Below are 108,837 nucleotides of genomic sequence, written 5' to 3' on the forward strand. Positions count from 1 at the left end.
AGATTCTTGCTTTTTGCTCTTCAGCAAATAATACATTTTCACAAATATTCTCCTCGCTTAACGTTAAGCACAAAGGAAAAAAAAAAAAAAACATTTTTAGGACACATTCACTCTGGTCTGCTACTTGTCTCAGCAATCTCTATTTGAATTCTCAGAAGTGAGAGTTTCAAGTCAGAATTAATAAAATGTCTGATTTTAATGTTGTTTGGTTTTGTTATCTGTCCATTCCTACATTTTCACTGGGCATAACCCTTACCCATAGCTTATGGCTTCTCAAAGCTTTTCTTGGTTTGATTTAGAAAAAAAACAAACAAACTGCAGCCCCCCCCCCCCCAAAAAAAAATAAAAAAAACACAAAAAAAAACACAATTTCTTCTCACATTCAGTTGGAAATTCAACTATTTTTGCACAAAAGCCCATTTAATTAATAAAAGGATGCAAAATGCAATAGAATATTTCAGTGTCCTTCAAACACCAAGCCCTACTGAGAACCAACATTTGATATCATAAAATAATATCGTCATTGTCTCAATGACAATATTATCCGTTTTTCATTTAATTATATTTAATTTATTGATTTAATATATTTTTTTGTTGTTTTGTTTTTGTATGCAAAAGCTCTCTCCACTCTGCCCAAAGCACAAATGTTTGTTTGAAAATTGCTGCAGCTGTGTTGTTTTTAATCATTACAATTAAGTTTTTTTTAAAATAATAAAAAAAAAGAAGAAAAAAAAAGAAGAAAAAATCCCTTAGCACACAAACTAGTGCGGCGCTTGTTGACGTGGTTAAAATGAATATTAAAACTGTGGTAATATGTTTTATTGTTACTAAGCTTGGCTGGCACATAAGCCGTCTCTAACATGAGGTTTTAATCCTCTCATGTGACACACTGACACAGTAACGTATGCTTGTGAGTGGGTCTGTGAGTGTGTGCATGTGTATGTGAGGGAGAGTTCACGGCCCTGTAAGTGCCTAAGTGTTCACGTAATGAGAATGGACACACACACACACACACACACACACACACACACACACACACACACACACACACACACACACACACACACACACACACAGAGAAACCCACTTGCTGCACAAAGGGGAGCTTAAAATGACAGCAGGGGCTGCAGGATAAACCCACACAAGCGAGCTTCTCATCAACACACCACACACACAGACACGCACGTGCACACACACACACACACACACACACACACACACACACACACACACACACACACACACACACACACACACACACACACACACACACACACAATGAAAATCTCCAAAAAATAACAAATCTTTAATCCTTCCACCAGGAAACCATACATGGAATTGGATTTTGACTCATTTGTGTGTGTGTGTGTGTGTGTGTGTGTGTGTGTGTGTGTGTGTGTGTGTGTGTGTGTGTGTGTGTGTGTGTGTGTGTGTGTGTGTGTATGCTGAAGCCTCTTGACAGTTTCTATGTGGGTTTATAAAGCTCCTAAACTAAGGGGGCAATCATGGCATAAAAAACAATGGATGATCTTTTGATGACCCATTTCCCATGTGGGCTGGAACAAAGAAAATCTTTTGTCACCATCTGTGTCTCCACATTTAAGAGAGAGTTGCAGGTTCAGTCTTAATCTACACAATTCCTACATGTGTGCACTGGAATAGTTAATGATTGTTATAAAAAAATACCTTTTGCCACACCTGTCCTGGAGTATTGGAATGATGACAAAGGAGAAAAAAGGAATCTATAGGATAAACAGCACTCTTTGTAAAAAAAAAAAAAAAAAAAAAAAAAAAAAAAAAATTACAATTTTTTTTTCTTTCTTTCTTTCTTTCTTTCTTTCTTTCTTTCTTTCTTTCTTTCTTTCTTTCTATCTATCTATCTATCTATCTATCTATCTATCTATCTATCTATCTATCTATCTATCTATCTATCTATCATTTCAAATGAAGAAAAGTAAATGCAGTTTAGTTTAATATTTTTATTTCTTTACATTTCTTCACAACATCTCAGAGCAACATTAAAAATCAAGACAACAAAAGTTGAACAAAAAATGTTACAGATTTTTTGGGGGGTTTTCTATGGGAAAAGCTATGTACAATAAACATGTTTCACATTTAATCCATCTTCATGGATATTCAGTTTGTACTCCTTAAATTGATCTGAATGTGTTTTATTTCCCGTCTGATAAATCTGTGGCTATCTCTTTATCACTTTATCACATCATTCATAAAGAAGTCATGCAAACTGATGGTGTGGCAGTTTAGCCAACATTATATTGAAATAAGATTAATAACACACACTAGTTAGGTAAAGTTGAAGTAACAGTATAAGGCAATAAATATTACATCTTAAAATACTATCATGTCAGATTCTCTTTTTTCCTTAAAGATGCTATGAGGAGGATCTGTTGTAGTTGTACTCCCTCGCCACCTTCTGGGCTGGAGTCTCCGCACACTGTCGCACATTACTTTAAGCGAGGCGTGTGTTTGTTTTAGCATTAAATGGAGACTGGATTGAAACAAATTTTCTTTGTTCAAGACAACTTTGAACTGGATAAAACGCGCTGAGGTAAGGTATTTATTAGTACAGTTATGTAGCGCTAAAGTTTGAAACATGACATCAAGCAAACACTTTAGTAGCCGGCTATATGTTGGTGACATCGCCAGCCCAGTACTCGGATGCATCTGTGAGCTAACGTGACAACAAGTAAACATTGTCAGTTTGTAAGAAGTTTAGTAGCTGTCTATATTTAGCACTACCAGTAGCCCAGTGCTTTAAGACAAGTCCGTAATGTGTAACGTTAGGGAATCCTGGTTAGATATGTCGATAGAGCTTACGTAGCCTTACTCTTCATTTTATTGATAGACTCTCAAGTTTGAACAGACCACTGCAGAATAACTGCTGACTGTGGGTTGGAATGAACATTATCACAAACAGTTAAGCCCCTGTGTTAGTCTTTAGATCAGGCTGTATCACTCTCCTGTTTGGCTTTCTTCTGCTCTTCTGTCCTTTTTCTGTCTGACAGTTCAGCTCCTGTGTCCACCATCACAACAAAATTAATCACAGAAATCATTTTCAGCTGAGTAAAACACAGATCTCTTCTCAATACTAAACTTTTTCAGCTGGCATGGTGTTGTTGTAGAGACCTAGACTGGTCAGCCTGACCTGAAGGCTAGCAATATAGAATAACCTGTAACCAACAATATTGGCGCTGATAATCCCATTTTAAATTGTTGATTACAATCAGGCATATATCTAGGAGGGAGACTTCAAGATCACTTCAAACTCCTCACAGCCCCTTTAACTTTTTTATGTTTTTAACATTTAAGATGTACCTCATGTATGCATGGTGAAAACTATCAATTCATTTTGTACACTTCAACCTAAGGCACTGCAAAGCATGTTGGATATGTTACACGTCAACTATTGTTCACGCAATCATAAATACATCTTTTCCACAAAATTATAATTACACATCTATTAACACTGTACATGTACCGTTGCATGGTGTCTATCTACAGCCACCCACAACCAAACATCAGAACAGCTACAACTCTTGACTGTATTTCTGAACATTCAGAAGCCTGGATTTTATGATCACATATTTCTATTTACAGAGGCACCAATTTGTTCTCTGCCTCATTTTTGAAATACAGACCTGAAACAAAGTGTGATTGATTCAATTATTCCTCAGTGATGATTTATTCCCATGAACTTAGTGTCACTGAAACATAAAATAATCTTTTCGAACTGATAAAATAAAACACAATATAATTCTATGTTTCTACATAACCATCAGCTGAAGACAAGCCAAATAAAGGGTCACATTTTACAGAATCCAATCGGAACATCAAAACTGGACTTCCAATGATGAAGTTCCTTCAGACTGTGGATGTTACAGACCACTCAAGCGAGGGTGCTTGGCACCATAAACAACATTTAAGGCAAACAAAATATTAAGAAAACAGATAAAGTGAGCCACACCCACAGATTGAAAAAAAACAAACTTGTATCATATTTTTCAAAAATTCTCATTAGCATGAAATTGAGACATTTTAAATAAGATGTGGTTCGATTTCATAGTTTCAAAAAGACCCTATTCCAAACCGATGTCATCGTTTCATAAAAACTTAATTCAACTTCAGTTTTTCATTTCTGGTTACAGTGTAGAATGTTACACTACTTTGATGTATATTTGAGGCTGTAGGAAACAATTTTCGATGGATTTCCAAATCATAACGTTTGATTTTTTTCAAAGCAACAACTACTTGTCGATACATACGGCAGTTAAAAAGCAACACATAAAAGTGCAACTTGTTTTTAGGATGATGTGCAAACAAGGAACAATATATATTTTTTCTTTAACTATTATAACATTTTTACAGTTTAAAGTGCACCTCCTTTTGTTTATTTTGAAAAGAACAAAGTTAGATGTTAACTTTTGTTCAAGTCTTTATGCTGAGCTAGACAAAGCTAAAATAAGCTGAACTGATTAGCTAAGAGTTAAGCACTTCAAAATAACAGACAAGAAAAAAAACAACAATCATCGTCAATCTACTCCAATACCTACATTCTGCAAAAGCTTCAAAAATAAAGACTATATCTGACCATTTATGTAAATATATAGTATATATAAATATGTACAATATAATGCCTTGTATTGATGGTAGCATGGAGCAACTGTGGTTTTTTTTTTTTTAAGCTTAATGAAGCTGAGGAACCAAATTTTGAGTTGAGTCTGGAGACCTCTCTGGTTAAAACTGATAGGGGTCTTCCTTATTTGATAATACTTTTCTTTTTTCCACAGAACTAATTTATTAATTATTTTTTAATCTCTGTCAAATGATCAGTTGTAACATAACAACAACTCAACTTTATCCAATTTGTCACCGTCAATTAGTTAATAAATGTAAGTCAACATAGCCGATAAAAATTACACATCACAGCCCCGGTGTCATGATGTGCTGAATTTTCATCATTTACCGAAGGGCAGAGGTTCCTCTAGAAGAGCTACTGATTAAAATGCTGGCATGGTCCTTATTTTTTGCTCTTCAGTTGATTACTGTCCACCCTCTGGGACATGGACATTTCCCAAAATGCATTTCACTGGTCTATTACAAGCTCACAGTTTTTGAAGTAAAAAAGTTTGAGATTTGTGCCCAGACAAAAAACTTCAAGCTGAGATTCAGACCTAACACCTTATTTACTGTTCTGGGACAGTTATATCAGCTTAGTATCAAATGTCATTTTTAAATGATCATAACAAGCTGTCTGGGTCATCTAGCCTCATGTACCCCCATGTGTTTGACACATGAGAGCACATATATTGTTTAACTTCAGGTAAATATAATTTTGCTGAATTTTTTTTTTTTTTTTTTTAATCTTAGAACAACATTGTGTACAATGTTGTTCTGCAAGATAACTCCTACATAGACTGCTACAATTACAAATTTTAATGTGTGATTTCAATCTTTGGACCTAAAAATGTAACTTTAGTCTCTCAATGAACCACACACTGTCACAACTTTAACGTCACATCAAAAAATATTTCTGATTTCTCCCTGCTCTTCATGGCCATATTAGTGTCCACAACGGCCTCTGCACTCTGATTTTAGATGCCTTTTGAGCAGCAATATATTCAAGAAATGCTAAATCTGACTGTTTTTCTTATGGATCTTTAGTGGTTGACTTTATAGTTAAAACACCTTATACTGCCTACTCTCAAAGCTAAGCATGCTTTTTGATAGTAGTGTTTTGGTCTGGTCACCAAAGCCTGACTCCAAGTTGAGTCTTAAGTCCTCAGAGGACTGAGTGTACTAGAGTACTGGTTGGAATAATACAAATAAGCACTAGGTTTTGATTGATCCTGTTGTGGTGTCTGGAGGTAAAAAAAAAAAATCAGTGACGCTGCATCGCTGTGCACTGTGCATAAATTTGCATCACAGCTGCCTTCACTAATGTGAAGACTATTCAAGACATTCCCAACCCCACAAACTAGAGAAATAGTTTATTTTGGGGTCTAAGGAGCCCTTCCTGCAGCACTTTTTTGTTAATATCTGTTAAAAAATTATTTTCCTGGTTTGTTAAAGCTGATTGTTGTAGTTTTGCATCCAGAGTGGGGCTGCATTAAGGTCAGAGTATTGGTAAACACCTGAACCATAACCGCTATAGACAGTCTCAATCAGTGTGTTCGTATGGTGTGTAACCCGTTGCTGCATGTCCGTTAGCTTCACCATTAGCTACGTAACCGTTGGCTTCACCATTAGCTGCATGTCCATTAGCTGTATATCCGTTAGCTGCATGCCCATTGGCTTCACCATTAGCTGCATGTCCGTTAGCTGTATATCCGTTAGCTGCATGCCCATTGGCTTCACCATTTGCTATGTACCCATTGGTTTTGCTATTTGTGAATCCATTTGCTGAATTCATTAGAGGGACCATCTCCTTCTCAGGTTGGCCTTCTGCAAACCAATCATTTTCTTCCTTTGCTAAGATCAGGTTTCTACGGTGGTAGAACAGATATCCTGGCAACAGGAAGCCGGCCAGGGAGAAGACAAGAAGCCCCATGTTGATCTGTTGTAGAAAGAAACATGTCAGTACTTGTAAAAAAGCCTATAATAAAACCTCTACTGTTCGTTTATAAACTCCTGTCCTTTAATTAACTGTATTGTGTGTGTGTGTGTGTGTGTGTGTGTGTGTGTGTGTGTGTGTGTGTGTGTGTGTGTGTGTGTGTGTGTGTGTGTGTGTGTGTGTGTTCCTTAGTTCATACCCAGTAAGGATCTCCATTCAGATGTCCAACCATCAGGATGAAGAGGGGCTGCTGCAGCAGTGCAAAGGCAGCACTGATCATTGACTGCATACCTGTCAGTGTCCCAAAGTGGTTGGCAGGATACCTGGAAAGATCAAATCAGAGGTCAAAGGACAGACTGTTTTAATAAACAGTTGAAAAAAGTACTAGGCTTACGGTGGTGATATGAAATCAAAATGCTCCACCACAGGTTTATACTGTGACTTTGTAATAAAAAAGTGTACAAATGGAGCCATTCCTTACCCACAATCTTTCTTTAACAACCAAAAACTTATAGAGAGTAAGTTTACTTAAAAAGACAATGTTTCTGTCAAATTGGAAATGCCTGGTGATGACAAATGAAGCAAAGGTAGATGTGTCAAAAAACTGTGGTTCCAATAGTGTCCACTTGAGGCAGACTCCCCCAAAAAAGGAGATCCCATTAGTCACCAAAATAAAGTTACCTTTTTTTACAGCACAAGTCAACATGTCTTCAACCAATCTAAACAACAGTTTTGGTATCTACTTCCTTTTTTTGTCCTTCATGTTAGCTGCACAGAGTTTGAACGTTTACTTTTCAAAAGTCATTCATTTTGTGAAATATGGCCTAAAGTCGAATATGAATAAGATGTTAGAAAATGTAAAAAACTGAGCCAGCTTCTTTTGTAGTGACTTGGCAGCGGCATTGATATTTCTGTTTTAAGTCCAGACCAATACAGTGGAATGCTTATGTTGAAAATAGTGGTTGAAGTTAAGTGGAAGTTTTAGTGGGGTTTGGTTTTGAGAACAGCTGCCATGATAAAGACTATCCAATACAAATCCACCCAGCTGGCCAAGTTAAAGGCGCTTGTATGCTAATGTTTAGGGATTGTTACCTTTCACATTTGAAATGACACGGTTCTGATGCCCGGTACCTAGTTATCAGTATCGGTCCTCAACGGTACCAGTTTTTGGTACTTTTGTGTGTTTATTTGCTAATAAACATTTAAATGGTTAATCATAAAATCTCAAAGTTTTTCTATTTAACTTATTTATTCCTCAATATATAAACTTGCTATGCTGCAAGGAAAATCGCCTTCTCCTCCACTCCCTCACAGTCATAAGGATGCGTTCAGGTACCTAAACATGGTACAGTTTGATTTTACGTGAATCGGTACCTGGTACTACAGACGTAATTTGGTGGGTACCTATAAAAGAACCTAACTCAGTACCTATCCCTACTAATGCTACCTGCATTCTGTGACTTGGAGTTGTATATGTCCCTTAAGTGGTCAGCCCAGATGGATTAATAAATAGTGCTTAATGGACTCCATTGGGGTCCATATGGAAAGAGTGTAGCTAATGTTCACTGTTAAGCTATGCACACCCAGGCCTCAACACTCTCCTCCCAGTCTACACTCCTTACCCAGTCAAAGCTCACATATATAATTCAGTCGTAACAGATGATAACAAAGTGTTTTCTGGTTTGTCCAAAGGTATGCCAAGACTGAGGACTTTCCACAGAAGAATGAGATAACAAGCCCATAGCTGTGATGATAACTCAACCATGATGCTATTCTCATATATCTGGAAAACAAATATTGACTTGTAGACTCACATATACAAGAACACCTGACTTTGACTTTTGAAGAGGTTTGGTCCAGCATTCAAATTTTGTCATTCAAGCAACATAACAGATTTCAGATCAACAGCTAAATATGAACCGATTCTTGTTCAGCTCTAAAGATAACAGAGTTGTTACTCACACAGCAGCATAGAGACCTCCACAGCAGGAGTGGATGAATCCTCTCACTATGGTATGCAGAACAAACGACAACACCTAACAGAGAAGAGTTAGTAATCAGATGAGCAAATGATGAAGTCTCTGATTTCTGTGATTTAGCACAACATTTTCCAAACCTGAAGGGGCAGGTTGTCAATCAGGGAAATGATTCCAAAGGTGACCAACAGGAGGTTGGTGAAGATAAAGGCTCTCATGGCATTGGTCAGTTTCTGGATCTTTCTGTCTCTCTTTGGAACATCTGAATGACTGACAAGGAAAATATCAAAAGATGTTAAACGCTAAAGAAGTGGAAACATGAAAAGATGCAGGTTAAAGTAAAGGTGCTGTTATTTAAGAGCTACTGGTCCAGGCTAGTCCAGCAGGAGATCAGAACTTGTGGATTAACTCAATGTGCTGTTCAACAATTAATGACTGCCACTACATAATGCCTTAATGTGGAGAGAAACCCTTCATACCTCTTTTCTGTTTTTGTGTTTGCACCTTCTTCCTCACACTCTTTTAGCCTCCAGTCCATGATGTAGCCAATCAGAGGACATGTCAGCAGACAAAGGAGTTGCATCGTACCAAAGATGGATGAATAGAAGCTGACTACAGGTGGAAAAAAAATGCAGTGGCTCAAGAAACAGAAGTACAAAATAAATGTTCACACACTTCAAGACTTAATGACATGAAACAATCTAAACCTCTGAGGCACTAACTGCACAAAAATGGTGATGTTATCCTTGGAAGTTCAAGAATTATACTTTAAAATGTATATTCGTATTTTTCACATATTACCTGTGTTGTGGTATAAGTGGCACAAGGTTTATTGGAAATTCCGTTGCAAACTGGATTTCCATTCAGTCTAATACAATTTAAAGTAAGACTTTCTATATACATATTTGTTTGTTTGTTTGTTTGTTTTTTAAAACAGCATTGTTTCTTTTGTATGAAACGCCATAACAGCCTGAGTTAAAATCCCAGGATGAATGTCAATGAGTGAAGATGATTTGTTGATTTTACCTTGGCTATCAACCTCCTCCTGCAGCTTCTCTGAGGCTGTGAAGGACCAGAAACCAGAAATCAAAACACATTTTTCAAAAGGTGATTTACATTTGTCCAACCATGCCATCTATAGGTGAAATAAAATGTGACAGGTTATTCAGTATGTTATCATGAGACTAAGACTGTATGCTCTTAAAACATGTAAACAAAAAGTCAGTCTGACTGAACCTGAACAGTCAAAGTGTATCACCACATACTGTAGATAAGTAGCATTGGAAATAAAGCATTATTCCAGTCTTACGGTGAGGGACTCCATGTGTGACCAGAAACTCCAGCATCTTGTTCATGGCACCCATGAAGAAGATCAGCCTCAGCTGGGTCATGGCCATGGTGATGAGACTCCACAGGAAGATGGGAGAGCAGATGGAGTCACAGAGAGTCAGGTTGCCTGAAGGTGGGGAGACAAATGTGTCAAATCAGCTTTCAGCTCAGGTATTCGGTTTCCAGACAGTCGAACTGAAGAGTTACAGTCTACAGGGAGTTTATTTTCCTGCAAGTTTCTCAGTTTGTCTTTAATTTTTCATGCTCTTTTACAGTCTGAGCAGTGCAAACTTCAGGGATGAATGAAGGACAAATGATTTTTGTGATGTGTCATAATTTTTATAGACTAAGTTTCAGCAAAAAGTGAAACCAGTTTTAAACCCTGCGAGTGCACAGCGTGAGACAACTTGATGAGAGTAATAAAAGTTTGACATAAATGATGACTGACACTTTCAGTTGAAGCCTTGGGGAGTTTCACACGACAGAAAAAAAACAAAGCAAAAGGTGGTTTCATGAAGGGCAGAGGAACTTTTTATGTATAACCAGATTATATTTATTGGTGTGTGCAGTTATTTTTATGAACAGCTCAAAAGAACTACCAAACATAGCCTGCAGGGGGCGACACCACTGGGTCTAACTGTGGGTGAGACCACCAAATGGCCAGCAGGAGGCATTTTGCTGTTTACAATATAAACTGATGCCAAGAAAGACTTTGGCTCAATCTTAATCTCCCCCTTGAAGATTCAACACGTAATCCTATTGACTTTGCTGGTGTGAGGTGTGCATCTTAGAGACAGTGTTTCTCACCCTGAGATATTTTCTGTGAGTCTGTTTTCTCAGGTTCTGGCTGTTTAGCTCCCATCGTGTCCTCCATGATGCTCGTATGAGTGACGTAGCTTTCTCCAGTCAACTTGTCTGTTGTCACAACCCCAGTCAGCTTCACCTTTTTACTGCTCAGACAAGGGAAATAAGATTTAAAGGTAAAAACCAACATCCATAATGACTTCAGCATTTATCTGGCTGTCTTGCAGAAATGACGTGGTATCAAATTTCACGACTTTCAAGGCATTTGAACTCAAGTTGTGCTGGGGGATGTGAAAAAAAGTGTTATGATTTCTCCAAACTGACCCCTTACTCTTGAGTTTGCCAATTCAAGATTATCAAATGTGTTTATTTGAGTATTGGTTTTGTCCTCACTGTCTAGTTTTGTCATCTAAGTCATTGAACTTTCCTTGGTTAACTTCTGTTTACCATAAAACAGGTAGGGAGAAAGGGTGTGTGTGTGTGTGTGTGTGTGTAGGTGTGTGTGTGTGTGTGTGTGTGTGACTGCAGAAATGATGGTACTGACGTGTATCTGATGTCCTCAGGAGCAGGAAAGGATTCAGACGGCCAGTTGAGGAAGCAGTTAAGGCAGACCATGCAGGCCAGACCGGACCACACCCACATGATGACCCGGAAAGACACGCCAAGGTCATAAATCACCTGTAGAGGAGAAAGAGGAGAGTTGATATAGAAACGTCAACAAATAAAAAAGTCAGCATGTCTGAAATCTGTTCTGTAACATTTACTCTTTTGTCTTTTAGAGAACATGTGTTCGTTTTATTTGGCTGTACTGTCAGTGTTGACACTAAATATGTAAGTTAAAGCATTAAGTTCTTCATTGAGGACTGTTAAGGTTCCCACAAGGTGAGGAGAAGGAGGTTAGGATGACGTGCTGGTTCTCAGGTGTGAGCTAAGAAGTGGCGACATGGATCTGTCCTTTCATCCATCATTATTGGGAACGTAAGATCTGTCTCCAATAAGAACGACACGCTAGCTGTGCTAACCCAGCAACAGAGGGAATACCAGAAGGCAGAGTAGCATCATGCTATTCACAGACGTGGCTAACAGCGCTAACATCAGACACCAACGCCACATTGGAAGAGCTTCACCTGCTGTGAGCAGACAGGATCCAGGAGACAGAGACTGAACAGACTGCTGAAGAAGCTCAGTCCTGGACCCTGTGGAGGTGGAGGCTGGCTGAACTGGACAATGATGGACAAGCTGTCATCATCTATTTTCTTATGGACCTTTTCGCACTTTCTATACACTTTCTCACTTTTGTTTTCTTGATTGCTGCTGTGAGTCTTCCTGAATTTCCCCTCTAGGATAAATAAAGTATTTTCTATTCTATTTTATTCTATTCTATTCTATTCTATTCTATTCTATTCTATTCTATTCTATTCTATTCTAAAACCCTCAGCTCTTTTTGCTCCTGAAGCCATGTCCACATACTTACAGAAACCAGGATGCATTGCAAACAAAGAGCTTGTGCCTTTCCCTTCCGAGTAATGTGGCTTAAATCTATCCAAAATTATGTAAAATATATCTGATATTGTCTGAATGGAGAGGGAGCTGACGGATGCAAGTGCTCCACACTACACATTTAATTAATTTCACATATGTTGCATAACAGTTTGTGTTTTATTCTGATGATCATAAGTTTTATGTCAGTTTAGGGGGTTAGTCATTGTTGAAGCAGCACCAAAGAAGTACCTCTGCAAACCACTCCAATATGGTAAACAGATTGAATCTAGACCAGACTGGTGACAGTGGTGCAGGAATATCTGAATGATATTAACTCAAGAGATCACTGCGCAACAATACCAGGATGAAATCCTCCCCATTTCCCTTTTTTTCTTTCCCAAAGTTTTTATGTTTCCTTTTAAACTCCTACTGTAGTTTATTAACTGTTGATTCAACTGTCATTTTCTTTCCTTTTTTGTTATTTGACAAAGATGAATGTTATAAGCAGCCTGTGAAAAAAACACAGAGCAGATTTGATATTTTGTTAGTCAAATTCAATCCAAAATATGCTTTTAATGTATTAAAACATCATGTAAGATGTTTTTTTTTTCGAAATATTTAGTTTGCATTTCTGTTGATGTCATATTTTGTACGATATTTCTACTATCTTAACCATTTAATGAATCAGTCCCATTGAATTATAAATTGGTGCAACCATAAAAGCATGACAAGTATCAAAAAATTAACCGCCCTAGAAGTTCTGTAAGTGCACTGACGAAATAAGTTATTTACTATAAAATATCATCTCGAAGTATACATTCAAAGTAATTCATTTCTAAAGCTGATAATGTGGTTTTGTTTTTCTGAGCAAGTCATTATGACATGGACATTTATGTTTTCTCTCTGTTTTTGGTTCACTTGGTTTAAAATTGTTTCAAATTCTTTTTTTTTTACTGTGTAGTAGACATCTAAAATCATATTTTTTATTTTCTTTTTGCCCAATATTCTCTTTTATGGGAAATTTTGGTTACACCAATTGACATTTATCGGTTTCATCAACTGCCCACATCTTTCACCCTTGTATTGATTGTGTATATAAGCACCTTGACACCAGGGAAGGTGACAGCTGAGGAAGCGTAGGAGCCGATCATCAGGGAGAGGATGGTCGATCGAATGTTCCCAAACATGTTTGGCAGCTAGAAAATCAAAAAAGAGAGAGACAGAAAGTCAATTAACTGTGAATATTAGAAAATAGATTAAAAAAATACATTAAAATCAGCCACAAAGCAAAATGAGCTTGTGTTAAAAACACAATAATATTTATCTTAATGTTGCTTAACATTTTTCAGATGCAGAAGTGAAAGTTGAAATGTCATTTACAAGTACGTTTACAGGTTTGTCCTTCACAGATCAGTAACTCATCAGAGTAACATAGATTTTATAAAGCTGACACTTCCTCTAAACACAGACAGGAAAAATGTAAGCTAGATCCCAGCTCAATACAAGCTGTTCTTCAACCTTAATATGTGCTGTGTCAAAAGAGCACACACCTGGTTTAGTGGAAAAGTGACTGAATTGAAGATACAAATATCTGTGTAAAAGATTCAGATGCACTGTAGAATATAAACAGCAGGGGGCACTGCTTCATTTCTTATTAACACCAGCCTTTAATTTGAGACGCTCACACATGCACACAACGTGGGAGCATGGCACAGCAGCGACATGTGCAGGCTGTATTTACACCCTCAGCTCCTGAAGTATGTTCTTTTACTGCCAGTTCTCACTCGTTCTGGCCAACACACACACAAACACGTACGGCTATCACTCATCCTATCACCAGGCATTTTTAGTGTTCCTGAGAACGACCTCTAAAGACGCAGATGGTGAGTTTTACAGCACGTGTATTAATGTGTGAGTAAATGTGTGGGTCTGCAGACTCTCCCTCTAACTTCCAACATGTCTGGAGAGCAGCCAGTCACAGCTCATGTTTGTGATCCCCCTGCAGGATTAACGCTAAGGTTACACTAGCTGCTCATACAGAAGCAGAATATCACTTACTCTTTATTCCTTCGTTTTCAATGCCAAACAACTTCAAAAATAGCTTCATGACATAACATTGGGAAGGACTGCAACCCTCTCCACTGCAGCTCCCTTTAGAAGGTTAAATCATACACAGAGTAAAGGTTGGGGGTGGCTTTTATGGATACTCCAGCCAGCTGGTTAGTTGGATAATATAACATCTAGAAGACCCATCAGGACCATGTTGGGAGAAAAGAGAGAAAAATGCAGCGCTTTAAGAAGCCACTTGAGGTTGTCTCAAAAGTAGCTCTGTCCAGCTTTGCATCAAACGAGTTTGGCACAAAGTGACAGTGTTGGGCTCTAATGTGTGGAAATTTGTAAGATATATGGAGGAGGCATCAAATGTAAGGGACACAAGCAACAACCTTAGATCTTAAAATCTCACGCAATGCAGAAGTGCTTTAAACTGCAGTTCATTAAATGGCCACTTGAGGCTAACTCTTGAAGTAATGGGAAGACCAGAGCCAAAAAAAAAAAAAAAAGATGATTTTTATGGTACAACAAATGTCTCCAATCTGAATGGCTAATTTCTCAAATAGCACACATTTTGCTGGGTGATTTTTTTCTTACACAGCAGAAGATAATAAGACCACAAAGTTTGTCACATCAGAGACACAGCTCAGCTGACTGACAGGCAGGTGCCCTATAGCTGTCAGAGAGGAGAATCAAAGCCCGCCCCATTTCCAATATGGCTTCCTCCGAGGATATGGTACAACACTCCGTTTCAGAAACAGCCAGGTGACATCAGGGAAATTAATCCATTCATTATACAGTCTATGAACGGACCAGACTGAATTAAATAATTATTTGGAGTCAATCATGGCGTGATTTATAACAAAGACCAGGTCATGTCAATGGGAGCATGGAGTCTGAAGTACTTCTTTTTAAACAGTAAAAATAAATCATTTTTAAATCAACAAAGTCATCTTTAATTCACTATTTAGTGCCAACTTCTTTACATCTTAAGTTGGCAGACATGTATAATGTATATCAGGTTTTATACACAGAGCAGGTGGCTTATGTAGACTTGACAAAACCTCCTTCACTTGACATGTGCAGTATGAACACACTCATCATGCACCATCCTGTTACCATTGCTCGGGGGCGTGGCCTGTTTGAGTGACAGGTAGGAGCTGCCAGCTGTCTGCTTGGTGTCACCTCTGCTAGTTTACTTCCTGAGGTTAGTCTTGCTCTTCATGTCCACACTGACAATTATCCGACAAATACTTTGCCATGCAGTCTAATAAGTGACATCACAACAGTGTCTTATTTAGTCTACCTTTGTGACCAGTTATTAGCCAAATCTTTCTTTGATTCCTGTGAATAGAATCAAGCTTTTGTTGGAAGATTTGAAACAGTACTGTTGGCTCTAGTGAGTCAGTTATTTATTATTAATTTTATGCAAACCATCTTATCAATGTTGACAGAGCTTGTGAGGTAAGCTGGGAATCTACATCAGCTTTTTATGTAAGAGCTTGTCAACAAGATAACACACAGACACAAACACAGACACGCAGCAGAGCAGGAATGACAGCAGAGAGGCCAAAATGACCATGTCAAGTTTAGGACAAGGTCTCGGTCAGGAAGTGGGAGAGAGAGTTTAAAGAGAGGGGTGGGGGAGAGGGCTGTGAGGGTGTGTGTACCACCCAGCTTTGTGATTGGCCGAGAGGCTGGATCAGAATTTAGAACCAGTGGAACAGCATGTGTTCTCCAAAATACACACCCCAACCCCTCAGCCAACTACACATACACGCATTTAACCACAAGCACACAACAAAAGAGAACTGGGCGCAGGGTTACTGAAGAGCAGTTTTGGATCAGATGCAAAACAATAAATCCACAGATGTTCTTCTACTGTTGGTCAAATCCTCCAGTCACCTAAATATAAAGCCGTGCCTCCTCTGTGATGTCACAAATTCAACAGACAGAAATGGATAAGGGGTTACTCTTGGGCATCCTGGTGACACAGCAGTATTGCACCATGTTTCTGTGATGTCCCAGGTTTTAGTTCAGACCTTTGTCCTGTGTCTCATCTCTCCTGTGCTGGCTGAGATGTATGACTTTTAGATGCTTTAAATCCTCTGAACTGACAACATGCTTAACCTCTGTGAAGGTTTGCCTCATTTAGACCTGACTGAGATACAGCTGTTCAAAATCCAAACTGCATCAAAAAACAAAAAGAAAAACTTCACAGACATTTCTCTCTCTGATCCCAACTACCCTCACATTAACAGTTCTTCAACTGCTTCATGTTAATTTCTGCAACGATTAGAAAACAATGATTATCTCATAATTAATGGGTCTCCATCAGGCAGATCAGTGAAACCTGATTGGTGATCCAAAAAACCCTAAACCATGATTGGCTGTTTGCCCTGTCAGAGGCTGCACTTCTATCCCAAAGACACTGACTGTTTACCAAACCGCCTTCTACATACATGTGAATGTAATACTTAGTAGGTAATGCATACTGCCTACTGCATTTGTATGTAGTTTGCAGTACTGTTGTTGGATCTGTTTTGTAGTATACTACTCTGGTTTTCAGTTTTGGAAAATGGAGCAACAGGTGATAGATTTTATGGGTAGATTGTGACATTTTATTTTGTTAATCATATCACAACAGAATTATCATATTTGATATTTAATCTTACACCAAAGTTATATGGCTTGTTTCAAATAAATCTGGTAGGGATTGACTTTTCATAGTTTCATAGTCCACGCATGGCTTTAGTGAATTTGTAGAAGTAAACATATCTTTGACAACTAGAAGTGAAAAGAAAACCATTGTATTTTTCACATCACTCCAGTTCTTCACAGTCTAATGTTAGTGTTGGTGTATTGCATTGGTAATGCTGACTCATTCCAGTAGATGGCGGTAATTCACCAAAACCTGCCACCCACATTGACAAACAGCGGTAGCCCCCGTGCATTGTGGGAAATAGTAGCCAGGGTTAGGGTTAGGGTTAGGCCAGGTAGACTGGTCTGTTGCATACTGAGAAATTTTCCTGGATCAGTAGGACATCGGGGATTTTTGGCATACTGCAGATTTTGCAAGTTTTCACACACTGCCTAGACTGAATTTCAGGAAAATAGTAGACACTTCTTGTGTAGGAGGCAGTTTGGAAAACAGCCACTGTCTTAGGTTTGGGGTAAGCCCCAAATGTCCCCCCCTCTACAATAGCCATGGCCCCAGTTTGGCCACGTAAGTCAACAAGAAGTTGAAATATTGAATTTAGAACAAATAAACTGATAATGGCCAAAATGTTATCCAAACATTTTGCTTTTGCTCGCTATACAGACTGTTTTCCTGCAGACACCAAAGGCTTCTGATACATGTTTGATTAATAGTACTCAAACAGCAAAATACGACGAAAAGGAGGCAGAGCGCCTTGTCTCTTATCTCCAAACCTCCTCATACAGATGCTACATTTTTACTGGGCTGATCTGTGAATAGAAATTAAACATTAGCTATCTTAAGCTTGAAAGGCAAGAAAGTTTATGAGAACCCTTGCTGTGCTGTGTTTGTCTTTTTCTTTTACTGTATAACTAAAAATGTCATCACCTAGTTTTAAAAGCCCTATAATCAAACGTACTTAAACTTAACTTATCATCCTAATAATCGAGCAAACCAATCAGTAACACGTGTGTGTGTGTGTGTGTGTGTGTGTGTGTGTGTGTATGTGTGTGTGTGTGTGTGTGTGTGTGTGTGTGTGTGTGTGTGTGTGTGTGTGTGTGTGTGTTTGAGTGGGAAGCGTACTGTGAGTGAGGTGAAGGTCAGGCAGATTCCTCCAAAGCCATTAAAAGAGACAGCCAGGAAGATGAGGACAGACAGCGCTGATGGGACACATGAATGGATGAAGAGGATGAAGCACTTGCAGATGAAGAACATGAATAAGTTATCAAAAAACTTTTAAAGAGACATTCAGCTTTCCCTGTTCAGAGTTTCTAAACCTTTGTCGATCATCAAGTACATGGAAAAGTTGTAATTAGATTATATAAGAGCAGTTGGTGCATGTAAAAAGAAATTTTATTTCACTATTTGCAGATGACAGTGTTTTTTTTACTGTTGCATCTGAGAAATCTTTTGCATCTAAAATCTGAAAAAAGTGTAAAAACTTTCTTTCAAAACCATTTCTCATATTGAACACTAAAAAAAGTATGACATTAGAAAAAACAACAGACAGAGGAGACACATGATCTAGAGACAGATGCAGCTTAACAATGAATTAATTTTATTATTATCATTATTATTATTATTATTATTATTATTATTGATAATAATAATAATAATAATAATAATAATAATAATAATAATAATAATAATAATAATAATAATAACAATCATCATCATCATCATCATCATCATAATAATAGAGCACATCATAATCTGATTAAAATAAGCTGGTTATAGCTGGTCGTCCACATATTAACAACAACTAACTTCACCCAGTTCTCAACAAAAGCTGTTGCAGTTTTTCTCAATGTACTTTCTCTTGTTTGTCGTTATCAGAAACCTAACACATAAAAATTTATTAAACTCTTGGGTTTTCAGAATGTAATCTGACTTTCTATGAGCCAAACTGGGACTGAACTAATGTTGGTAATAAATAAAATAGCACAACACTTGTGACATGTTGGGACCATTCATTTCTAAATTGAGCAAAGGGCTAAATCAGCTGACAGAGACTTTTGTTTTTTGATGATTTTGGTGCCCCCTGTGGGGGTCACATTAGAAGAGTGAAGAAGATGAAGTTTGCTTTTACAGGTAAGAAAGAGGAATGAGTTTATCATTTTTACTGACAGTTAAGAGCTCTTCACATGGACTTTGAGACAAATATCACCATTACTCAGGGATGATCTTTTTTTCTGATTTAATTATTTCTAAAGCCCTTTAAACAAGGACATTTTAAAGATTTCACTTTACTTTTCAAGATTTCACTGCTTTTTTTTTTTTTTTTACATGACAGACATTGCGTGGGCTTTAATCTGGGCAAACTACAAAGAAAGGTAAATATTAGCGTAGCCTTCAGTTTGAAATTAAGTTGTTTGTGTTGTTTTCTGTTATGTAAATGTTAAAGTGAGAGATTTGGGCAAATGTGAACTCTTTTTAATTCAAATCAAAATATATTTTTTTTATTCTTCTGATTTTATCTCCCTTTATCTTTATCTCGTCACTGGTGTTATTCTCTTTTTAGCTTCTGTGGTAACTATTATTGTGAAGAGACATAGGTGCTTATTTCTTCATGTTTGCTTTTTGCATTTTCATACTAGAGATTTTTAACCTTCTGTCCCTCTCATGAAACAAATAAATAAATAAATAAACAAGCGATAATTGCCCTGGATGTTTTGTGTTGCCCTACCTTCTGGGTTGTGTGCAGCAGCAGCAATCATTGCACAGGATGCTGCGAAGCACGAACTGAAATGTGAAAAGACACAGAATGTGCAAACACATGTAAAATGTGGTTTTAAATTTTTATTAGATAAAACACTAACATGAGAACAGTCACCGTACCTGCCAACGAGCCTGAGAGGGCGTGGTCCGTATTTGTCCATCAGGATCCCCAGTGGTAATGTGGCTGCGCTCAGGAGGAATGAGCCCATGGTGAAGCCCAAGTTTAACACCTCTTCCTGCTCCACACAACTCGGCCAGTGACCCCTCTCTGAGATCGTAACATTGGTACTGAAAGTATCATTTTCTGTCAAAACAAGAGGGTAAGATGTTAAATAGTATCCAACCATACAAATCTGATGGGCTGTCAGTTTGTGAAGGTCAGAGGTCAAATTATCTCCTAATTTTGCTGCTGTGCATCCGTCAGATCAACCTCTTCTAAAGTGTCAAGGTCAGAAGACTTAATGCTTGTAAAAAAAGTGGATAGTCTCAACTTTTCTGGTCTAATTACTCTCTAAAGATCCTCCAGAGTCTAAAAAAACTGCAGCATGTGTACTAACCAAAGGTTAGAAGATCACATCACTTCTGTACTAGCTTTTCCTCACTTGTTATTCCAGTCTAGAGTAAAGATTATACCCCTCTTTTGACCCAAGAGCTTTCTTGAGGGTCAAAAAACATATCTTAAAGATCTCATGTTGCCCTATTACCCCTCGAAAAAAAAAAAAACTTCACCCGGCACGTAGCCCTGCTCATGGTGCTTTTAGTCTCTAGAAGTAAAAGGGTCATGAGAACGTTGCATCATAAGCTTGAAACTTACCTATGTTTTAATGAAATTTATAGTTAAACTATATCTCATCTTTTTTCACATTTCTGCTCGTAAGAAATAGACCTCTGAGCAGATTTGACCATGAAAACATGCAACCAAAGTAGGGAAACTAGGGATGGGAATTGATAAGATTTTGTCGATACCCATGCTCTTATCAATTCTACTTATTGATCTGATTCTTTATGGATTCCCTTATCAATCCCTGTTGTGAATTTTCTTGGTACAAAAAGTGGCTTTACAGGTTTTCTGTGTCAACAACATTTGATTGAGTTTATACTGTAAGTGAATAAAATGTAATTGGTCCCTGAGTCTGGATATTTCTGGGCAAAATTTTACAGAAACAGGTAAAAAATTCACACAATGTGATGTTGATGTACTTTGTTGTAATATATTATTAATTCAAGTAGGCCATCTAGTGTCTCAAAGTGGTGACAGCAATAATTTAAGTTGTTTGGAAGCTTTCCGTAGATATGAAGTCAGCCATGAGCCTTTCAGTTGCCTGTTAGCTTTTGACATTTGACATTCTCAGTATTTTTTACAAAGAGTTGATGTGATATGTTTCTGTGATGAAAGTTGAAATTCTATTCTGAAGCTGAAGTTATACTGATATATGCTAACTGCTAGCATATCAATGCAGTTTCACATATATGTTAGCATCAAGCTTGCGCTATTTTGGTAAATAAGGTGATTTATACCATTTCTAATTTACTGAATATGAATTTCCTGAGAGAGAGTGATGTACATTTCTTTATAAAGTCAGTTCTTCAGTAAAACTTCAAGCTGAAAATCCTGAACCAGAGTTTTCTTGGGAGACGTTATCTAACTTCTAAGTTAAGATAGCTGCAGCAGGCTAGTCAATGTAAGGCCCGGCGGCTCCAGCACAATGTAAAGAACTGATAAGGGAATCGTTAAGCACAAAGGCTAACGATATCCATGGATTGAAACATTTCTTATCAATTCTCAACAGGAACCGGTTTTAGATTCCCATCCCTATAACTGACTGTTGATGAATTTATGATTGTGGATTTTTTGATAATGGAATAAATTATATCCAGCCTTTAAAAGTCAACTGTCAAGTTTCAAGTCGAGTGTGGATGATGTTCTCACCAACACAGAGGTGTGAGTAGAAGCCTTCGTTTTTCAGCATGATGAGCAGAGAGCCCCAGCCCAGCAGAACGGCAGAGAACAGCAGGTTCTCTATGATGGCCGTCACTGCCATCCACCACCTCCTCCTGTACGCCTGACACAAACTGGGAGCCATGACAGCTGGAGTCCTACAACAACTGGTGACAGGAGAGGGAAAACACAGAATAATGAACAAGACGTGAAGTCCTGAATAGAAAAATCCAGAAAAGTACGTCTGAGGTTCAGTGTTTTTTTTTTTTTTGTCTTCTTTTAACATCTGATAAGGATGTCAAGGATGCCAAAAACACTATGCAAAGGCAGAGTGAGCAAACCTTAAAACCATGATTAATGAAAGATCTGTCTTTAAAGTCTCAGTTTGGCCTTTCTTAATGCAAACTTCATGTAGTTTAAAACATCATTGAGACTCAAACTGTTTTGGGATTTCCCACAGCCTAAAATCTGAAAAATTTTCAAGATTGAGGAAAGTTTTGTTTTCAGTTGAGTTATAAGCTGGAATCCTAAAACTGTTCGTGAGATGTGATGATCACCTTAACGCCACATAAACCTCATGAAGGTAAAGCTCACAGTCAAATCAACCTGACAGTCGTCATAAAAACTGAGACTAAAGAGAGAGGAGTGACCCCTCAGGACCTTCTTACTGTAGCTATCAGGTGTCAAGTAGTGATGTAACACACACACACACACACACACACACACACACACACACACACACACACACACACACACACACACACACACACACACACACACACACACACTCTTAAATACACAGAAACATTCAGATTGATCAACAAATCAACAGAGCCGGTGTTCTTCCCAGCTGAGAATGTCAATATTTGATAGACGCATTTGGTGTGTGTGTGTGTGTGTGTGTGTGTGTGTGTGTGTGTGTGTGTGTGTGTGTGTGTGTGTGTGTGTGTGTGTGTGTGTGTGTGTGTGTGTGTCCAGAGATCCAGAAAGTGTGACTCAACCCGTGTGCGGCACATGTTTGCATACTGTGAGTCCTGGTGACTGTGGAAATAGATGTGCTCACTTTCAAACACACCTGATACACACACTCACATCCACACACTCCACACACTCCACACACTCACACTGATGAAACTTTAAACACAACCATAACACTTTAATCAGGTGTAAATTATCCAGAAATAATTTAAAACTACATTATGGAGAGGTTTGTCATTCCATCCACCAGAAAATGATGGAAAAACGTCACAACAAAAACAAGTTACTAAAATCACTCCTTTGTTTTTATCTGGCTGCGTCAAATTCCTAAAGCTAATCGGTTTTTGTATTGATGACACCAGGGACAACCTGATCACATATTCTTTATCGTACAATCCACATAAAGTAGTCTGTCATATTGCTACTCTGCCTGTTGACACTGTTGTAAAAATGTTAGCGTGTGTCTCAGGCTGGTCTCCAGAGTGGACAAACAATGATAGATGAGAGAGCAGCTTGAGGAGCAACTGGAAAGAGGAGCGACATGCTGTCCTGCAATCCAGACACCATCTCTAAGCTGCTGATCTGTACTAAGCCACTTTAACCATAGGAGGTAGCAATAATAGCACCAGTGTTCAAGGTTGTGATATTTTTCTTGTTTATGTTTAACATGATTCACTGACCGAGCTCTGAGACGAAGAAGAGCTGAATTTATTCCTTTAAATCAAAACTGGCATCCTGTCTGCACACTGCAATATCTGTTCTTAACCTGCAATATCTACTACAGTTCTTATTATGCAATAGCTTTCACGTACAGTTCACTATGTGCAATATATGTTTAATCTCAGGACACCAAGTGCAACGCTCTGTTTAACACAGTTCAGTTAGTGCAATGTCTGTTTTATATTCTGCTTAATATTTATCACCAAGTACAATATCTGTTGAACATAGTCCATCTTGCCTTGTCTTACCTCTTAATGTAAATACTTAAAAAAAAAAAATCTGGTTTAGTACTATTCACTTACTTTGGTAGTTATTGCTTATTTTATTGTATATCTTCCACTTATTTTATGTTATGACCTTTTACATCTTATTTTCTAGCTGCTGTATTATGTGAAGATCAGTGGCATACCAAATTTTCCCTCTGACATTAATGAAGTATTTCTGATTCTGAGGACAGAGATGTGAACAGAAGTCCTGTTCACGTTGTCTAACCATTTCAAACTCTATTTTAAGCTGTGTAAGTAATAACCCTTTTATAAATCAAATCATCTTTGAAAAAATACTTAATGCCTTTCAGTTCCTCTTAATATCTTCCCATGACAAAGTAATAAGTGAGACAATGATAGAGTAGAGCTACCAAACTGAAGCTTCATGTTCTTCTGCTTAATGGTTGTTTATTTTCCCCTATTTCTTTTAACTTAACTCTGCAAATCATCTGCAGGTATTTTACTTTTTGGAACTTCCTAAAAGATTAAAAAAGCTCTAAAAAGGAGAAAGCTCTGAATTTAAAGGACAACTTCAACCATAAACTGACATAAACACAACACAACATAAACCATAAACTAAAAGTTAGTTTCATGTTTTTTGTATTATTAACTTAAAGTTTGCATGTTGCACATTGTTCAAGTTTTAAAAGGCAAAAGAGAAATGCACGTCATTGATAAAGAAAGGGTCTGATCTTAAGACAGGTAAGTTAAAGTGTTCAAGATAAGAGTAACTATCACTTCTTGCATCCATCCACATTACACAGAGCAGCAAAGGTTAGCTAAAGCAACAAAATACAAAAACTTACTTCAAAAGTTTCTCTGTCAGTCAGTAGATCTTTTTTCTTTCCGTCTTTTTCTTTCTTTCTTTCTTTCTTTCTTTCTTTCTTTCTTTCTTTCTTTCTTTCTTCCGGTAAATGTAACTTGTGCGATATTCTTTAGTCTGTCTGTGTGCGTCTGTGTGTGTTAGCTTATTTAACAGCAAATGAGCGCTCTTATTGACTAGCTCTCGCTTTCTATGAAGACTTTGTCTATAAATGGGCTCAGGTCTCGCCCACCAGCCCCCCTGACCTTAATAGACACACACGCACACACACACATGCTCAAAGACACACCACACTCCACCTGATTTCACAGCGCCTGGTGTCACAGGTGTCTGATGCTTTTAAAGAAACAGTTTGTTTTCTGTGGTGTCATCCTCTAATCTTTTTAAATATTATGATCTGAATTTTTTCCCCCTAAAATTTCGCTTTTAAACTTCATAGTCTTCCAGAATCATAGAAAGACGAAAACACTTAGAAACAGTGGTTTTTCACTGGCTGACGTGAGTGTGTAATGTACCTGTCTACAGAAGCAGCGCCACTGACACAGTGTAAAATTACTCATAGGCTCCACCCTGTGGTCAGAGTAAGAACTGCAGTTCTCTTTTTGACGTTTTATGCCCGATGAGTGTGAAATGGTGAAGAAAAATAAAAATAAATTCATAATTAAATGAACAAAAAGAAGTTATTTGGTGCATATATTTTAATAAATGTAATGAAAACTTTTTAATAAAGCTTTTCCAATTGCTGCTATTGTAAAACTGCTGCATGTGGGTTAGTATGAATATAACAAACAGCTAACCCTAACCCGTGTTTTAGCCTGTGCTGTATCACTCTACTGTTTAGCTTTCTTCTGCTCTTCTGTCCTTTTTCATTTTGTCTGTTCAGCTCCAGTTTCCACCATTTCTACAAAATAAGTTGAAATAATTTTCAGCAGAGACAAACACAGACCTCTCTTAAACGTGCTAGCTGGCGTGCTGTCATCGAAGGGATTTTCTGTTCATGTGCTGTAAATACATTTGTTTTTCCTGGAAAATCCAACTTGACTGCAAATAAAAATATACACAAATCAGGAAATTACCCCTTATGGGACCAATAAGCTGATTTTAATTTAAAAATTATGAACAGGCAATTATATAAAAAAGTTAAACTGCTTTGAGAAACAATTACAAAATCCTAACAATGCTTTTTGGTCTTGAGCATCTTAAGTCTTGTTTGGTTGCACCATCATTAGTTTTTCACCTGCCTCCTGTTAAACCTGTGCAAGACCACTCTCTGTGTATTGAGTCTCTGAGTCTCCTTGTGGTTTCTTGTGTGCCTTATATATTGTATACATACTGGTTTGGAAAGTTTTCCTAATTTTTTCATTTGTTAAATGCATTTCTACTAATTCTGCACAAGTGTCCTCCTTTTTGGATCCGCTGTGCTAGCTTAAAACAGAGATGATTCAAAAAAAGTTGTTCTTCAGAACTACTATCTTTCATCGGGCCCCAATCTCAGGTTATTTTAAGTATTTCAGGTATTTTCCTTCAGAATAACAATAAAACTAAACATTTTCAAAAAGGTCTAACATGAAGCTTCAATGAGCACAAGACACCTGAATTCAGAACCACTTTAATATTTGTTTTCATCCTTTTAACATAGTTTTCATGACAACAAGAACTGAACAAGAAGAAATTTTCAAATAAACCTACAAAAAAAGCTCCCTCATCTAGACTCAGTGTGGATGTTTGTGGTGACTCATCGCAGACGCAAAGGGAGAGGAGGTTCATTTGAACAGTAAAAAAAATCTATTGTGAAAGTCTGTGGCCAATTAAAGTCTTCCATATTTTCTCAATTCCTAAACATGAAAGCTATAACAATGATGATTATAATCATATAAAGACAGAAATTAAAGTGTAAACACAGTTGGTACACTGGGGATTGTCAGAGCTGTGTGGTCGTGGAGAAGAATCAAATATAAATAATAATGAAAAAAAAAACCCACAACCAAATAAATACTCACTACTTAGCACATCCATATGTGTTCCTTCAGCTTTAAAGTTTTAAAGCAAAAAAATCCCTCAATAAATGCATGTGTATGTCAGAAACACATTTAACAAAAGAAACCAAAGTCATCAAAGAAAAATGGAGGCAAAAAGTGTCAGCAAAGAAGAAAAAAAGCATTGATGGTTTTGAACAATTAAAGAGGAAAAGGAATAAAAACAGTAAGCTAAATAATAATAATAATTTAAAAATGTGTCTCTTTTTTTACCCCACTGGTCTGTGTTCAATGAAGTGTGTTAAAGGAGCCCTCAGCTTGTCCAGAGCCAATCAAAGGGAAAAACAATCAGAGAGTTTGGAGCGCAGTTGCAACATCTCAAGACAAACAAAAACAAAAATAGGAGATCAACAAAAAAAATGGGTATTTGTTCCCCAAATCTAGGATTTATTTCCCTTAAATTTGGCTTCTAATCTCTGTAATCACAGATTAATGTGAAATGGATCAAGAGTTACTGTAACTACATGGATCAGCATTCACAAAATAAAAACAATCCCTTCAACGGCAAACAAATGTGACAACATCACTGAAGAAGACAAACAGGCCACTGATTCCTTTAAAGAACAAAAATGAACTGAAACATTTCATGAAAAACAAAACCGCTGGAGGACTGAATGTTGGTATTTATCAGGTGTTTCTCTATCACAGCAGATTGAAATCCACCCTCTTAAATTAAACAGAAAAACAAAGAACATCATAAAAAGTTTTTATGAATGACTTCTGAAGTGAGATTAATAAATACAAGTTTAAATACAGTACATGAAAAAAGATAAAATGAACCAAACTATCCAAACATGAAGCAGGTACATCAAGTGTTGGACCGACCTGAAAGCTACTGACTTTAAGCAAAAATGTAAATAATAAAACCAAAATGTCTAAATTAACAGATCCTGGTGTAAAGGCTTCAACAGGAAGTTCCTTAAATTCTTGACCTCATTTTTTAACATGTGTTCAGGGTCTAAACAGCTTCAAGGTCAAAACTAGGTTTAAAATTGTACCAGTAGGTCACGTCAGCCTGCAGCTGTGAAACAGGTTGTGATGGGAAAAAAAAGGGAACAAAGCAGAAACTTTTTTTTTTTTTAACCATGGATTGAGTCAGTCACTTCAAAGCCTGTTGACAAAATTGACTTGGATAACTTTGTAAAAATAATGGATGAGTTCAGACAGATGCTGGATCTTAAACCATCACACTGGATGAAAGGTTTTCTATTCAAGCTACCAACACAGAAGCTGGTCGACTTTTAAATAAACAATAAATCTGCCTTTTCTGCATTTCTGATTGCTTTTAGTCTTTCAAACGGTTAGATTGAGTCCAATGTCACAAACACTAAAAGGACAAATCAAACCAATCAATGCAGCGTTGGATCAGTGACTCCTGTTTTTTTCAAAGTGAAAGCTAGAGGTTTTGCATGGTGGTTGCAAAATAAAAGCAGGAACAAACTGGATGAAGTTGTTTCCAGTACAGCTTGTTTTGTGGCTGCAGGCTGATGTATTTCCCCACTCTATGTAAAATCATAAGAAAAAACAGGATGCTAAAGTGACCTGGATGAGGGTCAGAGTGACTGCTCTTCATTTCTTTTCAGATTCTGTGATGACTGAACAGAACATCTAAGACCTTTTGGACCTTGTGTTCCTGTTCATACTTTAACCCCCAGATGCTGCAGGATAGTAATGTGTTGCTAACCAGTCAAACAGACCCGGGCTTAAACATGTTAGAAAAGAGTGACGTGCGTCGACATGCAGTCTAACAGTCTTTCTTTGCAGGTTTGAATGTTTACAGTATCTACAGGGAAGCTCCAACAATAATCTGATTAATCAGCTGCAGTGGCCTTCAGAGGTTTTCTATTGTACATGTCATTCATGTCACTGAGCATTTATTATTACTATCGTTATTATTATTACAGGTGAATTACAGTGTTGGTTTGATATTGGGTTGTGTGTTCAGGTGTGTGTGTGCGTGTTTGATTCTGAACCACTCAGCTCTTTCCTTCTTCCTCTTTCAAATACACTCATGTTTCTGACAGAGTTTAATCTGAAAAGGTTCTGTGTGTAACATTGTATGGTTTATGGGAATGGATTGGTAAATCATTTCTGATGAGGATCAGCATTTTTCTTCTAACTATGCATGTGTAGAGGCTCCTCTAGAGGCAAGTCTTTGATAATACCAGTTCTCTGTTCTGTGGCAGGCAGATGAGATGACTGTACATTTTTAGCAGAACTTGTATTGCTTTTATCGATGATGTTTTATCAACCATTGCCTGATCTTGAACACATCAACTTTTGTCACTTCTATGAATCAGTTCAGTAACTTTTATGCAGCTGGTTCCATCATTTGATCACTATCTTTTAATCAGGGACCTTACCATAAAGGTTGCAAAAAAACTGCACATTTCGAATCCTCGTCTTTAGCTTTAGTAAAATGCAGCCAAACTGTGCATTTAAAGCAGATTAAATAACATGGGATTGCTCTTGCATTATTTTTGGACATTGTATGCAAAGCTCTATCTTCTCACTACAGACCTGTTTCAAAGCTTTTGTTTCAGTTTATAGTCAAACTTTTATTTTAGTATTACCATGCCTCATGTTCCATGTTAGAGTGAAAGCTTCCATTAGCTAAAAATAACTGTATGATGCTGCCATCTAGTGTCTGGGAGTTAAACACAAAAAATTGAGCCTATACTGTAAATCTTTACATATCTATTTCAAAACTGGCACAAAACAATCTCATGGTTTTTTTTTCATCTGTACTGAAGTTATTACATCTCCTTGAAGCTAAAATATACAATTTAACCTTACTACTCAGGATACAGGCTTCTCATACTTTAGTGGCATTAATGTGGAGCCTCAAAAGTCCTCATCAGGGAATGTTGAGCCAAAAAACATGTGTTTTGAATCAGATTTAGCTGTGAGGTTTAAATAAATTCTGATCAGACTTTGAACGAGACATTAAGCTGCACACAGTACCTTCCAAAATAAAAAAGACCATCTTGCTTGTTGTTTCCTGATTGTCTGTTGGAGAAATATTTTTCTCTGCATCTCTCACATTCCTTCACCTCTGCTGAGCGGTTAACCATCCTCACTTGTTTCTCAGTTTCCCTCACAGGTCTTCACTACATCTCACAATCCTCTGCCTTTTGGTCTTCTTTCTCCTCGTTCTTTTTTCCTCTCCTGGCCACCATAGTCCACCTGTTCTCTCTTTCCTCCATTACTCCCAGAAGATGTTGGTGATGTCAGAGTCCAGGCTGAAGATCCAGATCACCAGCGGCCCAGAGATCAGGACGAACGACCAGGACACGCCTTTGAGGGACTGACGTAGCCTCGACATCACCGCACCTACCAACCCTGGGTTCGCCCTCGTCCTCTGCATTTCCTCCTCTTCTTCCAGAGACTTTTGAAGACACAGTCAGAAAAACTTCAGTAATGCAGAACAACTTAAGAAACAAACAATCACTGATAGATAAATCCTGACCTGGATCTGACTTCCCGGCTCGATGTAGTTGCGAGCTAGGAACTTGAGCACCTCATCCATCAGGATGACGGGGATGGACATCTTCAGCACCACCACCCACTGAGGCCACGACAGAGGACGGATCTGAAATATCACCTAGAAGGGAAACGCAAACCATCAAATTGCAATGGATTATATTCAATCATGTTTGCTCTGTGTCCTCACTGAGTCTGTGAAATATGTATGTGTGATCAGCTGTTCTCAAGATCAGACTCATCACAACAGTTTATAAATCAGTGAATCTGTTTCCATCACACCAATTTTTCAAACAGACAGAAAACATGGATGTTTTCATGCTGATTTTCTAACAATAGATGGTGGTCATAGTATGTTTGATGAAAACTAACCACTGCATTGTAGACTAGTGCTCTGTTTGATAAAGAATCGTTCCATGTGCTTACCGGCAGCGGGTCAACATAGAGGATGAGGAAGTGCAGAGCCATGGACAGACAGATGGCGCCCACCAGCCAGGGATTCGACCACGGAGGCATTTTGAGCAGAGACTGGTTCTCTGAGAGACTGAAGAACAAGAGACCAGGATGAAGACGTTGACTCCGTCTGAATCTAATCTACAGCTTTCAAAAACTCATCTCTGTTTCACCCATCTGTCTGCTGTAAGGAGGCGTTGATATGTGAGTCATTAAAAACATATGGTGCTTGTTTTGCTCTCACCTGTTCAAGGCGTTGCACATCTCTATGGTTACCAGGACAGACAGAGCCATAGTCATAGGGTAAGGAGACTCAAAGACTGAACACTGAACCCCTGCGAACTCCGCGTGGCCTTCACTGCACTGCAGGAAGTGAGACTGTAGAGGAGACAGACATTCCTGTTAGGGTCGAACTGCTCAGCTCTGGTTCATTAAGCTGCACGCACTGTTAATATCTGCATGTGTCTGAATGTGACACAGTGTTAACAACCCAAAGAATAATTTGTGTTTTATTGACAGATTTAGTCACAGATGTTCAGGTTTGTTAGTTTAAGTCCATTGAGCATATTTATTCTGCAGACTAGTGCTTGCTCCCATTTTGCCCCAAACATCAATAAAACACTTGTGGGATCAGTATCATTTTAGAAATCCTGATTTCCAGATGAAGAAAACGAGAGTGCAGTCACTGGTCTGAAAACACAGGTATATTTTAGTCCAGGAAACTGATAGCTTTGTGCTTGTGCATCCACTGACAGCAAGCAATGTGTGTTTACCAGCTGGTAGAAAGATAGTTTGGGTCCATCATGAGCCGCCATGAACCACCAGGCAGCCGCTCCAACAGTTGCTGCCCCAACGTAGCCTGAAGAGACAAAAGGTGAGGATCAGAGAGATGCTCTGATGTTCATGAATAACTACTGAGGTGTTATAGAGAGGACTCACATCCAATGATGAGGTAGCGGCAGAACAACCAGCTGGAGATCAGAGGCTCTTTGGGGGAACGAGGAGGGCGGGACATGATGTCCAGGTCAGGAGGGTTGAAGCCCAGAGCTGTAGCAGGGAAACCGTCTGTGACCAGGTTGACCCACAGCAGCTGAACTGGGATCAGAGCTTCAGGCATGCCAAGAGCCGCTGTCAAGAAAATACTGAGGAGGAAGAGAGAGGAAGAGGAGGAAAACAATGAGGGACCTGAGTGAACAATGGCCTTAATAAGTCTCCCTCATGAAGAACACTTGTGAAAGTCTATGACTAACGGAGGTCATAAAAACACCTGCAGGCATGAAGCTGGCCTCACACAGTTTAACTGTTATTATTATTTTCTTTTGTATTCGACTAATTGAGGTTCTTTGACTGACATTTTTACATTACAGTACTGATTTCTCCATACATATGCTTTTATTTATTTATATCTCTTTGCACACAGGTTTGAATAACATTGTAGATACATGATTTTAATGGAGGTTTACAAAGGTATTTTACTATTTCAAAAAGAGAACACAAGACCTGCTTAAAAATTACAAACTAGCTTTCTAAACATACATTTAATGACAAAAGTGTCACCCCTTTTAATGTTTTACAGCTTCAGTCTTTAATAATTGAAAATTCAAAAAAATATTAGTAATACTCTTCCTTCCATCTAAGATTTCACTTCATTTGTTCTGTCCTTTTCTGAGAGCAGAAAATAACTTAGTCTGAACTGGTTATTTGAGGCTAGAAATAGGAACGGCATCAAAGGGGCGTTCACTGCTTTTAAAGACTGAAGGACTTCAAATTCAGGAGGACAGGACAATTACAGGTGCAAACAATTCTGCAGTCGTAGAGCAGGTGGATGGGTCTGTCTCAGGGTTTTATTAAAACCCCATTGAATAAAAAATGATGGAGACAATAGTGATTAAAGTCCCACATCACTCTGAATACACCAGTGAAGATTTCTTTTCAAACCTGATAAAACTGAACCTTAGTGAAGCTAATCAGGCTCCTAAAGCTCAATGAGTTTCCTTTCTTTTAAACCAGTTTAAATTGGACCTTGCATGTGATCATTCCTGCTTTAAAGAATGTTAGTGTGTCCTCCCTCAGTCTACTCTCATACTAACCAGACGACCTCTCCGATGTTGGATGAGATCAGGTATCTGATGAACTGCTTCATGTTGTTGTAGATTGCTCTGCCTTCCTCCACCGCCGCCACAATAGTCGAGAAGTTGTCGTCTGCCAGGATCATCTCTGAGGCTGACTTTGCCACCGCTGTGCCGCTGCCCATAGCGATGCCGATCTCTGCCTTTTTCAGAGCTGGTGCATCGTTCACCCCATCACCCGTCTGAAACCACCAGAAAACATAATCACATCAGACATCACAGTGAAAGCAGAGCGTCAGCGCAGGTTGTAAGCACGTTTCTGGTTCCTCACCATGGCCGTGATGTCACTCAGGCTCTGCAGGTACTCAACGATGCGACTCTTGTGCGCTGGTTCCACTCTGGCAAAGCATCTCGCCGTCCTGCAGGCCTGACGCTGCATGTGAGGAGGAAGCTCGTCAAACTCTCTCCCTGTAAGGCCTCCACTGACTCCGGAGCCCTCCTGCTCTTCCTCCTGCTCTGTGATGATGCCCACCCTGCGGCAGATGGACAGAGCTGTGCCTTTGTTGTCACCTGGAGCGAGAAACAGAAAACACAGTGACTCATTTTATTAATGATTTTATTGGTTTATAAAAACTTATCAAACATAACACTTTAATATTGATGAAGAATAATTTATACATTTAAGCTTCAACACCCCAAATTTAGATTTGCTTGACCCATTTCTAACATGTAGGAGGTAAAATCTAAATCCACACTGCAGTCAGTTGGTTCAGTTTTAAATGCTTTGCCTTCACTTGGGAGTAGCTCTCGTATTGTTGTCTGTTTATGGTCTGTGGTCCCTGCTCACCTGTGATCATGATGACTCGTATGCCTGCCTGTCGACACATTCGGACTGCACTCAGCACCTCTTTCCTCGGGGGGTCCAACATGCCCACACAGCCCACAAAGGTCAGATCAGACTAAGTGGAGGTGGAGGAGGAGAAAACAGGTTAAACTTAGCGAGTAAAACCACCTTGTCTCTGCATGATCAGCACCAATGATAGAGGAATTCAGAGCCGCTCAGAACAAGATGGAAGTTTTGTGGTTTTGTTTCTCACCAGCAGATATAAATATTCAATTTTAAAGACACAGCTTAAAAAATCTGCATTGAAACTTTAAAAATGTCATCATATTTTTCACCTCATAGTCAGAAAATGCAGCTGAGTTCTCCAGGTTAAGGCAGCTCATGTCGGGGGGTGCGTCCCTGGTTGCCATTGCAAGACAGCGCAGTGTGTCTCGGCCTGATCCCCATTCCCTCACAGTGGACAGGAGCTGCTCCCGGACTGCCGGGCTCAGAGGCACGCGGGCAGAGCCGTTGACCCTTACATAGTTGCACCTCTCCAACACGCTCTCTGGGGCTCCCTGAGGAGAAATAGGAGGGATAAGGTGGGGTTAGGCACCATCAGGGGGAGAAGAAGAAGATATGAGGATGAAGCGTAACTCACCTTGACAAACATTTTGGCTCCGGATGCCGTTCGAGTGAGTTTATTGGACAAGCAGAAGACAGACATGGACTTTCTGTCTCTGGAAAACTCAAGTGTTATCTCCTTTTTCATCAGCTGTTTTATCACCTGAAAATAAAAGGAAACCACAAGGTGTGAAGGCATTATCGTTTTCTCATAACTCAGGACCACAGACCACTTGAAGGACAGGGAGGAGGCCCTTAAGTGTGAAGCCTTTTTCTTTCTGATACACCAGAGTTCAGTTATGCTGGATGTAAAAAGTGTTACAGCCTGCTGTCATGATTGTAGGTATGGTGGCTATCAAGCTAGACAGAGTGAATATGAAGATGGTGAAAAGGATTCCCACAGTGGCTCAAATCTGACCATAATTACCACAGTAATATTGTTCTGTTTGAGCAGTTTCTCAGCTGGAGCCCTGAAGAAATATACAATCCTGCTAAGATGTCTTTCGCAGGCCTCTATACTAGTGTGTCAGTGTCTGTGTCTGCCTCAACCCCCTTCATGCTTTGGTTGTTTCGGTACATTTCTGGGTGGGTAAGCATGGTTACCTCAGTCAATCACAGCGTGCCCAGTGCGCAAGTGACTCTGCATGTTTATAAATGCGGGTGGAAGAGGCTATCCTGGCTACAATAGTGGGTGTGGTAAAGAGAAAGAAAAACATAACCAAAGTGAAACAACGTGACAAACAGATAAAGCTTTCCTAAATGAGGGTGGAGCTTGGCTTGACTTTTATTCGCTTTTGGGCACTTGAGAGCAGCACGGGATGAAGATTGACGCAGGTTGGCTTTCTGCCGAAGTATATGTCAAATACCTGTGATTAGCTTGTGTTAACATGCCAAGTCAGGTGCACTGCTCTTGAGTCTTTCCCACATAGAAATGTGATGCTACAGGTGGTTGCTGGGCTGATGAGTGTGTTCACATAGCTCTAGTTAGAGGCTGTGGGTGTGTGCTGCTGCTGGCACTGATCCAAAGAGGAGGAGCCCAGTTTGAACGTGTGTTTACACACAAACAAAGTAACAAAATTTTCTGCAGACCCTACCTTTAAGTGGAAAATAACTGCAGTTGTACATTAAATTGGTAAAACACCGAAACTCCAGAATCTTTTTGGTCTAAGTTGAAGCACAATTACTACAAATATATATTAAAATCTGTTTTGATAAAAGTTAAATGTGTAAACAAAGTTTCTACGAGTATGAGCCTCTCTTTTTCAGTCAATGTCATTAGGTAAATTAACTGGTCAGTGGCTCATTGGGAAACTCACTCTGCTCTGCTCAGGAGCCCTCCTTGTTTTACTTTGATAAACAAAAAACCCTGATGACAGCTCCGCTCTTAGCCACAGCAGGTAACGCTATTAGCAATAAACATGGCAAAACCTGTAACACTGCCAAGAAAGAGCTTGAAGACAGACAAGTTTATGGCCACCAATAGTGGGAAGCTGACGAAAAAGCCTCTGCAGCAAAGCAAGCCTCATCTTATCTTGTCTTATCTTACAAGCAGTGTTGTGACAGTGCACAAAAAAGTGACCTAGCTCGAAGATTAACTGGTCCATGCTCATAGCTTATTTCTTTAAGAAATTTTGAACTTAGTTCATGAACCAAAAATGAACCACTTAACGTTCATTTCTTTACTATGAGTTATCTTTTTTGGTGGAGCCATGCTTTGATTCCTGTCCCTCAAGCCAATCCCCAAAATAAATAAATGAATCCCTGTATGCACCACAGGCAGATATTCATGAGTTACAAACTGAGCAGTTCTGTTCACCGCTCATGAAAATATGAGTATGTTCAATAAACACATTTGTTTTTCCTTGTTAACACTCTACTGAATGCTTAATCCCATTCAGAACAGGGTATGTGCTAAAATCCTGAGGTTGATTTCAATACCTTTTTAAGACTTTTTCAAAAACCTTTAAAAAAGTTTTAAGACTTTATCGCAACTTTCATTTGTTGTTGGCATCCACTTTTTAAAAGTTGTAGTTTACATTTTTACAGAAAGGAGGAATAAAGCTTAAAAAAACAAATGAAACTAAAGGCAGGTTTATCAACACTCCCACAACAAGAAACGGCAGTTATTCAAGGCCAACTTGCTGAAGAAAATGAGAAATTATTTTGTTATTTTTAAAATTTAGGACATGTGCCGGAGATTGTGTGATTTGCTTTAATGTTGTATTTAATTTCTCTTTATGAAACTAGAAATGACATTATTTATAGCTGGTGTTTATACCGCTCACAATCCTTATTGTTGAATTTTATTGTAACTAGAGTCTTCATGCATTTTTAAAATTTTATTCTTTATTATTATCGTTGTATTTTTTCTACTGACTCCATCAATTTCTGCTGTTAACACAACAATTTTCCAGTTTGGGATCAATAAAGTAACTCTATTCTTTTCTAGTCTATTCTATTTGGGAACTTTATCGGATGAATGTTGAACGTCCCAATCCGAGGACAGTTGCAAGGAGGAAAATGAATATTCATGGATATTTTTGGGGTCAAAGCTTGAATACCTATGAAACTTAATACCTCATAAAACCACAATTAAGACTTTTTGATACTTTTTAAGGCCCTTAAATTTCCCAAAATTGATTTATCAACTTTTAATACTTTTTAAGACCCTGCGGACACCCTGTAGAAAGAGTAATGTGCTCAAGGAAAATATTTGTCTATTTTCAACAGTGCATGTCAGAGTGTCCCAAATGGGGACTTGAGTCCATAACCACTTAAAGATCTGGGTTTTCACCAAACCTCGCTACTTTTTATACCATCAGGCATAAAGATAATGGAGTATTGAACAAATTGAAAGTATTTGGCTTGTTTAGACTTTGTGGTTCAGATGCACACCCCTATACAGAGGCCAGAGTCATGGAGAGTAGCAGGCGGCCCAGGTTTGATTTTAATGTAACTTCTCCCTCCCGTATGTCCCTTCACACTTTCTCTTCCAGTTTTCAGCTTTATCCATTGTTACATCCTCTTCCTAAAAAAGCCTAAATGTCCAAAATTTAACTAAAATACACCAAGGAGTGATGGAATTGCATTGTCCATGTTCAGCAGTTAAGCTACAACAGCTTGAGGGTCTTAAAGGAACGAGACATAGGAGTGAAAATTATGCCTGGAAAAGATTTCAGCAAGTCCTGCATAATTGATGCAGAGAGAGAATCCTTAACGACAGCAGCAAGAAGAAAATCCTTCATTTCCTCTCTTACACCCCTCCCCACACACACACACACACTTACAGAGCAGCATGCTGTAGCTCTCTCAGCTGGGCTCAGTCCTCTCAAGTCGGTGTCAAACACGTTCATTTTCTCTACCAGACAGCAGAGGGCGGTCTCTGTGGCCTCCCCAACCTTCTCATACACACCCTTTGCCTGGAACACACAAACACACACAGTCACATAAACGAGGTCAGACATTCAGAGGAGATTTGATTGCTCGAGTTCACAGTTGTATTTTTGGTCCTCTGATTGAGATAATAGCTGTAAATGTTTCTGATGACCATATATGGGCGTAAATGAGAGGCTGGTTGGTCTCTGCACGTCTTACCTCGTTGTAGTCCAGTGATGAGTCATTGCACAGTGCACAGATGGAAGCCATCTCCACCAGGCCTTCATACTGGCTGCACTTCACCACTGAGCCGTCCTTATAGCTGCAGAGACAGGGGGACAGGTAAGAAAGAGAGAAGAGGATAAGGAGAGGAGATTTGAGGGGGATTCAAACTGCCAATATTAAGACCAAATCCATAACTTTTCAGGGTTTGAGGGGTTAAATATTGAATGTTAGAGACACTCACACTTCCCCTTCTGGGGCATAAGTAGATCCTGTCACTGAGAACTCGCTCAGTCTGCAGTGCTCTCCTGAAACACTGTCTACAACAAAAAGCTGAACATAGAAACACACAGACACATATTAGAGAGGCAGGTTAGTTTGTAAATGTTAGAGGCTTACACTCAAATTAGATCCACCTGTAGCCCTTCACTTGTCATCATACCTTACATGGTTTTTGGTTTAAACTAGATTATCTGTTACTGAGTCACAACATAGCTGAGATCTATATCAGGTAAACTGTTTATATCTGATGTAAACATGAGTGGAGAGCTCTTTGCACTTCATTTAACCATGATAAATTGTGTGAAAGTCAGTTCTCTTGCCTTTAACCAGCTAATATGTATTGCCTTCTGCATTTAATGAATAATAAAAGCATCTCTTGATTCATGAATCAACACAAAATGGGGAGGATTCACAAAGAATGGTTCATAATATTCCTCCACTATCAGCGCTGTCTTATATTTTCCTTATGATTTTCATCCCAAACATGCCCTTTTAAGTTCTGCAGTTTTGTTCAGTTTTTCCTTGTTTTGCGTCTGATTTCGACGATAAGCTGTCTGCATTTTGGGGTTAGTCTGTGTGAGGAGGGGATGCTTCCTACCAGTTCAAAATGAAGAGAACTCGTGAAGAGATTATTATAATAATAGCTTTGTTGAGTTTGCATACTCTGTGTGAAGATTAATAGATTTTTTGAAGTGGAAATGTGATACTGCACTTCAGTTATCACCAGGCTTCAGCAAGACAAAGGAGTTTAAAAAGCTGAAAGAGATCCATTAAAGATTTTACAAGACCTCACAGTAGTTTCCTTTCTGTTGGATTTCATGTCTGAACAACTTCACCAAAGTCTTCCTCTTTGCCTGTAAGTATTAATTCACCTGGACTCTAACTATTTGGAGATTCAGCAAAAGTCTGATGTTAGCATGGAGAGCTGTTAGTTGTTAATTTTCATCTACTGCTTTCAGATGTCTTTAATGAACACCTAAAATAATTCATCCTTAAATTTCTTGCTTGGATGTTTAACTCCCACATCTCACCCTGCAGACGGACATCTGATTGGTGGTCAGTGTTCCCGTCTTGTCTGAGCAGATAACTGATGTACAGCCCAGCGTCTCCACTGATGGCAGGCTGCGGACGATGGCGTTCTTTCTCGCCATCCTCCTTGTGCCCAGAGCCAGACAGGTGGTGATGACCGCTGGGAGACCTGGGGAAAAACACGGCAGAGGATGAAGATGAATGAGTCTGTCTTTACAGGGGAAGGATGTTTATCACTCATTCAGAGAAGCTTCATTGTTTTCTGTCTGTTATCAAGCTTCTCCAATGGAGCAGCTGGGTTCATATGAGAACTGATTGCACGCAGTGGACGGACTAACTTACTACTTCTTCTGGTGCCATCTTCTGGGTAAAATACCGTCACACAATTGAAAAGCCTCTCTATTTTTTTTTCCTGGTATACCGGTAAGTCACACAGCTTTTAGATAGCACAAAGGTATTAACTGTGCATATTATTCAGAAAAGTGATAAGTCATTTCTATTATAATTTGGCCAAAATAATTTCTTAGAATTTATAAAATTCCAATAAACTAAAAATATTTTAACCTTCTGGTATGGCAGCTACAGCCAGAGCAACGGCGATCTTGAAGTAGTAAACAGCTCCTCTCAGCCAGCTCCCTCCATGCACTGGGTCGTTAAAGTGTCCAACGTTGATTGCCCACACCGCCACACAGATCACACTGATCACCTGCAGGTCACGACACAATGCCATGAGTAAATCAAACAAGTAGCTTTCATAGAGTGTTAACGCTCATATAACTCAAAGCATGAACTCAGGGGTCCTTACCTTTGACAGCTGTTCTCCAAACTGGTCCAGTTTCTGTTGCAGGGGCGTTCTTTCGGGGTCAGTCGAGGCCATCTCATCTCTGATTTTCCCGATCTCTGTCTGCACACCTGTTGCTACAACAACTCCGATGGCTCGCCCGGCTGCAATGTTGGTCCCCTTTGCAAAGTTTACAAGAGATAGAGATTTACTCTCACGTTTTCAGCTGTTGAATGACAAAAGGATTAAAGCAGAAACACACTTGTTTTGGGGTGTTTTTAAATTATTTTTCTTTGTATATTTGTTATTCTTTAATTGTGCAAGAGCTCAATTCAGACGGTAAAAGTCGAAATCTAACACCAGTGATTTACAGCAGTCATAAAAGCAGGTTGTGTTATATTTCCTCCATATCATTGTGTATTTGGCAGTCAGTTCTGGGGTGACATCTGTGTCCTGCAGGTCTGCAGTCTGTCTGAGTGATGCTGCTGAATAAAACATCAATGTTTGTTCTTTGACCGTTAGATCACCTGGTGACTCAGCTGCCTTTGAAGTTTCACAAAGAAAACACAACAAACACCTCGACCAGGACATCAAACAGGGGTTACTCTGCCCTCTGATATGTTTTATGTGTTCGCTCTATGATCCACCACCTATTCCTGTCATTTTTAGCTTCAGACTATTAACTTGTCTCTTGCTTCTCATATATGATGGAATAATTCATATAATAGCATTATTATGCAGTTATTATAATGGACACTGTTTATTTAAAGAAATTAAATTTGAGACGCTACTTTATGTTCTTGATGAACACACATACAAAAACCTTCACTAAAGACACCAACAGAAGAGTATAATAGAAAACCCTCTGGATATGTCAACACTGGAGTAATCAAAATAAGAAGTTTGAATCATCTTCACCTGTTTCTGTGTGCTGTGTTTTGTGTTACTAAAAATGCTGCTGTGTGGAGAGACTCACAGAAAAGAGCATGTTCTTCTTGTCCTGGTTGACAGCTCGTGGATCAGGTACAGGATCTGTATGTTTTAGCACCGACACAGACTCCCCCGTCAGAATGGACTGGTCCACCCTCAGGGTGGTGGAGCGAATGGACGTCAGCCTGATGTCAGCTGGGACTTTGTCACCAACTGGAGGGAGGTGAGGAGACAAAAAAGAAGCTCAATTTAGTAACAAAGTCTTGCCTGATCGTGAGCTGTCGGTTCATGTTATGCGTCTTTAAACTAACAGTGGGATGCTTTTGACCCTGGATTATGCACCACTAAACCTGCAGCAAACTTAACCTTGACTTCTGAGTTTTTCAGGGCACAACGGCAGGACAGAATTAAAAATCTCTGCCTGCAGAGGCACTTGAGCAGACACACTGATTGGTTTGAATATTAAAGAGACATGATATAAGCTCTGCGTCAACATAATGACCTGACTGATTTCCACTTAACAAAAGAGGTCAGACACAACACAGTTCACTTTGCACCGGGCACTTTAACCCATTTCTTGATTAAGCTCTTTGTCTTTTAATTCCTTGATACGAAACTTAAATCAATTAGCCTAAAAAACAACTAATGTCAAATCAGTCATTAAATGAACAATAAAAAACTATCAGTGTGGGGCCAGCAGAGGCCATAGGATTAGTGAGAGCTAACAAAATGTCAGCAGCAGTGACTTTTCTCCTGTGTCTGAAGTATGACAGAGAGCTTTCCAAGACTGCAGCTTCACTGTATGCTTGTTTAAACATAGCTGAAATAACACTGTGGCATCTCTGTTTAGCCGTTCCTGGCAAACATCTCAATGCGCTTGCCTGCTGCTCCATCTCTGCCCTCTCCTCCTGCTGTCATCGTTATGGAAACGCAACGAGACGCAACTCAAGGAAGCCTCATGGAAAAATATCTGATTGAAGAGCATGTCAAAGCTGACTTTTCCTGTAGCTCAAATGACATACACAAGGAGTGGGAGCGAGTTTGGAGCTATGTTCTGTGTCTTTATACGACAGATTTAATACAGTGATAGGGTGCATATTGAGAGCATCGAGAGCATCACATGTATCCAGTGTTATTACTGGGAAGAATTGGTGATTTTTCTCTGAGACAGAATTTTGATCCAGTCTCTAAACATTTGCACATTTCCAAACATTGTCCATCATTTATACGTATGACTTCATCCTATCGCTCTACTGATTCAAACCCATGGATGAAATCAGTGCAGCTGGGTATGAACGCCGTCAGCTTTAGTAAGAGCCTGAATACACACATGAGCTTGACCCAGTATAAAAACTGTTGAATCCCCCAGATAACTGCTGCTATTTCAGGCTGTTCAGAGGGAGGAAACAGGGTTAGGAGTGTGTGTGTGTGTGTGTGTGTGTGTGTGTGTGTGTGTGTGTGTGTTTGTGTGTGTGTGTGTGATCCAGTGCTCCTCTGTCTGTAGTAAAGTATTTGGCTTCCAGAGCATGGGAACTCAATGACACCCATCTGAGCTGGAACAACAGGATCAGAGCTGGAGGCTTTTTATATCACTTTTGATTGTTTTTCTTTCTCTCCCATTGGATAAGAAAAAAAAACAATCAGAGAATCTTTCTGGTACATACTGAATGTACATTTGTTAGAAGAAGCTGTCAGTAGTTTGTTTTAACAAGTACTCTAATATGCTACAAATACAAAAAGGCACTGTTTGTGATCTATGCTTTGTCCTACGTTAAAAATTAATTTGCAGGTAGCTTGATAAAAACATTATCTTTCTGATGTGACATATTGATGCTGTCCATAGATTTATAAATCTGTATTTACTCAGCAACCTAAAAGGTCTGGAGCAGAAAATGACTTTGAGCTAAAAAAAACCCCATTGATAATAAGACCTGTTTCGTGAACAGCTGTATTGTAAGCTCTCATAACCAAAATGTGTGTATCCTGTTTACTCTGTATTAGCTTTCACTCAATGGAATTTTACAAAGTAAATAAATCTATTCCCTAAACTATAATCCCTTAAACTCTCAAATATATGACCGTGGTTATCTATCCTTCCAACAGACTTCCACCGTTAAAAAATATAAGAAACTCCCCTTCTGAATTGTAAATGGTTGGTTGATAGGGGAGAGGTGACAATGAACAGTGTGGCAGTGTTCAAAGACAAACTGTTTACAGCTGAGAGCCTGAGTGTGCGTGTCACAACAAAGTTAAACAATCACCTGTTTGGTCTCTTCTAACCAACATGAACTGAAAATGCATCTCAGTTGTTTATCACCTAACTGGGTTAAAGGAATATTTCAACCAAAGAATGATGTGCCTTCATTTTCTACTCACCCTCATGCTGAGCATTTTGAGGATTTTTGCTGTCAACAAACTTTCATCTAACAGGGGCCAATGGCGCCCGAAAGAAAAAGGTCCATAAAAGTCCACAAAAACATGCCTATTTTCCTTCATACTGCTCGTCCGCTGTAATACAAGTGTCCTGAGCGGGTAACGTCCATAATTAGTTTGAAACAAGGCCATTTAGTACATTTTTCGAGCCTAAACAGTGTTATATCATACATCCGCAGTGCATGTCTACGCTCGCTCCCTGAACTATGGAAGCCGGGGCAGACCAAGCCAGACGCTTGCACGCTTTCAGGTACTACTGTGCTGTACTGCGCTTCATTTGATTGAAGCACCCAGGATAGGCACACACTCGAACCATGTTTTTAATTTGACTAATAACTAATCAAGTTTTTCTAACTTGAGAAACGCTAACCTCATCCTCGTCAGGCTCACAGCAGAGTGTAAACAGCGGAACTTTTTCTTCTACGCTTGCAATTTAGCACAGTAGTCCCTAAAAGCGCAAGCGTAGATGTGCACTGCGGAAGTACGATATAGCACTGTTAAGGCTCGAAAAATGAACTACATGGCCTCGTTTCGAATTTGGAACTTGGATTACAACGGACAAGCAGTATGAAGGAAAATAGGCACTTTTTTGTGGACTTTTATGGACCTTTTTCTTTCGGCACCAATGGCCCCTGTTAGATGGAAGTTTGTTGACAGCAAAAATCCCCCCGGTTCTCCAGCTGAATTTGAGACATCAAAAAAGTGCTCCAGAGTGTTGCTCAGCATGAGGGTGAGTAGAAAATGAAGGCATATCATTCTTTGGGTGAAATATCCCTTTAAGTGTAAAGAAAAAAACATGTATTTCAAAAATAAGATTCTCAGACTGCTCCAAAATATATTTTTCCATTAGCAGTCAGAGCGAATGAATTACAGCAAAAGGCAGATGTGTTTACGCCGACCCTCTTCCCTCAGCCCCTCTCTGACAGATTTATAAACACGTATAAACAGTTTATGATAAGCTGTGCTCTTCTAAAGAAAGAATGCTAACCTTTCGAGTGAAGTAGTTTGTCCTGATTTTGCATTAAACATATCTTTTCTTGTGTCATGAACACGCACAGTTTCCTCTGAGATCCTCTGAGTAACCAGTTCAACTTTTCCTGTGACGACATGCATCAGGCCGATCACGAGAGAAAATTAAGCATCATGGGCTTCAAAGGCCTGAGATGCTTTGTTCTGAAACTTTGAGCTATATTAGCACTGAGCATATAATAAACTGTGCTAAATTAAGTTCTCATGACATTTCATCAGCGACACATCACTCCCGTCCCTGTTTCTTAAAGAATTTTGGAAATACGTATTCTCTGAAAAAAAAAGGTGTATAGCTTGTTTCTATCTCATCACCCAAATGCGTCTCTTACATGCTGACAGCAAATGATTACTGGAGGACTCTTGAGATCATCAAAACACAGTGAGGCAGGGTGTTGTAATCATGCAGGATATCAGTTGAGCCTCAACTTTTGAAGTTAACTGTGTGTTCATTCCATAGACTTTGGAAAACATGTCAGAAAGAGAGAGGCCAAAAGATGGAGAGCTCCACCTACTGAGCAGCCACAGAATAGGTCACAAAGAGGTCCCCCTAAATTATAACTGATGCATCTCAAGGCTTGATTGTGATGACGGTGTTTGCGATTCTTGCGGCTGCATTGACAGGAACATTTTTGCGAGCTGACTGCAATTCTGATTTTTCTTCATTTGTGCAATACATCAGATGCACTTTAATCTCTTGTTTTCAATTCTGGTTGATCCGCTTTTGTATGATGAGTCATTGCTCAGATTATTCATGGGTAATATCCCAGATAATACATGAGTCATAGCTGAGATTATGGCATGGCTGTACTCTTTGTCCCGCACAGTGTCTCTTAAGTCATTGTGCGACATGATGCAGTGTCTTTGACTCAACACTGGTCTCTGAAATAAACCCCTGATTTCTCTGGCTGTGTTGCCTAATTTGTCCCTAATAGATTTCAAGGCTCAAACTGTGTAACAAGGATGATGGTAGAGTCTTATCTGTGCTTACCAGCAACCTCCACAATGTCTCCAGGGACGATGTCTCGGGCTCTCACTCTCTGGACGCTCTTTTTGTCCTGTCGGTAAACCTTTCCCATCTCTGGCTCGTACTCCTTCAGTGCCTCGATGGCATTTTCTGCGTTGCGCTCCTGAAAGACACGTACACATATTTATCACAGGACATGAGGTTTTGCTTGAATGGGTCCTGGTAGGTACGAAACCAGCTGTTTTTATGAGGAGGAAATAATAGGTAGCATTTTCTGAATGCAGGGGACAGCAGCTCAGATAACTTTTGATTAATGTAACAAGTCTCCAATGGTAATGGAGATTAATCATAGTGGATTCAATTCTGACATGAAAGGAGTTACAAAGCAATTATTAGGGATGCACGATATTGGATTTTTGCCGATATCTGATATGCCGATATATCGAAACCCCTTTTGGCCGATACCGATACAGATACCGATAATCACAAGTTTGTTTCTTTCACTGTAAAGAAAGCTAAGTCTATTCCGTACTAGCATTTATATGTTACTCTTATTGTGACAGTCTTATTTGTTTAAGAAACACACATAAAACAAGACAAAAGACATTTGATTTTATCATAAATAAGAAAGGTATTATTTTTTCAAACTCAAGACATTCAGTATTGAAATACAGAAAAATAATTTATTTAGATCACATGAACTTTAAATGTACAATGCATTTTCAAACATAACCAAGTTGCATTTGATTATTTTAGAGCTACTGTAACAACCTGGTGACAGACACAGAGCTCTGCAGAGCAAATAAACGAAGTGCTACATTTTATTTAAGGAGCTTATTTTTCCGATGGAAAATAATAATAATCCTAACTGAATAGCACCTTATCGGCTGTGCATATCGGCAGAAATTTTCATATCTGCCAATACCGTTAAAGGTGTTTTTAAGCTTTTATCAGCCGATACCGATATTGTGCCGATAATATCACGCATCCCTAGCAATTATTTATCTTTTTGTAGTTAAAATCTTAAGAACCCAAGGGTTTCAAGTTTATGAAACAGTCAAATCAGACCGAACACAGGTTTACAGAGTCTGTGGGTAAAGAATGGTGTTCAGCAGAGTTTGACCAAAGCTAGCAGAGCAGAGCTAGCTTTAGTTGTCCTTGCTGGTTAATGTACACATGCCTGTGCTGGTTACTCAATGGATAAGTTGTAACATGTCAGTTTTACTCAAGTGGCAACCCCTGGTCTAAAAATAAAACAACAACGTGGAAGTATAAAACTTTGGTGTTTCTTGAGTGTCCGCTTGAAGCTGGCTCAGAGAGTACCAGAAGTCATATAGACACCAAGCCAAAAAAAAGCTGTTTTCACTGCAAAAGTTAACATATTTACAGCCTGGTTCAAAAAATATCTCCTGTCTGAATCAATAATTTCACTTTCAGCGCACACTGAAGTTGTTTTTAACTCGGCAGTTTAGAAGACATTAAGATCATGGGTTCGGCCAATCAGAGGCACAGCTCAGCTCACAGTCACCTGATAGCTGCTGGTGTGGAGACTCAAAGCCCGTCCCACTTCCAAAGTGGCTGTGCTAGCTGATTTGCTTCAAAAATCACATTCAGAATAGACAAGTGAAAGTCCATTTATGAAACAGGTCTCAGGTTTTAGTACACAGCCTACATCCACCTTTTTCTCTATTTACTCAACCAACATACTGACAAACCATGCTATCCATGTTTGTTAATTCTGTATGTAGCTGGATGTGTCTATTTACATCCAGGTAGCAGAGCTTTATAGCATTAGGGCAGCAGGCACTAACCAGAGCTATTGGTCTGATCAGAGTGAATATGCTACAGCTAAGGCACAATATAAGAGCAACATTTCAGTCTACAATCAAAAAAATATCAGTTTGATTGTTAGGTGATTTCTATTGTTTAGAGTGTGCTACAGAAACACACACACCTGCTCTTTTCAAAGGCTGTGAACACTTGAAATCTCACACAGGGCTGATACAAAAAGATTTGGGCTATTTGAGAGTATAGTTACACTTTTAAGACATTTTAAAGACACACGGGTAAAAGATTTGAATAAAGCTTTGATCTACCTGCCATACTCCCACAATAGCGTTGGCAATTAGGATAAGGAGGATGACGAAGGGCTCAACAAAGGCTGTAATGGTCCCCTCCCCTTCTTCAAACCAAGCCAGAGTCTGAGAGACAGAAGATGAGAGTGGATACGCTTTCAGTTTGTAAAACACATAGACAAGTGGGTGTTGAGATTGTGTTTGTTTTTTTCTTACGAAGGAGATGCATGCAGCGAGCAGCAAGATCCGAACCAACAGATCCTCAAACTGTTCCAGCACTAGCTCCCAGAGTGACTTCCCTGTACAGGGCAGCGGGAAACAGAAAAAGACAGAAGACACAAATAAACAAAATCAGCCGTGAGATCATACAGGAGCCTCAGAGGGAGAAAAGAATGGATCAAGACAGTAATGTCTGTCAAACTGTGAGAGCCTGGGATAACAAAAATCTGCCCTCTCTCTATTTATAATAGGATTTTTACTGGCTCTGAATAAGGCAGGGAAGGAACTGTCCCTGATGAGCACATATGTGTGGAAGTGTCTCTCTATGTAACTTTTAGGTTGATGAAACCCACAGCAGCAGTCTACAGTTTCTGATCAAGGAGAAAGTGTAAAATGTCTCATAGGAATCATATCACCATAGGTTGAACCTTCATTCAAAGATTTTCTGACAAATTATTGACACTGTTGACTTTGGTATCTACACTTTTTTGTTGAACTTTTCTTTTTTATTCCTCTTTGCAGCACAGTTTCAAAGACTGATTCTGAAACAAAATTCACTTAGTGGTGCTCATGAAAACACTTATCAGACTTAGACCAAAGATGGGCTGGTGTGACAGTTGATGTAGGCGACTTTCCATAAGAAACCCTGTGTGAGGATGGAGTGCAGCAAAAATAGTTTGTTCTTCAAATTGAGAATGTTCTAGATTGTCCAATATGTCTGAGGACATACCTAGGAATGCATTAGCTTCTTTTACTTTATAATTATTTATTTTGTTGCATAGGGGAAAAAAAAACATGAAAAAGGGGATCAAGTATTTAACTTTCAGGTAGAAGCCAGAGGGTCAGTACAGACTTATATAAATTTAAATCTTTCAGGATGTGACAGGGGTCAGACATCTTAAGAAGCTGTAATATCTGTGACCCACTTGGTTTTACAAACTAATTTAAACAGGAAGAAAAAGAAGAAGCTGATGGCTTCAAAAATTCATCGTTTCTAATGAGACTGAGATCCTGCAGCTTTTTACCATCAGAGAAGAGAGTGAGACTATCCCAGAGTAACAAAGCTTCTTGAAACTTATGTTAAAAATCCCATAGGAAGCCTCCTGTGTATTACATGTCCCCAATTGCTTCCAGATATCAAGCATACTGTGTTAAACCACACTGGAGGGACACAAACATGTCAGTGTTTGGCCTTCTTAACTGTCTAATTGCAGATTCTTTGTGCACAAGAGGATTTTAATTTTAGCCCTTCATAGATGTAGCCCAGTGGAAGCAGCACTGTGACTTGTAACTCATTACAAAGACAGTGATCAGGTTATAAGGGCACCTCTTGGCAAACTGTGTTTAAGAACACCATTCAGAGCTACCTGCCTGTTTTATTATCAAGGGGGTAAAGGAGGGTACTGGAAGGCTTTCTGGCTGCTCCCAGCAGCAGGTTCAGCACCTTGGAGAGCGCTGAGGTGCTCTGAGGTGCTCAGTCCTCCCTCATGAACATCTAACAGTGATGTTTGTGATGGGGTTTAGTTTAAATGACTGGTTGAAGCATTTCTTAAAGGATGGACTAATGCATTCAATTTTTCACCAACAGGCCACCTGTATGCATCATGTTTGTCATATAATGCAGCTGAAAATATGGCTACAATAGAAACGGCCTGAATAATTATACATTTTTACCTTACATGGTTTTACCCAAAGGTCACTGGAGTGTTAATTCAGAATGATATTTTCATATATGTTGCAGCTTTACTGCAAAGGAGGTTAAATTGTTATCTTGTGCTCCCACAGTATCAGTTTGAGCAGTCAGAGTATCAGACAGGAATGACCTCAATGTTGATGTTGATGTCTCCTCTGTGGACACTTTTTGTAAATGATGCAGAGGAGAGACATAGCAGAACACAATACAAAACAGTAAAGTAATAAACAATAGCTCACCTTCCTCAGCAGGTAGTTCTGTGAACACAAGAAAAAAAGCAAAATAGGAGAAGTTTTCATCATTTTTTGTTTGTACAATTTCATAGCTTTTTTCATTAAATCAGTTTTAATTCAAGAGATTTAATAAGTGTTTCATCAGAAGCAGGGTCACTCTGCCTCATACCGTTGGGTCCCCATCTTTCCCTGTTCTTCTTCAGCTGCTCACAGCTCAGACCTGTAGACTCATTCACAGTGAAGAAGCCCAAAACCTCCTCCACCGTCTTGGTATGAGCATTATCCATCACTACAGATTAAGACAAGAAGACAGAGCAGCATCAATACCTGTTACAGATCACTTTGGCAAACACACATGGACAGTCTTCAAACAGCAATTCTTCAAACCAATGGAGGCAGTCATATGAGAGAAGAAACCAATTCAATTTGTATCCAGGACCTTTTTCTGAAGTCACTGAGTTAATATTTCTGACATACTGTCTCATACATGCAATCTAACGTTAAAGAAATGGTGCAAACTGATTTTAAACTAAGCTTACTATTGGTAATAAAGGACATTAAAGCATTAACTGCACCACAAAACGCCTGCCTCCTCTATGTCTTGGCACCTGCACTTCTAATTGCACACTGTTACAGCATTATTCAACCTGGGAATTGAATAATCCTACAGCCAAGCAACCACACAGACCAAAACCTGCAGAGACAAAAAGACCCCAGAGAGATGAGTTACTATTGATGGGGTGTGAGATGACTCTGAGAAAGCATGCCTCTGCGTTGTATCAAGATGTAGACTGTTTTTTGTATTGTGTCTTTTTCAGTGGCAACTTGGACCTTTACTTGTTCATACTGAATCATACTCAGTTCAAAGTTTCATCCATTTAAAGTTGTCTTGAATATTGACAAATATGGATGTCTCACAAATATCCAACGGAAGTACTTTTACACCAAAGTATTAGACATGGAAAATACAATTAGCTTAATTCTTAATGAGCTAATTCATTCATAATATTTGATTTGCTTATCACTCCCATGATCTCTTGTCACCATCATTCTGCCTTTAAGGATTCAAGCAATCAAGAATTACTACAAAAGTTTTCCAATATTTCAAGTTCTTCTTGTGAAATCATTTATGTTAAAGACTTCACTAAATTGATGATTATTTGTATTAGCCCTTGACACATGCGGCATGTTGTAAGAAAACCTGGAAGTACACACAGATAATACACCTTTAATGGTTGTCCAATAATCCCTGATGCCAAATCTTGATTATGGAAATAAGCACTATGAATCTTTCTTGTTTCCTATTTCTTTTTACTTTTCATCTTGCTCTAAATAAAGGAACTCTGATATTATGGTTTGATCTAGTTTTGTGTAACCGTATATGTGTTCTGGGATTGCTTTTCTTGTAAACCATATACACAGGTTTCTACATCTGCCCCCGAGCAGGTGTGTACACAACACAACATATTAAACATGTGTCAACACGCCGATCGTCAAAGCTTAACTGTTGAAAGACCAAAAAGAATCTGTGCTTGTGTGAAAACAAAATCTTGAGTACTTCCAAAATTGCAAGCAAAGTATTGTAGAGTCAGTAAAAATATATCTATTTTTTGACTCACTAATTCCTTCCTTTCATCATATACCTGTCTTTTCAAACAGTATTTTCTACAAGTTGTTTAAATACAAAGAGGTTCAAAGCACTCCAAAGTAGCTTGTGTTAACAAGAGTTCCATATCTGGCCAAGTAAATCTATCACAGTTTTTTGGATGTTCGTGCGGCACCAGAGATTGTTCATCAAATTTGCAGTGGCACTCCTTGCCAAACTCGCTCTTGTATGTTTGATTCATGGCATAATCTCAAAAACGAACAGATGATGCTCATCGCTGAAGCCGGTGGCTGCTACATTAACTCTAAACGAAATTAGAACCTGCGACAGGTTATAAAACCACATCAATTTATAGCTTTCTATTCAACCTGGAGTTAGCTGACAACTAGCGTATAAACAACATACGTGCAGGTGACTCGCTAGCTTAAAGCTAACAGTTCGCTCCAGCCGTTAATCCTTAGGTGTTCTACCGAATACTGCTACCTTTCGATATGTGGTAATGAGCGGCACAACACTCACAAGCGCATGCGTAAAGCCACAAATTGTGGTGCTTGTCACATTGATGGATGTTTCCTCTATAAAATTTTGGATAAAGCTTCGCATTTAAGTGACAGAGATTTTTTTATCCGACTATGTGAATGTACTGAGTAGAGGTTAGATAAAAAGCGACAATGTACTGGAAGCATTATGTAATAACGGTTACAGAGAGCCTCATCGATCGGTTCGTGCTACGTTAGCATTTTTTGACAAGGCAGCACAATACGACAGAACAGCGAAGATGAACAGGTTGCTTACCAGAGCGGTTTCTGTGCCCGTGTGACGTCTGTCCACTATCCCTACAGAGTAATTAGATAAAATATCAAAGCACCATGCGTTTAAGGTTTGTTTCTTCACAGCGACGGTATCAAAGCAGCAAAATTGTGATGAAAAATAGTCTCCACACCGGGCTATCCTAGCTGAGTTATCCAGTCACAGCAGCTCATGAGTAAAAAAAATCCCAGGACGATATTCCCATTGGGGTTGTATCTGATTTCCGCGCGATGAAATGCTGTCTAAAAAGGAAGGCTTTATAAGGCAAGTATTATTCTGACTAATGCTTAAAAATGAACTGAGACAGTATGTCAAAATTATTCCTTAACTGGGAGTCTGGGGGTCAGTAATATTCTGCCTTCAGCAAGCATCCTCAATCTGCAACAAGCTTTAATCATTTTATAATAGATCTTCCGGTTTAACCTTTCAAAGTAAAACCTAAACTTTTGTAGTGCTGTGTGTACTGTCGCAGGAGCAGTAAGCTTTCATGCATCTATATTTTAGCTTTACTTTATGTAATGAAGGAGTTCCAGTTATTTACACAGGATGTATAGTTATCTGTTTTATTCTATAGATTACATTGCTTAGGGCTTAAGTAGGATGCTAATCTTGATCATACCAGAACAAAACTGATCTAAAATTGGCTTAACCTATCATCATGGTGTGGATATGTTCTAGTCATGCTAGTCTATGGTTTTGGTTTTTAAAAAACAAAAACTCCCATAGCTATAACTTAGATTTTGTGAAAGATCAATCAGCTTTGCTAAATGATAATCAGAAAAATGGAGGTAAACAACATGCCCAGAGGAATAATTATTGTTTATTTGTGACCCTTTTTTGAGATTACAATGCAATTCTCTTGATATTGACATGACGACATTTGTTTCTCTTATGTCAAGCAATACCTAATTTCTTATCAATTTACATTCAAATTAGTTTAACACTTAATAGTCCATGTATTCATGATTTGTCTTAGATTTTATATTTGTGGTTTGCTGCTCCAGTCAAATCCTTTTATTGTGCTCATTGAGTTTTTCCAAAAGTCTATCAGTTTGGTAATTGTGTTTTAGAGGATGTTTTGCTTCTTGTGTCATCGCCTCTTCGCTTACTTTGTCTAGCTTGATACTGCCGCCCCGCACCGAACGTGATTAACGGACGCAGCAAACGCAGTGACGCAACAGAACTCAGAAAGAACCAATCAGATTCAGTGATGTGACATCCTAACGAATCACAAGATGTCTTCTTTTAAGACCCGCCCAAGGGAAGCTTTACTAGGGAAACGCCCCGCCTTTCATCCGCGTCCTTGCCCTCACTACCCAATCAACGTGCAGTGCGTCTGCTGTGGCGTCAAGCCCACCAATTAGCGTTGAGAATTTTTGTTTTCAAGGCAGAATGCAGACCAATCTTAAGGTGCTGGATAAAACCCCTTCCTTTGCTAACTTTATATCTGAAAAAATGAAAGAGTGGAAAATGAAATAAAGTTCTAAAAATATTAGAGACATATTTTGGAACTTTATTTACAAATTTAGTTAGTTTCTTCAAAGGACTCCATGTCCATATTAATATATAGATCATTGTTTTGTTTTTGTTTTTTTCTTTTTAAATTGAATGACTTTTTGATTTATTTTTGATTGATATAATGACTTCTTTCTGTCCTTAATAACATGTGCTTGATTGTTGATATGTCTTCTTAATCCTTTCATTTTTTGCATAAAGCTTGTTTTGCATTTGAAGTATCAGAGGAATTATATAACCAAAAGAAACACATTTAAGTGGCAATTTTTCAAAATGTCTGTCTTGTTTTTATTAGTTGAAATCTGATCTGACATGGGTTATGATTCTATTTTGTTATTTTTTCTTTCTTTAATTTGTTCTAATTCCAATAGAATCCATCCAATACTCACGTACTATTCAACATAATTCACGACATTAATGAATGGTGATATTTGGTGGAATCAGTAGTGTTACACAATACTAAAAGTGATCGCTTAAAAGAAAAAAAAATGCATATCACTTTTCTGGTAAAAGAGAGTAACAGAGCAGCATCATTTATGGTCACATAATGTGATAAATTTCTCTGCTAAGAGTTTTATTTTGCTCCATATCCAATTTAATTTAAGTAATTTAAGTCCTCAATAGCTGAAGTTGAATTGAAAACATATTTGCTATTCAACAAATTTGATTTTTCTTTTAGAGTTTAACCTCTTTTAGAATATGATTAACTCTGTTTTAACTATGATCATTTTTGGAAAAAAAAAGAGATATTTGATCATTCTGCAGTCACTTATACTCTTGTCATGTATGTCAGTGTGTTCATTTAGTTCAGATATAAAAAGAGTCAAATGTGTGTCAGCACAGAACACAAGGGAGTGAATCATGTGAATTATAACAAGGTGTTTTGCCATCCTCCATAGAACAACACTAGACTGTTTTTTGTTGTATTTTTTTAATAACTATAATAATATTCATAAAACACAAACAGTAAAAAAACACCTATGAATTTCTAACATTTTCTGTCATTTGCCCGACGACATTTCTCTTCTCTGTTCTCTTCCATTTTTTTTTCTTTTTATACATTATTTAGGGGTTAACAGACAGAAGATTAATCATTACAAGAAATATTTGTGATTAGTGTTGATAAAAACAAACTTGACTTTCTTGAACACTACACACATTTCTGGGTCTGTGTATCACTCCTTCACAGCGGGTATTCACTCCACAGGCTGAAAGACAAAAACAAAATCATCACCATCTTTGGAAATGCAGCCAAGTTCATTCCTGTTCTCAAAGGAAAATGTTGTCATCACTATGTTTTTTAGCTAGACTCTTAAGCTATCTCAGATGCAGTGACTTATGGATACAGAAGTCTGAATGCTACTGAAGACTTTTTCAGTCTGCAGCTGAAGCTCTCTCCTCTTTGTAAAGCCAACAGACCTGACTGACAGAAAAATGATTTGACGCTGCAGAAGGTTGAAGTTGTTCCTGTTTACTATCTCTTGTGTTTGGAGGACGTGTAAAAGTGTGAACAACCTCTATGTCTCAATTTTGAATTTTCTGCACCACTTCATGATTTTGATTTTGTCTTGTGTCCTTTCTTGTGTCATTTGAACTCTTAGTGTATCTCAAACACATTTTCACATTCTGATAAATATGTTCAAGTCAAAAACTTCAAGAATCTGCTATATGTTAGTCCTGCAGAATTCACAGAGCTATAGCATCTCACATATAGTCCATCTGTAATTACTTCATTGGGACATAACTAGAGGCACGCTAGCTTGCACTTGGAAAAAAATCCAGACTGCAGAATGTGATTGATTTTGGTGCTATGTATATACATTGTAAGAAAGAGGCTGGGGGTCATATTATTAACATGGTATTTTCAATTACACTTATGTGACGGTCTATGCATGTGTGTGTACCTCTTGTTATACTCTGGATCAGTGTTCGTCTGCAGCAGCAGGTATCTGATCTCCTCAGGTGGGTTCAAATTGTGAAGTTTTGCCCTCTCCCATCTTTCTAATCGGCTTATACCTGGAAAAACACAACCAATGAATTAGGGCTCCAATGGAATAAAATAAAAAAAAACAGTACAACACAAAAAGACTGCATTTATCCTGTATGTCTGTGTCTATGTTTGGTTTACTTATCATACTAATTAAAACAACAACAACAACAACAACAACAACAACAACAACAACATCAACAAGAACTTGGTTGGTAATAAAAAATTAAACCAAGCACCAAAAACAAAACCAGGTTAAAAATAGGCTTGGTGATTTCCAATAACTGAACAAGAAGTTACAAAAACATCCTTTGAAATTGTCGTACCTCAAAAAACATCTAATTCCACTTTAAAGCAAAACATAACATTAGAAGAAAAATCTCTAATTTAGAAACCAAACAGGCTATTTATTTTTCATTGAGTGTTCATGTTTTGTGAAGTTCTATACTGCCATCTGGTGTTAAGTGTTTGTTTGGAGTCAGTTGCACCATCGTCAAGGTTTTCACCTTAAATCAATATAGCTATAAAAAACAACCAAGTCAGAGTTAGCATCACCACTGGTTTTTAATTAGCAGCAATATAAAAATTAGAAACAAGTAATCCCAGTTCTTAAAACAGTATTGTCTTGAGAAAAGACAAAAAATGCTTGAATGGCTTCAATCTTCTAAGATCTATCAGGACCCTGACGTCATATGGTGCAGGTTTACACTGTTCCCAATTTGAGTTGAACTCACCTTGGGTCCCATGGACACAAGCTTCCTGGATAGCTAAGATCTGCTTAAGCTGTAAACTTATTTAAACCCCAGATGTTTTTCTAAACAATAGTTCTTTAGAAAAGCATTGACATATGGTGCCTTTTGACCAAAAGTAACAGGAACTTTTAGTTCCAGAAACTTCTCTCCAAGGGAGTAAGTGGTTCCTGGGGCCAACTGTTTTTTGCGTTTCCACTAAGTATGTGATAACAATGTGTAATCTTGTTTCGCTTGAGTAAACTGAGCTGTTTCGGTTGAAGTCAAAGCCTGTTTTAAAATTTTAGATAGGCTGACATGCTAGTGTTGCTACCAAAGCCTCAAATGTCAAATGTGTCCCCAGTATTGGATTGAAATGAAAATTAAAACTGATGAAATTTTCAAAACTGTTACAGCAATCTCGCAAATCAAATTATAACCAGTGAATAATTACAATCACAACACCTTTTCCATATAGTCTAAGATCAAATGATGAGTCAATTTTACCTGTGCAGGGTCCAAATCTCCAGTCCAGATCAAACTGTCTGAGCTGCTGCAGCTCATTCTCTCTGACCTTTTTAGCTTCATCTTCTGCTTTAACAAAAAAAAAAATTCAGAGATAAAACACAGACCACTGCTGACATAAAACAACATTTCAGAGGAGTGTAACAGGGTTGACAAAACCAACAGTCATATGAAATCAAGCTCAGCAAAAAAAATGGTCCTTGAGCTGGAATATAAAAAACAGAGATGAAACTTTGAGGCAGGTTAGGTTTATGAATGATGACATGTATCTGAGGAAACTCTGCAACTGTAACTGTGATCTGTTTCATGAAATCAAACACAGATCACACACTGTCCTGCTACTCCTCACCTTGCTGTGGAGGAGGAGACGGAGATCTCCTCTCTCGTTTTCCCCCTCGCCTGGCTTTCTTCACCACTTTGAATGAATCAGTTATCAGTCCATGCTTGGTCGTCATTGTGTCTTACCTACAACATACAAACACACATTCAGTGTATGCTTTGTGTTACGGGAGCCTTAATGGTATTGAGTTTTACCCTGAAAATAACATACTAGATACAACAAGGTAATGTGACTGAATAGGAAGCGTTTTGCATTGCTTTGTTTCTTCTTAGGACCATCAGCTGTTGACACTGACTGTGACTGAACATGTCTGGGCACAAACCAACAGGTTTTTACTTCCACATGGAAAATGCAAAGTATTGTTTTATATAAAGATTTCTGAGTACGCAAATGGTCATAACAACTTACAACAAGCTTCAGTTCGTTCTTTAACATGGAAGCCTCTCTGTTTCAGGGAACTCCAAACTTCATTTTAAAAAATGGTAAATTATGTTAAATTAGTTCTTACAAGTAAATTGTGTGAGCTTATGGGACAATGATTTAATATCTCTACTAGTCTTGATTAAATAGTTAAATCGGCACATAAAAGAATAGCTATTTGCCTGTAAAAATGGTTAAAAGTAATCATTTTTAAAGCTTTCCATCGCATTCACTGAAACACGCCCATAGCTTTCACTTAGCAAGCTGCCCATCGGTGAACGGGTGTACGTTACCAAAACAGTACATTATATCTTTAATAAGTTGTTCATGATACATCTTCCCATTGAAAAAGTTCAATTCAAACACATTCATCCAGTATTTACAACATAATTTCTTGAAATCAGTCATCTTAGATATGGATGAACTGCCATGTGTTTAAAGGGAATATCTACGAGTTTAACTTCATCGATTTGTTAAAGCGATCTGCCTTGAATTGAAGCCAAAAAACCCTCTGCCGGTATTTTTAAACCTACCTTTCTTGAATAGCGTTAAAATCTCTTTTTATGTTTTGGACATAGACTGTATATAGAGGTTTTGGACTTTCCAATCAGGTTCCTGCAGAAAACCACAAAAACAACGACGACAGCTTTTTCTTCTTCTGCGTCTTCTCTTACGGTAGACCCTATACAATTGGCTATCATACTGCCACCTAATGGTTATTTTCTGCATTACGCATTACTGCTTCCTGTAACACCACTACAAGGTGCACGACTTCCTTTTTGATAAATTACTAAACTTGTTTTTTTTCTTTATTCCTTTAGGCAAATGATAACAACAACAACAACAACAACAACAACAACAACAACAACACCAATAATATGATAATAAAATCATAGCTAGAAAAGCAATTTCTGAAGAAATTGCGCTGTGAATACAGAATACTGAAGCAGCTTGTGCTGAACTGCAGAATGCTGAACATGAATGACAGAAGATAGGTCTGAAAGTGGTTAAATGAAGTCCTGAAAAGCTTGTGCTGAACTGCTAATGCAGAATGCTGAACATGGATGACAGAAGATAGGTCTGAAAGTGTTTGAATTAAGTCCTGAAAAGCTTGTGCTGAACTGCTAATGCAGAATGCTGAACATGGTTGACTGAAGATATGTCTGAAAATGTTTGGTTATTTTTTTTATTTTATTTCGGTCATGTCAGCACACTTATACAACATCACACATTGTCAATAGATGATCACATTGTACATGTCCGAAAGGGAAGACGGGAGAAGCAAAGCTTATCTAGTTCCGTCCCCATTTCCTCAATATTTGTTCTCCTCTTTTTCACATATCATCAGATTATTATAAATTTTGATTCCATTTACAGTATGACATAATTCTTGATTGTCTTTTAGTGTCCATATTTGATCTTTAATGTCCAATCCTTTGTTCCACGTAAGGCATAATTCATGAGTGTCTTTTAAGGTTCCCTGATTTGGTTTTATAGCTTCATCATCTTCATATACCTATGTCAAAGGTAATTTTGACAATTTTTTTCTTAAATGTGTTCATGGAACCGCTGCACCTGGTTTCTCCTTGTAAGCTGTTCCATTGATTGACTCCACTAACTGTGATAGTCGTGGCTTTCAATGTAGTTCTTCCTTTTCGCTTTTTAAAAATCATTTCCCCTCTTAAGTTCTGTTTCGTCTCTCTTTTTATGAACCTTGTTTGTAGGTTCCTCGGTAGCTGACTGTGTGCGGCCTTGTACAATACCTTGTGTTTATTTGGGTTTAGTAAGTCAATGTTAGTATCACCACAGATAAAACCTTTTTTCTGCCCAATTTTTGAGAAAAAATCTCCAGCATATGTGATGAAGTTGTTCAAATTTGAACTTGGTGCTCTGTTCTGATAATATTACAATTTTTCTTTCGATGAATTTCAACCGTTATTCATTCTAATATGTTGTCAACTGCCACAGATATTTCCTTCTACACCCTGAATTTGATATTATCAGCTATGAATGAAAATTTGATAATTCAAAGAGCCTCACACTTTTAATTTAAAACATCCATTCTTCTGGCTTATCTTATATTTCATGAGCTTATTCAGACATGCCAAATCTTCAGGGTCGGCTGGAGATTACAGAAATTCAGCACTGTTGAAAATTAGAATTTGAAGGTTTTTTTTTTAATTTTTTAATGAATATGTTTAATTACATCTGCTTGTTTCCAGAGATAGATGAAAGGGAGAGAAAAGAAGTCAGGCATAAAGCTCTCTAACAAATGAATATTACATTTCTAAATATAATACAAAGTCAACATGGGGGATATGAAGAATGCAGAAAAAGCAATGAATGACAGACTGTTTTTTATTAATTCAAACAAACTACAGACTCACAACATGGGTGAGATAAACACTATCTATATTGTCAGAGATATTAAAAAAATTCCTGAAAGAAAAGTGGATCACAGAAAATAACCTTAAAATAATCTAATATGTCATTCTTATCATCATCTAGCTTCCCAAGTAGCTGCCTGTTGCGGCAGCTCTCTCGTCTTTGTCCGTTTCTTGTAATTTCTTCGTCTCTTTTTCGTAATCTTTGTATTTGGAGTGGATCATCACTTTGTATGGTTCATTGTTGGTCACGGACACCAAACTTTTTGTGGCTTCGGTGATATTTTTTACTACTTTTCTCCTGTGTTTGTCTGGAGATCCTACATGTAACCATGGCTGCATTGTTTACATGCAAAATTAGCTGTTAGCAGCCTGTAGCATGTCAATGCTAACTAGTGTAGGGCTTGATGATTTCCCTCGAGCTGAGGAGGAGGAGGTGAGGACGACGTGCTGGTTCTCGGATGTGAGCTGGGAGGTGACGACGTGGACCTGTCCTTCCATCCATTCTTGTTGGGAACGTGGTATCTAGCTCCGGGGGATGGACGAGCTAGCTGTGCTAACCCAGCGGCATTGTGCTGTTCATGGACGTGCCTGACGGAGCTGACATCGGATGCCGGCGCCACATTGGAGGAGCTTCGCCTGCTGTGAGCAAACAGGATCCAGGAGACAGAGACTGAACAGACTTCTGGGGAGGCTCAGTCCTGGACCCTGTGGAGGTGGAGACTGGCTGGGCTGGAGAGTGGTGGACGAGTGGTGGACGGGATGTCGTCATCTAATTTCTTATGGACTTTTTTTTTTTGCACTTTCTATACTCTTTCTTACTTTTGTTTTCTTAAATGCTGCGGTGACTCCTGAATTTCCCCTCGGGTATAAATAAAGTATTTTCTATTCTATTCTATTCTATTCTATTCTATTCTATTCTATTCTATTCTATTCTATTCTATTCTATTCTATTCTATTCTATCTCATTAAAACAAATAAAACGTATGAGGTAGTTTCCTCTTATGACTTTGAATAAAAACAATCACTGAACATTGCTTTGTAAAGAATGTTTTTATTTAAGTTTAAAATTCCAACATGTGCCCTTGCCCCTGTGATTTCACAGTACATTGTGATGTCACAGAGGGCCTTGGCTGAAGGAGTGTAAGTGTATCAGAACCAGAAGCTCAGTATCTTCAGTCAAGCCAGCAGAGCAAGACGCAGAGACACACTTGGTGAATCCTAGCAAACTTATTACTTTCACAATGGAAGGAAAAGCTCAAGGAACACGGAAGTCTGCCAGAAAAGGCAGAAACAAGATCTACAAAAGTGTTCCCATGTACCCCCAGGCTCAGGCACCTCAATACGAGGCAAGGCCCATAGAGGTTGTTGAGGAGGAGCTGGACAACTTCTACTTGGAGAGAAGTTACAGCAAGAAGAAGAACAAGAGGCAAGCACAGGTCAACTTGGCATCGTCTTTTCCTTTCCTGATTAATGATTACACACAGGAGGAACTTGATGCAGAGGGGTGCAGAAAACCAACAGAGGACTCTGCAGTGCTTCAAAGATTAATGCCTGCAGAGTCACAAAAACCTCTGCCCCAAGTTGAGCCTGAACCTCAGCCTGAACCTCAGCCTGAACCTCAGCCTGAACCTCAGCCTGAACCTCAGCCTGAACCTCAGCCTGAACCTCAGCCTGAACCTCAGCCTGAACCTCAGCCTGAGGAGAGGACTATTGAGCTTGTTGACCAGGACGTTGTCAACTATTACCTTGGGAAAAAAAAGAAGAAGAGGAACAACAAAATTCAGGCAGAGGACAACTCTGCATCATCCTCTCCTGTCCTGACGTCAGATCTCACTCAGGGAGAGCTGAATGCAGGGAGCTGCCAAAAAGAGGGAGAGAACTCTGCGGCGCCTCCAACATCACAGCCTGCAGAGTGGAAGAAAAGAGAACAAGTCTCAAGACTTGAGGAAGAGAAAATGGCTTTACTTCATGAGGTAGAGCAGCTGAAGGGTCAGATTCAAACTTATGAGACCAAAGCAAGGGAAGCAGTTTGTGAGTTGGAGACAGTGAAAGCCAGCCTTGAGACTGAGAAGCAGAGGCATCAAGAAACAGAAAAGAGCCTGGTCCTGAGAACGGAGGAGACCTCCAAGCTCAGAGCTTCTCTGTCTCAGGCCCAGAAGGACCTGAAGACCCAGAGGCAGCAGCTGGAGCAGGAAAGATCAAATCATCATTCAGAAAAAGAGACATCCAGCAGATTGAAGGCTGCCCTGAGCCAGGCCCAGGAGGACCTGAAAAGCTTTGGAAAGAAACTGGAGGAGGAGAGATCTCTTCATCTGTCGGGGCAAGAGGAGACCTCCAGACTGACAGCCTCTCTGTCCAAAGCCCAAGAGGAGCTGAGGACTCAGAGGCAGCAGAGGGAGGAGGAAAGGTCCTGTCTCCTGGAACAGCAGAGAGAGACCACCCTGATGATGGAGGCTATTCAAAAACAATCCCAGGAAGCCACAAATAACATCAAGGCTGAGTGGCAGAAAGAGAGGTTTCTTCTCCTGGAAAAACAGACAGAGGAGAGAAACATCATGCAGACAGCCCAGAAGCAGGTCCAAGACAACATGGAGAAACTCCAACATCTGTGGGATCAGGAAAGGTCCCACATCCTGGCTTTTCAAGAGAGGGACGCTCACAGGATGGAGGCTGCTCTCTGCCAGGCCAGAGAAGACTTGGAAAACTCTAGACTCCAGTGGGAGGAGGAAAAAGCTCAACTCCTGGAAAAACAAAAACAAGACACAAACAGGATGGCAGATGAGCTGCAACAGGCCAAAATGGAGCTGATGCTCCTGAAATGTCAGCAGGAGGCCGACAGGTCACAGCTCCTCTCAGAGCAGAGAGAAACCTACAAGCTGAAGGCCTCTCTGAAACTCGCCCAGGAAGACCTAGATAAACAACAGGCCCAGTGGCAGCAGGAGAAGGCCTCTCTCCTGGAGACCATCAGTGACATCCAGCAGGCTGCTGTGAAAGAGGAGGAGGAAGAGGAGTTGATAACAACAACCTCCTCCGAGGATGCTGTGGAGATTCCTGATGGTCCGACAGCTGAGGAAGCAGCAGCAGCAGATGAAACACCAAAAAGACCAAGGGTGTCACTGAGGAAAAGGTTCCTGGGTCTTTTCAGAAGGAACAGAAGAACACCAAGTGATCAGGAGTGACCTCCTCACTTCAGCCCCTCAGCCCCTCCTCTATTACCCATGAACCTCCAGACCGCTTCAAACCTTTCCCACTCTGACCCTAAAAACATGAAACCCCCCTTTCTTCCCCCTCTAACTGACCTCTATGTTTGTTGTTGTGTGGCCTGTGTCTCTTTATAAACTTTGATGAGACACCGACAACACATTATTTCCCATATTTCCATGTCCTTAAAATGTTGTTTAATGTGTTCAGCAAATAAAAAAAAAACAATAATTGTGCTTTTAAGATGTTATTTTTGACATTACAGAGTGCATAATGTTACAAAATCCTTTGAAACTTGTTGATCTTTAAACTGTTTCTAATGTATTTTCTATTTTCCCTCATCTTGGTGGATTGTTTTGTATAAAGATGTGTGTGTGTGTGTGTGTGTGTGTGTGTGTGTGTGTGTGTGTGTGTGTGTGTGTGTGTGTGTGTGTGTGTGTGTGTGTGTGTGTGTGTGTGTGTGTGTGTTTGTTGTGGTTTAGGATGTTTTGCCCACATCAATCTGACTATGAATCAAGATTAAAACATTGAAAAAAGGTTTTCCTGTTTTTAGAAATGCATGTATGAAGAAACTAAATGTAGCTTTTTCTGAACAAGATTCATTATTGAAATTATTCACTAACAGAAAACAGAAATCCACATGCAAATGCAGCGAGGTTTACAAATGACAAACCCTTTTTTTAAAATTTATTTTATTTCTTCCAGCTGCTACGGCTTTGGATTGTTGCAGGGAATGGCCTGCTGGTTTCACCTTAACTGTCGCCACAGTGCCGAACTTCAGACTGCGTCTGTCTCTCTCTCTCTCCCTTTTTGTGTGTGTGTGTGTGTGTGTGCGTATGCGTGTGCGTGTATCCCTATCCCCCGCCCCCATTATTCTCTCCCACTCTCTCTCCTCTATCTGTCTCTCTCTAACCCCTAGATGTCTGTCTAACATGAGTCTGGTTCTGTCCGAGGTTTCTGCCCGTTAAAGGGAAGTTTTTCCTTGCCATTGTAACTTGCTAAATGCTGCAAAGTCCTGTACCCATGGTGGATTAAGATGAGATAAGACTCCTTATTTTGTCTTGATGTTGGGTTTCTGCTAATAGAACATTTACGGGTCTAGACCTGTAAATGTTTTTGTAAAGTGTCTTGAGATAACATTTGTTATGATTTGGCGCTATACAAATAAAGATTGATTGACTGATTGATTGATCAATATACTTCAAGTTTGTTTATGATAAGTACGCATAGAGCATGCTATTCTGGAACAACTAATTTTGTGCTTCGTATGTTTTTATGTCATTAAATTGTAACTTAAAGTTTATTTAGAGTACTTTTATGTGCTAAAGTGGAAGAACTTAAAGTATATTTTGTATACTTTAAGTATTCAACCTAATATAATCTTAAAATATCTATCTATATATTTATCTATATATCTATATCTATATATCTAATATATCTTGAAAATATATTAGCTTTGTACTTTTAGTATATTTCTACTCTGGTTATAATATGTTCAACAATACTATTGGCTTCTTCCAAATACTAAAAGAGCAATAGTTAAAATACGACCAAATATTGAAATCCAACTTTCACGTAATCACAATCAACAAAGCTTTATTCATACTAATTTTATGGTATTAAACAATGTTATCAACTTCTTCCCTTCTTACCTGCTCGATAGTTCAATAAATATTATCAATCAATAAATTGTAGATGATACAAATGCAACATTTTTGTAGACTGGGTTGTGCGTAATGTCCTATGATGGCCCAAAGCCAAGTAATATGAGGGAGTAATGGTTATTAAACATTTGACAATTTGAAAATAACAAAAGACACAGATACCCCCACCCTTTCTCTTTGTCTCTTTCTCGCTAGTCTTAAAAACAAAATCAATACAAATCTTTTTGACCTGTTCTTTCTGGTATTTCCTTCACCGTGTCTCCCTTATTCCTCCATCCAGAGAGATCATTTTCTGCATAATCAAATCTAAGGTGTGTGTGTGTGTGTGTGTGTGTGTGTGTGTGTGTGTGTATGTGTGTGTGTGTGTGTGTGTGTGTGTGTGTGTGTGTGTGTGTGTGTGTGTGTGTGTGTGTGTGTGTGTGTATGTGTGTGCTTGTGTGTGAGTGAGAAGCATTAAATGTTAACTGCTGAAGGGAAATGCTGCTTTGTCTTTGTTCATGTTACACCATAAAACTTTGTAGACTATCTGTTTTGTAAAGACAGCCAACACACTGATTTAAATGTGTTTTTTCCATATAACCAAGACCTGTATATTAAAAAAAATTAAGAAAAAATTGATGATAGAAAACAACATGTTCAAAAGGACCAGAAACAGCTAAATCAGTTCCTCAACTGGGAGCTTTTTTTTTTGCAGCAGGAAGGGGCAAAAGCTTTGTACATTGTGAATATAATAGATTAATTGTTATTGAAATCATCTTTCTTGATAGGGTTAAATTTCTGTCCTCATTTCTGAGTATGAAATCAAGGAAGCTCCATGTGGACAAGGTCAGAAGTCCTGTTTATGTTGAATAGAAAAGATTTGTCATGGTACTCCAGCAACACAATAAAGACATCCTATGTTAACTGTGAAACTCCCTCTCTTTGACTTGCCCAAAAACTTTTCTATATGCTTAATGGACAGTGACATTTGTGGGTTTTCCTCTTTCAGTCCACTTTGTGACCTGATCAAATTATAGGAACATTAAGTAGAAAATGTTTTGTGTTCAATGATGACTCTGATGGTTTGAAGTATCTTAATCACTGCTGTTTGAGTTTTAAGTTGTGAATCAGCTTCTTCATACTGCTGTGTTTCAGAGAAAGTTCTTTAGAGAAAAATACAAAGTGTCAAGCATCAAGGCAGATTGCTTATATGTATGCTATTGAGAAAGTTTTTCAATATGACATCAGGAACAACAGAGAGACAAATCTGTGGATCTTAACTGGGGTTATCCTGTAGAGCAGAGGTCTCAAACTCAGAGTACCTGAGGGCCACTGAACATCAAATCCTGCCACAAGGGGACCACTTCAGGTGTTCCATATGAAAGAAAAAGAAATGAAACAGAAAGAGAAACCCACTGTAATTCTCAATACAAATTATTTTACTGTCTGGCTTTTTTTTTTGTCTAATACCTGAAGCTCTGTCTCAATTTACAGATCAGGTGAGCGTTTTTGGACTGACAGAAGAAGCTAGAGTACCATTAGTGAGGCTGCATACTGTGTGTGTGTGTGTGTGTGTGTGTGTGTGTGTGTGTGTGTGTGTGTGTGTGTGTGTGTGTGTGTGTGTGTGTGTGTGTGTGTGTGTGTGTGTGTGTGTGTGTTTTACTGTGTGGGTGTGTGAAAGGTACCCTCTCCATCTCCTCCAGTCGGCAGTCTGACTGGCGACCCTTCAGTGTTCAGCAGACAGCTTCCTGATATACCTTCTTAATTTTATGTGTGTTGTAAACATGTTCTTGTCCATGTATTTGCTCCCTTTCTCATACCTGCTGTCACTCTCTCCTGTTTCCCTCCATCCTTCCCCACAGCCTCACTTCCTCCTAACCCTGTCTTGTTTTTCACTGTTCACTTGTGCACTCCAAGAAGGAGAGAGATATGATTTATGACATTTGATGATTTATGACCACTTCCTGGTTCTTGTCCAATAGCAGCGCATTACTGCCGGCTGTTAAGTGACTGGTGTTTAATGGAGGCATGCAGAGAGTCTTGCTGGCATTAGACTGAAGGCAGCTGTGATTGGATTTGCGTGAAACTCAATCCCCTGGATCTGGTTTGTGGTTTGTGTTCGGATGTGGAGGGTGATGGTAGCCTCTCATGCTGAATGATGCCTGATCCACTCTCTGCGGTCGACCTCTGACATGACGAATGAAGAAGCTTTCATCATTTCATACTCATCGTAGGATTGATTTGCTGGTTGTTTAAGTGAAGCTAAAGATGAGTCCTAACATGACACTTAAGTTAAGTAAATCATTCTGAAGTAGCGAAGAATTTTTTTCCTGTATATAAGTTCCTGAGAGGAACTTTAAGATGGGTTTTATTTTTTAACCCCCCTTTGTTTGGTGAAGGTAAAATACATAAATTGTTAATCCTGCTCTAGTATCAGCCATGAGTATAAAACATCATGTCAAAGAAAATTAACTTCTCCTGCTTGATAACTTACCTTGCACTTCCAAACTTTACCAGCTGAGCTCTTAACAGTCACACTAGGGTGAGTAATGAACACCTACCCAGCTTTTTTTATCGGCCCATTGTGTTTGAGGACGGGAAAAATCCTTGTCTTTGCTGTACAGTTGGACATTTGAACACTGGATTCATTGGGAATTAAGTCACTTCTGAATCCAATCTCGAGTGAACACAGATGGAAATGCAGTTTTTAGCACTTAGGAAGTGGCTTCATTTTTTTTTTTTACCACTAGAGGAACCAAGAAATAAAATCGGACGGATATTTGTCCAAAGAGATCAGAGGCTAGTCTCACCACTCTGAAGTTAAGCTAAGTCACTCAGTATGTTTACATGCATGCAGTGGTCAGACAAAGAGCATAGCTCATCACAGTGGGGGATCTATTCTTGTCTGCGTATACATGCAGAAAAAAGAATCGGACTCCTGGCTCAGAACGTCTCACTCTGCTTGGAAAGGCAATGCTATGTCCTTTTTTGATAAGCGAAGCTGTGTTCACATCAAACTAGTTTTGGTTCACCAGAAGAGGAACATTCTAACTTTGATGACTGTGATGGATGCATTGTGGGCTTCTACTTCCTTTTCAGGATAAAATTTGCTTGTGTTGAATGCTGAGGCCCACCAAGTCCTGTTGAGTCCAACCACATTTTGAGTGCAGGCACATTATCTATGTGTGTCGATTGGATTATGCTCAATCCATGCTAGGTCTGACTAAGCTGTTTGTATGCATTGAAATAGTCCGATCTAGACCTCATTGTACTGACTGTAAGAGACAGCCTTGAATGGACACATGAGGGACTTAAGTTCTTTGTACTGTTGGTCCTGACAATACACACTTTTGATTCATTAATTATTACTCTCAATTATTAATGGATTTCCCTCTTGCTTTCTGTTGTTTAAGTATGCAAACCAGAAAACAACAATGATTAGCTTTCCCCCATCTTACCCAGCTAATGCAGTCAAGATTTAGCTAAAGACATCAAAACATCCTGCAAATTTAGGATGGAGTTATTTTTTTCTTCAATGTGCTCTTGAGTTATCTTCAGTCAGCAGAAAAGCAGACAGGATTGGGTGCTGGCCTTGGCGTGTGCTTAAATGTGTTCCTGCAAAGCTTCATCTTCATGTTCTGCAGCTGTCAGTCTGGCTGGCGACCCTGGAACGACATAAACAAAGAGGCTTAATGTTGCACTCAGCTGTAGGTTTTGTGTGCTGAAACATGTTGGGAGATCTTCTTGCACAGGGACATTAACACTGGGTCCACTACATTTTTAATGCCAAAAGAAGTCTGTTCTCACAAGGATTTTTCAATTTAGATTGGGGTCAGTGTGTTGATAATTTGAGATTACTGCAGACAAAGTGTGATTTATTCCATCCTGTATTTAAAGATGTCAAATTGCCAGGAATGATGATTTATACCTAAAGCTCCTGTGAGGAGCTTATTGTTGATGCTGCTTTGGTGCCCCCTGTGGACAAATTATATTGCTCTGAGCTTTACCTGAACTTGTATTAGCTGTGATTTCTGACAGAAAAAGCTTCATCCTGTTTTCCATCATGAATATTTTTAGTGTATGAAATAAACAAGTAGTTATTACTGTGACACCGACCCCTGAGAGCAGATACAGCAGTTAAAATTAACAATATAAAGATTGTGTTTCTTTTTGCTAATGGTCTTTATTATTATTATTATTATTATTATTATTATTATTATTATTATTATTATTATTATTATTATTATTTTACTTTTGTTGGTTGTAAAAAGGCAACACCTTTAATTTAAGTCTGTTTTATGATTAGCAAAAAAAATTTTTTACAGGAGCTTTAATCTTTTTTTTTTTTTTTTCAACTTTTCAAATGCTTGCAGCATTCACTTGATCACATCATTTCAGTACATGATGTATACGTTTATCAACCTGGTGAAGCTTCTCCCTCCCTGTGTAACAACTGATCTTTTCCTCTTTTCAATCACTTATCAGTGTATAAGTAGGAAGTGTCCCTAGTGTATATGCCTGTTGTATTTTACATTTTACTTTTATTTTATGTTACCTTGAATAGTATTCAGTTGTCTTGTCTATTTTAAATTTGAAAACACATCATCTTATTCTCTGGTCTCCCTCTCTCTGTATCAAAAGAATTTCAACCAACGGAGGAACAATAAGTACATATGATCTTCTCTCATGAGACTCTTTGAAGAAATAACATATTTTATCTAGATTTCCAAAACCAGGTATAAGATTTTCCTAAATCTAGTTTTAAGCTTTCAATGACCAGAAATCTTTGTGTGGAATCTTGATGTTATTCCAAGAAAAAGATGGGAGATGGAGATGAGAAGGGGTGGGGGTTAAGGAGCCACTTCTGGGGAAACTGGAGATAAAGAAGAGGGAGGGAGAAAGAGAAGAGGAAAGAAGAAGCAGAGTAGAGGCAGAGATGAAGACAAAGCGAGAGGGTGAGGGGGCTGTTTACTTGCTGACATGTTAATCATCGTGACTTAAAAGGTCTGAAGTTACAGGAAGAAAGCCTCAGATTGAGACTCAAAGACATTTGCTTTGGAGCTTTTTTTCAGAGGACAAACAGCTGCTGGATTTAGATTTCTTTCTCTTATCATTGAACCTGGCATTTTTGATCTGTACTTTGTAGATTTAAAAAATTTAGGAATCTTAATTTTTGAACACCGACAGCTGCTTCATTTAGTGTTCAGTCTCAGTCATTGATCAACATCTGGTGGAGATATCTTTCTTTTCTACAACAAAAATCAAACTATAATCTTTGGGAGTCTTTTTTTTCCACTCATTTTTATCAGCATACCCACACAGCGAGGATGTGGTCGTGTATCACAGACTTCTTCACTTATGAAACCACAAAGTCAGTTGTCGTGAAGAGCTGGACCATTGGCATCATAAACCGTGTTGTCCAGCTCCTCATCATCACATACTTTGTCGGGTGAGTGTTTCCTTGTTTGAGTAAAAATTGAATTCATGCTCATCTTAAAGAAATCAACAAAATTATGTCTTTTTTTAATTTTCAATTTATCTTATTTAGTTTAACATTTAGGATTTATTTTTATATCACAAACATGAACTATTTGACAGAAAATCTCCAGTGCATGAACAATAAAAACAAAACCACCTCTCAGTAGACTTAGAATTTGACAATGCAATGAACAATATCTGACTAATAATTAGAATCAGAGGAAAAACATTTGATTTTGTGTAATTTTAGATATTTCTTACTTTTAATGTCACACATTTACACTAATGTATTCTTATTTTATAGTTATAACAGCTTGTGTACAGCAGAGGTGTGGATGACACATGACTGATAGGATTTAGTCTTAGTGATGCAACTTGTTTGGCACACATGCACAAATTTATGTGTGTGTGTGTGTGTGTGTGTGTGTGTGTGTGTGTGTGTGTGTGTGTGTGTGTGTGTGTGTGTGTGTGTGTGTGTGTGTGTGTGTTTGTGAGTGTGTGTGTGTGTGTGTGTGTGTGTGTGTGTGTGTGTGTGTGTGTGTGTGCATGTGTGCATGTGTTTCAGGTGGGTGTTCCTCTATGAGAAGGCATACCAGGTGAGAGACACGGCAGTTGAATCTTCAGTGATGACAAAGGTCAAAGGTTTTGGAGTCTACAACAACAAAGTGATGGATGTGGCAGACTATGTGACACCTACTCAGGTGGGAACACATGCACTCCCACATCGACTTCCTTATCCCCTTACTTACGTATTTAAATGTTAACCAACCTTTTTACATACTTAACACTGTTTGCATTTCTGACTTTAATTCACATCAGTAGTGTCTTTGTTGGTAAAACAAAAAAAAAAATAAGAACAGATAAAAGTCAAAAACACTTGGCACAGTTCCTAAATAAATCCCGTTCACAATGTGCATGGGGTTGAGTAAAATGCAGTCACAGCTCTGTTTTGCTGTTTCTTGGAGGTCTGTCCAACAAGGTGGACGATCGAAATATCCATTTCCTCTAATTAATTTCATCATTACATTTCATGTCATTATGAAATGGAAATGAAAAAGACAATGTTACCGTTAAGGTGTTATAAAGCTCTCATTCTGCAGAAGTTTTTTTAATAGATTTAAGGATGTAAGAGTCATAAAACAAAGTAAAAAGGCTGCAAACACAAAACAAAACAAAACAAAACAAAACAAAACAAAACAAAACAAAACAAAACAAAACAAAACAAAACAAAACAAAACAAAACAAAACAAAACAAAACAAAAAATCATCTGTGTTGGATTAAATAATAAATGATGTGATTATCTCCTGTAAGTGAATTAATGTAGAGTCCAAATTGAGATACTTGAACTTGTTGATGAAGCCATTCAAGAAACTGAGTTTGTTTGTTTCCTCTGCGAGATATATCTAGATGCTGTGAAAGACACTTCTTTTGATCAACTCTGTAAAGCACCTTGATTTACTGTTGAATTAATGTTGCTTTATAAATTAACTTGCCTTGCCTGCTGGTTAAATGTATTGAAGATAAGGGACTTAGGACCTTTGTCCACTTGGCTCAGCACTTCCCACCTCAGTATCAGAGCGCCTCTGACAGACACACACTGTTATCGGGTTACAAAAGTTGTCAGCAGCACTTCCTCTTCTGTCAGGGACTATTGAGTCTGTTTCAAAATTCTCTGCATGCTTCATGTTTCCTTTTATCAAATTCAAGTTTGTATGTATAAAAGAATGAACCTAAGTTCCAGCATTGGTAGCAGCTGTACCTTAAAAGTGAACGTTAAAGAAAAATGTGGTTACTTTCTCCTCCTTACAAACCTCCATTATTGCTGCAGACAACTCTATGTGAGGCCCCGCCCCTTCTTTGCTTTGATTAGTATGAAATAGAGACATTGAGCCTTTTAGCATTAATATACTTGAACTTTGATAATGAGAAGACAAAGCAGCAACAGAATCAGAGACATTTTTAGACCTGGAGTGCTAAAAACTAATTAGTGCCAGGCTCTGTGGACACACCCCCTCAGCAAAAAACGCCCTGAGCATCAGTCCTTTCAGTTATAATATTGTGAAAGGCTACACTAACGAATTTTTTTAACCTCTCTAAATAACCTTATCATCTGCATTAAACTAACATTTTATATTAAAATTTATATTCTTGTCCCTCAGGGAGCTTCGGTTTTCTGTCTCATCACCAAAATGATCACAACAGAGAACCAGGTCCAAGGATACTGTCCTGAGGTAAAATCTGTGACTCTTTTAAGCAAAAACCATGCATTCCCGTTTGTTTATTCAGACATCTTTAGATTACAGTTTAGATTATCACTAGCAGAGCTTTTACAAGTGTGATGGTGATTGTGATTGTGTGTCTCAGTCTGAGAAAAGGTACAACTGTACCAAGGACAAGGATTGTGACCGATTCGTCAACAGGCAGGGAAGTTATGGTGAGACCTTTTCTGTCCCTTTAATCACCTCTCTGCATATCAAATTCTAAATTGATCTGTAATCAACTTAAATTTGCCTTTCCACAGTGCATTAAAGTGTTTCTTGCTCTGCACAGGCATCCTCACAGGGAGGTGTGTTAGGTTCAACTCAACCATCAAGATGTGTGAGATAAAAGGATGGTGTCCTGCTGAGATTGACACCATCAAAACGTAAGATGATGCTCAGCATGGGGCGATGAAGATGCTTTTTACTGCTGCTGTAATGATGAAAGATATTGATTTGATACAACGAAGGAGAACAGGGTTGGGATTTACAGTTCAGCTGGGTTAGTGTTGAACACATTTTAAAGCATACTGACATATTTAACCCCTTGATGCCTGTTGTGGCGAATTTGCGACATACCATGTCAGGTCTTGATGCAGCTAAAACAACCTTTGTATCTCATTATTACCTATTGATTCATATTCTACACATACCAAAAATTGTATCAGACCCACTATGCCACAATATATTGGTCACACTGCAAAAAACTGAAATCTTGCCCAGTGTTTTTTCTTATTTTCAGGCAAAAATGTCTTATTAGACTAAATATGAGCCACATTCACCTGATCAGTCCAGGTAATGTGTCGTTTCAAGTTATTTAAAGACAAAATGAGGTCTGAATTGCTTGTAATAAGTTAAAAAAAATCTGCCAATGAAACGAGAAATGTTACTTGTTTTAAGAAATCATTCTAGTACCTAGAATTTTTTTCTTGTTCCACTGGCGCAAATAAGATTTCCTTTTTGTCTTTAGATAACTTAAAACAAGACATTTTTCTGGACTGATAAGCTGGATGTGGCTCATATCAAGTGTGATTAGACAATTCTTACTTAAGATAAAACAGAAACACTTGATAAAATTTCAGGTTTGGTAACATTATGACATTTTAAGGTTTCAGTTTTTTTGCAGTGCAGGGGCTGAACTTCTCATATATATATATATATATATATATATATATATATATATATATATATATATATATATATATATATATATATATATATATATATATATATATATATATATATATATATATATATATATATATATATATATATATACATACACACACACACACACACACACACATATATATATATATATATATATATATATATATATATATATATATATATATATATATATACATACACACACACACACACACACACACACATATATATATACATACACACACACACACACATATATATATATATATATATATATATATATGTGTGTGTGTGTGTGTGTGTGTGTATGTATATATATATATATATATATATATATATATATATATATATATATATATATATATATATATATATATATATATATATATATATAGTGAGAGCACGCAGTCAACATGCAACAGAGCTGAGACAGACTGGAGATCTCTGGTGTATTCCATAGACTGTATAAGAAGAGAGTGTTTTGATAAAGAAAAAAAATAATTAATTAATTAATTAATTAAAAAAGACATACAGACACAAAAACATACAGAAACTCATCAAAGTGTATTCAAAGGTTTAACCCCCCCATCCCCCCCTTAAAGTGAGCAACAAAAAACAAACAAAAAAGAATTTAACAAGTTCACTCCTTGATAAGGTTTGAATGACCCCCTGACCTTTCACCTTTATTCCTCTGTTTTTCACCCTCACAGTACACCGATGATGGAGGTGGAAAATTTCACCGTTTTCATTAAGAATAGCATTCGCTTCCCAACCTTCAACTACACAAAGTAAGTCTGTTCTGATGTTAAACCTGATGCTGACAGCCCTGCAGATAGCATATTAATATGAGGACATGTGTCTGTCTCTGTGCAGAGGGAACTTTCCATCTACCATTACTGACAAATACATCAAAGAATGCAAGTTTGACAGGGTAAACAACACCTACTGTCCCATCTTCAGAGTTGGGGACGTGGTCCGCTATGCAGAGCAGAACTTCACCAATCTGGCAAACAAGGTAAAGTCCAGAGGTCTGGGAAAACTGCATTCAAGAGGATTTTCTGGTTTCTAAGTTGATACTGATTCATAAATTCAGGCTGTATGACTTACTTATCTTGCTTTTTTATTGCTCAATGAAACCTGAGACTTGTCTAATAACTCGCTCTGTTTTAAGGGTTATTCCCCAGTAATCTGGGAACCTTTAGTTTGTTTCCTGTCAGGCTTATCTTCTGTCAAACTCTAATTTCTCTCACTTTTATCAGCATCACATCACACAAGTTTTTGAGAGAATTCAGTCGCATAGATCATTTTTAACCTCAAAGATTCATTGTCAGAGTTTGGTAGAATTGAGGTGCTTCTCTCAACTTGGTCTCTGGGTGCACATCATAAAACTCACCGATGTGCACTCGTTCATTACACTTGTAAAAGCAAAACAGGAACATCTACAAACTGGAATCGATAAGCTGAAGTGATATGGATCTGAACCAGAGCGTGTTAGATTGAAACTGTACCTGATCCTTCAAGTCATTTAAGGAAAATATAAGTCCTGTTTGTTTTGAGGGCTATAAATACCACACCACCTTCTTCAAAATATCATCTGTGATCTAATTTTACATCTCTGTCAGGGGGGAGTGATTGGAATAAAGATCGGCTGGATCTGTGATCTGGACAAGTCAGATGATGAGTGTAACCCCTCCTACTCATTCACTCGACTCGATGCCATGTCCCAGAAGACCAACGTCTCGCCTGGCTACAACTTCAGGTGTGTCATTTTTTGGCTGCTGGGGCGCTGGCTCATCTACTTACTCTTTTATATTGAAATTTTATACTTTTTTGTATGTGTATTTTATTTTTAACAACAAAAAGTATCACAACAGAGTCAAAGTTATTTAAGAGTCGCAAGTCTCTAAGGACACCTGTCAAAAGTCACAACTGTATCAGCAAGTACAGTATTACTCTCAAAACTAAAAGCAAGTGGTCTCACTGCAAATGCCAAAAATATATTTATTTTTAATGTTTGGTTCCAAAATGTTAACACTAATTTCCTACAGTTTTTCACTGACCGACCAGCTTTTATCTCATAAGGCATACACATGTATATCTCTTATATAATATGTAAAGGAAAGGAAAGTATAGAAACATATTGCTGCCACGGCAGCAAAACAAAACAAAAACAAGATGTTGAAATAAGATACTTTTCATATAATAAGATATTTTCTCTCATTAAAATAATAAAAAAATGACTTTCTTATAACTTGAAACTTTTCTTGTTATAATGATGAAGCTATCTATTTATCTCACTGGAACGCGATACATGAAAATGTATATTATTACACGATAAAAGGTTTCATGTTTTAACATGAAAACACATGTTGTTAACTCATTCATTGGGGAAAAGGAAAACAAATAGTTAAATCAAGGAATATGGATCACTTATATGATTTGATTCAACTCTGCTTGTGTGAAGACTCTGAGCACTTTGGATGATAATATGGTAAGTATAATGTGAAAGGTTTACATTATTATAAAACGTCATAATGTCATAGCACCATTACGTGAACTTTTTCACATTTTAACCAAATTCATTGTATAGTTTTATATAAAGTATCAGAATAAAATGTAATATATTTATATGTTTTTGAACCAGAAACGGTTGTCACACATCACTTTCTTCTGCGATTCATGAGCTGAAACGTTTTCTGTGATATCTGTGGTTCTAATGTGTGAACAGATTTGCTAAATACTACAAGACGGAGAATGGGACAGACTACCGAACTCTAGTCAAAGCCTACGCCATACGATTTGATGTCCTGGTCAATGGAAATGTGAGTATACACTGATGTGTGTGATTGTATCAGCCTTTTTAAAAATTTTTGTCAACCTATTTTTTTCGGCTTGTTTTAATCAGAGAGAGGATAGGACAGTGGATAGATTAGGAAACAAGGCAAGAGTGGGGAATGACATATGGGAAACAGGCCACAGGTTGGACTTGAAAACTCGAACCCAAACCACCTGCTCAAGGATAAACACAATGGGGTTTAACCTAGAGCACTAGGTCATTTGTGCCCTACATCTTTTGACATCAATTAACAATAAGCAATTCTTGTGTACTTAGAAAAAGGTACATACAAATAAAACAGGCAAAGGATTTCAATAAATATTTATGCGGCTAGTTTTTGACACAGCTACGGAAGGTGCATTTATCCATTTGTCAACAGGTTTTAGAACAGTAATGAGCACATTCCTCGTAAGAGTTGCACTGGGTCAAGCCAGTTTCAGAGCCACTTCTAATTTGTTAATGTTGTGCGAGACTTGTTGATAAAACCTGTTCCTCCTGTGAAGGCTGGGAAGTTCAACATGATCCCTACCCTCATCAACATGGTTGCAGCCTTCACATCAGTGGGAGTGGTGAGTATCACAAGTGAACCTGGCACGGGGCATGCAAAAAGTAACTTAATGAGAAACACCAACAAAAAACTGAGTTCCCTTCTGTGATTCACCCCCACTTTTCAGACATTTGCTGAGACAGTGGTACACTAGCAACTTTGGAATGCGACTTCACTAGTCAGTGGTGGCTGGCCAATAGAGGGCGCTAGGGCACCAACCACCCTGCTACTAAAAGAGCATTGGGCTATTTGTCTCTGCGATTTGGATACTTTTTCCAGCGTCCCAAAAGCAGAGAAAAATAGCCACCAAGTGACTGTCGCTGGGGCAAGACACATGCACAGAAACGTGAATTTGGCCGATCAGTGTTGTCAAAAACAATCTCTGAAGGGAGATTCTGAGTTCGCCCTTTGGCTAAATTGAGTCAGACTTGGTGGTTTAAGACTGATGGTGGGCACTGACTCTGTAAACACTCTAAGGGAACACTTAAAGAGAAAAGTTAGGAATTATAGGGACTGGACTGGATCAGCCAGACATTAAACTGTCAAACATGCGTGACATTAATAACAGGATCAAGAGATTTGCTATGAAATGTGTATGTGGATGATTTGTGTGGTATCCTGCAGTTTGTGTCAAATTGTGGTGGGCTAGTTTTTAAAAACTCAGTCCGGTACATACTTTTCACCATCCGCCACTGAGGATGATGTAAAAACTGTTTCTTGTGCCTAAACAAATAATTAAACCTCAACTAAACAGACATACTCTCAAAACACTGTTACCCAATGACTTATAACTTGACTTTTGTTTTTTTTTTAAGGGCACAGTGCTGTGCGACATCATACTGCTGAACTTTCTGAAAGGAGCCGAGCAGTACAAGGCCAAGAAATTTGAAGAGGTAAAATATTCAGTTACCATGAAAATGCATTACAGCTTAAGTTAACCTCAGAGGATTTTAGCCAATTGTTGCTTATGAAAATTAAATCAGGGACAGACTGACCTTTTATAACACCTGTTGGAAAAAACGCTTTGGTATCATCCAGGAGTAAAATCCTCTTTTAAGACAAGAAGTGTCAAGATTTTCCCGTTGTTCCTTTTGCATCACTTCACTTCTGTGTCGGTAACCCTTAAACCCTTTTGTAGTTATAATGCTAACCCATTCCAGTAGGTGGCACTAATTCACCTGAACCTAAGTGCTAACCACAATAAACAGAAAAAGAAAAGAACATTAGCATGGTGCACTGTGGGAAACAATATGAGGTAGACTGGCCCGTTGCATACTGAGAAATTTTCACAGATCAATATGATATTTGGTATACTGCAGTTTGTTCTTTCCCACCGCATCACCAAGTACTGCTAGTATCGTGGATGGTTTGGAAAACACCCAGTGTTAAAGCTAACACTGCTTACCCTCCACAAGACCTGTAACCTGTTTCTGCAGGCTCCTCAACATCATGGCACATGTGGTTGCTATTTCCCCTAATCCTGTCCTGTTCCTGCTCTCTTCGACTTCTAACAGACTTGTAGTTAAAAGCTTGAAGTGTGTCGTATGCAGATAAAGAAAATAAATAAGAAAATAAATAAATGAGGAATGCATTCTGCTTTAATGTCAAAACAGGCATTAGCTCCACTGGTAGGGCATCCTTATGCTATGCTACATAAGGTTATCTGTTTTTTTTTTAATGCTGTAAAATTAAACTCCATCAGCTACTTGAGTGTATCAATCAATTAATTAATTGAATGAAATTTTTTTTTTAACATGTAAAAATACTTTTCCAGTATAGTGATTCACTGAAGTCTCAGATATATTTGTTCTGTTAATTGGACCATGACTGACAAAATTAATGTGATGCTGTAATAAGGAAGACTTGAAACTAGATTTTGAGGGAAATAAATAAGCAAGGAGGAGGGAAATTTGCATACAATCAGTCAAAGCAGCAAGTCGCCCCCTGCTGGCTGTTAAAGGAATTTAATTTTACTGCTGTTCTTCATTTGTCAAACCCCATGGGTATTTCTGGTTTGTGATTGCAGACCAAAAAAATTGAAAATGAATCAAGTAAAAGAAAGTGAATAGGCTCAGCAGAATGAGTGTCTTACATTTGTTTGTTGATTCTGTGCAGGTTTGTCAGCATTAACAAGTCATTAAATCAGGAGATCAAAACAACACTAAAGAAAATAAAGCCACTTTGTGAGCAGAGGTGTTAAATCAATAATGTTGTATCTAACATTGCTCCTTCTGTTTCTCTTTTCCCCCTGCAGGTGTCTGACAGTCCACTTCATTCTGCTGGAAATGGGTTGTACCGCTCACAGCTGTCCCTCAGACATAATGAGACCATCATGAGGTCCAGTGACTCAGGCGCATTTTCTATTGAACAGTACACTTAAGGTAGCGCAGAGAGATAAATGGGTTGGGTATGAAAATGTCAAGGCTCCATACACTAAATATTAAAAATTTGCTATCCTACTTGGAAATCAATATGTAATAAAAACAAACAAAAAAAAGGAAAACAACATAAAAAATAGCATATAAATACAAAAAGTGTGAGTGTCTTTGCATGATCACACTGCATATTTGTTGAGGATGTTCCAAGAAAACTTTGAAAATATTTAGGACTCTTATCTTTGATGTTTTATCTGATGAAGTGAATTTCTGATTTATGTTAAAGACCTCTGTGATGACATATTACCCAAAGCCCAGCTACTGGAAAGTGATTTCATTGCTCGACCCTTCTTTTGCAGCTTCACGACAGACATCACATTACATCACGGAGAAGGTCATTTTATCAACATACAACTAAATACAACCTGTGATGTGGTATTCTGCTGTTTCCTAACCAGGGCCATGTTAGTTTTTGGATACTTTGGAATCTTAATCAGTCAGGTTAACAAAATGTTAAAAAGTAGTGCTTCAGACAGAAGTCACTTCGTGATTTTAAAGGTATGACTTGATATTTGACAATCAATCATTTTCACATTCATGAACAGTTACCTGTGATGCATGTATTGTCAAGAAAATCTACCAGAAGCGATGTTGTTTTGGCATTACCATTGTAGTATTGCAGTTGTGCTCTGTAGAGGCAGTAACGCACCTAAAACTGAGTTTTACCCACCATAACAAGGAAAGGGAGACAAACATTATTAGTGCTGTGCATTGTGGGAAACAGAATCTGAGGTAGACTTTTAGATGAAAAAATAGGTCTTCTAAGTTTCACTTATGCACCTGGTTTTACGTGAATTTCTTATAAACAGAGTATCAAATTGATCTGTAATGTTGTATGTTCTATTTTTCCCTCTTTTTGTGTGTGTAAGAAACACCACATGACAAATAAAGTACAACAATCTGCCTCAAAAAGTTCCTCATGGTGAGACCTACTGTCCTTTGCCCTCATTCATTCCTTGGTCAAAGTCGGTGGACTTTATTGGACCAACACCCCCTCAGGTTTTAGATCCAGTATGAGCAGTAACAAAACATTTAATGCTGACAATAATTCTTCAAAGTCCCTAAGACCCCTTCACAACCTTTATACTCATAAAGCTTTCCTGCATTTCAGAAAAAGAAGCAGCATTTAGATCCATTTATTCAGAAAAGTAAGGTCGGATTTCTTCCTGCTTTTGGTTGTACACCTGGCTCTCACCACCTGAAGCCTTATCTTTAAGATGAGACTCCACCTGGTGTTCCATGTCAGAAGTACTGAAGTACTGGGTAAACAGATTACAACTGTTATTTGTGGATTATCTAACAATAAAAGTGAAGAACAAAATAAAATCCCCTTCATTAGCTCTTAATTACTGTGTTATATGGATTCATATGAACACCCTCTAAAAATAATGGCTTGAGTCATTTTTTCCCCAGAGGTGACAGGCTGCTTCACTAAACACTGCTCAGCAAGCACACTATGGTGGTCAAAGTCAAAGTTATGAGATGATAACTAATATTATGTTGTCAGTTGTAGTAGAAAACAGAAGTTTCAGTTCTGCCCATAATTTCAGACTGTAAGATTACATTACAGAGTTTAAGTATTTTCTAATAAGATCATGTAACATTATACAGAAACTGTTGATGAAATTATTGAAAAGACAGAAGAGTTGACCAAAAGCCAATGACTTGAAATGACTACGGGTTCTTGAGCCTTCATGGACTTGGTTTTGTGCTAAATCAAAGGACTGAATAAAAAGTCTGAAAACAGTGCCTCACATTTTATGTTACAGGCTGTGAATACCTATGTACAAATAATTTTTATTTTTGACAATTTTGCAAATCTTGCAAATAATTGAATGAGGCTGTAATATAATACAATGTGGAAAAAATCAAGTGTCGTACATACTTTTCAGAAGCACTGTAACTTAGTCATACTCAGTCAGTATGACCTTCATGTCTGATGAGGGTCATACTGACCAAAATGTAACAAAAATAAAATACAAGAGTGACAGTGTCTGGGAACTGTTTTTTTTAATTTTGTGGACACATTTTGGGTTACGTCCTCGTCCTACTCACCTGTGCCTTCAGGTGTGCTGAGAATCTGCATTCAGAATTATAAAAGGAAACAAAAAAAAATGGCTGCTCTTTTTTTGAAAGAGAAAATATAACAAAGACAGATAAACCAATGAACTGAAGTAAAAGTCAGTCTTTAATGTATACTGTTCCTAACACTCCACAGATGTTACAGGTTTGCCCTTGTGTTTCAGTGGCAGTTTGACCATTTAGACACTTTAGACCAAATGGTTAATCAAATGACTAACACCGAGGCCCGGCTGTGCCTCATTTCAAACATTATCAGTAAGGTGACAAATGTAAAAACTATCACATCTTGAAAGTGACATCTGCAGTTTTCATGCTATTTCCAGAATGAGCACTCCTTTACAGTCCTTGTTAACATTTGTAAGTTATTGCGTCATTACAATTATTTTCCCTGAATGTCATATTTTTAAATCCTCCAAAAAAATAAAAACAAACCAAAAACAAACAAAAAAATTAAAATCATAGTTTAGTAAATACCTCTATATATTTACATGTCTACCTATAAATAAGGATATAACACTTTAATGGCGTTAATTTTCTCTTTTCACCATAGTCACCTTGTAATGGCAGTCAAAACAATTTACATTCCTTAGTAATATGCCATCAGTCAGAAATTATCAAACAGTTCATCTGCAACATTACTCTGTTCTAAATTACCAAAATAGAAGAAACTGTGTCAAAGAAAAGTGTTAGATAATTCAAGCATGCAGCTGTGTTAACTGAGGTCCGTCTCTGAGGCTGTTTCTACTGAACTTCTGCTTTATATAAAGAGTAGATAGAGGGAGCAGCTAAAGTGTTACTGACACCTTTCTAGCTTTTTGGTATCTATATCTTGTAGTCTTCTTACTAGGCTCATCACTTTCATTCCATCTCCAAACTGAGATTACAGACAATTTAAACATTGATCATCCTATCTAAATATCACAAATAATCGTTAAATTCAAAGAATTTACAATGCAATCTGAGAAATCAGAAAACTTAATTCAATTCAACTTAAAACAAAGAAAAAAAGAAAAAAAAAAGGTAACAAGCATTAAGTGATTTGTGAGCCTGTTTTTCCCTAACTACAACATTTGATTTTTTTTTTTTACCTACAAGACTTTTTGCTTCCCTTCAGAATAAAGATCATGGTATGCACCACCAAAATTTGCTTAGTTGTCCATTTGTCATTGAATTTTGTGTACATTTCTCACATGTTTCTTCAGGTGGCCTGACTGTGTGAAGTGCTTGGGGCAGTGAGGGCAAGAATGTGGTTTCTCTCCTGTGTGCGTATATTTGTGCCTTTTCAGGTTGTTGATGTCTAAAAATCCTTTCCCACAGTACGGGCACCAGTGTCTTTTTTCCCCGTTATGCCACCTCAAATGCACATTTAGTTCTGTCCGCCTTGCAAATTTCTTTTCACAGAGGTTGCAGTGAAACGGTTTCTCTCCAGTGTGGATCCGTATGTGGGCTTCAACATCCCGCTTTGAGAAGAATCCCTTGTTACAAATCTGGCAGACAAAAGGTTTAATCCTGCTGTGAACCATCTGGAGGTGCTTAGTGAGGCCAAAACTGTAAACAAAACCCTTTCCACACTGCTTGCAGATATGGATCCTGCCATTGCGGTGCACCCGTCCATGCCGTTTAAGACCCTTAGAGTCTGGGAAACGTTTCCCACACAGCTTGCAGGAGAAAGGCCGATGACCTGTGTGAAGACTGACATGGCTCTCCAGGGCAGAACTGCTGCTAAGGACGCGCCCACACTCCCCACATTGGTTCTTAAGCAAACGCCAGCCAATGACAGATAAGGGCTGTAACGGTGATACAACAGGTGGTGCCCAGACAGGTATGGGATGGAGAGAAACGCTGGGAGGGTAAACTAAAGGTGAATCCAGAGTTTTTATCTCCATTTTTATGGGTGTTGAGTTCGGTGACTTCTTTGGTTCTGGAAAAGGTGTGTCACAGAGAGTCAGAACAGGAGGTGTCCACACACTTTTAACTGTTAATTTCCTTGAACCCTCTGAACTAGCCAGTGATTTATTTTGTACTGTTGCTTCTGCTTTAGTCCTTGCTGCTTTAGTTAGCCTTTTGCATCTAGCCCCTGTTAAATTCTCATTTGGACTTGAACCTAATTTGCGTTTCTGCGCTAGAGTGGATCCTCCAGTCTTACTCGACCTGACATCCTCAGCCAATCTTGACCATCCCGCACTGTGGAGGTTAGTGTCACTCTTGAGGCCTTTGGTTGGAATACCATCTGCAGATGTGTCACAACCCCTAGGAGAGGAGACATCTGATTCACTTCTAGATAGCTTGGTGAGAGGACTCACTTTAGAGAAAGTGCACCTCCTGCGGATGATAGAAGATTCATTGACAGATGTTTTCAGTGTCGAACCCGTTTTAGTCATTTTAGGGGTTTCAGAGTTGGCTGATAGGCTGGATGTTATGGTCCTTTTTGGACTGGTACTATCCTTTGATGAACTAGTTCTCCTGGACTGCACTGTTGTAGTTTTGCTCTTTCTGAGGCTGGCTCTTTCTTTAGTTGGACTCAACCTTCTGGGACTGTTAGAAACAATTTGTCTCTTTAAAGAGATTGTACCCTCTCTAGCTGAGTTGGACCTCCTGGGACTCTCAGAAGTGGGATTTACATTTTTTGTACCAACACAATCTCTGCCTGAACAAGTTCTCCTGGGACTTACATGTGTCGATTCACCTGTGGCTCTAAGCCGCTGAGGACTGACTGGTGCTGGTTCACCTGGAGACGTCTTGGGTTTTGAACTGTCTTTACATATTCTAGATCTCTTTGTACTTCCTGGAGAGGTATCGTTATTTGTCTCAGCTGGAGATGTCTTATTCACAACTGGTTGTTTTCTGGGGTCGTGGGGAATAGGTTCAGCAGTTTGACTGTTAACGTCTGGGCAATCAAATTTCTTTCCCGGTTTCTTTGGACTTGCAGTAAGGATCTCTGTTTCAATGCACAATTCTTGACTGGTCTTGGAGAGTCTGGCTTGTGAGTGTGTTTTGAGGTGACGTCTGAGTTTAGCCACGAGGGTATTTTCCTGTAGACATGTCTCATCACTGGTCATGGGACAAGAAGCATCGCCTGCTTCAGAATCACCAGTAGGTGGCTGTAATCAGAAGTAAAAAAGACAATTAGAATGATCGTAACAAAAGTAAAAGCTTCTGTTCTAAAAGTCTTAAGTTAAGACAACATGGAAAGCAGTAAATAACATTTTATAGACGTTTTGTGTAGAAATCAATTTGATATCTAAATTACACTGTGGTGAACACGCATCTTTTCTGCAAAAAGTTGACAACCTTTATGGCAAGACTCACTGAGCACAAACGCAACTACAATTTTAATATTTAAAAACCTGACTGTCAGTTAAAAAGTCACTTTGTCACAACCCTTCATTGTTTTTATGTGCAGTGACCACTTCAGGCTGCTGAAATAAGTTGTCTCTAGTGCAGAAATTATTATTCCTATGGCGGTCATATTGCTAGAAAAATGGAGTTGTGTTAAGTAAAACATTACCTCCTCTTGGTCTTGCAGAATGGGTGACACAGCCAGCTGTGCCAGGAACTGAGCTTTGGTCATTTGTGAGTGCGGGTCAGATGTGTCTCCAGGTTTGATGGACTTAAGGTGGATAACAGCAGAAGACTTTTGTTCTTTCGGTGGGGCACTAGATGACATAGGATCTTGCACTGCTGTGTCCATTTCCTTTTGGGAAGTTGAGTGTTCAGCAGCCACATCTCCACTCTCAGCCGAGTCATCCAAAACAGAGGTTTCTAACCCAACAACATTAGCTTCTTTTGTATTGATACAGATTTCTGAAGAGGACACTTGTGTCTCTGATGGAGTTGATATGACCACAGATGGTGGTTCTTCCTTTGTGATATCCTTGTCTGGTGAGGACTGTGTTTTGGAAGTTTTACTTGAGTGGAGACTTACGAGAAAGGCTGCATCTTTAGTTGACATTGGAAATGGGAGCCTGGTTAATCTGACCACAGCAGCTTGTGATTTCTTAACAGTATGTGTATGTTCATTCATTGTTTGTTGGTAAGGTTCTGGGTTTTCAAGGGTATTAGTCAGCTCTGCAGTTGTTACTGTGGTGGCTCTATTAACATCCTGCGACGATGGTATTAACTGTGGTGGCTCTACATCAGTATCTGATGATTTAACAGACTCTTCCCTTGTTGTTAGATCAATGACCTCTAACTGTTTTTTCAATGCCACGGCTGACAGCTGTCTTGGAATTAAAATTGCAATTTTTGGTTGAGAAACGGGCCTTGGCTGTATATCTGTCGTAGGGGCGGGGAGTGACTTATTGGGTGTAATCGAGACATTTTTCTGGGGACTGGAGCAAGGGGATGGTTTCACAGGGGGTATTTCAGTAGGAGTCAACTTTGGCAGTTCAGTATTGTTTTGTGCAGCATCGACTGTTGACACAACAGGCGTTAGTTGGGTTGCAGACTTCCTTGCAAATTTACAAGGCATCAATGCAGCTGATGATCTTGACATAACGATTATTCTTCGAGTAACAACATCTCCTCTATTACTGTGTTCAACTGGTTTTACTTGGGGATGCTGCTGCTGAACTGCATGCACACTTGTTTGAGTGGCAGCAGTTGGTGTGGCCATTAAAGATGCATCAGTACAGGATGGAGTGGCTGCAGGCTGTTGTTTTGTTGCAACAATCTCCTTTTGGGCCAGGGCTTCAGCAGCTGTGGTAGCCTGAAGAGGTATATTACTGGTAGCTTCCTCAGTTTCAAATGATATTGGGGTTTTCTCAGGTTCAACTGGTACCTCATGAACAGTCTGTAAGGTTTGGGTTGTTGCTGCTATTCTTTGAGGGGAAGAGGGTGCAGTCTTGTCTGTTGACTGATTCATGGCTTCAACTAAGAGCATTGCATCTTGAAGAGTTGCAGAGGTGCGCCGTTCTCTGGACTGAGGTGTTGCTTCATGGGGTGGCTTAGTTGTTGGAGTGTTTGGTTTTGTAACTGTTGAAGAAACTTGAAGCGATGGTGCCTGACTTGCCCCATCCTTGGTGCTCAGGGAGATCTGCTGAGAGTTAGAGGTACATTTTGGTAGAGGTAATTGTTTCACTGGCTTTTGCCTTGTTTTCTTTGGTGGTCTTCCTCTTTTACGACGGACCGGTTGGTCAGTCTCAGTTTCTGACATTTTGCCAATGGTCAGTTCATCATTTGTTTGAGACTTCTCAGGGGGTGTGGGTTTGTCAGCCAGTTGGTTGGAACAACCAGCATCCATTTGTTCATTTACTGATAATTTGCCATCTGATGGCAGCTTGTTTTCTTGGAGTTCAGCTTCAGACCAACTCTGAGCAACAGCTAACAGGTGCTCTTTGGATGTAATGAGTTTTCCCTGGGTCCTAATTTCTGATATCTGTGGACTAACTTCAGCGTCCTCCTCTGTGTTAGGCAATTCCGGGCCTACTTGTGCCTCTTCATTTCTTAGGGGCTGCAGCATTTCTGCACTTGTGCATTCCTGGTTAGTACTGGGCCTTTCATTTTCATTTTGACAGGCAGGGGTCACAACTTTGGTACCTAGGTAAAACAGAAAAATAGAAATATATGAGATGATGAATAGTAGTAGTGCAATGGATCACAGCTAATCTGTACTCTGCACAGATTACTCCCCCATGGTAGGGAATACATGTGATCCTGCCTTGAAATGGATAGTTAGAGTCACACAAAACAAATGTAATCTCACAAATACTTTTGTAATTCTGTCAACTTTTTATTCCTCACCCAAATCTTGCCCACATGACAATATGGGCTCGTCTTCTTCTTGTTTGACAACAGTCTGGTGGGGAGAGTCCTGCAAAGTAATAAAACTTTAAATTGAGCAATAATGTAAAGAAACAACGACACTGCAAAAACTGAAATCTTATCAAGAGTTTCTGTCTTATTCTTAGTCAAAATTGTCTTTTTATACTCAATATGAGCCACATTCAACTTGTCAGTCCAGAAAAACTTCTTGATTCAAGTTATTGAAAGAAAAAAAATGAGGTCTGAATTGCTTGTAACAAGTTAAAAAATCTGCCAATGGAACAAGAAGAAAATTTGCTAAAAACTAAAATATTGTCTTAATACAAGTAACTTTTTTCTTGATCCATTAGCAGATATTTTTAACTTGTTACAAGCAATTCAGACTTCATTTTTGTCTTTAAATAACTTGAAATAAGACATTTATCTGGACTGGTCGGGTGAATGTGGCTGATGTTAAGTCTGAAAAGGCATTTTCTACTGAAAATAAGACAAAAACACTTGATAAGATTTCCGTTTTTGCAGTGAACAAACAAAAAATAACAAAAAAGTAACACAAACAAACCCCACCATTGGTTTAGTTGTTTTTTGGTATTTAAGTCACATACCTGTTCCACATTCTGTTTGACAAGTATGAATGCCATCTGAGAGCTTCTCCCTTCACGATTCTCGTAGTTGTGTTCCTGCCATACATACTCCATTGTGTCATAACCACATGGCTGCTCCTGGTTTGGACATGTTGAGGTCTTCAGTGGTTCACATTGCTCCACCAGCATTGCACGGTAAGGAACGAGGTCTATAAGAGTTTCAAAAAAGAATGTCAACAATCCACAGACTGTAAAAACATGGACGAAGCATCCAGGACGTCACCTGTCTGTTCCTGAAATCTATAATGAGGCCAATCCGTGGACACAAACACATTCGCTATGCTGACGGCTGTGAGTTTTACTTCAAGCAACTACAGGGTGCCTGGGAGTCACGTGACCTAAGCTGTGCCCCTGATTGGAAAATAAAACAATACTACCAACTTCTAAACCGCAGAGATAGAAAAAAAAAAAATTACTCACCGTACAGTGAGTTCTGATAGCAATATCAGTGCTTTAGACCCATGCTGTTTTTTGAACCAGGCTGTAAATAGGCTTTTTAATGCCATAAAAGTCTGTTTTTATGGCTAGGTGTGTATGTGACTTCCAGTCTTTCTGCAGCCAGCCTCAAGCAGCGACTTTTAGCAATTCCCCATAGGCTTCATTTTTACTTAGCGGATCTTGCCCCTTGCAACAGCCTGGTCATTTTAAGACCAGGAGACTGGTTATTTGAAAAAAGTAGCAAGTCAAAATGTAAGATGCACGAAAGCATCCAGGCTCGACTAACCCCATTTACATAAGATTAGATTCAGCTGGGTAGCGCTGATATTTTGTAATATCTACAGAGAATCTCTGTGTTTTTAATCCCATGCAAATCAGTCATGGTCATAATTTGTGCACATTTTTACAAGTCATATGTGACAAAAGAAATTTTACAAAATGTTATTACATTTTTTTGCTTCACAAACAAAAACAAATAAAAATAAATCTATGCCAATCTAGGTGAAATCACTTCAGAATTGTACCAATAGCTTTTTGGTACAAAATACAAAACACTTCACTTGGGGACCTCTGGTAATTTAAGAACCCCTCACCATCACGCCAATTTTTGGTTGTTAAATTACATCTTTAAATGTGGCCTGTCTGCAATGTGAACAGCTCACCTACATGCTCAGTTGAACATAAATGTTCACAAGGTCTTTTATTAAAAATAGCGTGTAGTGGCAGCTAGCATATTTGTGAGTGGGTAACGTTAAAAAGGACTTCTTCCTCATTGGAGTCTCTTTGATGGTGATTGTGGGTAATCAGTGCATTACCGCCACCATCTGGACCGGAATGTGAAATAAGAGATTAGGTGCAGGGCATAAATGTACCTTGTGTCTCCCCAGACTTCAAAGTCACTTTGCCACCTGGCTGTTCAAACCATGGTCCCAATTGAAAAAAAAAAAAATCTGATATGTCTCCAGATTGATACCACAACTGAAAGTGGTCCGAATCTGACTCAGTAATGTCAGATTCATTGAGGCTTGCATTGTTCACTCAGACAGAAACAGTGCAGATTTCGGTCAAATTTGAGGGAAAAAAAAAGAAAACAAAAAACACAGACTCGGGTCACTGTTATATGCAGTGTGAACATAGCCTAGACTATTTAAAGCCTGTTTACTGATGACATAATGGTGTCCCAGATCGACCAGTTCCAATTCTTTAATAACCCTGTGTTATAAATGGGAAATTATTGAGCGATAAAGTGTATAAATCTTATTAGCTCATGAACACCATCTGAAGTATACTGGTTATCATTTAACCGTCCTTTTCGGGCGGTTACAGCCTCTGAGTGTTGCTGATTTGTTTGGTTCTCACCACTGCTCCGAGCATTGTTAGCATGGTATGGTTTCCCTCCCGATCTACATCACAAGCCGAAGCAAATACTGAGCTAAGCTAAGCTAGCCTTACCGTTACATATAAATCACAACAGAGCACCAGTTAAATAAAATACATTAAACATGCCATCAATCAACCTTAATTTCATTTTCTTCAAAATTTATGTTGTTTGTTCAGAATTGAGAGAGTTCATGGTGTGTGTTATCAGGACTCACCACATTGGATAGCTGTGTCACGTTTCTCGGAACTGTCGCTCTTCCTCGGATTAGACTCGCTTTCCAGGCTGTCTTTTGTAGTCTGCCTTGTCGCATTCTCAAATTGGCTACATTTTCTCTTGAGGTCCTCGTTCTCTTTTTTAATTTGAGAGATCTCCGCTTTCAGCTCGTCAACCATAGTTTCGAAAAGTTTCGTGGTCTCAGCGACGGCACTCTTCAGCATGCCCTCCATTACAGAGGAGTACTTCGTCTGGAAGTCGTCCGCTGACATTTTGATGGCGTTATCTTTCACTGTCTCTACAATCTACGACGTAAATCTTTGGCAGACCGAGCTATCCTTACAACATCTTTTCTAACGAAGCCGTTGGAGCCAAACCAAAATGGCTGCTTCCCACCAACGCGGTCTGTTTTGTGTGACGCACAACGACGGGGGGAGGGACCACTGAGAAATATCCGGTGTGACTCAGCCTATGGGCGTGACAGCATATTGTTGTCATTTTGTTGGTCGGAAGCATTAAAACAAATTTATTATTGTGAATTTATTTAAAAAAAATTACCAGTTAGCTACGGATCCATGCAGGGACGCACTCGGACCTCGTTTATGTAGCCTATCATTCGCACAGGCCAACCTATGTGTGGCTGAAACGCGGCTTAGATTGTCCCCCCTCGCTTTCCGTACATAAAATCTCGGAAGTGCAGTTGTTTACGGAATCATGAGGAAATGTGCGATAGCTAAACGGAAACGATCTCCAACGTACAGCTTTAGCAACAGAATGGTGTTTATCATTTGATATAAATCGTGAAAAACAAAATTTATTTACCATACGGACTTGATCTGCAACGTTACCTGTAGTTTGAAAGTAGCGCACCAGGCTAGTGAGCTAACATTAACAATGGAGTCTGTATCGCAAGTTTGATATTACGTCCAGTGCATTAGAGCAAATCAAACTGTAATGATTGTTTAGGCGGTTACAGTCGACGATTTCTTGTTTATACCTCTATCTGGCTTCGTTTTCAATTTATTAAGCGGAGGTGTGTCAGATAAATGCCACCACCATACAGTCGTTGACAAGTCGTTGTCTTTTTCTAAATACAACGGTTTAATTTACTAACATAAGGATCGAAGTTGTCACTGGTAGTATGGCTGAGACACTAGTTACGTTTCAGTCCCAACTTTCTGGGGTGATGGAAACAGTCTTTAAAGCAGCCATGTATGAGATTACCCGATTGGTAGAAGACAGTTTTTTGGAAGAAGTGACTCGGTGCAGGGACCAGGTTGAGTCCCTCAAGAGGCGACTGAAGTGGTCGGAGAGCCGACGCAAAGAGAGGGAAGGAGACAAGAAAGGGAGATGTTCTGAATGCGGACGGATCGGTTTTTCTGGGGAGGAAGAATCCAGTACGACGGGTGGGTGTGTCTTTTGTTTTTAATCAGTGGGCTTAGACCTACAATACCGTTTCTAATACCTTCATTCAGATGTTTTATGATGACATTAGACAGTATATCGAGATGACTCAAGAGGTGGTTGCGTTATTGAGGTCTTATCAAATTATACCTGTATGTTAATATGTATAGACACAACTGAAAAAAAATTAGTTCTTTCTTTTTTTACAGCCACATTAAAGCTACCCCAGTCCATGCAGTTACATGTATGAGACATTAACTTGTCTTTGTAAAGTGGTTACAACATATACATAATAACTACCTAAACTCATCAGTCTTGTGTAGATTAGAAGATTCTGGCCAAATTACACCTGGGCTCAAGGTGCAAACATGTAGAAAGTAGAGAAGAAAAAAATGATCAAAACTCCACCAGTATTTGTAGTGTGTAGAACTGCTTGATCTATTTTCCTTGCTCTGATCATTCTTGCTCCTGGCAGCAGCAGAAAGTTTTCTTTCATGTTAAGGTAGTTGCTGTCATTGTGTATTCTTTGATTCTTGTCAGGTATGATAAAGAAGGACGTTCAGTAACAGCAGTCTGTAACAGAAAAGCTGAAGGCCAAATATGCCATACAGCTAGCTGAAGTTCATGGCAGCTTTATTTTTTTTTGTTTGTTTTGACCCAATGAGACATTTCTCTAACGCAATCAACTGATGTTTGTGCCTTTTAATAAAATATCGTCATTGTCTCTGAGAAGGATGCTACACAGACTAGTTAGTTGCCTATTAAAGTGTATACCAACTATAATCCTTTAGAAAAAAAAATCTACATTAGTCATGTGCAACAAGCTAAAATAAAAGTAAGAACAACTTTTCTTATCCCTTCCAACAGAAAAATGTCCCAAAGAGGAGATTGTGCTGCAAGATGAAACACTCAGCTCCCTGGGCAACGAAGGAGAGATACCTTGTAAAGAAGCAGGGGAGACCTACGCTGCTGTAAAGACATCACAGGTAATCGACAATTTATGACGATAGTAAAGAGCATATTACAGGTTGAAGACAACAATTGAGCAATTTATAGAACAATTGCTTAAAATTAATATTTTGACATAAATTATGAAACAAATAAACCACGGGGTTACTTGGAGACATTTTGGTACGTTTGCGCTTACTTGCATTAAAAACTGTCAATCCAAAGTGACGTCCTACTGATTTTGCCTCTGTGGAGATACAATGGAGAACACAGCAGGTATACTGGGGCGTGACTGGTGTTAGCTAGGGATATGTAGCCTAATTCTGTGTTCACCTCAGCATGTTAAGAGTTTGAAATCAGATACAGTAACTTAAAAAATAAGTTGTAAGTCTAAGCACTGGCCACGAACCATTCTTTTGTAATGGTTGGTCAAATCTGAACTACATTTTACTGCGTTGTGTGACAGAAAAAACAATGTAGGTGCAAATGCAGCACTGGTGACTCTGTATTTTATCCCTAATGCAGTTAAATGCTTGTGCTTTTTAAATAGCAAATTAGTGTAAAAAGTCTATGGTGCAGTATGTTTGGGATATTGAGAGTAGAATACGAGTTCACAACTTAGTCTATACACACAAACAGGATGCACAACAGCGCTGATACACCACAATTTAACCAGTAATTTGCTGATACAATGAAATTGTGTCTCGCTGAGATGAAAATCTTTTGTTTATGTTAATGTATGTTTCTATCTTTAAAGCCTACACACACTGTCCTGTGTCCATCACATGCACATTAGAGAATGTATCAGAGGATTTCCATTTAGCAAATGATGACATTTTTAGAGTCTGAGTAATTTCACAGTGTAATACACAAGAAGAAACACAAACACGACCCGCTTGCTCTCACTCACTACCACCTATTGTGCACATTAGATCAAAGCAGAGAAAGAGACTTGGAGTCCCTGATACTCCATCTTATGATGCAATGTTGAAAAAAGAAGAGTGTTCTTAACTTATACAGAAAAACAGCCACTCGCATCTCTAAATTTGTGCGCTTTTGTGAAAAGCAATACATAAAATAAATAATAAACTTATTTTACAGGCATTATCTGACAATGTAGAGTATTATTTTTCAGATATAAAATAATAATAGCCTGCAGCATGTTCTTTAAGCTCATATGAATAATTTAAAAGGCTTAAAGAATGTTTTAAAAATGTGTTCACACAGAATGAGGTATTACAATTCCAATAAGACAAGTTGACTTTTAGATTGCTATTGAATACTTTTGTTTTTACATTTACATTTTTTTGATTAGATTTGTTAATGCTGTAGGTTTTAATCAAACTTTCTTGCGGATGTACTTCTGAGGTTGTATTATTCTTGGAGAAAGCAGAGCTTAACTTTTTGTATTACGTCTGTCTGCCAGTCTCCAGGTGAAAAGGTGAACAGGCCGCCCAAGGAGGAAACCCTTCCCATCACCCCTGAAACGGCTGAATCCCAGGAGAGATGGGGTGTCACGTTGGAGGGTCAGTCTGGTCGTGTTGTCAGATAGAATCAAAAAGTGTTTTTCTTTTTTCCTGTCGTATGTTATCATAATTTTAACATTATGATACTTTCAGATCTATTGAGATTTTATTTGCCTTGTTCATGTCTTAAATAGCTTTAAACTTAAATAATTTCAGGTTTTATGTTTTAATTACATCATTGTATTGTAACTATAACCAGTTTGGTTTTAAAATCTTTGCCTCCTCTCATTGTTCAGACACAGAGGCATCTGGTCGACCAGGACCCAGTAAACATCTCAGTGGCCAGAAAGCAGTAAAGTGCCATGGGAACATGGAGGCTGGCTTCAATCAGAGACCAGAACTAGACCATGGTGGACACTCAGGTGACCCATGTGAGCAAGTTTTTCAGAGCAGGTATGGAATGGAAGACTTAGGTGGTTTTGACAAGGCCTGCTATGGAGATGCAAGTATGATCGATATGGGTAACTTGGATGGATTGCACGCCTCACCTTCCCACCTGGGTGAGGATATGGGTTACATGGGGAACTATGAAGGCAATGTTGAAGCGGCAGAGGGAGTGGAGCATCAGGTTTACCAGGCAGGTAACCCACGGGGCAGAAGAGGCACAGCTAGTTCATGTGCAGTATCACCATCAAGGACTCACACTGAAGCCAGTGGAGAGTTCAGCTGTTTACTGATCAATGAAGAAGGGTATCTACAGGACCCAAGTATCTTGTATCCTGAACAAGTTTCTGCTGATTCGGGCAGCAGGTTGAGCCTCCGAGGCCACAGTAATCGCATTGACCCTTCTTTAGACGGTGCAGAGGATATGTACAGGCCTCCGGATGGCTACAGTGATACTTTAAACCTGGGGGAGAGTTTTGAGCATCAGCAAGTCGGAAGAGGAAGCAGAAGGCTGACCTGTAATCAATGCTCTCTGTCCTTCTCTGATTCAGCCACATTAAAAGCGCACAAGCAGACACACAAAGGCACAGGACAAACGCCACCATATTCCTGCAACCAGTGTGGAAAGACCTTTACCCAAGCCTGCAACCTCAAAGTCCACCAGAGGATTCACTCAGGGCAGGGGCTACACCTCTGCAGCCACTGTGGTAAAGGTTTCCCTTCCTTCTCTGACCTAAAGACACATAAGTGCAGGCAAACAGGTGACAAACCCTACTGCTGCACTGTGTGTGGAAACAAGTTCAGCCGACTCTGGAATCTGAAGTTACACAGAAGGATTCACACACAGGAAAAACCTCATCAGTGCACTATGTGTGATAAGAGCTTTACACGAGCGGACATCTTGAAGGTTCACCAGCGTACCCACACTGGGGAAAGACCATACTGCTGTGCTGTCTGTGGCCTCAGCTTCAAACGTCTAGATCACCTGAAATCACATCAACGCAAGCACATGACAGATCTATAAAACTAAGAAAGTTTTAGAGTGATTTGCAAAGAATATGTGATTGTGAAGCTGAGGCATAAATACTTCTGTTACATCTTATAAGATCATTTTTTGTTTTTATTTTCCCCTTGATTTCTTGACTTTAAAAAGAGCCTAATGTGTTTCAATCATTTAAAATTTTGTATTTATAGACATTGGCGAAAGATGTTTTTCATGTTTGATGCACCCAACTGTTACTGCACGTGTTAATGAAAACTTGACTGAGTAACTGGATAACACTGATTGCGTCCTGGATTTGTCATTTTTTCAGTACACTCACTTTAGAATACTTGATCTTTGCCGAAACTAAACAATACGATTAAGATTTTGTTATTTGACCTGCCAACAAAATGTATTTTAAATTCATTTAAGGTCTAAAGGCCATTCTTTTGTTTTCTAATAAACTATAAAACCCTATACAGGAAAGTGTACTTTTTAAAAGAGTAGTGTCCCTGTGGTTTCCTTCATACACTTTTTGAGCTAAATACTAGAATTTTTCAGCTTCAAATTGACAACTGCTTTTTAAAGAAAGAAGAGGGTTGTGGACTGCTTTTGGGGTAATGAGTTCTCACTCTTAATCCCTGTAGAACAAGATATGTGTAATTTAAACCTTATTATTGTATTTGGCATATCAAAGTTCCATGAGTAAGTGTAAGAATAATCTTTTTTTTCAGGTTTTTAAGAAAATTAGTTCTCAAACTTACGTTCATTTGTTTTTTCTTCGGGAATCAGAGGTGGTTGAGAAACCTCACCACTGGTTTAGGAGTTAATGATGTCAAGAAATGGAAGTGAACAGGGTCTCATCTTTTGCCTTGAGCTGGAGAGCAGTGACCAGCATACATCAGCAGTCAAGCATGTGCACTTTTATACAGGACATCCATAAAAACATGTGGCTTCACAGCATAATGGTAGCAGGGTTTCAACCTCTTTGGTTTACAAAGCTACCAGCTGTTATTCTAAATAGAAATCATGTTGTAAATACTTGAGCCACCCATACAAGTTCATTGAATACAAACTACTTCCTCAAGAATAAATCTGTTCTCTCAACGATTACTGTTGGTAAGCTATCAAACGTTTAAACCAATAATATAAGTTTGTTTTTTTTTACAAGAAAATTGGTGGAAAAATATCAATCAGCATTTGTTTGGCGTGTTTAAATAAACACCTAAGAATCGGCCTATCTTGTGACAATCGGATTCACTGGTCATTTTTATTTTAAAAAGTCATTACAAACACATACATTTGCATACACAGCTGGTTCGCTGGAGCAGCCAGGGGGTTTCACTTTTTTAAAACGCGGTTCGTTATTCCCATTCACGGCCACCATACCGAATCATGAATGAAGTCAGGAGCAAAAACAAGGATCACGAGCGCCTGCTGTAAGCTAGAAATGGGTGAACTTGATTCGGTTTAAAGAGACCTTCTTAGTGCATGGGACTAGTGCATCGACGTGTGGATGGATCGACTCGTTTGACTCGACTTTGTTTTATATTTCGCACTTTGTCTCTGTCAACGATACTTAGCAGGCGAATGCTAAGCTATCATGCTAACCTGGAGAGTTACATTAGCTTGTTGGTGTTAATCTGAGGTGGGTAGTCTGTTTGTGGGTAACTCGTGGCGTATCATTTGACTACAGTATTAACACAAATGGATTTACTGCTACAAAAAGAGTCAGCTCCGTGAGAAATGTACAATGAATATAAGTAGCCTGTTGTAGCTGTAGCTGTAGCCCAGAGTTATTTCTCCTTTCTTTGATTGTCTTCTCACGAACACGGAGTTTCATAAATCGTTTGAAGACACAGGGATCTGACAGTCATCATGTCGGACCTGGACACCCTGATTGTCACTTTTCAGACACAGCTCTCGGATGTGATGGAGACTGTAGTTAAGACAGCCATGTTTGAGGTCACAAGGTTGGTAGAAGATGGCTTGTTGGAGGAGGTAAAACGCAAAAACCGGGAGGTGGAGTCCCTGCGAATGCAGCTGCAGTGGGTAGAGAGAAAATTTAGAGACCACAGAGGAAAAGAAAGAAGCAAAACGGTGAAGTGTGTCGACTTAGCCGAAGATTGTGTGAACTTGTCTTGCAACACAGTAGAAGATCAGCCTGATGGTAAGGACTACCTTCACTTTGTTCTGGTGGTGAAATCACCACGTTACGCCCCTCTAATTTAGAATTCCTGCCTTCATTCTTAACAGGAGGATGTGATGTGAAAAAAGAGTCTGACTCTGCTAAAGTTTGGAAAAGAAGCATCCCACAGGAAATCCTACAAGAGGCTAGCCAGGCAGCAGAAAATCTGGGAGCTACTCACAGCACTGAAGCACAGGTTGGTCACAAGACTGTGTCGAGGTTCAGTTACTCTGCGGTCAGATGCCTGGTTGGAAACCTCTATTGTTCTTGGTGGCTGTTTGCCACCAAAATACTGACAAACTGCTTTTGACTGTATTCTTATTGGTTTTTTGTTTTTGCTTTTCAGACAACAAATGAAGATGAAGATGTAGTGCCAGTGGTTGAAATAAAGGAGGAAGAGGTAAAAAAGCCATCATGTTTGGCTTTGGATCCAGGAGAGTGGGGTGGCACCAATGAAGGTGGGCATATTGCTGTGTCATCTAATTTCCTGTTTTTGTTTGTTTGTTTGTTTGTTTGTTTCTTTTTTTTCTTTGCATAAGAATTGATTATGACCTTATGAACTATGACCACTATATATTTTTCTTAATTTATTGAACTGGCCAATATACAAGAATACCAATGACGAAATGTCTACAAAGTCATAATTATGTCATTGTGCTCTATATGCCGTAGAATAGAGTCACAATAAAAAGATTAGATCGTTTTCCTGATAAAAAGGAACATTGAAAATGAAAGACTGGTTTTCTCAAGTCCAGACCTCATCTCCATCCAGAAAATTTGGGCGAGTTGTGAAATAAACTGGGTAGTTTTATTGCACATTCTAAGAAAAAAACCTTCGGCTTGAGTTGCAGAAGCAACGAGATAAGAATAGTGTTGAAGTTTACAGGAAATATACTGACACCATGCTAGAGAGATGCGCTGCTGTAACTGCTGCAAAAGACACATGAAACAAACACTAAAGTTAAAAGTAGATACAAAAAAGTAGGAGTCTCTTCGTCTGATATTTGTGTTTGGAGCAATTATCTGCATGTTTCATGATCATGTTGTTAAACAATTCAGCAAACTACTGCTGTAAATAAGAGCATCTGAAGTTTTCCTCCAACAAGAGGAAAGGTTCACATCTGCTTAACTATGTTATATCTTTTAATAAATGACTGAAAGAATGAATAAAAATGTGAAATAATGTATGGTGGCTGGTAGGTGTCAGCTGATTTGCAAAAGCAACAACATGCAAAAAGCACAACACAACGGAAGTGCAGCCACAGTGGAAGTTAAGAGGACAGTTATTCTAAAAGACACAGAAAAGTTGTGAAAGTAAGTAAATGGTTGTTTTCTTGTTTTACCTTCAGCTATGAAAGCTATAGCTCTGATGCTAATGTTATTGATTCTAAAAGCTAGATATAAGATGACGTATTTTTCTGGTAAATAAAAAAATGTAAATACTGTGAAGGATATTACAAGGTGAGACCCCTACTTCTGTTGTAGCTGTTCTTCTGTTGTACTGTGGCTTTTGCATTTGTGTTGTGCTGCAAAGTCCTGTATTCATGGTGGATTAAGATGAGATAAGACTCCTTATCTTGTCCTGATGTTGGGTTTCTGCTAATACAATATTTTTTAATATTTACGAGTCTAGACCTGGAAATGTTTTTGTAAAGTGTCTTGAGATAGCATTTGTTATGATTTGGGGCTATACAAATAAAGACTGATTGATTATTGATTGTGGCTTTTGCAAATCATCTGACACCCACCAGCCACCGTAATGATGGGCTGTTGTGAATAAAGATTAAGTCTTCAAATCATCTAATATTGTTGACCAGTATTTGGGGTAGTTAGAACCTCTATGTATAAACACATCCTGTACATGAAATTGTTTTAGTCCAGGGCAGAGAATTTGCAACACTCTCCATTTTTTGATGAACTACAGAAAGTTTGAGCTTTTACAGAAGTTTTATGGGATAAATACAACAAATCAAAACACCGAAGACAGTAGAAGAAATTCAAACCCAAAGTACAGATCAGAAGAAGCCAAAACACTGAGCTGTCATAAACCAATGAAGTTTGATTTATGTAAAAAAAGTAATTCAGGTTAAAACATAAACTTTGTTGTTTTTCTTTTCCAGGCAAAGTTGGGATTGAATCCAGCAATGACGATGAGGTCATCCAGAAACAACCAGAACACACCCTGGAAAACAGTGAGGATTTATCGAGGAGTACCATTAAGCATGATCTGCAGGTCTCGACTTCTTACCTCTCTCCAGGAGAAACACTCATAGGCACTGATCTGTCTATAGAGGCACACTGTGACTGGGCAGATCTTAGTGCCACAACTACTGGATTGTTGCAGAATAAAAGACGTCCAGCAGAAAGAGACTCTGATCCTGCCCAAACTCCAAGATCTTCATCAGGAGCACAGTTTGATGTGCCTGACTCTATCAAAACAGATGTTTGTGCTCTCATTCCCCCTGACACGGATCAGATTCCACCCTCAGAAACTCCATCAACGGGTTTGCAAAACACTGATGTGTTGGGTGTAACTATTAAGCAGGAAGTTTCTGTTGGTTTTGATGAGTGTGTGGAAAGCAGGTTAAAGAAAAAGGCAGTGCCATCTTTCTCATCACTTGTCAAACACCACGGCAGAAATCCAGAAGCATTCAAGCAGAACCGCATTTCCTCCAAAGCCAGAGTGCAGGAGGTCTTAAGGCTTCATTCCAAAGGGGGTTCAGGTCTCAGACTGCAAGCTGCTCTACAGCATCTGCATCGACCGATGAAGAAGCCCCCTCACTCACTCTCAAACAGCTCCACAGTTGCTCCCTCTTTAGCTCACTCTCAGGTTGTAAACTTGAACTCTATCCACAGAGTTCCCTCCTCATCTAAAGCTGCACCTCCTCCACTTTCACTCCAGCAAGTCCGCCTGGGCGACAAACAAGCCGCTGCACATGACCGAAACGGTGCCCCGTGGGTTGGCATCAAAACCCCACATCAAGCCACAAACTCCCTTCATAACAGCCTTTTGCCCCACTCTGATTCTCATCCTCTGGTTTGCTCCAGTAAGCTCCAGCGCTGTGGCCAGTGTGGCAAATGCTTTCCACACCCGAGCAACCTGAAGGCTCACCTGCAGACTCACACAGGAGAGCGGCCTTTCTGCTGCGCTCTCTGTGGTCGCAGCTTCACCAAGCTGAGCAACCTCAAAGCCCACCGACGGGTTCACACTGGAGAGAGACCGTACTGCTGCTTGTCTTGTGGCAAACGCTTCACTCAGAAATGTAATCTGAAACGCCATCAGAGGATCCACCTGGATGTATGATTGTGGCCAATGAATAAAACAGACACGATAGGTGGGGTTGTGATTTTAGAATCTTGTGTGCAACGTGGTGCTCTTGCAGTGCACTGTAAAAACTAATTGTTGTGTAGGCTACATGATGAAGTTATTGCCCTATTCTTCTGTGCATTCCAGATAGGTTCATTCAATAACTAACTAAGGTGTTGAAGAGAAAAAGAAGTTTGTTGTGAAATTTATTTTGAACTAATAAAAGTCAGTTGTGTTTTTTTGGTCAATAAATACCTATTTTTCTGCAAATTTTACTAATTGCAAAACAATGTGAACTAAAGACACATTATTTTCCAATAGCTGGTTAAACACCTGAAAGTGAACCATTGCAGTTGTCTTAAATTAAGTTGCAATTAAAACCATAAAATGAGTGTAGTTGTAAACAGAATTAATGAGCTTATTGTGACCTAGTGTGGGAAGAATTTCAGCATGTATCTGAAATACATGTATGCCTCTAGGTTTTTTTAAAGCTCATTAAAATCAGGGGTCATTCAGTTGATGAAAGTAGAGCTATAAGTACCAGTATACAAAACTACTAAAGTAAAATTAAAAAAAGTTTTTTTTTTTAAATTCACCTACATTACTTATTTTTAGTCTTTAGTTATGTTTTAGTTTCCTCTTTGTTTTTATTTTGCACTTTGTAAACGGTTCCTACATTAAGTCTCAGTCTACTGTACAGAGTTCACTTTGAAGTGTCCAGTTTGCAGGACGACTTCTTTGCTCATATTTGACCTGAATGCAGTAGGGAGAAGGTGTCAGCTTGATCAAATCTATGTTATTGTCACTGGATGATAGATATCAGCCAACCAGCAGCATTTACCCTTTTTATTTTACAGCTTGTATCCTTTCTTTATTTATGTTTACACAGTAACAGATGAAATGTAAAATGTAGTAAAGTAAAAAAAAAAAAAAAAAATACCACAAAAAGCACTTAGGTTCAAGTAACTGTAGTAGTTTAAAAACTACTCAAAAAAAAAGTTCACAAAAAGCTCCTCAGTAAGTGTAAGAGGAGTAAATTAGATTAGTTACTCTCACCCCTGGTTAAAGCATTTAAAAGAATGTAACTTCACTGGTGTTTTCAAAAGTTTAAAGTCATTCAGAAAGTTGTTTTTTCCTCCCACAGACTCTTCAGAGCTCAATACTAGAAGAGAAAATTTCAGTTCGTTTTAGTTCTCATATTTCATCCCTAATCATGTGTACTTAAATGCCCCGACTATATCACAGAGATACAAAACATCTTAAGAATTGAAGGGTTAGATTTCTTCAATACGATAACAATAGCTATTATGTTTGTTTTTGCACCTGTCATAGGTTTGTTTTCTTCAGACATTTTGAATATCTGACATGGCCACTTGATGTCAGCCTTTCACCGATCGTCTGATTTAATACCAGAGAGATTTCCAGATGACATAAAGCCATCTGTTTAATTGCCATTAAATGTTATCACTGACAGATTGAGATGGGTTAGAGTGGTAGCTGGTGGTTATCTGTGTCTATAGATGCTTGTTTAAGTTAATCTTTAGGCCCTGAGCACGTGTGTGTGTGTGTAAAACATATCGAGTTCAGGATTATGCTCAGTTTGTTGTATCTACAGTTAGAGTCAGCGGTACTGCACAGGTGGTAAAACTGATAACGTTTAATCTTATTTTTAGATGAGGTAAAAGCAAGCGGAGGCTAAACGTTCTTCTGTGTGTGTGTGTGTGTGTGTGTGTGTGTGTGTGTGTGTGTGTGTGTGTGTGTGTGTGTGTGTGTGTGTGTGTGATAAAAAGAATTTGGATTAAAGCAGTGCTTCTGTTCTAGATGGTATCTCTTCTTTTTGATGTTTGAACCAAATAATGGGATAAGTTATCTCTGGAGCATTTGAAAAATACATATGTAGCTGAATCTGCAGCGAGCACACTGGATACTGGTGGCTGTGTGAGGGGATTGTGAAACCATCCTGTTGGTTCTAAGATTAGTGCGTGGGAGTGCACAGCATGTGTAGGCTAAACAGATTCCTATATCTAAGCCAGCATACACCTTGTGTCTGTCGGTTTCAACTGATGAGCTTAAACATGAGCTGCTGCATGAATTAAACACCTGTGAATCCTCTGAATTTCCTCTAATTGGACCGCTGTGGTTTGAGCGTTTTTCTAAAGATGTTTAATTACTTTTTTTTAAAAAAATCCTGCAAAACACTTTAATTCCTATTCCACTTTAACCTCTTCATTCAGCAAGACGGTTCCTCCTCCTACAGACTCTTTTTCTGGCCCTGCAGTGTATAGTACCAGAGGAGGAATAATGTGTTTCTGTAAAGAGCAGGGGTCCATGGCTTTTCTTTTGGTTATATCTACAAGTTACTTTAAGCTATAAGCTGCAGCTTAATTGGATTTGGTTTGGAAAGAGAAAAACTAGTGGAAAAGGTCACACAAAGAATCAAGCATCATGGATTATGTAGAGAGGCTGTTCAAAGCTTGTGCAGGTTGGTGAGCATGTGGCAGCGAGCATGAGGCAAAAAGGCTAAAAGTTGTCTTTAGGTTAGCATCAGCAGCAGCCATGGTTCTTATAGAGGAGACCCTGAGGACTACTGAATCCCATACATTACTTATTAGGGTCTCTCTTTTCAACCCCCAGCTTTGAATCAAGAATTCCCAAGATTCTTCACTCAGCCAAAATCCCTTGACAGGTTATTAATTCTGAACGGCAAAGGTGATACTGAGCCTGATCAACCTGATCCCGCTACAAACAAACAGTGAAGATCTCTTCAGTATTTTCACTGTATCTGTGTCCCTGCCAAAGCAACCTCTGCTCCAAAAATATGAAGCCCTAGCAGAAGTTTTAAAAACTGCGGTTCTTATAGATTTCTCTTGAGTCTGGCTGCACAAACAGCAGAAGCCACGAACACACCAAGCCAAAAAGATTTACCTCTAAAGCAGGGGTGGCCAACCAGTCAGAGACCAAGAGCCACAAGAATGACCGTGGTACTACAGAGAGCCACGTCATGCACAGGGTCTTACAAACACACTTCCTCTCACACAAAAACAAGATGATATAAAATGAAAATCAATACATTTCCAATTTTCAAAGCGAGTTGTATTGTGTTTGTTAGTGTGTTTAAATTTGTACTAGAGAAAGGAAACTGAAACTTAAGTATCAGTGTGTGCACCCAAACATTGATCAACACTGATCCCAACGTTGGCATCAGTATATCAACCTTTTAGATTCATCGGCACACCACTACTCATAACTCTCTCTATATTTTTATGAAGGGATCGAAGAGCTGCACACCGAAAGGCAAAGAGCCACACGTGGCTTGCGAGCCACAGGTTGGCCACCCCTGTTCTAAAGCATTAACAAACACATCAACAGCCTGGTTCAAAGTAACTATTTTCTTTATCAAACTAATGAGTTTTGTCTGTTTAAGGGCATTGATGACTTGGATAAATACAGCATTTACAATGTTGCCCTTGTCATTGACAGGCTTCAAAACTCGATCAGAAACAGATGGGTGACTGAATGGAGACTGGGGCTGTGTCTCCAATCACATACACTTTGTACTTATTGGGTAATGTTGTCCCAAGTCAAATACTGCTTCTTCACCAGAAATCACATTTCAAAACCACTCACGTGTTCTCCTGTTATTCAGTGATTACAACAATCAACCATTCTTTGATATTTTCCTACACTGTATTTTTCCATACTGTTACTTCCATACTGTGCACATATGCACTCACAATAGTAAGTGTGGAAATATGTGATTTACATACACATACAGCCTGTGTTTGTATTTTGTACAGTCCATGGTTGGAGCCTGCATTCTTCAGACACTGCATTTTAAGACCAACACAAAGGTGTGCCCAAGGGTGTCCCGTTCCAAAAGACTCTTCATATGTTGCCAATGAATGCATTTTACTTCACCTGAGCCATCAAGCACATCTTCATTGCCTAACATATTCCATGATCTATTGTCCAATGACGTAGTCAACTCTTGATCAGCTGAATGATGCAATTTTGAAAATTTAAAAGTAATCAGTTTAACAACAATTACTTTAAAAAAGGGGTTTAAATGTTAAAAAAAAAAGTGACAAGTGACCCCTACAACTTCAAATTCTTAAAAAAAAAAAAAAAAGTTTGACTACATGTACACTAGCTCTAGTGCAGCTTTGAAGGTGGCAGGTGCCAAGGTGGTGTTTGGTCATGAAAGATACAACAGATTGTACCTCTGAACTGGGACATGATTTACTGTAGGCTATAATAATTGATCCTTAATGATCCAACTCCTCCCCTAAACCCTTTCTGGTTTTTTTTTTTTTTTTTTTTTTTTTTTTTTTTGAGGCACAGAAATTGCCACATTTGTGTGACAGCACTGAGCTGAAATGCTTTTGCTCAAACATATTGTCATCCTGACCTTCACAATTCACAAGGTAAATTATATCTCAGTAAAGCAGATGAAAAGCCCCTTTTGATTTTTTATTTGATCCCTTATAAATGAATTCTGATATTACATCCAAAGACAGGAAAGAAAAGAAAACATCCCGACATGAAAAACAAAACTGCAAATCACAGGACCTCTCCTAATAATGCTGGTACAGTCCCTAAATGACCCCAATGTGATACTTGACAAATACCCTCCACACATGGGAACCTTTGGTTTATGCCTTCACAATGAAGACTTTTTTGGCTTTGTCTTTAGAGCCTCCACTGTTTTCGATATGTTTTTAATAAAGATCGGCTCAGTGCTGTGAGGGAGTGTTAAGCCACTGTCTTGTAATACAGAGGCCGTAAACATATCCTGATAAAGTAAATGGGCAGGCTAAAAGAAGCCAGACAGGAGGTATCAGAGGAATACGCCATGGTGAATAAGGAAAGACGAAGAATGGCGGTTAATTTCCACCACAAATTCCTGTTGTCATATGAAATTGTCATCCCCTTTAGCCCCTTTGTAAAATTTACAAGGCAATCAGTACCGTTAACGCACTTGATTCGACTAACTTCCTACTTGAACTGATAGCTGTACTAAAAAAGAAACATCTTCTTTTCTCCTCTGTGTCGAATCACTGCAATATTAAATTCATTGCTTAACAGGCCATGGAGTGCACTGTGGAAGATTTATGCCAAGTGTTGCAAGGCTGGTGTGCCTTATTCATAGCACCTTCATATTTCATAAAAGCAGCTCAGGCAGAAGAAATTGAACTTTGATGTGTTCTTCATTCCAACTTTTATTCCCATTTGTTGTAACTCCACTAAATCCATTAAGTAGGCCTTAAGTCCTTGGGTTTCACCTTCTTTTGTTGTGTATGAATGAATGAAGTCAGCAGTGCTCACCTTGTTTCTCCAGAGGTGCAATATGAACAGGGGCTTTATTCACAGACATCATAAGATTCGCCCACCCTTGTCTGCTTAATGAAAATTTTTCATGCACATTTCATCAAGGAGGTAAAGACAGCAGTCTTGTGCACAGCTCTTTTAAATACTGTAATTTCTTAATTACGTTTTTATTTTGGACGCCATGTTCCCATACTTCAAACAGACATTGTTGATTAGAATAAACCAGTCTGATGAGGGCTTTGACCTGTCAGTGAGTACACACCAACCTTTATGAAACCTTTAGCTGGTTATTGATAATTCATTTTTAGCCTGTTATTCTCTCCAACAACAAAGCAGAAGGTCTCTATACTCAGAAATGAGCTCATGTTTAGGTGAAGGTGTACGTGTAGCACGTATCATACTGTACCTGATAGTATAGCTGTGTAGTGTTCACCTTTGAGTTCAGCATGTAAGTAAAGAAACAGCCGCTGATTATCAAGGCACAGCTGGGGATGATGGGAATGCTGTTATAGTGTTAAGGTCATGTCAGAAACTCTTTGAGAGTGATGTTGTGACCTGATGGCTTATTGAATGGCCACCATGAATAAATGGATGTCTTAAGTTCCACAATCAGTCTAAGTCTCCCACATTGTCCTTGTAGCTACATTGTCACTGCTAGTTCTGCTGAAAGTGTTTGTCCTAATGATGATGAATGTGTACAGCAATTCACACTGTAAGGTTGTTGTGCTCCTCATCAACACCAAGCGAGGATCCACCACTGAAACCTGTTGCGCTGTTTGCAGCTTTAGCAAGTAGCTGCAAGATTCTGAGGGATTTGAATCTATAAGGGTACGATTCTGTTGGTTCAGTGAAGTCCAACCAATCAGCACACTGCACTGACAATGACGCTTATATGAGATCACTGTACAGTATATTTCCATCCTGGCAGCAGTTACACCATCAAAGTGTGTAAATCCTGTTCAAAGTGTCTTAGAAGCTTGGTGTGAAAAGCCTATGATTTGCTGAATGTCAGAGCAGCAAGGTCATTTACGTGATTACATGAGAGAGGTATTTGAAAACATAGATTTAAAGTTTACAGTTCTGAATTTTTATACTAAAGGTTTGCAGATTTTCAAATTGTTACACATTCATTGGAGTAGAAATCCCAGAATTTGTCTGTAAACTACTCAAAATAGTCTGCTCAAAAATAGCGCGAGATCTTCACAAGGCTGGCTGAAATGATGGGGATCACAAGGATCTTACTTATATTTTTTTTATTAGTTGCTACAGGTAACTAGAAGATTAAGGAAAATGTGGTGCACGTCAAATAGGAAAAAACATTCCTGTAGCATTATAGGTCCCATACTATGAAAAAAATCACTTTATTGAGTCTTTTAGTGAAATTTGTGGGTCTCTGGCTTTCCTCCCAGCCCACAAAATGTGATATTTAATGACAAAACCTGTACTTAGTAGTGCTTGTGAATGTAAAATCCTGACCTAAAACAAGTTGTTTGGATTTGGGGGATCTGCCAACATCAGCGATTTCCTTTTTTGACCAATCAGGAGCAAGACTGACCTGATTGGTCCCCCAGAGCAGATATTCCCCCCCCCCCCCCCCCCCCCCCCCCCCCCCCGCTGCTGGAGAGAAATCTCTCCAGCTGCTAAAAAATAAAATACTCAAAATCTCTTCAGCAGCGGGGAGGAGAATACCACAGTTGAAGAGCCATCACTGCTCTGTTTTTGGCTGTAAACAGCCACATAGTTCCATGCACAAGCTTCCCATCTCAGAAGAAGAAAAGACTAAGTGGCTAGAGTTCATTTATCAAGGAAATGTGCCAGCTACACTCAGTAAAACTGTGCATGTGTGTGCTGGTCACTTCACTGCTGACTGCTTTTCCAACTTTGGACAGTACAACAGAGGGCTAGCAAATCGACTGGTCCTGAATCCAGGTGCATTACCAACCATCCACCAACAAACCTTGGACCCTGGAAATGTGAGTATTTTAAATGCTGTGTGCTGTGGAGCAGATGTAAGAGCTTTTCCTCAGTGTCTCCCCTGTCTCTGTGTTAGCTTCAGGATGCTAACTTTAGCTGTGGTTAGCCTGTTGTTTTCGCCTGCAATGTTATGGTGAACGAGCTTCGCTGTTTTCTAAACATTGTGCACTCAGAGCTCGTTGCGCTCTTCTCAGTGACGCGGAAGAGCGGGGCGGTATCAGCGGTGGCTTATTTACATATGAAGGTCACGCCCACTAAATCAGAGCGTTCTGAACAGAGGGGCTATGAGAGCCTGGAAACAATGCTGCTGTGCTTGATTTATTGGCTTTTTGGACCAAAACATGTTGCTACCATTTCATGGAGACATCAATGATCCATATTAAACTGCAGAAAAGGAGCAGAATATGGGACCTTTAATAACCAGTAAAAACAAAAACAAATCATTGCATTAGTTTTTTCAATTTATGTTTAGTTTCGTTACTGAAAAACTGAAAAACAACTTAAAACAAAAAATAAAAATGTAATTGTTTTAATTTTATCTTGCCTTTTTAGTAAGAAAACTCTAGTCTGTCTTATACTAAAACAACCTCATTGAAATGCTTTTCACATTTTTCAAAATAAAAGCAGCACAGTTGTATTGTTCCAGTAATACTATAATTTATGATTGACCTCTTGGCCTGGAGGGCTGGATGTGGTCTGCGGGTTGTAATTTGCCCAGGTCTGTCTGAACTGGTTGATGAAACTTTGGAAAGACGGGCCTCAAACACTAAGGTCTACCCATTGCTCTGCCACCGACAGGCCCCAAGAGGGATGGCCAACCAGAGCGAAGGGGAAGCAGGGGAGCCTTAAAGTGACAGTGTCTAAAATGAAGTGTTTCAGCCAGAAGCTGAAATGGAGGTTTTCTAAAACACCAGAGTGAGAAAAATAAAGATTGTTTTTTTTTCTCAATAAATCATGTAAATCTGCTACTGAGGTACAAGAGGGACACTAAAAGCCCTAAAATAAACACAGTCCCCCCTCTTTAAACTGTAGGGGTCTCTTCATCCATGAGCAATTCTTGTTTTTAAAGCTCCTTGAAGGGATTCTAAAAGGAAAACCATGACAGGGAATAATTAGGGGAATTCCTGGTAGGACACTAAAATACACTTTTGAAACATCCCTGATCATAGATTAGCAGTTTTCTTCTTAGTGAATCAGATTAAGAGAAGTCACATTAGCAGTTACGTAAGAAAAAAAAAAAAATTAGCAGTGTTTGTCAATTTATCTCTTGACATTTGCC

At 38.8% G+C, this 108,837-nt stretch overlaps 7 protein-coding genes across 9 annotated transcripts; 3 read left to right on the forward strand and 4 right to left on the reverse strand.

Annotated features, from left to right (window-relative positions):
• Positions 1 to 6,178: 6,178 nt before the first annotated feature.
• LOC141785739 (large neutral amino acids transporter small subunit 3-like) lies at positions 6,179 to 21,714 on the reverse strand. The gene is made up of 14 exons (XM_074664198.1): positions 21,561 to 21,714; positions 19,751 to 19,934; positions 19,599 to 19,654; positions 17,996 to 18,072; positions 13,266 to 13,358; positions 11,225 to 11,358; positions 10,684 to 10,826; positions 9,857 to 10,003; positions 9,574 to 9,609; positions 9,027 to 9,159; positions 8,688 to 8,817; positions 8,534 to 8,607; positions 6,771 to 6,894; positions 6,179 to 6,574 (listed from the first exon to the last, which is right to left on the reverse strand). Exons 1-14 carry the CDS (start codon positions 21,712 to 21,714, stop codon positions 6,179 to 6,181), a joined length of 1,881 nt encoding a protein of 626 aa, XP_074520299.1.
• A 7,730-nt stretch (positions 21,715 to 29,444) lies between these two features.
• On the reverse strand, positions 29,445 to 51,930 carry LOC141801734 (sarcoplasmic/endoplasmic reticulum calcium ATPase 2). Its single transcript, XM_074684949.1, has 24 exons — positions 51,511 to 51,930; positions 49,279 to 49,398; positions 49,116 to 49,133; positions 47,181 to 47,263; positions 46,986 to 47,090; positions 44,914 to 45,052; positions 40,510 to 40,676; positions 39,558 to 39,713; positions 39,317 to 39,458; positions 38,755 to 38,921; positions 37,686 to 37,774; positions 37,439 to 37,541; positions 37,132 to 37,263; positions 33,882 to 34,007; positions 33,577 to 33,798; positions 33,245 to 33,356; positions 32,729 to 32,967; positions 32,419 to 32,639; positions 31,268 to 31,470; positions 31,102 to 31,187; positions 30,573 to 30,706; positions 30,302 to 30,419; positions 29,862 to 29,996; positions 29,445 to 29,780 (listed from the first exon to the last, which is right to left on the reverse strand). Exons 2-24 carry the CDS (start codon positions 49,394 to 49,396, stop codon positions 29,598 to 29,600), a joined length of 3,198 nt encoding a protein of 1,065 aa, XP_074541050.1. The 5' UTR covers positions 49,397 to 49,398; positions 51,511 to 51,930; the 3' UTR covers positions 29,445 to 29,597.
• Positions 51,931 to 53,999: 2,069 nt separating this feature from the next.
• On the reverse strand, positions 54,000 to 57,730 carry pold4 (DNA polymerase delta 4, accessory subunit). Of its 2 annotated transcripts, none has more exons than XM_074695260.1 (5): positions 57,574 to 57,730; positions 56,630 to 56,745; positions 56,263 to 56,349; positions 54,945 to 55,056; positions 54,000 to 54,248 (listed from the first exon to the last, which is right to left on the reverse strand). In XM_074695260.1, the coding sequence occupies exons 2-5, from the start codon at positions 56,733 to 56,735 to the stop codon at positions 54,224 to 54,226; spliced, it is 330 nt and encodes a 109-aa protein (XP_074551361.1). In that variant the 5' UTR covers positions 56,736 to 56,745; positions 57,574 to 57,730; the 3' UTR covers positions 54,000 to 54,223. The 2 variants fall into 2 exon arrangements, with proteins under 2 accessions (XP_074551361.1, XP_074551367.1); XM_074695266.1 differs by having other exon boundaries at positions 54,003 to 54,248; positions 56,263 to 56,346; positions 57,574 to 57,729.
• Positions 57,731 to 69,193: 11,463 nt separating this feature from the next.
• p2rx3b (purinergic receptor P2X, ligand-gated ion channel, 3b) lies at positions 69,194 to 80,185 on the forward strand. Its single transcript, XM_074695169.1, has 12 exons — positions 69,194 to 69,720; positions 70,315 to 70,450; positions 71,910 to 71,981; positions 72,115 to 72,184; positions 72,301 to 72,394; positions 73,889 to 73,966; positions 74,052 to 74,193; positions 74,801 to 74,937; positions 75,907 to 76,000; positions 76,518 to 76,583; positions 77,377 to 77,454; positions 78,816 to 80,185. The coding sequence occupies exons 1-12, from the start codon at positions 69,599 to 69,601 to the stop codon at positions 78,939 to 78,941; spliced, it is 1,215 nt and encodes a 404-aa protein (XP_074551270.1). The 5' UTR covers positions 69,194 to 69,598; the 3' UTR covers positions 78,942 to 80,185.
• Positions 80,186 to 81,007: 822 nt separating this feature from the next.
• LOC141801711 (uncharacterized) lies at positions 81,008 to 89,944 on the reverse strand. The gene is made up of 5 exons (XM_074684900.1): positions 89,519 to 89,944; positions 87,447 to 87,634; positions 86,821 to 86,890; positions 84,587 to 86,616; positions 81,008 to 84,179 (listed from the first exon to the last, which is right to left on the reverse strand). The coding sequence occupies exons 1-5, from the start codon at positions 89,787 to 89,789 to the stop codon at positions 82,242 to 82,244; spliced, it is 4,497 nt and encodes a 1,498-aa protein (XP_074541001.1). The 5' UTR covers positions 89,790 to 89,944; the 3' UTR covers positions 81,008 to 82,241.
• A 73-nt stretch (positions 89,945 to 90,017) lies between these two features.
• LOC141801725 (uncharacterized) lies at positions 90,018 to 95,231 on the forward strand. Its single transcript, XM_074684936.1, has 4 exons — positions 90,018 to 90,923; positions 91,789 to 91,907; positions 93,296 to 93,395; positions 93,632 to 95,231. Exons 1-4 carry the CDS (start codon positions 90,659 to 90,661, stop codon positions 94,801 to 94,803), a joined length of 1,656 nt encoding a protein of 551 aa, XP_074541037.1. The 5' UTR covers positions 90,018 to 90,658; the 3' UTR covers positions 94,804 to 95,231.
• A 902-nt stretch (positions 95,232 to 96,133) lies between these two features.
• Positions 96,134 to 101,956, forward strand: LOC141801716 (uncharacterized). Of its 2 annotated transcripts, XM_074684922.1 has the most exons (5): positions 96,134 to 96,409; positions 96,676 to 96,931; positions 97,018 to 97,145; positions 97,296 to 97,407; positions 99,070 to 101,956. In XM_074684922.1, exons 2-5 carry the CDS (start codon positions 96,694 to 96,696, stop codon positions 100,251 to 100,253), a joined length of 1,662 nt encoding a protein of 553 aa, XP_074541023.1. In that variant the 5' UTR covers positions 96,134 to 96,409; positions 96,676 to 96,693; the 3' UTR covers positions 100,254 to 101,956. The 2 variants fall into 2 exon arrangements, with proteins under 2 accessions (XP_074541023.1, XP_074541014.1); XM_074684913.1 differs by having other exon boundaries at positions 96,134 to 96,931.
• Positions 101,957 to 108,837: the final 6,881 nt, after the last annotated feature.

The sequence above is a fragment of the Halichoeres trimaculatus genome, unplaced genomic scaffold, assembly GCF_033239565.1.
Source record: "Halichoeres trimaculatus isolate MK-OKI-2021-1 unplaced genomic scaffold, fHalTri1.1 fHalTri1_scaffold_2, whole genome shotgun sequence".
NCBI classification, from domain to species: Eukaryota; Metazoa; Chordata; class Actinopteri; order Labriformes; family Labridae; genus Halichoeres; species Halichoeres trimaculatus.

Excerpts from the sequence above, each read along its gene's own strand:
- LOC141785739 (XM_074664198.1), bottom strand. The coding sequence starts at position 21,714 with ATGGCTCCCAGTTTGTGTCAGGCGTACAGGAGGAGGTGGTGGATGGCA. Across the intron at positions 11,359-13,265 it reads TCACCTTCCCTGGTGTCAAG|GTGATTTATGACCTTGGCGT; the intron begins GTGCTTATATAC and ends TCTCCTCTACAG. Across the intron at positions 6,575-6,770 it reads TGAATGGAGATCCTTACTGG|ATCAACATGGGGCTTCTTGT; the intron begins GTATGAACTAAG and ends TTTCTACAACAG.
- LOC141801734 (XM_074684949.1), bottom strand. The coding sequence starts at position 49,396 with ATGGATAATGCTCATACCAAGACGGTGGAGGAGGTTTTGGGCTTCTTC. Across the intron at positions 38,922-39,316 it reads TGTAGCTGCCATACCAGAAG|GTCTCCCAGCGGTCATCACC; the intron begins GTTAAAATATTT and ends GTTTTTCCCCAG. Across the intron at positions 33,799-33,881 it reads GAGCCAAAATGTTTGTCAAG|GGAGCCCCAGAGAGCGTGTT; the intron begins GTGAGTTACGCT and ends ATTTCTCCTCAG.
- pold4 (XM_074695260.1), bottom strand. The coding sequence starts at position 56,735 with ATGACGACCAAGCATGGACTGATAACTGATTCATTCAAAGTGGTGAAG. Across the intron at positions 55,057-56,262 it reads GAGATTTGGACCCTGCACAG|GTATAAGCCGATTAGAAAGA; the intron begins GTAAAATTGACT and ends GTGTTTTTCCAG. Across the intron at positions 54,249-54,944 it reads GATCCAGAGTATAACAAGAG|CCTGTGGAGTGAATACCCGC; the intron begins GTACACACACAT and ends TTTGTCTTTCAG.
- p2rx3b (XM_074695169.1), top strand. The coding sequence starts at position 69,599 with ATGTGGTCGTGTATCACAGACTTCTTCACTTATGAAACCACAAAGTCA. Across the intron at positions 74,194-74,800 it reads TCACCAATCTGGCAAACAAG|GGGGGAGTGATTGGAATAAA; the intron begins GTAAAGTCCAGA and ends CATCTCTGTCAG. Across the intron at positions 76,001-76,517 it reads ATGTCCTGGTCAATGGAAAT|GCTGGGAAGTTCAACATGAT; the intron begins GTGAGTATACAC and ends CCTCCTGTGAAG.
- LOC141801711 (XM_074684900.1), bottom strand. The coding sequence starts at position 89,789 with ATGTCAGCGGACGACTTCCAGACGAAGTACTCCTCTGTAATGGAGGGC. Across the intron at positions 86,891-87,446 it reads TCAAACAGAATGTGGAACAG|GACTCTCCCCACCAGACTGT; the intron begins GTATGTGACTTA and ends ATTACTTTGCAG. Across the intron at positions 86,617-86,820 it reads GTCATGTGGGCAAGATTTGG|GTACCAAAGTTGTGACCCCT; the intron begins GTGAGGAATAAA and ends TGTTTTACCTAG.
- LOC141801725 (XM_074684936.1), top strand. The coding sequence starts at position 90,659 with ATGGCTGAGACACTAGTTACGTTTCAGTCCCAACTTTCTGGGGTGATG. Across the intron at positions 90,924-91,788 it reads GGAAGAATCCAGTACGACGG|AAAAATGTCCCAAAGAGGAG; the intron begins GTGGGTGTGTCT and ends CCCTTCCAACAG. Across the intron at positions 91,908-93,295 it reads CTGCTGTAAAGACATCACAG|TCTCCAGGTGAAAAGGTGAA; the intron begins GTAATCGACAAT and ends TCTGTCTGCCAG.
- LOC141801716 (XM_074684913.1), top strand. The coding sequence starts at position 96,640 with ATGTCGGACCTGGACACCCTGATTGTCACTTTTCAGACACAGCTCTCG. Across the intron at positions 96,932-97,017 it reads AGTAGAAGATCAGCCTGATG|GAGGATGTGATGTGAAAAAA; the intron begins GTAAGGACTACC and ends CATTCTTAACAG. Across the intron at positions 97,408-99,069 it reads GTGGGGTGGCACCAATGAAG|GCAAAGTTGGGATTGAATCC; the intron begins GTGGGCATATTG and ends TTTCTTTTCCAG.